The sequence below is a fragment of the Pocillopora damicornis genome, chromosome 3 (assembly GCF_964200805.1).
Source record: "Pocillopora damicornis chromosome 3, jaPocDami1.2, whole genome shotgun sequence".
In the NCBI taxonomy this organism is placed as follows: Eukaryota; Metazoa; Cnidaria; class Anthozoa; order Scleractinia; family Pocilloporidae; genus Pocillopora; species Pocillopora damicornis.
In genome coordinates this window covers 20599408-20703668 of record NC_142672.1, presented here as the reverse complement: position 1 = coordinate 20703668, position 104261 = coordinate 20599408, and the positions used below count along the sequence as shown (strand labels likewise).

Below are 104261 nucleotides of genomic sequence, written 5' to 3'. Positions count from 1 at the left end.
TTGAAAAAAAAAACATAGTAGCTTTCTATGAAAATGAATATCCAAATGCACCCTTTTCAATTCTTTCAGGTGTAGAATTTGTCAGGCTGTTGTGGGCTTTTTCCCTTTTTTCGGCCGCGAAGTGTAAATCCACTGCAGACATCCGGATCACGCACATTTTTTCATTTCCTTGTTTTTTGAGAGCAGACCAGGAAGCTGTCAGCCGATTTGCGGCATATTAGGAATAAAAGCTTTCGCTCTGCAAAATAAAAGCTTTCGCTCTACAAGAGCGGCCCTTGTCTGTTCTAGCGGGAAGAACAGCCGCCATCCTGGATGTCACAATTAATGTTATGCGCAGAAAAGGTCGCGCAGTGCAAAGCAAGGGAATAACCTTAGGTGTTTGACCCCGTGAATAACAAGTGCCTCAAACTAAAGCACCACGGTGTCCGGGGTCCTAGTCATGACTTGTTCAAGAACCATCTCACTTCTCGCAGTCAAAGAGTAAAGCACAGGTGCAACTTATCCAGTCTTACACTTGAATTTTGGCACACCCCAAGGTTTTCTACTGATACCTTTTCTGTTCGTTTTATGCATCAGCGATCTCCCTAGGTTCTTGTTACAGTCTCAAATTCAGCATGTATGTAGATGACAAAGTTATATACGCCGCTGGTTCAGGTTCCGATAATATCCAAATGACGATTTAAGGAAATCGTGACAGGGTGGAGCAATGGATGAGCAACAGCAAGCTACTACAAAACCTGAGCAAGACAAAATGTATTCTATTTGGAGAGAACAGAGGCTTGCAGGCTCGACTAACTTTAACATCCAAACGCACCGCATGGAAATTGAAAGGGTTGCCAAATTTTGCTGCGTAGCGGCAGTGATGGGTGAACATCTCTAAACAAAGTGCTCACTGAGGTTAACACACGCCTAAGCTCGCTCGACCGCTTTCAGTCATGCCTGACTCTTACAAAGCCGATCAATGTGTGTACAATTCCCTCATTCTGCCGGTTATTTGCTACAAAGACACCGTTTGGGGGAGCTATCGGTTGCGCGCAGCAGTAAGTTACGGCAACTACAAAACGGAGCTGTAGGTATCACTATCAGAAGTAATAGCTCCAGTGAGCAAGGCTATCGAGGCGTTAGGCTGGTCTAACTTTGCATTTTGCAATGCATTGTAGAGAAAGGTGGTTTTTCGTCATGTTACGAGCCCTATGAGGAATCGAACCTCAGACCTTCGGATTCCGCCCTCTGATGCCGCTCTACCACTGAGCCACAAAGACTCTTTAGTAAGCAGGGCCATCACGAGGTTAATTAATGCAATTTAGTTTTTAAATATTTAAATAACCTAAAGTCAAAATATGTTAGTGACTAGTTAATCAAGAATAAGGTTCCACTCATATAATACGAAAAGGAAGAACGATATTCATTCTCCCAGACCAAAGCTAAGCCTGGGTAAGAGAACATTTAGATATTCTGGATCGACCTTATTCAATAATTCTTTGCCACAAGCCATAAAACAATCTAAGTCCTTACAGATGTTTTTGCATCGAATAAAAAATTTCAAGTTTTTTGAGGTTCCGTTTCAACATTTTTATCATAAAAAAAACCATATACAATGATATTTTCACATCTTTAAAGCGCAAAAAAGTTCAAAATCCGGCTAAACAGGAATTGTTCAGTCTGGTTTGTTACTTCTTTGCACAGAATTAACCCTCTTCTGCATTAAATTACCTGAAAACTGAGTATATCTTAACTACTCGCAACTGAGTAATTTTTTCATGTATCTCATTAGCAAATAAATTTAATGTAAATGTGAAATAAATACAATTTACGTTGTTTTTTGAGTGGGTCAGAGACAATTATCTCCTGTTCCTTTTAAAATAAAAGTATACCATAAAATCATTGACAAAGAAAACATGCCCTAAATTCTTTGGTATTCGTGTTGACAGAAATTTAAGTTGGAAAGAACATATCAATTAAATTTCTAGTAAGGTTTCAAAATCCATAGGCATTATAATCAAAGCTACAATGAATGGCTTTGTCACTTAATCGATATTTTGCTCTTGTTTATCCTACTCCACAATGTGGAACTAAAAATTGGGGCTCTCCTTACCAATGTACTCTGAAACAAATAATTTGTCACAGAAACTGAATACAGTTTTAATATCCAACTCTTGTTTTGATGCCTGTAGTCCTCCGCTATTTTATAATTATAATCCATTCAATATAGGCAGTATTTAGATGTTACACGAGGCTTGGTTATGATTTCTTACAACAACATGATGCTTCTGAGAATTTTCAAAATATATTCTTTCTAAGTTTATTGTATCTTGGCTGCTTCCTTTAATTTTATCTTCTAGTTGGTGTCATGATTACTTTTTCTGATTATTTTCTGATTTTTATTGTGTACATAAATTATATTATTTCACCATAGTTTCAACCTTTAGTAGTCTATTATCTAGATCTTAAAAAATCCTGTCCACTTGTAATATTTTATTTACATTAATTTGTATTTTCTGGTGATGGTAAATGGTTAGCCCAGATGTTATAAGCATTGTGGTTTTCTTTACAGGCAACCCAGCCATTGAATAATGTTGTTAGTGATAAATAAATAGAAACACAAATGAGTTGGAGTTATAGTACATGTGGGTCAGAGAAATCAGTTATTTTATAAAGTTATAACTTTTCTTCCTTAATAGTTATTCCCGAGAATATTGTTGGTGTCACCGGCGAAGGAAATTCCGAAGTGCTACTCCAAGAACAGGACACTATGTCTAGCGTAACTTTTGTAAGATTTTGGATAGCTATCGCATCGAGCTTTCGAGCACTAACCAATACTGGTTTTCCATTTTTAAAGCTAGCAATTTTGACAAAATCTGATTTCTTTTTTCAGCCTTCAAAGGACAATATTTTTTTCTCCAGTACAACTCAGCTGTGCATCGATTCCAAACATACCCGTATAGCCTACATAGGGGGACAAGCATATCCCTATGCGTTTGTTTCGCAGCTCCGGCACCCAAAGCTCACAAAATGCCACAAATTAGGCAAGCTACTGATTGCGTAACCAAGTGGTCGGAGCTAAAATATCCATTGTTAGCAAGTAGATGGGTTAATTCACAAATTGCGTGGAAACAAAAATGTACCAACCAAAATATACATAAGGAGAGCCGATTATCTTGATCCAAGGTGTTGCAGAAAATCGCAAACTTCCGGCTTCCACAACTGTCACTCAAGGGCCAATAAGTCCAGTCTGTATCTTTGTCGCTGAATTGTAAAATACTTAACAACTCATTGAGCTTCACTTGTTCCCGATCGGATTCTGAAGGTTTGACTACACATCACAGATTGTAATATCTATCACTATAACATTTATCACGGTCTGAGAGTGAAAATCAAAGCCGATACAAATGACTTACCAATCAAACAAATCGAAGAAGTTGACATTTGTTGATATACTACAGTATGATAATTAACTCAAAGTTACCAGTTTACTGATCATTGCTATTATGATTTTAAACAGCTAGTTGCATACGCGCTCAGCATTGAACTTTGCATGTAGCAGTACAGCTGTAACGGACTGAAACAGAAGTCTATGTGTCCTGCCAAAGGGAGGACGGAAAGAGGTGAGGGGTTCTGTAATATATATATATATTTCATCCATTACTCATCTAGTTTAATTCAGTACATACATTTGCTGAAGCGATTCTCGCTCAGAAAAAATTCATTTTGCAATTTTTCGAAAAATTAAGGAAGTTTCAATTATTTTTAGACTAAGAAAGAAAGATTAATGGGCAAAGTTTGAAAGAAATCGATATTTTGAACCGAAATGCATCGGACGGCTTTAGAGAGACTGCACCTTTAAAGGTGACATCACAGAGTTTCTAGAAAACGTATTAAAAATCCTCAATGCCATTTTGAGCTGAGATTTGATTTTTCCGACCATCCCCTCTCCCTCTCTTCCCGTCTTGCTTTCAGGTAACCACCCGTTTCTCGGAAACAATCATCTTACTGTTTTGGGACTTGTTTGAATAGTTGTTTGCATGTTATTCAAATTAGGTCTTCACCTTTTCAAGGTAGTGATGAAGTAAATACAGAAGACCAAGTTATCGTAAAACGAAGAAACGCGGCACTTTCCGGTCTTGTGCCGACGGAAAACGTACCGAAAGGTAAAATGCTGTTTGTTTTTCTGAACAAATGCATGTCATGTAACCAAAACCGTAAGAAAGAAACGAAATTCATATGCAATTCCACAAAATTTCGTATGTCGTTGTGCTTCGTTAGCGTTTTGAGGCCGCTTGTTTCGTAGGCATAAGCACTCGATAAGAGGAGTATGTCGCTTGTCGAAAGTTAAATTACTGTTTGGTTTGCTTGTCAAACCGTAAAAAAGAAACGAAACCACCTATGCAAATTCTACAAAAATTTTATGACGTTTATGCTGATGTAAGCGTCTTGGTTTCCTGTTTTTTTTAGAATATCAATCCGCATGAGCTAAGAAAAGACATAAACTCTTCGTCTCATCCACAACATTCACTCAACTGGCTACGGCTCGATATTTCATATTTCTTATATGTATCAACTTATTTCTCCTTCATGGAAAAGCCAGTGCTCTCGAATCTTCGGAAAAAAGTTTCCATTCGACTTGATCGTGCATTCATTTATCGAATATCACTGTAAATGTCCGCAAGTAGACCCAAAATAGACACAAATGCTCTTTGCCAACGACGAAAGAAAGTCTTGAAACTCTTCTATTTTTAGTTTCGAGAAAAAGTTGGTGAATCAGATATTGCAATGAAAACTAATTCAACGCAGCTTTCAGTCTTGTGAGGCTATATTTTTCCCAGTTCTGTGGATGCACTTGGTTGATGGGATGTTTTGTGACAAAGTCACTCTTCATTAGGACTCGGATGATTTCTCTTTATCCCAACGCTTTTTGGGAAAATCTAGAGTAAAAAGGACACAGCGATGTTTTTCGAAGGTCGATTGATTGGCTTACGGTTATTTGCAATCTCCTGTTATGCATTGCAGGTAGACGTAGTGACTTATTCTCTTGTTATTCATTTTCCAGACGTGTTTAAAATCTGGAATAAAACTCCAAAATGTATTCTTTTCCTTGTTACATATATGTTATTTGCCGGCTGGGAGGTCCGTATGGTGAAAAACTGTGACCGAGGTCTTGAAAATACTGCCCGAGGCCGTAGGCCGAGGGCAGCATTTTCAAGACCGAGGTCACAGTTTTTCACCATACGGACCGACCCTTAGCCGGTAAATAACATATTTATTGTTTTTAAACTTGACGAAATTCTTTCCGAAAGAACCCGAATGATTTATGGCCGTAAATACGGCAAGATCTTCCATAAACTGAACAATTTTTGAGTGAGTAAATGGTAGTTAAAATAGAGGTGATGCAAATTTAAGAGAGATGCCTCAGCGAAACATTTTCATTTCGGTAACGATAAAGGTGATTTAAAAGGCTTCCAAACAAACTTTGAAACATTATTTTTACAAATATCTGTCACAATCTGACACCTGTCAATTAGAGAGCGCGCAAGAAAAAAAAAAGCGTAGGAACATTTTAAAACCAACAGAACTAGTTTGGCAAGGACTGTCACGACAATGTTGTCTTCAAAATCAGTTAATGATCTAACGGAAAGTATTATTCACTCTCATCGACCACTCATTCATGTACGAAGATTTACCTCTGTTCATTAAGTAAACGGCGAGGAAAGTAATTGTGAGTAAATTCAATTTTTTTTATTTGAAGTTGTGAGAGTTTGCTCGTTTGTTTGCTGTAATGGCGTGTTTAACTCTGATCTTTCCTTCACAAAAACTAAATTCGAACGGCACACTCCAACGAGATACAAGGGAATGTAATGCGGCCTTTTCTCAAAAAATTCCTTCAATTTCTGTTGTGCAATTTAAGGTACAAATGTCCAAATTGAACGGAATTGGAAAGACTCGCCAGGAGCGTATATTTGTTGTAGAACTTAAATTAAAACTTCGCTCGCTCTTTCACTATGAACAAATTGCTCGAGAAAATTCAGATATTAAATGAATGAAAGTTCCATCGTTCAGTTTAACTGTAACCAAATACCTCACGTTTCAACTTTCTGGGTACTTTTTGTGAACGATTAAAATTAATTGCAGACGGTTTTTAGGCCGCTTGTCAACCAACGTAATGACACTATTGTTTATACAAGTTCATTCTGAAACCAATATTTTTCTGTCAACCAAAGTGATTTGATAGAGAGAAAAGAGAGGATTCATAAGTTATTTATCGGCTTGAGGTAGTGACCGACGTGTTTGCTTAAAAAGACTGCCCAGCCGGAAAACGAGGTATGTTTATGAAAAATGACAACGAAAGTTGGGATGTACTCGGCGACTCACGAAAGCGTTACCGTGGCCCGTGGGCAGAGATAGGAAAATACTGACCGGGTAAAGAACCAATCAGATTGCAAGATTCGTTACCGTGCCCTCTAAAAAAACAATAAATCAGTATACCTTTACCCATGCTTTCTGTTAATTTTATAATGTGATTATCTTCGAGAGTTGGAGAGTAGTTTAAGTTGTTTGTTATGTTGATTCACAAACTTTTCACTCGGTAAGTAAGCCGTTAATTTCCTTTACACACTCAATGCTACTACTAGGAAAAAAAATTATGAATTACAAAATCCGATTGAACATTTCTTTCAATCCGCTCAGCATTGCTGCTGTGATAAACAAACAAGGCTTTTTAAGATTTCTCTTATCCGAGGGATAGGATTTACCCAGCGAATAAGCCTATCCAATTCTCTGAAAACCAGAGCAGTTTGTCTTCTCCAAAGATAACGAAGAGACTTAAGCTAGCATTTCTTAGAGCTAAAGTTCCTTTCCCTTCATGATCCTCATTCTCTCTTGTGAAATCCACTCGACGTAGTCACTAGCTGCCTTTTTTTTCTTGTCACTTTTCTGACCGCTTACCACGGTCATTCTCATAGACTCCAACAGAATGCCCGTCGCTAATCTCATTTTTCCATCTACCTTTAATTCAAAGGAGCTGAATTAAGATTTGTGAATCTGAGAGTATTTAACCCAATTTTATTTGTAAACAAAGGCATATTCTACAGCTTGAAAGCCAACTTTTAAGTCCAATTCTTTCAAAAGGAAATTGAATTCTTTCTGAAAGATTCATGTTTCTTCAGAGGAGAATTGATTATTTCAGATTCTTCATCCTTAGAGGAGAATTATAATCCTCAAGATAAGGAATCGGGTTCTTGAGGAACAAAACTGTGGGTCTTCTCCTAAGGTTAAGAATTCTTATGAGACGAATCTCAAGTATGTCTGATTCTTGTAAGAAGAAAAGTAGTTTTTTCCCACAAGAGGAAAATTCTTTTGCCAAGAGCCGGTTTATGAGATACTCTTCCGAGAGGAAACACTGCTCTCCTCCCAAGATGATATCCATTTAAGGAAAGATCTGTGTGTCTTCTCCCAAGGTTACGAATTCTTATGAGAAGAACCTCATTTATGTCTGATTCTAGTTAGAATGCTAGTTTTTTCCCACAAGAACAAAAATATTTTGCTAACAACAAGTAAACAACCCCTCCCAAGACGATTTCCATTTGAGCAGAATCTCATATTTCAAGGAGGCTTATCAGAAGAATTACTGCTCTTCACAGACCCAATATCTGTTTGAGGAGAATGTCAGTTTCTGAGTCTTCTCATAAGAATTTTTGTCCTTCACCCAAGAATGAATATTCGCTTTTAAATCAATAGAACCTTTCCAGAGATTTAAATTTGCTTGTGTGAAGAATAACATTCAAAAGTATTCTTGCTGATAAAGTTTTTGTGCTCTTTTGAGGTCTGAATATTCAATTGAGAAAAATCTCATGCCTTTACTGGGTTTTGTCGAATTATTGAAAGGATTGATTTTCGTCTAACACATGAAATTACATTGAAAAGAATTTTGATTTATTTAGTTTTATGTCTAACATACAATCAGCATAACTTAAAATTAACTTGTATATTCATAATGTATGCATCAAGTTATCAATGAACAACTATCGTATTTTCTCGTGTATAAGTCGACCTTTTATGACCAAACAAAAAATAATCAGATTTTAAGGCTTTTTTAAAGTAACCGATCAAATTGCAGGAAAATGAAAGGCAAAGAGTATCATGTGGCAAGTTTTGCAACCTTTGTTTCCAGAACTCTTATTTTTCCCTCCCCAAAATGGATGAATTTAATTTCAAACCGGCTCAGTACTGCATCAACAAAATATTTGAACTGATCAAGTCCTGTATTTGGGCGATTTCAAAATGGATGTAGTAAAATGGTAATTGAACCTCGAGTCGCGCAATTTTGGTCTGAAATCATACTCGTGATTTCAAATCGAACTCGCGCTGCACACTTGTTCGATTTTCAAATCCCAAAAATATGGATGATTTAATTTCAAACCGGCTCAGTACTGCATCAATGAAATACTTGAACTGACCAATTCCTGTATCTGGGTGATTTCAAAATGCATGTAATAAAGTGGTAATTGAACCTCGGTTCGCGCAATTTTGGTCTGAAATCATACTTGTGATTTCAAATCGAACTCGCGCTGCGCACTTGTTCGATTTTGAAATCACACGTATAATTTCAGCCCAAACTGCACTCCACTCAATTCAATTACCATTATGTATCTACATATCTCATACTTTGTATCTAAGTTAAAAGATACGTCACTTTTAAATCATACCCCATTTTATTTGGTTTTATCTTTTAACATACAATTCACATACATATTCATAACAACATATTGTATACATCAAATTATCAATGAACAACTATATGAACATTCACTGTATTGACAACTTTCATTTTTTATCTACATATCTCATTCTTTGTATATTACTTAGATATATCACTCCTTGATCATACCCCATACCACTGACTGTTACAATCTGCAACAAAGCAGTTGTTACACGTCAATATATTAATAGAACCCATCTGACACTCCGAGTATACCTATGCATCACTCAATATGAACCCAGATTTGAATGCCCTCCTAACGTAGAAGTTAACTTTAGAGCGGAAGGTGGTATTGGCCGCTGAAATATTATTCCTCATATGAGATCGAAGCGGTAAAAAAATAACGGCATAATATGTGACTAACACAGTCTATACATTGTACGATTATACGCCACTATCTGCTTCAATATGCATAAGCCGTTAACCAACGGCGTAAAATCTTACCGTATAAACATCACATACTGGTAGAAATAACGCCGTTAGTTAGCGGCGTAAAACTTCACGGTATATGTAAGATTTTTTTACGCCGTTAACGGCGTAATTTTTTCAGTCGGTAATATCTATTGTCAAGTAACGGCGTAATTTCCTCTGGTTGGTACTATATATACCGTACGATTTTACTCGTTAACTAACAGCGTAATTTCCTCCAGTCGGTAATATATATGATGCAAAATTTTACGCCGTTAATATACTTTATATATATAATAATTTATTTAATATGTGACGACGCAGATGGTGGCGTAAAATGGTACAGTCTATTGTCTGTGTTAGTCACATCTTACGTCATCATCTTCATTCCCAGATTGAATGGAAGGCAGCAACAACTTAATTCAGCGCACCTTTTCGGAAAGATTAGAAACGCTGAGCCCGTGCAACCGATTCGGATACAGGGCTGTTACCAAGCGCTTTTGAAACATCGACCGCGGATAGCTAACAAAACAGATTCGAACGAAATTGAAGAATTATTTTGGAACTCCCGGTAGGTCTTTCGCCTCCAAAATTTTTAATTTTGGTGTTTAGAATTTTGGATCAATATCAGTATCTGGGCAACAGCCCACCTACCCCTCTCCTAACTCAACAACAGTCAATGGACAACAAGATAAGGTTAATGTTGGGTTAGGGGAGGGGTAGGTGGGTAGTTGCCCAGATACTGATATTGATCAAGAGTTTTTACACCAAAATTTAATGTAACTTGTGGCGGTTACGACATCATTTTTCGTTTTCCCAGGGAAACGTTTAAGTACCTACTCCACCGCTGTCATGAAGCACAGCTACATCAGATATGAATGTGTATAATCACCAAAGTTACTGACAAAAAAGGTTTACTTAATAAAATTTTGACTGTAAGAATTCATATCCTTTTAACAAAGATTCTGCCTCTTATCTTATGACTTCTGAAATTGCGATTCTTTTCAAGATTTGCAAATAAACATTTTTTCCAGAAAAACTTTCTTCTTAATTGCCTGCCAAAAAGAATTCTAGTTCTCGAGAAAAAGAATTCCTCAAATTTAGTTTCTGAAATTGTGATTCTTTCTCTAAGATTTGCAATTAAAGTCTTTCCAGAAGAACTCTCTACTTCATTGCTTGCCAAAAGGAATTCACGTTCTTGAGAAAAGAATTCCCAATTCTTGTAGCAAGAGTTTCTGAAATAGAGATTCTTCTCAAGATACTCCGATGTAATACATTCTTGCCAAAAGAATTCTTTTCTACTCAGTCTCGTTGCAAGAACCTCGATTCTCCTTGAAAGAATCGTAATAACATTAATCTTGTGATAAGAATTTGTTAGATGCGATTAGGGGAATTAAGAGTGCGGAACATACATTTAAAATGACGTAGCTCTTTAAAAATTCACCTGCATTTGTAACAAAGTCACTCTTCCCAATCGTAACTTTATGTACGTACTACATTCCTCTGTCTTCAGATTATGGACAACTCGGTCATCAAACAAGAATTTGGCATGGTAGGTGATCTCACCACAGCCTTCCGAGACTACGGAAGGATGGATGGATCTTTACAACTATAACTTTACCTTTCGGCGCGACGATGCGAAAGGTCTGACTGAGGATGAGTTTGGAAAAATGATGGACTACTACCAAATATCAGAAGCGCAACGTTACGGATCAAGATTTGGTCGTGAAAAAACATGGAAAACTTGCATTTGTGCATGGTAGACATCATACTCTCCTAGATGGTGATCCTGGCACTGATCATTGTTGTATTAGCTGCTTCCCCTTCAAATAAAGAACAAAAAGTAATCACTAATTTTGAACGCGTGTAATTAATTTGATTGTATTTTCATTGTTTGCTGAAGGTGTCATTTGTTAATTTGTCGTTTTTGTTCTTTTGGCTTTTTTTTTCCATGTGAAGGTATCGATCTATGAGAGCCCAAGGATTGGAAACACTGTTTCCCAAATATCTGACGCCACATACAGCTTACGACACGAATAAGGTTAACATCTGCGTGGATATTTTCTTTTTTCAAAAGAAAACCCGGAAATTCAACGTTTCGTCGAGAAATCACCCATATTCTTAAAAATTTTCTGTAACTCTAAGCAAGTTAAACAAATAAAGGTATCACGTAAACAATTATCTTCCTGTTTTGAGCCTTTTCGTCTGAGTTTTACAAACGGCGTTCCGGCAAGCCAAACATATTCACATCAATGTAGCCGCCGATGTACTTCAATTAAACGACTGATGTATAGCAACGTTAAATAGCATAATAATTTGCCGCCTTTGTAAGAAAGTAACATCACCGAGTTACCAAAAAACTTATCATAAATGAAAGTGCTACTTTCTTCATTTTTCAAAATAGAAAAAAGAGACCACTAATTAATTACCTGAAAAGGAAAGAACGGGAAAATATAATGAAAAAACCTGACAGATCAACGCTAATGATTTTCAGTCCAAATTTTGAGATATCAAGTCACAGACAGGCATTGAAATTAATTATATTTTGTGACAAGCGTTTATTAAATTCATCGAAGCTTTCTGGAAGAACTGCTATTTGTTTAATTCATTGATACAAAAGTTCTTTCTGTCCTGTTTGGACTGGAAACTAGTGACGGAAGTAAACCAGCTAAAGGATTGAGGCTGCATATGAGAAAAACGAGAATTACTCAATTCTCGGCCTTATGATTTCTTGCAAGTAGCTGGTAAAAAAAAAAAAAAAAAAAGTAGCTGGTAAAAAGCCTCACCCCGTTCAGTGTATAATGTGTCTCCAGTCAAGATTCTCTCAAACAGACCTCCCGCACGGTTCATAACAGCTAAATATTGTTTTAAGTTGGGACCTTGTTTCTCTCACGAATAAAACATTATATTTTCACATTATGCTTTTAGCTTAGATAATACGACGAACGTTCTTTATGACGAAAAATAACTTTAGAGGAAACTATAATTTCCCAACCAACAATAATCGATTTAACGAGGATGCGGTTCTCATCTGCGATATTATCCCCGAAGAAACAGAGATTAAAATAGCACTAATAGCTGTTTCCGCATGCGCAAAAAACTTTGAAAGGCAGGATCCGAAAAAAAAAACATCCAACGAAATCAACGAAAAGAAATATCAAATCGGATTCGATATTTCTGTTTGTTAGATTATTTTTATTACTACTGTTTTTATTATTACCAGTCTGATATTGACAGCTGTTTACAACGCTAGAGCTCTTCCTCGCTACAGGAACCATGCCTTCCTAAGCGAACGTAACTTTTCCTTCGTATTAGTTTTCTGAACATTACCAAGCTTGATCCATAGTTGGTTACTTTCTGTGTAAGTAACAATTACTCCTACGATCAACCTGCTGCTAATTTCATTTTATTATAATTATTATTATTCAGATCCAGCGGCATTTTCCAGAAAAGTAAATAAAATTGTCCAGCTTCGTACCTTACAAACACTTCATCTCTCCATTTGGGTAGAAAATGGGTAACTGGTGGAGTGGACCAAGTCTCAGCTCTCTCCGACTTTACACGTCTAAATTCACTTTCTCACGTCACGATGCTAATGATCTGACGAAAGATGAGCTTGAAGCCCTAATGGACGCACACAAAATACCATCAGAAAAACGTTCAATGTCAAGCTTTCACGTAATTTATCGGAAGGCAGGTAAAGTGAAGGCGAAAATTCTCGTGTTGGTGAGATCGAAAAGAAGACTGTACGACGTTGTCATAGCTAAAGGCTCCATGCTGCATGCTTTGGAGAAAACGAGGTATCAGATCTTGATGTTTTTTGCACATGCTGACCATCGTAAATTGTTAGTGTATGTTGTTCTATATCATAAAATCAGGCTGAATATAATACCAAATACACCCGCTCTCTAACAAGGTATACCATTAAAACGACTCGAGTATATAAAGTGCGCTTGCTACAATACTCAGAATATAGACGAAATACAAACTAAAACTCAGCGCACACGAATGCAGTCAATTCCAATCTAACTTAAAAAGGTATTTGTCCTCACTAAGACTTTGAGATTAGTAAAATTATGTAAACAAGATCATTACTCTCTCTCTCTCTCTCTCTCTCTCTCTCTCTCACACACATTTACAAAGAGAGTTGGGCGTGCTCTGAGGCACTCATTGCGTTTGTTGAACCATAATCTAAATTTGGCTGCTTTTGCGCGAACGTACTACTCCTGAACCACCTTACATGGTTGTATTAACACATTCAACTCGCATCCTAACGAATAACATTTTCCCGCCCCTTTCGAAGAGAATAATTATGTTTGGAGTCTCAAAAATTTGCAGACAAGTTTGTGTCGGGATAAATTTTGGCCACGCAGGATGGCTGATTTGTTGTCTAAATCTTATATCTAATGTAATTAGTTACTAACGAGCTTTTATTTGTTAAGTTTTTATTTGTTAACGCTGAAAGAAGGCAGTAAGTGCTCTTACTACAAAATGACATTAACGTAGGAAGGAGGAAGGTCTAATTAACTGATTGTGGCAAATTATTGAATTGAATTCCGAAACGAATCTTTCAATAAGTACTTAAAGAGCGAATAATTAAAGCGATACTTTAGGGCACTAATTGTAACTTAACAAAATTCAAATTCTATTCCACGCTCGACTGTCTTTACCTCTTGTCGTTGGACGTCAACGTAACATACTTTCAAAACAACAAAAAAGCGACAAACCGAACTTAAAGGAAAGTTCCCTGCAGACGATTTTCAAAACAGTATATTCAATCACTGCGGGTCTCGTTGGAGAAAACGTAGATATGATAAGAATTGCCTTCTTTCCTGCATCTTTTGTCATCCCTGTTACAAGTTCATGACCTCTTTTCCCTTAATTAACATTTGGTTTTTTGAGCTCTACGTTGCCATTTCCTAGATCTGCGCCTTTTTTCTCGGGCCTTTCATGCCTTCTTTCAGCTTATATCTGACCATAAACGTAAGATTTCCTTCCTAAAAGTTTTGTTGTAATTATGTATTCGGACGGTCAGGTCTGTTTAGATTGCCTATGAAAATGGCTGTGCCTTCACATCGTTCTTGTTGTCAATCAAATAAATATTTCCACTTCCCATGATTTCTTTGATCAAAGCATTTTTAAACCGAAGTGTTTATGCAGTGCTTTCTTGAAATATATTTTTCTTTCTTACGGTTGCACGACACAGCAAAGATTTAGTTATTATAACAGTGTAATATCACACTGTTTGATAATGATCATGTCGAACGACCATATTACTATTTGAGCGTGATAATCAGACCTGATTCTGACTTACCTATAACTGATAATGACTTACCTATTAAACATCGCTTACAAGATGGCAAATGTTGAGTTGATTTACTCAAAGTAACCAGTGATCACGACTATGATGATTCTTTTAAGTTTATTTTCACGCTGGACCCTTATTGGGCTTCGTATCCAGTAGTTCAGCTTCAAGGGGTGGGCGGAAACAGAAGCCTGTAGGTCGTGCCAAAGGTAGGACAGAAAGTGGTGTAGACACGAGAAATGAATGTTGTAAATCAGTATTTCAATCAAGTTCTTGTGAATTATTGTCTCAAATTCTTCGAAATTTACCGCTAGTTGTCGTCACTTAGTTGTATTGAGTATTAAAAAACGCATTTAAAACTGTTGGAGTTTTATCTATCGTAAGGTTGGAGTTATCATACGTGTAAGGAAGAGAATTCTGTTCTCCGATAAAGTGATGACTCTTGCCTTTAATTACCAGTTCTGTAGACTTGCTCTGTCTCGCCAGTAAACAAGACGCACTACTCAATTTGAAAGCACGATCCACATGACAGACCCAAGAGGCAAACAACGGCGATGTCTCTGACACACAAGAGAGGGGTAAAGCAGTGACGTATACTGGCTCCCACTCTCTTTGGCCTGTACTTTTCACACTTCTTCAGACAAGCCTACCAACAACCGGACAAATTAGTTGGTGTGTGCTAATTGGTGATGATGGTAATTTCTTTCGTCTGCCCCGCTTCAAGGCAAAGACAAAAGTTCGAGAAGTGGTCATCAGGGGGCTTCTCTTTGCTGATGATGCTGTTCTTTGTGCCTCATCTGCGTAGCAGCTTCAAGAATTTCTGGACTGTTTCTCCTAGTCATGCAAAGTTTTTTGGTCTTACCATCAGTCTGAAGAAAACCGTCGTTATGTTGCAATCTGCACAGCCACACACTTTTAAAGTTGACAACGCACCACCAGGTAATGTCAAACAAGTTTTCCTATCTGGGATCAACGATGCACTCAAACGTGTCTCAAGAGGACGAGATATTCATAAGACTTGGGAAAGCTCCTACAACTGATCGTGTATGGAAGAATACGCATCTTACCACTAAGACCAAAGTAAGGTATGAAGCCTGCAATTCGAGTATCTTACTATTTGGTGCTGAATGCTGGACCACATACAGATACCTCAGATGCCTCAGATCTCTCCTTGGAATCACATGGGAGGATAAGATGACAAATGAAGAACTGTTCCGAATCGCAAACTTTGGTTACTCTCTTCAAAACTGAGTCCGCTGAGCAGGACATGTCAACAGGATGCCAAAACATCACATTCCACACACTATACTGCACAGCGTCTTCAGAGAAGGGACCAGATCTATAGGGCGGCCTAAGCTCCGATTCAAAGACGTTCTTAAACGTGGACTCAGTGGCGAGTCAGTATTTACAGAGGAACAAAAATACATGAACTGATGAACCTGAAGAAACTCAAGAGCTGTCATCTTCGACGGGCGAAATAGATGATCTCACTCGGCATTGTCGGTAACGACAGACGCCTGCCTGAACTAAAGTGAACTGAGATGCAATCTAGCTGCCCTTAATAACCAAAAGCAGTCCGGAATTTACGCTCGAAGCATTGAAAGTCATGGACTTCAGAGGGTGTCCTCTCTTCAGAAAGAATTTGAGGAGGATGTGGCAAAGAAACGCTCTGTCCCTAATCCTAAGTTTCTACCCCTAACTCAAAATGATGGAGATACCATTTTTTTGTTGTTTTCTAAACTTAAGGCGGAGAGGATCAATTCTTGCTTGGGAAAAGCTGTGAGGCAAATGTTCCTAGAAGACATTAAATATGCCTAAGGACAATTGATTAATACTTCCAGCAATTGCACACACAAAAGCGCAGCTTGAAACAATCAAATCAGAAAACACTGCGTAGGAAACCCTTAAAAAGATTTCGATGGAATTGGATTTTTTGGTATAGAAGCGAAGAAGTCCAGAAAGGATGGTAAGGCACTTGTAAGCATTCAGGAGATGAAAATCAGCAGCATGATAAAGGACGTTGAAGAGCATTTGCATTTTTGTAATGTCATGATGTCTTGTTCGCTTTTACCATATTTGATCCAGTTTAAGTGCCTGGAACCGATGAATCCGGTTTTAAAGTGCATGGAAAAGACGAGATGAAAGTGTTGGCTTTCCACTTCTTCCATGCAGACGAAGGAGCAATTGGCAGATTACAATCGTAATGGAACTAAATGAAGTACGAGATTAGTGAGAACATCAAGGCAGCAATACCAGAAGAAGTGAGGAATAGTAAGACAAGCAACATCCTTACATGGTTCCTCTACCAGCTTATGAAGAGTAAAGTGAATTACCCGCTAATGTTTGGAATGCTGCTTTGGGTTGCTGAGGTTTCAGTGACACTGCCAGTCAGCAATGTGTGACTAGAGAGGAGAGCAAGTGCAATGAAACTTGAAAAACCAGATGCAGAAGCTCATTGCAGAATAATATGTAACCCTCCACGGGATTTCAGGGAATAGGGTGAACGCACGCACGCGGTACACTAGCACGCTAAAACAAAAGAACGAGCTTTTAACATGTTAGCTGCGTGCAAGTTACCTGCCTCACTAACTTGGCAGCCATTGTCTTGCTTCGCACGGTAGAAACAAAGGAACGTGTTAAGATTTTACTCGTAACTTTGCACGATATAACACGGTGACCGTGCCAGTTTTATAACACGCCGGCTTCGCTCGGAAAGCTTCGCTTTGCGCCGGCTAACTGGCGGTTATTTATTTTAAAAATGCCGGTTTGCATTGAGTGACGAACAGCGATCGTGCAGGAGGCATGGAGCCGGAAAATAATTTAGTAGCGAAGTAAGCTGGGTTGCACAAGATAAGCTAGCATGCTAAGAAACATAGGGACCATAGCGTGTTAAAAAAAAATCAAGCGTGTTATAGAAACAATGCTCTATCGTGTTGGTCAGACATGAACAATGGCTACAACAAGCTTTCGAAAATCAACTGCTTTTATGTGTATATCTGCATGGCAAGCGTGTCATGCCATTAGCGTGCGAGCGTGTTAAAACGTGCCGTGTGCGTGCGTTCACTTTATTTCCTGAAACCTTGTGGAGGGTCACATGTTTAAATTTTTTCCCCAACTTTCCCTGACCTGCTGTGACCATACACCATGCAAATCAGTACAACTATTTTCTAGTCTGATGATCAAATTGGTGCAAAGAGGGGTCTAGTGCGCAAACAGAAACAAGTCAGCGCCTGAATAGGTTTGGAAAAATAAAATCCTAGCCGCTGTCGTCTCCTATAAGTCTACAATGAAATAAACTAAAGATAACACTCGTTTCAAAATTCTTCGTTGTTATCGTCTCTTCCGTTAAAACAGTCATAGCCTAGATTCCCTTAAAATTGCTCTCAATATTTACACTACTGAACGTAAGTGTACCTCAGGCGACGAATGGGTTAGCGTGTTCAATAAATTCTTGAAGATTACGTAAGGGTACAGGGTTTTTATTTCTAAGTTTATCTATTTTCACAGAGATCAGATTAGAAAATATTTTAAATTAAAAAATAAAAGAATGTCCAAAAACAACAAAATAAATTATAGATAGTACTAAAATAATTCATCGATCTCTTTGGTATAGGGTAAATGTAGCGTTACCAAAGCTGTGAAAATCATCAAAACTAGGTCCTAAACTACAGCATTTGAATGGGTACGTTAGTGACAAACCTAGATCCCAAAGTACCTGTCTTTTCTCATATTTACCTCGCCAAGCATTGATGATGACCGGAGAGGTGGTTGATCATGTCATTGTACCCGAAAATGAAAACATAAGCCATGCTGGCGAGCCTTTTCATACGCTCTTGTCCGGAAGGTTAAACACTCGTTTCAAAAAGCCCGATAAATCTGAGAAAATAGCGTATGAACGATTTCTGGTCTGAGAAATTGTTTTGCAAACAATAAAATGACATTTAAGCCATCAAATGACTACTCAACATCTCCCATTATGTATCTAGTTAATATGCGGAACAATGGGAACTTATTTCCAATGTTCAGTGCTAAAGAAGCGAAAACGATCATTCTTTAGAGGAATGAACATAAATTCAGTTCATATTAGAGAACATTAGCCGTCTGCATTGTTAAGATCCTTTGCTAAGAATCTTAACTTCGAGAAAAGGTTGTAACGTAGACTTTTAAACGCCTTAAAAGGCTTTTCTCCTGAAGATCTGTTAGTGTAAAATGTTGCTTTCTGAGGCAGTTCTACTGAAGTTAAGAATCAAACTTCTGTTTCTTTCTTCTTTGACATTTCAGCGGTAACAATCTCAAAGGCATCGTCCCGACCAATCTTCTGCAGTATTTCTGATAATTTTGGCAAAGAAAATCGATTTTGTGGTCCATCAATCGTCTCCAAATAGTTAAAGAGGATTTCTGTAGGAGAATGATTTTTCCTACTATCAATCCACTTAATGTCTTCATGAGTGAGGCCAAACTTATCTGCCAAAACTTTCCAGTCGGACTCTAGTGGGGGGTCCAGTATGAGAGCAAGTTTACTCCGCAATTCGCGACTCAGCAAACTCGCAGTTTGCAGTGACTCAAAACCAACAGAAAAGTATCCAGACGACATCTGCCTTGCAGACATGGGAGACGAGGAAGGGATACCCCCACATGCTCCAGCGACTTCTGACTGTCGATAATGCCAAGGATTACCGATTGATCCTGCATTCAACAATGCTGTGGAATGATCCATCAGGTATGCAAAACTTGCCCCAGTAGGAAAGTTTGCCGAATCTTCGCACCTTACAGCGAGGCTGGTGTTTGATTGCCTTTGATCGTTGCTTGGTCCCGTACTTTCCTATGAATATAAAGAAAGGCAACTTCACCGCAGTGTAACTGACCAATGTAGATCTACCGATTAGTAATTACCAATACTCTTACAGGTTTTCTTTATCTTTTAGAGTTTCTATCAGCCTGCGGGCTAGTCAGTCAGAAAACTAGCCAGTAATTAGGACGCCTGTGCCAGCCAGCCACAGGCGACCAATCCATATGTTATCGGGCTGAACGGTGCAAGACATCTCGATTCCTTTCAATGTTAGAAGAAAACTGAGGGCAAGCAACGTCAGTCCTTCACTGGATGTGTGATCAAATCAGGTCATTACATGTCTGCATAATTTCTTAAGGGAAGCCTTTTGGATCAAGTTGCCGTTAAACAGATGTTACATGAAGATTTCTAAGACGATCTAGGAATAAGAACCAAAATATCCAAAAAGACAAAATAAAAAGCAATATAGACGTTTCAAAATCATGTTTGCAAGGGATTCCTACGTCCGTGAACCGTCACACGATCTGAAACAATCTAATATAAAGACAAATTGTTCCAACAGTAAAGGTTTCCTTTCTAAGACGATCAGTTGTAAGTGCGATTTCAACAAACTCACCTCGTGACCTCGTTTGACCGTTGTCACAACATTGACTTCTCTTTCGTCGCCATTTTCACAATCCTGTCTCACGTCGAATTGAGCACTAAATCCAGACACAGTTGTGTCACGCAAGGAGAACACAAACGTAGCACTCGGTAAGCGGTGGATGCCTTCCCAAATGTCTTGGAAACGAATTTTCTGAGTAAAAAAAAAAAGAAATAAAGTAAAAGCTAAATTCACGCCAGTGATCACTCTCTCATCATAAAATACCACCCATTTGCATTTTCAGTTTTGCTAGAGAATGCAATCCATGGTTTATAACATACATGTGATAAATAAGCCATCTCATAGTATGAAAAAAACCCCGTCACTTTCAAGATGGGGCCGGAGGTTTCATTTATACGAAAATAGGAACTACTTTCAACGTAAAAGACATTGCACTCACTCTCTTTTTAAGGCGCAAACATTGGCCTTCACTGAATAGACCTGCAAAACGTATATCATACCACGATAAGATGAGTCTACCTTTGTTTTCACTCTGGGTTGCCAGCCCGTTTGACAATCCGTAAGTTCGACTAAAAGATCTCCCCCGCCGTCCTTGAAGCGAAGTTGTTGTGGAGATTCAATCGTTTCACCTCGATACTTCTTTATTTCGTGATTGTGTACATCCTGGATTAAGAAACAGGTATAATAAGTAAGAACAAGCATTGAAAATGTGTAACACTAATAAAGATGATTCTGCCACTTTACTTTGCAGAAATATTTCGCCACCTTTGGAAAAAATCTGATTCAAGGCCAGTTTTACAGGAAAATGGACAAACATCTACCGTATTCGTACTATATCAAAATCTAAATTATATATCAACTCATCCAATTGCTTCTATGGCTGGGAAATAATCATTTTAATAATCGTTTTCTCATATATAGCTGAATGGTAACTAATCCTTGATTATTGATACTCACGCTGTACCCTTATTACGAATTCGAAAGATATGGGTTCATCTCTTCTAACTAAAGCAATCTTACTTCGCAATTCACTTCACAAACCTCAATTGCTGCTGGAGTGCCTTCAACGCAATAAACTCTTACAACACAGTCAGAGTTAGCTTCTGGAGGTGTAACGTAAGCTAAAACCTGCAAATCTCGCTCGGCTTTCTGATTGGCTGTTGACTCTCCAATCACGGCAAAGAGGGTAAAATGATCTACCGTCAAATGGACCGTATTGGGTCCAACTAAAACATGGGAGTCCTCAGTTCCATCCTGAGTGCTGACATCAATCAGCTGCTTCCAATCTGCAACTGTGCTGGGTTCGCTTTCATTATATTGTACTGTCGGGTAGAGAAAAGAAGTCATTAAAAAAGAAAAAAAAACGAACAACAGCATCAATAACGTCAGCAACACTCCTAGAAGCATTTTTGGACTCCAGCGTTGTCCCAAGCCTAACAGGTTAAGATAGCCTGCGTTGGCATTAACCTTTCCTGTACAAGTTGCAGTGAAGAAAAGCACCCAAAAAGTTAGAAAATAATGCAGTCACACGAGTTCCCTGTCTTTCTGTTTGACTAGTTAATAGACTCGACTTGGAAGTGCTTGCAAGACGTTGTGCTCGACAGATAAGCACTTTTCTCAGTATTGCAAGTATTAAATGAACGTAAAAAAATTTAAAAAAAGCTACATAAGGGCTGGTTGAAAATGTTTTCATGACCTCGTTGAAAAGAGTAGCCTTAAAAACCCACGGTCAGAAAACTGTATACCCAGCCTTAGATAATTAAACGGTATTTACAAGGGAGTGACCTACTCAATTTGATTCCATTTTTACCTTTGAGTTTCCATGCTCCTCTATCAAGAAGCGCGCAGTGTGGTATACTCAATATCACTGGTCGCTGAAATTTGAGACCAGTGGGACCACATTTAACCACTGGACTCAGCAGTGACTGTTTGCCAGTGATTTGCGGGTGTTCTTTTTCTTTGTTTACAATAGCGATGTAAATTCCTTCAGTGCGACCCTCTGGGATGGCTCCTGTTGGTACAGTTAGGCTCACACCAGTATTCCCTATTGTGAATTTCCCTCCGTTGTGATCCACAAGTCCACAAGCAACCATTTTTGGATCGGCGTTTTCCGGAATGTTGGAGATGTTCCACATCATTCGTGAGATTTCGGACGCGGTTGATTTGTTACTAACAGACGAATATGTCCTCTTGAAGTTTCGAGAAGTATCTTCCCTTTCTTCACCGTTAACGTGAGCTTCAACCTGCATTGTCTTCCCTCGCCCCTTGAACAATGCTGATGCTGCTGGATATTCGCTTGCTCCTTGGAAGTCAAAAGCTCCCGAGCCCGTTGGAGATGCAGCAGTCAACTTTCTATTAAGTGGTGGAATCTCTGCATAGGATGCACACCGAGATACAACATGCCCTTTTTCGTCTGTGATATCCTTTGAACCTGTGTAATAGTCCAAGAAGAAAAAATGTCACCACATCAAGATAAATGTAAAATGGAATGTAGAAGAAATGCATCGTACGCAAAGTTAGTTGGTTATAAAAGGTAAATTGTAATTTCCTCATCCACATAACGCTGAGATTTTAAGGAATCGTTTGCAAGCTTACGTATAGCAAGGTTCAATTTGAATTTGACTTGCTGGTTTGTGTGAGGCAAGGGAAACCGGAGAACAATAAGATAGATCCTAAGATTAAGGACGAGAATGAACAACAGGAACCGAGTTTGGGCCACTGGTCCATACCCTAAGATAAACCCTAGCACTGATGAAGGCGTTTCTCTTTAATGCAATATTAGTATACAACGACATTCAATCAAACTTTGTATTGCATAAAACAACCAAAGAGCATCACTTTATGAGTAAACCATGAGTCTTTTATGAACTTTTTCGCTTCAAATGCAACAATTATCGCGCGTAACTATGAAAAAAGTGAGGATTGTACATTGTAAGTGACATACGTACCTCCTTCATGACCAAAGCAGAATGTACGCTTGTGAGCATGTATCCATGTACCTTCATTTTGCCTCGCGACAGAAAGGCCAAATCGCTTATGTAGACTTCTGTACCGGTTTACATAGATGACTAAGAATATGGACAGCACCAGCAGTAATACAGCAAGGACAATTGAAAATAAACTGTAGGCAACTTAAATTAAAACATAAAAAAACAATATATCAGAAATGGGCTTTTTTTCTCCTTGGTGTTGTGTTCAGGTTGGCTTAGAGAAGTGCAAAAATTAGTGAAAATGACAAATCCGTGTAGATTTCGACGATTCACGGAAAACGTATGTCTTTAAGTTAAGAAAAAATTCGACGAACCAATCAAATTTGACCGGCGCGAATTGTAATTTCTTACCCCCAAAAAACAATATTACAGAAATAAAAATTTCGCTCATTTTTTAAGGTTAAACAGGTCTATCATAACTGCGTGTATTTTGATATTGCTATTATTATAGTTATCATATCACTGGGGGCTATCGTTGGAGAGTTCCAAAGGATCTTACCAAATGAAGTTTTAGTCGCTTTAACTGTTGAAATAATGACTGGTGGTGCTTTTGAAGCCAAAGTGTTTCTCTTGCAGTTCGGGGTTGCACACGCAGAGGCTGGAAGAAAATAGACATAAGAAAAGTCATTCTTGAGCTGAATGAGGACTCTTCGATAGGCATACGCCTAAAATAGCTATTGGTAAATCACACGATAGCGTTTTGAACAAACAAGGTTCACAGATAGTCTCACACATTTTCTAAGACCTACATACATGTTCTGGTTTACTACTTAGTTGAAATTTCTGTATGCAATATCACTTATTGAATATCTCTCAGTCTTGACACTATAAAGAATATTAATGAATGTACTCGTAGGAAACAAATGGAAGCATTCACCGACTCTCCATCAGTACTGTATTAAAATGTATACATCAAAAGCATTAACACCCACCCTGTTAAGAGCTAATATCTTGTGTCTTAAGTCTCTGTGATATCAGAGAATATCGCTAATGATATCTAAAACAAAAAGTGCTAAGACTTACCAGAATAATTATACACTGTGATGTTGAAGGAACAACTGGCTGTGTATCCGCACTTATCCTGTGTTAAATACTTGATGACATACACCGAACTTTTTGCTTCAAACAAAGCAGGTGGCTGGGCCCAATCAGGAATAACTTTTACTGAGAACTTTGTATCATTCCCTGCACTGTGAATAACAGGCTTATTCCAAGAGACATTCAACAATCTCACATCTGATTGGTTGACAAATATGTTGATGTGATCAGGACAAGTTATATTTATATCTATAAAAGAGGAAAAAAATCCGAATTTGTTGTTGTTCCATCATTCTAAATTTTAAATAGAACAGTTTCTGTTCGGTTTTAAACATCTTTATTTTGGTGTGATTTTGTATCCAGCAATCAGCACCTGAGGGTTCACTTTTAAGTCAGATGTCAGTTACACATTGCTTGTCTCTATTGCCACAATAACAGAATATAATTACCCATTCCTGAATTAAAGACAAAAGGAAAAATATGTTTCAGTAGTACAGTGCTGTAGTTTCCAACCTCCACCAAACTCCATTCTCTCAGCCCATGGATTCCCAATTCACTTTTACAACTACACAAAATGCATTCAATTCATCCTCAAAAGAACATGCATGCTAGAGGTTGACAAAAAGGCTAGATAGATGAGACACTTACATTGCAAATAAGTCAAATACATCTAAAAGTTAATATATGCTCTCAAGCTGAGTGACATTCATTCCAGAAGCTTATCACAGCTTCTGTGTTGTAAATTGACTAGGAACTACCTTTGGTTCCTGGATGCATGCATTTGAAATCTCAGAAATTTGTCAGGTTTGGCTGACAGTTTGTCCCACTCACAAACGTAGGTGGAAGGAGACACTGCAAGAGTGACCTACATGTATCTACTTCATAGCTACACCAAAATGACCATGACACAATGTACCTGGAGAGAAGTCTTGACATGGCTCATATTTGATATTGGAACCTTCACAGAGGTCTCCACCTTTTTGAGGTGGAGGATTTGAACACCACCGTTTTAACATCTTCCTCCCAGTTCCACATTTGGGTGCATTACAAGGTGAAAACTCCTGCCACTCAGACCAACCACCATCGACTGTAAATAAGTATAATATGTCAACCAAATAATTCAATTCACATGCTACATAACTGTACATAAGCCACCATCATAATCAGTTTCCTAGTCAACTATTATGAAAAGGTAAATATATAGAACAAGCATATAGTGCATATAAGTGACAATTACCATTTTGCCCTGTCTCTCAGTATGAGGTTCAATATGTTTTTGGAACTTTTCTGATCAATATAATTAGACCACTCCCAGGTGAAATTGGTTCATAAGTTTGTGGAGTCTTTTCAAGTAAATAATTAGTCAGGTACAGTGGCTAGGTTATCAATATCTAGTAGAATATACATCTAAATATTTGTCAAGCTGATTGGCTCAGACAAATTAGGTTTCAGGTAAAAACAATGTAGAAGATGGGTAATACTGTAAAAAACTGTTAAGCCTAGCTTTGACTTCTTTTACTGCTCAATCACTTAAAATAACATTTGATCAAATTTTGTTTTGATTGATTTCCATTGTTTGTGATTGCTTAACAAAACATTTAGTTACATTGTATTTGTTTGATTGTACACAGTTATTTTTTTAACTTGTAACAGAGGAAACAGACCTTTAAAAGCAAGCAAATTGTTAATCATGAGAGACACATGCTCTACAAAACTATTGCCATCACAGGTAAATTCAGTTAATAGACAAAAATACAGTGGTCATGAACACAATACATGCTTAAAGGTCATACCATAAACAGTCAACTTGATAGCAGAGCTCTTTTGGCTTCCAGCGAGGTTTGACACCTCACAGGTGTAATACCCTCCATGTAAGATTTTTGCTTTCCTTATGATGACCTCAAGGAAGTTAGGATCAGTTCCAAACAGAACTCCTCTGCTGCTTGAATCCAAGAGACGACCATCTTTCCACCAAGAGACCGTTGGTCTTGGAACTCCTGCTGGAGGCTTGCATTTCAAAGTGACCAGAGTGTTTTTTGGTACTCTTGTGTTAGCAGATGGTGAAATCACTACATTTTTGTCCAGATCTGTCAAGAGAATTGAAGAACATTGGAAAACAATTACTTTTCCATCTCTTTTAGCAAGCTGTTTTCCCTATCAGCAGACCCCATCACACTACGGAGGCCAGTTAAAGTTATTAGTCAACAAGACTCATTACCTTTACCGTGCACACGGCTGCTCTAATAATATAATTATGCTAGGCTTTTACGCATTTAATTTTTTTTATTGGGCAAAGAAAGATCAGTACTTTTTCTCTAATTTGCACTCAGTTTTCAAGACAAGCAACTTTAATGCCAGAAAAACTCTTTAAAATGAACTGCAAACCAGCAAAAAAACAAAACAAAACAAAAGCAAAAACAAAAAAAATAAAAGAACAATTTTGTCCTGAGCTTTATAAAACCAATGAGAATTAGACATCAGACTTGAGCAAACCTCACTAGTAACGCACCAAACTGTCAAATTTTTTTCATATGTCCTACATGTACATGACACTATAGGACCTTTAATTCTTACAAAATAAAAGAAAAACACAAAACAGGACATTGCTGATAACATAGATCCACTTACAAGCTTTCCTTATGGCTGCAGGTCGACTTTTTATAAATTGGCCCTTATAACCAGTGGCCACACAAGTGCAGACAGCATCAGTAGCATTGTTTTTTAATGTTATTTCCACAATCAGCAACTTCACTGGATTCCCAGTTTGATTGTAATGAATTTCTCTCTGAGGTAATCCACCAGTACAATGAAAATTTAAGTTTGACACAAATCTGGCCTCGCACAACAAATTGGCCCATAGTGACTTTGGCAAGACAAATCTGTCTTCTGGTTCTGTGATAAACTCAGGTTTCACCACATTTGTACCTGTAAAGAAAAAGGGGAGGGGGAACATAAATAATGAAAACAAACATGCATGTGTATTATTTGGTTCTTTGATCAGCTTTCTGTTTCAGTAACAAAGTTACATACTCAAATATCTTCTATATGCTTATAAAACATGGCTAACTTAAGTGAATACCAAAGCTTCTAAGTATGAGCAATAATATTTCATGGAATCAGGAGTAGAAAAGTAAGAAAAATAAAGTTTAGCTACCAGGTCGCAACACGAACTTCATAATATGAACTTCATAATTGGTTAAGTAATCTCTGATTAGGACTGAGTGGATTCCAATTTGGTCTGTGATCATACAGATGATTAACAGAATCCAACGACCATGAAGAGGGAGTCCGATTTGTGAATCACAATTGTGATTACAGACAGAATTGGATTATGTGAAGTCTTGTTACTAACTAATCAAAACTATAGCAGCATTAGCGAGACAAACTAATTGTCCACTATTTATTTTCATAAGACCAACAGTGAACTCTGCAAAATGTGCGACAATAGTGCACACAATGAATGAGTTGCCAGTAATCGGATCCTTGTGTTTGCACAAATATTTTCTGGGATAGTCAATATACAACTTGCTAGAGAGAAATGTGAGGCAAAACATTGTTTTAATGTCTGAAAAAAAAAAGATTTTGGTTTGAGATCATCCCTTTTTTGCCTCTATTTTATCAGAAATGGGTGTGGGTAATATTAATAGAAGGGTGTCCCAAGGTTTTGTTCGAACAACCATGAAATATATAGCAAAATCTAGCAATTACCCTTTCTCCATGTGCAAGGGTTATACTGAAATTGACATTGCATAATGTCTCCTACTTTAGAATGATTAGTGATAAATCACCAAGAAATAACTCAAGGAAGCCCTTTCAGCTTTATTTACTTGTTTTAAGTCCACTTCCAGCTTTTTAATTCTTCACTTGGTAATACAAAAAAAATTGATACAAAAGCTACCTTGAGGCAGCAATAGATTGAAATGGTATGCTTGACAATTAAATAATTGGGATACATTAGGTGATGAAACACCTACATTGCCTCTTTGTTGTGATCAATAAGAACCAACCAGCATTGATAATTGGCTCAAAAAAACTCTTGACATATATTTCCATCTAACAACTTGCAATGTTTGTCTTGTGGTGATCCCAGAAATCTTTACACAAACACAAGAATTCAATTACTGGCCACTCATTCATTGTCATAGTTTTAATTAGTACAATTAAGCACATATAAAAATAATATGCACAAATTTTTGGTGAAAATATTTATCACTGCAAAATTTAACATGTGATCAATTTATCACATATGATGTGACATTAAGGTGCCCCTTGTCAAATACACACACAAATTAAACTTAAAATAGTTGATGAAATAAGTAATCAAATCTTGACAGTTCCTTGTTGTACAACAGAATCTCACTGACTCCAACTTGGTTCACTCTAACTTTTTGCTCTGAACTAGAAGCCATTTTCCTTTAATTGAACCTTTCAGTTACCCATATGGCAAATTACCTGCACCAGTGAATTTTAAAGGAAGTTGGCAGATTACTCACTCACATGAATAACCATCATCTTGAAAACAAAGAAATTCATAAAATAGAGCTTTTTAGCGCCAGTTTTCATTTCTGTTTGCAGCTTCAATAGGCAGAGCTCTACTGGGGCTACTTTTTTACCCTCTTAAATCTTAATTGCAACTGTTATTGTTTATAGCTTCCGAGTCTGTTACTCCACGTTTAGTAATTTGAATTCAACAGCATCTACACAAAATGTCCAAAATCAATCACAGACATTTTATTACTTCTTTTGTTCAAAAATAATTGTAAAATACTTCTAAGGCAAAAAAACTTGCTTACAAAAACCAAAGCACGTTTTGATAATTGCTTCAGATCATATGATCATGTGAGGTGATAAATATAAAAGGAAACCACAACCAAAATCTTGGAGACAGATTATCACGCACGCGATAAATTCATTTCCGGTTCTTACACAATCTTAAATTTCAATTGGAGTGATTAACTTCAAGCATGGCAAACTATGCGTAGTGGTTATACGGATAATCCGCGAAGGCTAATCATAGTTAGCAAAGGAATTTATAACGACCCAGCCACATTAGGGCAAATCATTACGACCAAATTAGAATAAATAAAACAGAATTGAGATTCAGCACAAATCAAAACGAGACTCAACTTTGCAATTCTTTAAGTCAAAAATTAATAACTTCCTAGTCTTCCCATGTCGCACACGAAAGGTGAGTTAACTTCTATGCAAACAGGTAGACGAAAAGATCGATGACGATTTTGCAGCTTTGGGAAACACACAGATGAAAATGTATGATTGGATCAACTACATTGTCCGACGCGTAAACAATCAAGAATATTGCAAAAAAATTAAACGTTGTAGGTCAGATGTAGATCAAAACTGAGAGGTTTTTTATTTACTAGGTAAAAAGGAACTTTATTGGCGGTATTTGAAAATTAACAAAAGCAAATTGTACAAGGTTAGGCCTTCCAGACGGCTGATAAAGTTGTACGTGCTGACATATGCATTTGACGCAGACTTGTTTACAAAAAAGATTTTCGGTCAAGCCCCAAAATTCAAACCACTGTGCATGTCAAACTTTAAAAATTTTCCTAAGTGAAAGTTAGACTACTTACTGGGTACGTCTTCAAGCGATCCTGGAGATCTTTCCCTTCCGAGCCCTATGTCCGACCCACACGCGGACTGAGGCAGGACAAAATATATCATGCACGCTAGAACAACGCGGCTCTCCATGTTACTATTCGTAAACCCGCTTGTTCCACTCTGTAGACGAGTCTTACACTACAAAACAACTTCTCATCGATAATTTTGATGTTGGAAGAGCTTTTCGTCAGGAAATATTGAAGTGCTAATGTCACACTACGAAGAAAAAATTTCCCATCAAAGACAGCTTCACTGGATGGTATAACAAAACATGCAAAATTAGAGATAACGTCACACTTGCTGACCTCAAAGCCGCGCAGGACTGACTCCACGGGCTAAGTGTGACGTCACTCCGGAAAGACCCCTCGGAAGTTTTCATCACTTTTGAAAGGTTACGCTATTTTTGAGCGACATATGTTTAAAAATAACATTTGTCTATCGCAATAGTCAATTAAACGAGATATTTCTAATTTCTATGTTTTGATGTAATAGCTGAGAGTATAAACAGTTGAAAGAGTATGAGAAAAAAAGAATCTACATATCTAGATAAGAAAATTGTTTCCTACATTGCTTGCTAAAAAGTATCAGAGATTTGAAAACGAGACAACTATGTAATCATCCTGTATTACTTGTATTAAAACCATACGAGAGATCTTTTTGCTGGGTTTGGCCAATCGAGTCTAACCGATTCACAAACATTTACTCGAAAATTTGCAGAAATTCAATTGGGAGATCAACCGGGGGAATAATTTCGGTGGTGGAATAAGGTAAAGCCGTTAAAGTTTGTAGGTGTTCTAGCATCTAAAGTATCCCGGAGCTCATTAACTGGGCCTAATCTTTTTTTTTTCACTCTCAGTCAGTGTTAAAACTAGAATATTTATTCCATCACTTTTGCAGCGCTAGATTTAATTAATTTCATGTCATGTGCGCGACAACACACACCAAAACGTAAAAAATACACTTATAACTTACCGTGCAAGAAAACTGGACTGAATTTATAAAACAAAATAGCTGATGGAAAGGAAGCAATCACGCAAAAATTTCTTTGACAAAGTGTGGTGAGATTGATATATTTATTTTCCATTTGTCATTGCATAGACGTACCGGAGACAAACCACAATGAGCACAATTTGACCATTTGATAATGTTAGAAAAAAAAAATCAAAGGAAGCGTCCCTTTGTGCATAAACAAATAGTCAACAAAAGGGCTTCTATCAATAACTTATGCTTACCACTAAATACCTGATACTATCAGTAAATGAACAAACAAAAGATTCATACGTGTCTCTCTATGACAAGCCACTATTCGGGTTCATCGTAAATGCACATAAACTGAATGTTTGAACCCAGAATGCGTAAAGCTTGAGGGAGGTGGGGGGGGAGTAGGGAGATAAAGGGGGAGGGTAGAAGGGTTGGAAAAACATATTAATAAGTTACTGACAGTTTCAAAACAATTTTGCACCCTTGTGCATCATTAAGACTGAGTTGATGTTGCATTTCTGTTATGTGCCATCAAACCACTCATAATTTCTCATTTACGCTCTGAACCTTCCAGTGTTAATCTCCAATATCCTAACAGTTTGGAGTGGTTTGATGCGGTTTCATTTACTGAAACGTTCTAACCGAACTCCATTGACACAGAGAGACTAAAGTTCAGTGGTGGGACATTCTTAACAATAATTATTTGCAAGGAAAGAAAATCGTATCGGTTGAAGGGGTACTCTCCAATAAGGGGTTGTTTTTTTATACGAAGGAGTGCTACGGCTCTATGTCTTTTTTATTAAACCAAATTGAAGGTAACACATTTAATGTAAGGGTAATGATGCCAAATGTTTTGACTTTCTGCACGGTTTAGGGTATTTATTAGAGTATTCCAACTGACATGAAACTGAAATTTGAGAGGCATGAACGTTATTAACAAATTAACTTAAGACTCGCAGTTCTTTCGTCTCCTGCGGCGGAATGTAATCGAATGCTACCCTGATTTCTCGACTAAGCCTGATATAGTCAATAGTGAAAACAACACCTCCAAGATAAGGGGGGTTTTCAACGAATTACAGCGGCGTAACGTATTATTTTTTCTTGAGCAAACATTGGAAGGGGTAGTTAATCGAGTAAGTAGTAGAAAATGCAAATTGTGATAGCTTGAGTTCGCATATATTTCTATTTCGCCGCCGCGCACATGACATCACTCTGTGTGCCCGGTCGAGTGTGGGAGGTAAAATCAAGCAGAAAGTAGGTGAACGGAAACGGTGGTTTTTGCTGCATATTTCTTGGCTTGGCTCACGCCGTTTTTTACATTCCTGCTCCTACGCTCGTTCCCACTAACGGAGCGAGGGAGCCTTATACACAAGGTAAGTTTTATTTTCCGGGCTAAGAAATGCCATTTCCCGCGTTTTACAAGGAAGGCTTTCGTAAAACGAAACAGGGTAACAGATAGGACAAGACAAAAACCTTTATGTGTGTCTAGTTTAATGGCAGACGCAGAATCACTATTTCATCTAAATCCCTAGGAATATGAATTCTACAATCCATAAGTTTAGATAATTATTGTAAAAAGAAAATGTTTTGTACAAGCTTACGCGATCATCAGACAGATCTTAATGAAGAGTATACCTCACTCAGTTTAAATACATACAGTAGTTAGTCAATTAGTAAGTCTATTGTAACCTGGTGTCGATGTTCACCAGGGAGTATTTGTTCTCATGGCGGCATTTAGAAATTAATTCAGTTCTTTTGTTAAGGTTGCTTGTTTTGTCGGCTTTAATAATGAAGAGTTTTTCAGTTAGGCAAAGGTTGCATCGTTTGGAAATATTGTTGTAGGCGGTTTCTGAAGAGATGATAGACCAGCTTATTTTGTAGTTTTCACAGTTATCCTTGAGTTTCCAGATGTGCTTTGCTAATTCGGTGCGGTTAGCGTATTTCTTGTTACGGAATGATAGTTTATGTTACTTATATCGTTGTTTGAATGTTCTTTCTGTTAGTCCGATGTAGTTTTTTTCCTGTGTCGTCTTTGCCTGTGGTCACGTTGGCTTTGTACATTACACTGGTAAGGATTTTCTTGTTGCGGTTGTTGATGATGCTTCCCATGTTCGGCATGCAGCTGTAGCTGACTTTCACGTTGTTCTTGTTAAAGACGGGGTACAGATTGTGGTTTGGTGGGAAGTGTTTCTTGATTAGGTTGTGGAAGGTTTTCGCAACGTTGGTTCGGACTTTTTTGCAGTAGGGGGTTAACCAGATGATGTTTCATTTTCTATTTCTTTTCGTGGGTGTGGTTGTGTTTTCTTGTAGTAGGGAAGGTTTGCGTTGAATCCACTTGATCTGAGGGCTTTCTTAATCTATATTGATCTAGAAAGATTGAAGATTGCGAGTTAGTTTTCTTACAGCTGTGCCGCTGTCTTGGCGATCTTGTTCCGCTTATTGTTGATTATTTGTAATGGGGGAAGTAAGAGAAGTTCTTCCTCCCGCTGGTTTTGAGAGATCTCTCCAAGATCACTGAGAGCAGATATGTATTTCAGGTTAACGCGTTATTCGCAATAAGATATGCCAACACAGCTTCACAGTTGTAACAAAACTAACTCACAATGTTATTCAAAATCATTCTCATTAGTTTTCAAAGTAACTGCTACGGACAGTGTTTTCATAAACTTAAAGTTAAAATTAAAAATCAGTTTTAAGTTCAGTACATGTGTTTCAGGTTAGCACGTTATGCTGAAAAAGATTGCTATGACAACTATACAGCTGTAGCAAAACCAACTCACAATCTACTTCAAAATTATTCTTGTTAGTTTTTCAAAGTAACTGCTATGAACAGTTATTTCTTAGCTACCCTGAATTTGAAAGTTCTATGAGGGCAATGTGTAAGGGAAAGAAAATGTACACTACTGTGTAACCCAGCTGTTCCAAACTTTCTTTGTAAAGTAACAGACAGTTACCTGATTTTGATCGATAACTTTAGATATTGATTGAAAAACTAGCCATCTTTCATGTTGTTTTTTTGGATCATAATTCTCTCACAGAAATTCCTAAGCTCTTGAAATACTTTCTTTTGAACAAAACACATATTTCTAGATGATACATGTATTTGGGGTGCATTCTCGCACTGCTTCATAATCCTGATAAGCATGGAAAGAATGACAAACTTTTCAGTAACAAAGGGTAAGCAATCAATTTGTCCCGTAAAAGTCACTTTTATCCTTGACTAAATGAAATCAAATTAATGTTACACCATTTCATTTTTTTAAACACATAGGCCAGTGGAGGAAATGTTAGCAATCAGGTTATGTCTTGTTTGCTAATGTAGGTCAAGTGAGGAGTTGTGTTAGAGTTTGTAGTGATACTGAAATACTGAAATGTTAGAATATCACTTTATCTCTCCAGATTATATTTTGAAGGTGGCAGCTAAGGACTGCCTATCTTGAGGCTTCAACAAAGACCTTTGTTTAAGATTGAGTACTTGTATATGGTGGACCATCAGCAACGATGGGAGAAGGACACTTGTGACAAAGTTAAAACGCACATAGCAGATAATAAACGGAAAAGAAAAACATCCTGAGCAAAAACGTCACTTGAAAGAGATATTTTATTGTTACTTGGCCCGCTTCCACAGTTCCTAATGGTCTAGTTTGATATTGAGATTTTTTTACTTATCAAGTTAAGTTTCTTTCACATGTTTATGGTGAAGGATGGATTTAAATTAGTAAAGTAGAGAGTAAACTCGCAGTTGTAAAGTAAAACAATTGTGAAACTTTATTAAGATCCAGATTATTTTTATTAAAACACAGTTAAGCTCATATCAAATTTCTATTCTCTGGCTTCACCAAGTCACCCAGCTAGGCAATTTTTACACAAACTGCAAAAAAACTAGTGCCATTTCTGAAATGACATTTTGTCCAAAGGTAACTTTAGGACGTAACTGACTTAATATTATAACAGGAATAGGTCATTAAGGCCATGGCCACCTGCAGTAAGCTTAGATTTTGAGTTGACAGATCGACTATTACCAGTAATATTACTGGTAATTTCTTAAATTCTTTAATTAAGACCAAGAGCTGACTGGGAGCATGAGAGAGAAGTACAGGGAAAGAGAATTCTGCTCTCCCTTCCCCACAAAAGCAAATTAATCCATTCTGTGTTTGATTCAAGTTTATATTGTCTGCCTATATGTGATTCTTAAATGTGGTCAACCTTTATACCTAGGTATATGAAGATGTCTCCTTATTGTCCTTGGTGGCCCCAGTAATTACCCAAAAAGGCACCAGAGTGAGGAAGGCAATTGGACCAGCAGAACGGTTAAGTTTATCTCTACACGACTTAGCCTATGGTGATAGCCAACATTCTAACCCTTCTGGCTATAGAGTAGGGAGGTCAACGGCTTCAAAGATCATTCGAGAAACATGTGAAGCTCTCTGGACTGTTTTGCATGAGGAATACTTGAAACCTCCCAACTCGGACAAAGAATGGAAGGAAATTGCAAACGAATTTCAAAGGTTGTGAAATTTCCCACATTGTGGTGGGGCTATTGACAGAAAGCATGTGGCAATACAGCGTCCTTAAAGAGTGGCTCGTTGTACCACAATTATAAAGGCTTTTTTAGTATATTCTTGCTTGCAGTATGTGATACTCACTATTCATTTACCTAAGTGGATGTTGGGAATTATGGTAGCAATAACGATTGTGGCGTTCAATCACACTCAACCATGGGACAAGCTTTGGAAACTGAGCAACTGAATCTTCACACTACGGAAGCACCTGAAGGTTGGAGAGATCATCCTTTTCCATATTTCTTAGTTGGCGACGAAGCACTTGCTCTAAAGCAACGGATGCAAAGACCATGTTCTGTAGGGGAGCTGCCTGAAGTCAGAAGAATTTTCAATCACCGGCTATCTCGTGCAAGAAGAGTGATTGAAAATGCATTTGGCATTCTTGCAGCAAGATGGCGTATATTTCACCGACCTATCCGAGAAAGTGTCGGAACTGTTTAATCCATTACACAGGCTGCTGTGTGCCTCCACAATTATCTTAGACAAACAAACAATGCATGTTATTGTCCTGTTGGATTTATTGATAACTTATCAATAAATCCAACAGGACATCGCGTAGAATGCCTATTGTTCTCGGGACATTTACTTGCAGTAGCGAAAAAAATTATAGATCCGTAATATTAGCGGCGAAAGATATTCTGGAGAGCTTTGATTGTTCAAAGATTACGCGCTCATTCCTACTCAGGGAATAATGCCTAAGCTCATTAACTTGTCAAGGCGGAGCTACGAAACAATAGCTTAGAAAGTTATTGTTTATGCTATTGTTAGAAGAATATCACACATTACGTGCGTGTGTTACAACCTGGAAGAGCATTCGATTTTGAAACCTTCGTTACATATCCATCTATTTCTTCATCTTACTCAATAAACAGTTTGGTTCTATCACTACACGTTTAGGATTTGATTTTCATTGGAACTAGACCCTGTGAGCAGGGTAACTGGGATACCTGGATGGTATTGGATCCTTGGGATCAAATGTAGTGATATTACGGGTGTCGGAATTGTATACTGAAATAGTGAGCTCAAGTCTGGCCAAGGGCATACACCTATTTCAGAAAAGGTTGTCATCAGGTGATAAGTGACAGGTCATTTCAAGACGGAAAGGAATCATGGGTCTTTTACTAATTGATAACCTAATTGTTATTTTCTGGCCGACAGCCAATTGATAGGGTTTCTCAAAGAGCTGCTTTTCACAATTACCAATAGATGTATGATGCATATGCTATTCTGATGAGTAGCACAGTCACATAGCCATTTGCTGTAACATAGTTCAAAAATAACTATTTTTTTATTTTTTCACTTTTTATCTTTTTTGACTTTAATTTTGATCAAAATGTACATTGTAATCAATATCTGTAAATATTTTTATTATTTTGCATTAATGACACTAATTTTGGTATAACCCACAATCCCTTGTGGGTGTGGCACATTTTTGGTTTTTCATAAAATCTTAAGAAAATCAATGTAAAAATGGAAAAAAAGAGGTTTTGTAATTATTAGTTCACATTGAAGCAATTATTTCCTCGTTTTCTTTTAAAGGGAGTTTGTAAATAGACTTTCGTCCTCTCTTTCTGACTGGTAGGTCACCGCAAATGTGACGGACAGTAGCAGCATGTACAAACGCTTTCCATTTTTCGTCAATTGTGAAGGTCATGTCATGAATGTTCTCCCTTATGTAAAAGTGCCCCTTAAGAACTCAGTCTCCTCTGTAATAATGACACTGATAGTCATCTGTGACATTACTGTCAAGTTCTTCAACTCCATCAGAAGTGACCTGAAGGAGAAAGAAGTCATAGACAGGATCATCTTCAGCGGCTATCGCAACTGTACTTCCCTTGCTGGCCTGGTCAGCTATGTAGGAAGCAGTATCATGGTCTAAAATTGGTGCTTCAGTTGCCTGTCGAGTGGTTGCCACATCACCCTCTCTGGTTAGCTCCACCGGCTTCCATTTATCAAGCCATGCCTTGTTAGTGCAGTTCTCCTCATCATTCACAATGCAACTGATGCAGTAACATGAGCGGTGTCGCACAAACACCTTTCCCTGCTGAGGGGTGGTTTTCACGCAATGCAGTTTTCTGATTCCTTTTAATTCTGTGAATTTGCGTCCAGCTCTATTCCTGACAACAGATCCCTCCCCAGAAGATGGTACAAAATGGAAGATCCTGCGCTTTAGCTGAACTGACTTTGTTCTTGCTGAGAAGCTTGATGGTGCTGGCTGGGAAAGTGCTGGACTAAGAAGTCGTGCATGCTTCGAGCACTGGTGATGGTAGCTGTTCTTCTGAGGACAGCTTGGCTGACTTTTTGCTTAACGTGAGAACCTGCAGCATCCTGTTCTTCCTTGGCATGTGAGGTCTCGAAGTAGTTTCTCTGGATGGGAAAGCCAAAGTCAGCGAGTGAACATGAAAGATCACCAATGCTAGTGTTGGAAAGATCTGCCCCTGCAAACTCTGTATGGACTCCCCTGTTATTGTCTGTGTAAACGAACCATGTGCTTTCAAAGAGAAGCTGCGAAGGAGCGGATTTCGTGGAAGTTTTGGTGGTGTTTTTCGCCATATTCCTTCGTCACTTTCCTTCGTTACGGTTCATGAACACGGCAGCAATGGCGGAAAGTGTTTCCGCGTCGACCAAACGTAAATTTCTAGCGTTAGATCTAACGAAATGGGTTGAAACGTTCTGTAAATTTAGCTTAATACAAGCCCATTCCAGGAGAGGTGAGCTTGTTTACTCAACTTAACAAGAATCGCGTCTGACAACGGATCTACTGGTGGATATGTGATGGAATTAAGCTCAATATGGCCGTTACGAAATGTGTTTCCGCGCGTTTTATTTTGATCTGGAAAACATTCTACTTGACGATTCAACTTCAGCGTTGGTTTGTAAATATTATGATGTATGCCCATTACATTTTTGTTATTAGTTTGTTGCTTACACAGTCGAAATTATCATTATTGCCAGTTTTGCACACTATGGTTGTTTTAATAGTTGCGAGCGTTACATTGTTCAGTGATAAAAACAGACGTTTATAACTTGCGTTAGAATACACCATTCTTGTTGCAAATCATACTGCCTGTTGCTTTTGTCATAAACTACTAACGGCCAAAAAATAGTGGCCCCATGTGCGTTCTATATTGAGATATTTAGTTTTTTTCTTCCGTCTGATACATTTCATGTTACGCGTTACACCCAGAAATTCACGCATTTTCAGGAAATATTTATTTTTTACAATTTTCACTTTGTCGCAAACCTTGTTTTCTTTACACCAAAATGAAGTAGGATAACTAAGCTTATATTGTGGAAAGTGTGAGATTTAGAGGTTAAACCTTCCCGAAGATATTCGTTAGCAAAGGCACTTGAGTCCAAAATGGCGGCGTGACTGTGCTACACATCTCTGTGATTATCATCAAGGATGTGACAATAAAAAGACAAAAGGTTTTTATGTACTATTGTTTGATGTTTTTTAGGGTAAAGTGTGTCATATTGGGAGTGATACTGGTTGAGCAATGTGCCATTGAAGTCATTTAAGAAGATGATATATGCATAGCAGTATGATGTTTTTGAATGGTAAGTAATATTAGTAGCTTTCAGAGCCGGTGTAATTTGGAAAGTACATTATGTAATTGCAAATTATATTGTCAGCGAAAATTCTAGGTACTGTCTTGATTTTTATGGCAGCTGAAAGCTGGAGAGAAAAATAAATTAGTCCCAAGGACATCAGTAGAAGGAGAGGGGAGGGAGTGGGACAATGAAAATTGTACCTGGTTAAGGTCATTGTTTTGATGAATTGTGTTCCCCCTTGAACTGGGGTCCAGTTTTTAAGTTAAGTCACTTTGATTGATTATCTGGTCAATTGTGGAAATATAGCTACAAAATGATGCTTACTCAAGAAACTTAAATAGCAGGACCATAAACTGATAGGTGATTGCATAATTCTACAATATGCGTTGATCACACAAAGAATCATTTATTTTCAAATTGTGGTTGAATAGAGCAGGCAAGAGGGTCAGGGATTTTACAGGTTTTAATTGATGATTAATGAATTTCTTATGTAAGTTAATTAAACCCTTTACACCTTAACATCTGTATGCATACTGTCCATATAGTTATTTTTACATTTTTTAACCCTTTACACCCTAACATGAATATGCATATTCTCCATACATTCTCTATACACTTGTTAAGGTTCTGGAAAGGAGAATTTGTTTAACAATCTTGAGGTTCTTTAGTTGTTGATAATTTCCCTTATTCTCATGGTGTTAATGTTTTATTCAGGGGTGGTCTTGTATGGAGAAATTAGATACCAGTCACTGTTACAGGTTAAAGGGTAAGGTGTTGAAAAGGAGAATTTCTCTAATAATCAAAAGCTTGTTGAATTTGTGATCATTTCCTTTATTCGTGTGATTAAACGTTTGATTCAAGTGTGATAGTGTTAGAAGAAATTAGATGGTTATTAGTGTTATGGGTATAAGGGTTAAGTCAGTTTGTTTGTAGTGAACGGTTTATCCAGTGAGACACTTTTTCTTTTTCCTTTTTAACTCGTGAATTGCGCGCATGCGCAAGAGCGAGTTATAGGTACGATGTGGGGAATGGCATTCGCTCGCTCGCTCGCTCGATTGGTCGATTCCTGTAAACTTTTTTTAGATTTTAGGCTTTTGAGTGCATTTGATAGTTTTTGGCGAGCAATAAAAAGACGAAATGGCGACCTTTGTTGCTAAGAATAGTGGTGGGGTGAAAAAGAAGCCAATTATAATCTTTAAAGAGTTTTTTTTTTAACGTTTTAGTTTCAACAAGCGGCGCCAGCGACTGGCAGGCATGCAAGGATTCACACTGAAATAACAGAACAACCTTCGTTTTTCATAAAATTGTAATTTACAATCCTTGAACTTGAAAACAATCCGAAGATTCATTGAAAATATCACTTACTGCGAAGCGCTCGGAGTTTACAGATGTACAAAAGCTTTTTCTGTTATAGCGTGAGATTGAGGACAAAATTGATCACTACGTTTCGTCGCGTGTGTTTTTCCTGTGTGAAGCAACAAAAGATGCCGGCGACTGACGAAATAACAAGTTAACACGAAAATCAAATAACACCTAAACAAACAGTTTTAGCTACCGATTTTCAGTGAATTTTAAAAGAACAATTTTCTTTTAAGTTTCAAGACAATTTGAAGATTCAACATACATACAACGTACTAAAATGCGAAAGTTACACACCACAAAATTGGTAAATAGGCCTGAAATGAAATTCTATCTTGTTATTGATTATACGTTGCCTAGCACGTGACTTAAATCTACCCAGGCGGAGATCCAAAATGACGGTGGCAGGCTTAGCTTAGTTATATCACTCAAAACTCGTTCCCGTTTGTCTCTTTTGATAAAGAGGGAATCGTTAATGTTTTCTTTAAGACAGTATTGCCTTGATTTTCTAATATTTACAACGAAAGACAGTAAATCTCACTTTTCACCCACATTTACTTCCAACCTTTTCTCTTAAACCAGAAACAAAAATGATAGACGTTTAAAACACATGACATCATCCACCTTGTCAAATGTAATAGCATGATCATTTCAATGGTAATGCCTTCTTATCCTAACGTTACTTTGTTTCTTTGCTACATTAGCGAACACTGAACTACTGCTCGTACTCTAGATATGACAATCAACCACAAAATTCCCTAAACCAGATAACATTAAACATAATCTAAAAAATCATGTGTCAATTCACGAGTTTGCTCACAGAGCACTTTGATTGTTTTAGGGATAGTGGAGAATGTTGATTGAGCACAGGTTAGAAGTATCAGTTCAAGCCTCCTGATGTTTTCTAGACAACATGAAAATAATGGATGAGAGGATTTGTAATATCTCAGGGTTAAATATTTATGAACTTGTATGATGTGAAGGTGTACTGGAAGTAAACATGTACAGGATATTAAAAACACGTTAAAAGTAATTGGAAGTGACTTGACAGTAATTAATGGTCACATCAAGACAGCTTTTTTAGTGACATGAAAATGGATGATAATTGAGTTAAAACTATTCAAAGATCATGACATTGACCTGCTGTGAAAAAAAGAAATCACTTTTTGTCCAAGATATGCATTAGTTAAGAGTTGATATGAATATGAAAAATTAATTAAAAGAGTCACCAATTATTTTAAGATGACTATGTTTTAATTAATGACGCATATAATGATAAAGTCAAACAGTAAGGGAATATTAGTTTTTGCAACAGTGTTAATAATTTCAATATACTATTGATAAAGATTACTAAGAGTACTCGGCAACAGTATGATACTGTGAATAGATGTATGTTTGATTGTTTTAAACGTTATTAAACTTTTGATGGTAATGAAGTGATTTTATTTGAATTACAATATAATTTAGTACAACATGCATGGAACTATAAAAAATGGTGTTAATGCGTTTTTTTCAGGATTAGGAGCGGACGCTGAGCTGAGCGGACGCATATTTCTCGCTCTGTGTTATTTCATTCTATTAAGTTTCCCTAATTATGACTGGTAAAGAAAACCAACTAAAAAAAGAAAATCAGCAGTTAAGGAATGAAATTGAAGATCTCAAGAAGCAACTGGATAAATTGACTGAGGAAATTGGACATCGACGTGAAGAAATCAATCATGATGCTGGCATCGAACATGGCGGCGACACTGTGGGCAAAGAACGATCAGTTGAGTTTGTTTCAGCTCAATGCGATGATTTTGAAGCGTTTAAAAAGGACGCATCGAAAGAACTTGTGAGAGATTATTCAGCGTTAATTGATTTCCGGTTGATTTTTTGCGATAAGTGACAGATGATTGAACAATAGGATCATATTATATATTTAAATGAGAGAGACCAGAGCGAAGGACAGAGAACGGTGAGAGAGAGCGGGAGATTAAGTTGATTTTATAAAATAAAACGTGAAGTTTCGGAACATAGCAGATTCTTTAGTCTCATTTCCGACACAGCTGAAGCGTTTAAGCTCAAGGCTAAATGTAATTTCAGATGCTTGCGATAGAATCTCGCAGTCAATTGATGGCTTCGAAATGTACAGCTACCAATTTAACATCAAAGTTATCGGTCTACCGTTGCTGGCAGCGAAAGAGACGACCGAGCAGACAGCTAACCTGTGTCTTCAACTATTTCATCAGATGGGAGTGAAAGATGTTTCGATAAATGACATTGACATTGCCCACCGAGTTCCATCAAGGAATCCCTCGAATCGACCAGACGCAGCAGTTTGTAAATTTGTTAGAAGGATGGTAAAGGAAAAAATCATGGCGTCTAGGAAGACAATAAGGAACATAACAGCACAGCAACTAGGATTTTCTTCAGAGATTGATGTGAGTCACCTCAATATTTACGATCATCTGACACCTCGTCTACAAACCCTTCTGTATGAGGCAAAGAAGTTCAAAGAAGCCAACAGCTTCAAATTCTGCTGGGCGAAAAATGGTTCCGTATTTCTCAGGAAATCAGAGAATTCACCAATCCGCAAATTTGCAAATATGGAGGACCTAAACGCATTTACCCAAGGATAGAGATAGGTAACGCAGTGACAATATTATTGTTTGTTTTTAATATCTCACCTATGATATGATTTCAAACGCGCTTTAGATGCAAAAGCGAACCAGAAGATACAAAGAACAGGACCGAAATAGAAAACTCTTTCTTAAAGAACTTCCATATTATAACTTCACTGGCAACTTAACTCTCTATCACGGGCAATTTAACAACTCTCTGATCCAAAATCAGCTACCAACTAAGAGACAACTCGAAAACCCAAATGGTTTGCATGATCTTGATCTTTTCAGACTAAACTCAAATCTTGATGACAGTTTAAATACCAACAAATCAAGATCAACAAATCTACAGCCGTTATTATTCTCCGTATAATTTTAATAAAAACCTAAATACCCAAATAAGAGACGTGATGGAAACGAGCTTTTCGATTTTTCATAACAATATCATCAGTTCAAATCACAATCTCGAAAAACTCCAAACCAACTACTTATCAGAAATGGATTTTCAGTTTGATATTATTGGACTTGCAGAAACGAAAATAACTAAAACGACTGGTAATATTAGCTTTGAAAGTCCAGGTTACACTTTTGAATACGTAGCCACACCATTGGCGTCAGGAGGCGTCGCGCTTTTTATCAATGAAGACCTTAATTACACAGTGCTTGAAAGGGTCTCTTGCGAGGCGTTTCAAGCATTGTGGATAGAGATTTCCCATGAGAAACAAAAAAATGTCATATGTGGAATAATTTATCGTCAACACAACTCCCCAGATCAATTCATTGAATATTTTAATGATACAATCGAAAAGCTGGCTTCCACTGGGAAAACACTTTATTTAAGGGGTGACTTTAACCTATGTCTTTTAAAGACGGAAACATCTTCATATAGTCAGGATTTCCTACTGGCCCTACAGAGTTTTTATCTTCTTCCAACTATTGACAAACCAACACGCGTACGTAATAACTCAGCCTCTCTTATTGATAATATTTTCGTTAATAATCCTGATCAAGTTCTAATTAGTGGAAACATTATTACCGATGTCTCTGATCATTTTTCTCAATTTTGTATTTTGAAATCTAAGCGAGACAAACCTGTCAAGAAAACAATTAAAAAACGCGACTTCTCCCAATTCTCCTCTGCGATCGACTGGGATGTCCGCGATCGACTGGGATGTTATTATTGTCTCAAAAACAAATAATATTGATGAACTATTCTCATCTTTCTACAGAAAATTAAATTCAGTCGTGAATAACCATGCGCCTGTTAAAATTTTATCCAAACGTAAAATTAAACAACTTGCAAAACCGTGGATAACAAAAGGAATAAGGACATCAATAAAAATAAAGAACAAGCTATATGTAAATGGAATACACAGCAAATATAAATATTATAGAAATAAAATTACAAACCTTATTCGTTTGAGTAAAAAACGTTATTACTATGATTTCTTTGAGAAAAATACAAATAATATGAAAAAGACGTGGAAAGTAATGAATGAATTAATAAATAACCAAAGGACAAAAAGCAGAGTGTTAACGAAGCTGAAAGACCCAAGCAATAACAATCAAATAACACAAAATCCTTCCAGATTACCAAATATTCTAAATAAGCATTTTGCAAATGTTGGTAATTTACTAGCAAGTAAATTGCCAAAGAAAGATAACTTTATGAGTTATCTTGGTAAATTGAAATCACCTGATTCTTCCTTCTTTTTCAAACCCATTACACCAGAAGAAGTTAAACAGGAAATATTATCCCTACCAAATAATAAATCCTGTGGCTTATACTCCTGCCCTACACAACTGCTTAAATCTTCTTGCAATATCATATCTCCAGTTCTTTCTCATATTTTCAATTTATCTGTTAACCTTGGTGTCTATCCTTCAAAACTTAAGATTTCTAAAATAACGCCAATATATAAAAGTGACGACGAGACCGACCCTTCAAACTATCGACCAATATCTCTTTTGTCTAATTTTAATAGGATTTTTGAAAAACTTTTGTACTACCGGATGAAGGAATTTATTGACAAAAACAACCTATTGTACTCCTCACAGTAGGGCTTTCGCAAGTCACATTCCACAGAGCATGCAGTACTTGATATTGTCGAAGATATACTACGTAATATGGATAAACGGTACTTCTCATGCGGTGTCTTCATTGACCTGAAAAAGGCATTTGATACGGTCAATCATGAAATATTACTCGATAAATTGAACTTTTACGGTTTCCGTGGATTGATAAATGACTGGTTTCAATCATATTTAAAAAATAGAACACAAACAATTCAGATTGGAGAGCACTTATCAACAAAACTTATCTCCCCCTGTGGTGTCCCCCAGGGATCAGTCCTTGGACCTCTCCTATTTTTACTTTACATAAATGACATTCACCTTTGTTCTGATAAACTAAAATTTTATCTCTTTGCGGATGATACTAATATACTTTATGCTGATAAGAATCTTAAGGCGATCGAGTAAACGGTTAATGTAGAGTTGAATAACGTACATGACTGGTTAACTACGAATAGGTTGACATTGAATACAAAAAATCAAATTTCTTTATTTTTCGTCCTCGTCAGAAAAAAATGCATTTTCCTCCACAAATAGGTATTTTAGATTGTGAGACAAACCGAAGAGTTAGTTTAGAGCAAAAAAGTTATATCAAATATCTAGGCGTTTCAATTGATCAAAATTTGTCATGGAAAAACCATGTTGACTCTGTTATCGTAAAAATAAGTAAAACAATAGGGATGATTGCAAAGCTGAGGTACTTCGTTCCCTCTACTGTCCTTGTAAATATTTACAATTCATTAATTCTACCTTATATAACTTATGGACTCCTTGCCTGGGGCAATGCGTCAAATGCTTATTTAAACAAGATTTTAGTTCTTCAAAAGCGAGTTTTGCGCTTAATCTATTTCACCGATCGAAGAGAGCATGCCATCCCTTTATTTGCCAAAGCAAAAATTCTGCCTGTTACGTTCCTATATTATGAAGCCGTAAGTAAACTTATGTTTGACGTGCACAACCAGAGGGCTCCCATTAATGTTTGAGAAACTATTTACTAAAACATCTCATATTCATACCTACAATACTCGATCATCCAAATCGCAGCTCTTTAGTACAAAGTACTCTAGACTTAACCTACAAAAAAAGGCTTTCTCGCGTGTTGGTGTCAAAATTTGGAATAAGATACCGAAAGAATTCAAAACGTTATCAAAACATTCCTTTAATAAACAAATAAAAACGTCTTTATTTCAGATACTAGATAATGAAGATTCTTATTTTGATGTTGAAAAGATCTCCTCTAAACTTAAGGACTGCATAATTAAAACAAATTGATCCGATTGCTTTCAGTACTAATTTATTTGCTTCTATACTTTATTGAACAACTATTGATGTATTTACCAGTTATGCTTCTCTCTATAATTTAACAATATCTAACTATTTAGTTTTTAATTTTCTTTATATATTGTAAATAATGTTTGTTGATGATTGACCCGCCTCGAAAAGCAAATTTGCTATCTGCGGGTCAACATTATTTAAATTATTTTGTAAGAAAAAGAAAAATAAAGTGTGTGTGTAAAGTGTGTTGAAGTTGTCTATTAGATTGACTGGAGTTTAAAGTTTCACAGATGAAATAATAATACTGCAAAAATTTGTTCATAAAGATGTTAAAAAAGAATTGTGTTATTTCGTTCGACGCCAGGAACGCTTTTGTGTGAAAGGAATCCGATTTCAGAGCTTGAAGTTCATGTTCGACTTGGTAACTAGTCGTATCCATTTCAAGGAGTCCCGTAAGTTCACTAGCTTTGGTTTGTAATTATCCGATCGACCCAAATGAGCTAGTACAGATTAGAATTGTGAGCCACGCCATCATTCAGTTGTTGTAAAATGCTTTCAAAGGTGAGAGAAAGGAGAGGGCACTTTGGAACCTTTTTGCTAATTGTGTGTTGCTTGTATTTCAGAACCCTTACGCCATTATAGTATATTTTGTGGCCAATTATAAACCCAGCAGTGTTGGGCAATTGTCATTGTCGCAATGTCCAGTCAGTCGATTTCTTTATATGCCGTTAGAGAAAGTCTATTGAAAATGCATGTCCACTATGTGATAAAGTTTTGAAAATAAAGTTCCACTCAGCGGCATGTCGTGAGTACCATATTACGAAGAAGTACTCCTCCCGCCCGGTATTCAATTGTGTTGCGGGTGGGCAAAATAATGCATTTTTAAACTAGATCGAGCGCAGTTAATTAATGCATGATTGTTAGTAGTTGTTTAGAGCAAAAGACCAAATCTTTAATTTGAAAAAAATCGAATGAAGATGTCACACATCTACATATCGTATTAACTTTTTACATTGTAAGGTCAGTATGCATAGTCTCCATACTGTTGTCAGTAGTAGAATTTGTCTAACAATCAAGAGTTAATGAAGATTTAGATATATGAAAATTCACATATTTGCACTGCGGTGGAAAGATGAAATTAGAAGATCCTCGCAGCTAAGAACACTACTGAAACTAGTAGTCCTACTTACAACTACTAGTTTCAGTAGTGTTCTTAGCTGCGAGGATCTTCTAATTTCAATCAAGAGTTAGTTGGTGATGATTTCTTTTATTCTCGTAACCTTTATGTGTGATTCAAGGGTGATATTGTAAGGAGCAATTACACGATAGTCAGTCTTAGGGGTTAAAGGGTTGAAGTGGTCTTCTTGGTCCGTGCGTAACAACCTTATTGCTGATAGTTAGGCCATAAACCTGAAAAAAAGAATCAAGGTTCTGTAACTTACAGAAAAGGACAGAAAAAGATTTTAAAAGAAATTTGTAACATGTCTGGTATCAAATTAAAGAAAAAGGTCTCCAGTCAAACAAAGTTACTGTAAAATACGATATGTCAAATAGACCAATTATAACGCACGCATTGTACAGGAGTTGTATCGAGGCGTGAGAGATAAAAGACAACTGATTGAAATTTTAGATAAGTCAGAAAAAAAAATTTTATTTTTCATGATTATTGGTAGGTTACAGAAAAGGTGAATGTTTTTTGTAGGGAATATTTGCACGGATCTTTTTTCATTTTCCCAGTACGTAAATTGGAATTGTGGACTGGTGTTTAAAATGAAAGAAGATTAGACGAGTCGTGTTTGTTGATGAATTACGATTTTCTTGTTGTAACTCGAAGAAAAAAAAACAGAGAAAAACTCTGTTTAATTTTTTCCAGTAGTTGTCTGGTGCACGCCCTTCTGTTGTATAAGAGGAGGTTCAATTTCAGTTGAAACGAAATTTCAACATCAAGTGGCCATTTGATGAAACGCTCATAAACTGACTTTCGTCGGGTCGGTTTGGAAGATGTCTGGGTAGAGGTCATGACTAGTGGACCGCGGGAACTGCACACTGATATGTGTTTAAAATTCTTTCAATGCTTTTCCCGTTCCTCTTGTATTAATTTTCCAAAAGTTTTATGGTTAGTTTTTTACGAATCAAACAATGTCTCCTGATCTGTTCACTCGGAAAGTAATTTTATGATGGGCATATTTCACACGAGTAGAATAGCAAAAATTAATACCAGTCGCGTTGGATAGGGAAGTCTTCCGATTATATTGCAAAAGTGTTTCTGAGTACAATTAGATGGAAACTTGTAACAAAGTAGAATTCACTGTTTGATTAAATAAAACGATTTACGAAATATTGTGCTCTTATTTTAACTCGTGAATTGCGCGCATGCTCGCTCGCTCGCTCGATTGGTCGATTCCTGTAAACTTTTTTTCGATTTTAAGCTTTTGAGTGCATTTGATAGTTTTTGGCGAGCAATAAACAAACGAAATGGCGACCTTTGTTGGTAAGAATAGTGGTGGGGTGAAAAAGAAGCCAAAATGATAGTAATTTTTTTTCGTTTTAGTTTCAACAAGCGGCGCCAGCGACTGGCAGGCATGCAAGGATTCACATTGAAATAACAGAACAACCTTCGTTTTTCATAAAATTGTAATTTACAATCCTTGAACTTGAAAACAATCCGAAGATTTATTGAAAATATCACTTACTGCGAAGCAGTCGGAGTTTACAGATGTTTAAAAGCTTTTTCGGTTATGGGGTGAGGTTGAGGACAAAATCGATCATTACGTTTCGTATCGCGTGTTTTTCCGGTGTGAAGCAACATGAGATGCCGGCGACTGACGAAATTACAAGTTATCTCGAAAATCAAATAACACCTAAACAAACAATTTTAGCTACCGATTTTCAGTGAATTTTTAAAAGAACAATTTTCTTTTAAGTGTCATGACAATTTGAAGATTCAAAATAAATATTACGTTCAAAAATGCGAAAGTTATACACCAAAAAATTGATAAATAGGCCTGAAATGAAGTTCTATCTTGTTCTTGATTATACGTTGCGTAGCACGTGACTAAAATCTACCCAGGCGGAGATCCAAAATGACGGTGGCAGTCGTGGCTTAATTATATCACTCAAAACTCGTTGCCGTCTGTCTCATTTGCTAAAGAGAGAATCGTTAATGTTTTCATTAAGAAAGTATTGCCTTGGTTTTCTAATATTTACAATGATAGACAGTTAATTTCACTTTTCACCCACATTTACTTCCAACCTTTTCTTTTGAACCAGAAACAGAATCGATATACGTTTAAAACACATGACATCGTCCACCCTTGTCAAATGTAATAACATGATCATTTCAATTGTAATGCCTTCTTATCCCAACGTTACTTTGTTTTTTTGCTGCGAACACTGAACTACTGCTCGTACTCTAGATATGACAATCAACGACAAAATTCCCTAAACCAGATATCAATAAAACATAGTCCAAAAAATCATGTATCAATTAACGAGTTTGCTCGCAGAGCACTTTTATCTTTTATTTTAATCAGCCCTCGTCAATTATTGAGCTGAAGACAACCAATAGAAATCATTTTTATTTTTAATGTCAATTAATATATGTATTGACCAATGAATAAGAAGGAAAGAATGGGTCAACTTCATCTGATTGGTGCAAAAACATTATAAATGCTGTACCCAGAAACGTGTATGCTCCGCCTTCACCCATATTCTTTTGGACCATTGACCGGAGTATATTGGTGGAAAAAGTGATTAGCGAGAATGGGTAAGCTATGATAACTTAAACACAATTTATCGTAAGTACAAATAATTTTGTGAATAACGAAGCTAGATGTTCCTAGTACAAAATTAATGCCTAATAACGTATCTTTTGGTGAAAAGGAGAAGGTGACAAAAACTGCGCAATTTGTTTTAACAGCAAATACCTTTCAATCTGTTCACGATATACCCTTCCAAATAAAGAATATAGCTAAAATCATAATTCCCTTAAAAACATTGCAGTTGTCGAATTTATTGTTGTCATATTTTGTTAACGAATAATCTTTTTATAAGGAATCGAGTTGTTGCGTCACTGGTAAAGGTGTGCATTTGTTGTTTACTCTTAGAATTCAGAGTTAAATCAGAGCCGGAAAACAAGGAAGGTAAGATCACTTTCTTTGTCGAATTTCCTTTTCTCTTCTTACGTGATACAAAACGAGTAACAACACAAATTCATGAAGAAAAAAAAAACTATATTTTAAGATTGGCGAACGTGTGAGTATAACTGCCTTTATTTCCCTTTGAGAATGTAAAAGTTTTCAGAGATTTGGACGCTATTTGCTCTTCGTATTTTCTGCGTGTCTATTTCACTAGTTTAGCCAATAGTTCCATCTCGCAACTTGGTTAAAATCGTTGCTATCACACCTCGACTTGAACAACATTTAAGAACAGAACACGTTCGTGAAATGTCTCTGCATCGGCACTAGTCATTTAAGTGATGAGTACTGCAAGCGGCGAGAAAAGCGAGCTAAAGAAGTTCTAAACGACAAACTCGAAGCATTTTTAGATCACAAAGGTACTGCGTTCTAAACGTTATAAAAATACACTGAAAGTAACAACCTGTACCTAAGTACGCACATTCAGAAGGATCACGTACGAAAAGCCACAGCGGAGAATTGAGTGTTTATAGTTGTAAGGTGTGAGATAGAGTACGCACGTAAACAATGGGAACAATAATAACACTACGCGGAAAAACCTTTGATTTTACAGTTTCCATTTGTTTGTATTTATCGTGGAGATACAAGCTCAAACCAAAGCAGAAAACATTGCCATTTTTAGGAAACTTTCTGTCGAAGTTCAACAAGGAAATGTTGCATTAACAGGTTTGAATTTAAGCCTGAAGTGGGACATGTGTAACATGCCAGCGAACTTGGAAACGAATCCTTGAAGTAAGCTGTCGAGATGAATTTAAACCAGCTTTTACTGAACTATGCTTGAAAGAGTAGTACTCATTTTTCAGACATTTCATTTACCTTGAAGTGCATTAAACCGGTTGGTTCACATCAACGACGGTCCGGTCGTTTTTCAACCAAAACCATTCACCCGGAATTCCAAAACGTTCCTCAAACGCGCGAGGACAGCGGCAAATGAGAGCGCATGCTTCTAACACCAGAAGCAGAGAGCAAGAGCACCAAGCAGTCGTGCGACACTTTATCCCACCGATTTCAATGACAGTTTGCCAGGTTAAAGGATCTACCCCAAAACTCAAACAGACAAACTGGTTTGTGTTTTGGTTATTTCCAGGGAGAGATAGACCACCCTCCGGTTTCTCTTGGTTTTCACAAAAAAAAATCACTTCAAAACAAGTAAAACGTGTAGAGTTGTCACTGTGATGGTATTTAAGCCCTTACTCTGATGCTCTGACGCAAGTATAACTCAATTAGATTGACGGCTTGTCAGTGAGCAAAAGCAAATAGATTACTCAGTTTATTTTTAGACTTTTTGATAAATCCAAATATTTGATAACCTTGGAGTTAAATAGCTCCCCTTGCCAGACAGTTACAACACCAATTTTAAGTCGCCTTTATAATCTATCATTTCATCTGTGAAAACCATCTAAAAAATATCTTGGGGGTCTGCCGTATTTTTGTCTCGAATGCCTTTTAAAATCTGCTGCTGTGACAAGGTTCCCTGAAGTACACCTGTCACGCAATTCTGGGTCTAGGCGGTTGCTTGGCCAATTAATCCAGCATTTTATAGTTCGCTATACAACATCATTAATCAACAAAGTTAAAAGTGTGAAAAACTGCGAGATTTTTTATAGGAGTAAAAAACTTCACGTGCAAAAACGAGATGTGTGTAGGCAAATGTTCATGGAAAGTCGTAACGCTTCTTTCTTCTGTGGTTTGTTACTTTGGAGATTTGCCAAAATCAGCAAATATGGCTTTCGTACGGCAGAAAACATTAATTAGTCAACGATCTGATAGTCTTGACTTTCATATATTCTAAATCATATATTCTAAATCGTAGATCTGATAGTCTGTTGTCCTTATCTCCCATTTTTGGTGATTTAAAGTTACAAGCAACGTGTTGGTCGACATAGCACCTTTCGTGTGTGACATCTTCCGCTTTTACAGACGAGGAATTCTGCGCTGTCGCTCGAGGAGAAATATCGGTAGCTCTGTTAAATTATAAAACTGTTCCGCAAATAAAAGTAAGTGTTTTATGTAAGAGAGTGTTTTTATCAGTGCGTTTTCGCCCTGAAGAAGGGCTAACAGTCGAAACGTCAGTCTTAAAACTCTTTGCGGTGGCCAATTTACGTCTATCAACTCAGTTGTTAATAGTTAATCACCCTGTTATATTTTCCCATCGACGCAACATCACAGTTTCTTTTGGAAGTTATCCCATTAATAAAATAGTGTTGTCGTTGTCACTTACCGCCATCAAACATCTCCATGCAAAAGTCCGCCAAAGTAACGCCTTTGTCGTGACCCGAACATTTTTTACAGAAATCATTCGAGCGCGTTGGTCATGGTGTCTGCTAGATGACAATTTCAGAATATTCTGCAGATCTCTGTTTGTATTTCTTTTCTTGGATAGTACACTGTCTTTTTTTATCACATGTTAATCTACGTCAGTCGATAAAAGTGTCGTCGGCGTTGACTGCGAGACCTAAAGAGTGAGCCAGCAATATTTTGACCAGTAGGCTTCCTCTTAAATAAAAATATTCGAAGACAAAACCACTTGATTTCGAGGGTAATGAGAATAACTTGAACGAAAAGCGAGATGCAAAGAGTTGTATTTTTCGAAACCTAATAACAGCTGCACCCCTATCCTGCAGTCTTAGTCCTTATCTCGAGCCTTGTTTGGTCAGTTTCAACCTCTGAAGCTCAATCATCAATGTCTTCATCGTTACTCGTACTTACAGAGGGGGACCTCCTCAATACTTTGTGAAAGATTTCTAGTCTGATGACCTTAGTAAGGCCCTGAGGTGCACCAAAGTGTGCCAGTGAGTCTACGTCATAAACTTATCGCAGTTGCAAAGTCAGTATCTGCGTATCCCTTGCAATCATATGATACAAAGTTCATGACAGTCAGTACTCACCAGTTAGGAAAATTGATTTTCAGAGAAGCGTCCTTCTTCCTTAAACATCAGTTGACAAAAAGACAACAGTTACAGTACGCGTTCTATTAGGTTGACAGTCACCTTGCCACTAGGAAGACCCTCCACCACCTTTGATTTCTTCTGCCATCTTCAGATTTAGGTCTCTCTCAATTTAACGTCTCCAATTTTCATGAGAACGATACTGGCAATTACGATCACCAAGGTCTGCATCTCGTACCAACTTGTGCACGATATTTGAACCACATCGTGAAATCGCGGCCCTAGTAATCTCCAAAACGGCCAATTGTAGCTATAATAAGCTGCTTCTCGGACAAAACGCACATTTGGAACACATTGCTGTGTCTTAAATGTTCTTCTATGCCGTACACCCACGGATTTAAAGGTGTGAAGTAGTTTGCCCTCTTGGGCAGCGCAAGAAAAATAACATTGGGTTTTACAATTAGTTCCAAAGGAACAAGAGAGCTGTGTCATCTTGACTTTTAGAATAAATTGAGGGATTTCTAGACGCTTGGTCAATTGTACAGCATCAGCATGAGGACGCAATACAACTGATACACGTACAGTACATGGGAAGGGTAATGTCCGTTGCGCTGTTGTGAGAGGGAGGATTTTAAAATTCCGTTTAGAATTTATTCTTTCTTTTTTTTTTTTTTTTTTTCGCGTGCAAACCAAGGGAAGACAAAGTTTCTAAAACACTTAACAAGAATATCATGGGACTAAATGGGGATGTTATCTCACCGGTCGACTTGCCAAGCTAAATAACCTCGCCCTTGAGTGAATTAATAGGGAAACGCGTATTTTTCACTGCTATACGGTAATAAGTACGGTATAAAGCCATTGATTACGACAGCGTAAGCCTAATTTTACTGCGAGCTAGATCTATGTGACTTGACCTCAAGGGCAATTTTTTTTTACGGAACAAACTTAAATGACGATCACTGTAAGAACTGAGAAAGTAAAAACTTTCATTTATCTCCCATCCGTTTCGTCTCAAAATGGCGGAATTCATCAAGGAATTCTACAAGAACGGTAAATAAGGTTTCTTAACTACAACTACGACCTACAACTGAACCTGTTTTAAGCAGTCTTTTTGTTTATCCTCTATCTGACACAAGACACCAAAAAATTTCAAACACTGCAATCAACAATTCATAATATAATTGGTGCATTTCAACTACTTAGAAAACCCAATATTTTCTTAGAGTAAATTGTATGTAAACATATATTGTCTACTTATCAATTCATCAGTAATGAATTACATGATATGTGACAAATCTGTAAGCTAATGATTTCACTAACAACCTAGTTGTATGTTTTGTTTTATTTTATTTTTTCTTTTCAGAACATCGAGCTGTTACAAATGTAGATTTAATAGTCAGTAACCAGAACAACTCAACAGCTAATAACATCGCACGTAAGTACATATATACATCTCAAACAAATTACAAAGTTCAACCTACTGCTGAACCTGTTTTAAGCAGTTTTTTTGTTTGTCCTCTATCTGACACAAGACACCAAAAAATTGCAAACACTGCAATCAACAATCCATAATATAATTGGGGATCACTATTTGTTTCTGGGCAACCGAGCTCGAAATAGGTGACTCGAGCTCGAAAGCCTATCCGAGCTCGAGTCACAACTCAACTAGAAGGATCCTGAGCAACCGAGCTCGATATAAGTGACTCGAGCTCGAAAGCCTACCCGAGCTCGAGTCACAACCTTTGTAATCGAGCTCGAATCAAATCGAGCTCGAATCAAATCGAGCTCGATTTGGTAATCGCGCTCGAATCAAATCGAGTTCGCGTCCGACCGAGCTGAATAATATTTGTTCCCGGGCAACTGAGCTCGATATATATTTTTCTGGCAGGGGGAGGGGGGGGGGGAAGTGCGGATCATGCTCGATATAAGACTATCATGGGGAAGAGATAATATTAAAAACTATGGTGAAGAGAAAAATTTTTAAAAATATTTGGTTTTTCCTGTTTCAAAGCTAGCGAGGACATGATTTCCAGCCGTGTGCCTAATATGGGGGTGGGGGGGTGGGGAAAGGAATAAGGGGGAGGGGAAAAGGAATAAGGGGGGGTGGTGGAGGCGGGTAGAGGGAAGGGGGGGTTTGAAATGATGACTTCTTGAATTGAAAAGGATTTCTGTATGTCTATAGCTTGCGTGACTGAATGTTTTTTTTCGTTCAAGGAAGATTTATGCGGCCGAGCTTTAGTTTATTCCTTTACATTCTCTCCGTTACTTCGCCGCTCATTCGCGCGGTTCTGTCACCCAAAACTTCCACCAGAGTGTAAGTTATGCAAGCGTCGTCATCCCCATATCCTTAGTTTGTTTTTCATGGTCAGGAAGCCAATAGATCTGCTCAGAGACAAAGCTTTACATTCAGTTAAAAAAAAGGTTACATAGCTTAGGCCAGACTGATATGTCTCCATGTGATTTCTCTTTTCCCAGAGTATAAATAGGTAGAGATCTGGGATCACTCAAGGTTTCTGGTAAACCAGACCAAAAACTCTCGATCTAAAACGACCACGATATCTCGTTTTGCCACTCTGCGACAAACGAGGCTCGATTACGCAATCGAGCCTCGATTACGCAATCGAGCCTCGATTACGCAATCGAGCATCGATTTTCCAATCGAGCCTCCATTTTTCAATCGAGCCTCCATTTTCCAATCGAGCCTCCATTTTCCAATCGAGCCTCCATTTTGGATCACTCACGGTTTCTGGGAAACCACTCGATTTTAAATCGTCACGATTTATAAGTCACTCGATAAACGATTTTCAACGAGACTCGTTTGTTCGAGAGAATCGAAACGAGTCAAAGCGAGGCTCGTTTCACGAAACGAGACTCGTTTGACACAAAGAGACTCATTTGACGAAACGAGACTCATTTGACGAAACGAGACTCGTTTGAAGAAACGAGACTCGTTTGACGAAACGAGATTCGTTCGGCAAACGTCGGCTCTCGGCGCATGCGTAGATGTCTAATTTTTTTTCCCAAGGTTGTTGTAGGGAAGGTTAGCGCTTAGATATTCGTACAATACGTTAAGGTAAGTTCTATTTTCTATGTCTTGGTATGGTAAACGGGTAGGGAAGGCCTTAACCAATATTATTATTGGCTGGTAGCATATATTTCAGCACATAGAAAAAAGCATTGAATATGTGTATCGAATAAAGTTCAAAGCTTCCAGGCCCAATACTAAAGTTACTTCATTCCTCCACAACGAGGGATGGCAGAAATTATAACCATCTCAAAGATATAAATTTTGAAAAATAAAGGTCAAATGTTCCTGAAACTTTATGTGTCAATGCAAGGAATATTTTATCATACTGTGCTGTTTTAGTTTTTTTTTTCTTGAATGAAGACTGTATTTATAGGATATTCGATCTTAAAGACATGAATGATAATTTCTTTCTTAAAATGAGTTTTTCCTCGTAAGCCATCTTTTTATCTCAGGGATATAATCAAAATAAATACAAATTAAAATGAGAAATCTAACTTCGCTACAAAAAAATGTTCTTACATGTTAATGTTTCAGAAAATTTTCTAGATTATTACAGAGATGAGATTGCTTCGGTTGGTCTTGGATCACCAATCTTTCTATCACGACGCAGAAAAAAGGATAGTTTTAGAAAGAGAGCTTTGATTTATAAAATGATTTTGTTAGAGTTTTTAAGAAACAAATAATGAGGGGAATATATTTGGTTAATGACCATGATGACCAAAACAAAAATTGTTATTATCTGTAGCATATTTATTATAGCTCAATGATCTCTTTGCCTCTGGAAAATGTTGTCAAATATACCAAACAACTAATACATGTTGGAAAACTTGATATCATTTATTCTCATCATATTTACAAAGAAAACTTTATGACAGGAATGAAAAGAAAACTTAAGGCTAAGTACAAGGCACTGCACAGTCACTAAAGGCTAATTGTTGCTCTCATTTACAACTTCTACTCTTTCACTAGTTTCTTTGTTGCCTTCTTGCAGAGATGCAATATTTTTTCTTCTTTCTTCTCTTCCATGTCTTCTTCTTTTTCTTCTTTTCTAGTTCTGTGGGTATAGTAAGAAGAAATTGTTGTGGTGAGTTGTTTATAGGGTTTTGCTATTGGTCATCTGGGAGTGGAATTTCCCATTTTGGAATGCTTTGAGCAAATTAGAAAGCTGAAGAAATTCACTAGCCACGACACTTAATAAATTGTGTTTGTCAAATCGTACCCTCACTTAAAGTCTTGTTCTCCTCAACCTTACCTCTGTGCTCTCCCTTGTCCTTGTCATCTTTAAAGGTAAAGAAAAAGGCCTTGATTTTTTTAATGTTGCAGTTCACAGGCAAATTTCCTTTATGCTTATGAGTCTAAAAAAATATAACTTTATAGGGGGTTTCTTGTTACTTTATTTCAAGTTTGCTATATTTAGAAGTGCAGAAACAAACTTGGCAAAGAAAGAATTTGTCCTAATGCTTCGTTTCATCTTGCAAGTATAGCATCTCCTAAACAAAGGGTGAGACAAGATGAGACGACCGTTTTAAACATTTGCCGGGATTCGTTAATATCCAAGCTGTCTCGGGAAAAAAAAAGGAAAACGAAATGGAAAATGAAGAAGTGACAAGGGAATCATACATCCTTTCGAACTACACTTAATTTACATTTTATCAATTGAAAACGGGGCGGCAACCGTAGCCCACCTGCGCGGTGCCTGTCGTTGACGAGGAACAAATTTCGATCAGATGATCACTAAAGCGCTTATGTTGAGGCTGTTTTGGTTTTCGTTTCGTTTTGTTTCTTTTGTGTGTGTTTGTTTTATTTTCCTAAATCAAACATATCAAGTTGGAGATTAAATAAGATTGATTTTAACTGACCATAATTATGGTTATATTGCTGAGCTTCTTAGTCGCATTTTAGAGGATAATGTTCTCTCGCGTTAAAGTCTCCATCTACTTCGTCAAAATTAATCTTTTACCGGAATACTACAAAACGAAGACTAAAATATTTGAGGCCTCAACACTTGATCTATAATTACTTTCATGCGAAATCTAGTAGACAAATTCTCCTCCCTACCATCGAAATCCGTCCACGCGGGCATCGGTTCGTTGAACCATTATCATGTCTTGGTTGTACACGCCGCAGTGCAATGGATTGGCCAATAATCCCCGGTTTTGAAACCATCGGATTATCCTTGAAGGGTTCGCGCGCTTTAAATTACTAAAATAGAGGAGATCCATGTTGCACACGAAATAACAAAATCAATCAGCCAAGGAGCGCGATAACAGACTATCAACCGCTATATTCGAACATGTCTACTACACCTTTGTTTGTCGTCATTGGTCGATTTGGTGCACTGTCATTCGTGCGTTTCGCTCCTCATTATTTTTCCAACTAGTACATGTTGTTTCCTCTTAAGTTCTCTTTGTTGTTGACCGGCTGTTATGTTGTCAACCGCTATCCCTATTGATGTTATTGGATGGAGTCTAATATGGATGGCTTCCTTGACCCTACGGGTCAATAACCTTAACCTGGTTCCAAACAAGAACGTGTCCTGTTTCATTAGCGTGTTGTGTATCTTCTGAGTTTTGAGTGTGAGCAAGCCGCGTCTCTTTTAAGTGCTCTTTATGGCTCAGTTATTGCTCTTCCTGTTTTCCCTTCCTCGATACGTCATTAAATTGGGACGCCAGAGGTTTCATTACCACTAATGCATACAGAAAGGATACTCGCACAGGCCAATACTTGGCCTTTGACCCACATCATCCTTAGTCAGTAAAGCGTGTTTTTGTCTAGTGTCTACACGATAATTTTGTTCTGACATAAGCGAAAGCGTGTCTGCCACAGATGTGGTTCTACTTGTTACACGCTAAAAATTCTCAAAAAAAACAAATTATGCTCGAGAATGAGTGGAATGATATAAAATGACAGTTTCCGGTTTCACTTCTGAATTGTTTACTCTTGAGAATACTGGTGGTGCATTGTAAGTGAAAGGCTTTTGATATATGTTGCGCTTTATGTATTTTGAGGTTGATTATCTCATTTGTCCCTGTTTCAAGGCAAAATTTCAGAAGTCAAACAAAGAAATATAGTTCCAATGGTTGCACTGTAGACTTCAAGAGGGATTAGTAAATTTGGGCTTGGGGTGATGATAAGATAAGGTCAGACTAATTAGTCCGTATGTCAATCTTCAAACAAAGAACAATAGTTCCAATAGTTGCACTGTAGACTTCAAGAGGGATTAGTAAATTTGGGCATTTCACTTCTGAATTGTTTACTCTTGAAAATACTGGTGTTGCATTGCACGTGAAAGGCTTTTGATATATGTTGCACTTTATGTATTTTGAGGTTGATTATCTCATTTGTCCCTGCTTCAAGGCAAAATTTCAGAAGTCAAACAAAGAAATATAGTTCCAATGATTGCACTGTAGACTTCAAGAGGGATTAGTAAATTTGGGCTTGTGGTCATGATGAGGTCAGACTAATTAGTCAGTGTGTCAATCAGTGTTGACAAGATATGTGTAACACGTCTCAGATTTGTTATCTTTCAACCAATTTTTTATGGAGATGTTGCCCATATAACAAGGAACCTCTTAAGTTAATTTTTGCCTTATTACTTTGTATTATTTGGGTATCACTTAATTCACAGTTCAAATTTAGATGATATTTTATGCTAATTAATGTTAGTTTGAAAGCATTCAATGAGTTGTTTCCTTTTTCTTGGAGAGGAAACATGCATTTCAGGAAAGCTTATTTACTGCTGTTTCAAGTGAGGTATAGCTTACTTCCCTTGTGTAAATACTTGGTGAGGAATAAATTTTTCAATAATCTGGGTCAGTTTTTATGGTTTTGGGGTACAGTTTGGAAAAAAATTCTAATTAATTCCATATTTGTTCTTTTTCAGCCAGAGTCTCTGGATGTCTTGCCCATAAGATAAGGAATATTTTATCTTAGAAATGTTTCCTTTTTTACTCCAATCCATTCAGGCTCAGGCTGTTTCAAAGTCAAAAGTTGTACAATAATTTATGCAAATTGTATGCCATTTTCTTAGCATGATTTAAAATCCATGGATTTTTGGAGGCTAAATGTATTTTTTCTGAAAAGCTAATTTTGTCCTCTTTCAAATGAGATATAGCACTAATCACTAGTGTAAATACTGTTGACAAAAAAAATAAAAGAAAAAAGGTTGCCATCATTTGTCGTTTTTTAAGTTTAAGCCAAAGAGTTAAATCTATCATGTTCGTTCGTTCCGAAGTTAGCCTTTTTCTTGGATTAAAAATTAAAAAGAATGTCAATAAGTAAATGCGTAACGGACGTGACTAAGCAACTATCAATACGCATTGTTTGCGGTATGATTTGGCTCCAAACTTCTTATTCAATGAGCAATTGGAAAAATAAGAAACTCTTAACGGGGTCGTGACCTTTTCTTGTTGAGTCCACAATATTAGGTCAATCTTAGCCGGTAGGGCTTGTTTAGTGCCTGTGAAAGGAGTATTCATTTGAAAAATGAGTGTGAGGGTGACACGTAATTTTTGTCAAGGCAAGAATTAAGTTCAGTGGTCTACGTATACAGTTCATTCAAAAGTTGACCTTTTCATGTGCCAAATATTGTGTATAAGTTATTGTAATTTATTTTGATGTCCAAGAATTCTATTTGTTCTTATATAAAAACAATGGTGCAAGTTCAGAATCTCAGCCAGTGAACTTTATCGTTTTGTTAGACCCAATTGGATTAGTTAGTCAGTCTTACTGACTAAGGATGATGTGGGTCAAAGGCCAAGTATTGGCCCGTGCGAATATCCTTTCTGTATGCATTAGTGGTAATGAAACCTCTGGCGTCCCAATTTAATGACGTATCGAGGAAGGGAAACTCGATCTGGAAAACAGGAAGAGCAATAACTGAGCCATAAAGAGCACATAAAAGAGACGCGGCTTGCTCACACTCAAAACTCAGAAGATACACAACACGCTAATGAAACAGGACACGTTCTTGTTTGGAACCAGGTTAAGGTTATTGACCCGTAGGGTCAAGGAAGCCATCCATATTAGACTCCATCCAATAACATCAATAGGGATAGCGGTTGACAACATAACAGCCGGTCAACAACAAAGAGAACTTAAGAGGAAACAACATGTATTAGTTGGAAAAATAATGAGGAGCGAAACGCACGAAAGACAGTGCACCAAATCGACCAATGACGACAAACAAAGGTGTAGTAGACATGTTCGAATATAGCGGTTGATAGTCTGTTATCGCGCTCCTTGGCTGATTGATTTTGTTATTTCGTGTGCAACATGGATCTCCTCTATTTTAGTAATTTAAAGCGCGCGAACCCTTCAAGGATAATCCGATGGTTTCAAAACCGGGGATTATTGGCCAATCCATTGCACTGCGGCGTGTGCAACCAAGACATGATAATGGTTCAACGAAACGATGCCCACGTGGACGGATTTCGATGGTAGGGAGGAGAATTTGTCTACTAGATTTCGCATGAAAGTGATTATAGATCAAGTGTTGAGGCCTCAAATATTTTAGTCTTCGTTTTGTAGTATTCCGGTAAAAGATTAATTTTGACGAAGTCGATGGAGACTTGTACGCGAGAGAACATTATCCTCTAAAATGCGACTAAGAAGCTCAGCAATATAACCATAATTATGGTCAGTTAAAATCAATCTTATTTATCTCCAACTTGATATGTTTGATTTAGGAAAATAAAACAAACACACACAAAAGAAACAAAACGAAACGAAAACCAAAACAGCCTCAACATAAGCGCTTTAGTGATCATCTGCTCGTAATTTGTTCCTCGTGAACGACAGGCACCGCGCAGGTGGGCTACGGTTGACGCCCCGTTTTCGATTGATAAAATGTAAATTAAGTGTAGTTCGAAAGGATGTATGATTCCCTTGTCACTTCTTCATTTTCCATTTCGTTTTCCTTTTTTTTTCCCGAGACAGCTTGGATATTAACGAATCCCGGCAAATGTTTAAAACGGTCGTCTCATCTTGTCTCACCCTTTGTTTAGGAGATGCTATACTTGCAAGATTGACAAATTCTTTCTTTGCCAAGTTTGTTTCTGCACTTCTAAATATAGCAAACTTGAAATAAAGTAACAAGAAACCCCCTATAAAGTTATATTTTTTTAGACTCATAAGCATAGAGGAAATTTGCCTGTGAACTGCAACATTAAAAAAATCAAGGCCTTTTTCTTTACCTTTAAAGATGACAAGGACAAGGGAGAGCACAGAGATAAGGTTGAGGAGAACAAGACTTTAAGTGAGGGTACGATTTGACAAACACAATTTATTAAGTGTCATGGCTAGTGAATTTCTTCAGCTTTCTAATTTGCTCAAAGCATTCCAAAATGGGAAATTCCACTCCCAGATGACCAATAGCAAAACCCTATAAACAACTCACCACAACAATTTCTTCTTACTATACCCACAGAACTAGAAAAGAAGAAAAAGAAGAAGACACGGAAGAGAAGAAAGAAGAAAAATATTGCATCTCTGCAAGAAGGCAACAAAGAAACTAGTGAAAGTGTAGAAGTTGTAAATGAGAGCAACAATTAGCCTTTAGTGACAGTGCAGTGCCTTGTACTTAGCCTTAAGTTTTCTTTTCATTCCTGTCATAAAGTTTTCTTTGTAAATATGATGAGAATAAATGATATCAAGTTTTCCAACATGTATTAGTTGTTTGGTATATTTGACAACATTTTCCAGAGGCAAAGAGATCATTGAGCTATAATAAATATGCTACAGATAATAACAATTTTTGTTTTGGTCATCATGGTCATTAACCAAATATATTTCCCTCATTATTTGTTTCTTAAAAACTATAACAAAATCATTTTATAAATCAAAGCTCTCTTTCTAAAACTATCCTTTTTTCTGTGTCGTGATAGAAAGATTGGTGATCCAAGACCAACCGAAGCAATCTCATCTCTGTAATAATCTGGAAAATTTTCTGAAACATTAACATGTAAGAACATTTTTTTGTAGCGAAGTTAGATTTCTCATTTTAATTTGTATTTATTTTGATTATATCCCTGAGATAAAAAGATGGTTTACGAGGAAAAACTCATTTTAAGAAAGAAATTATCATTCATGTCTTTAAGATCGAATATCCTATAAATACAGTCTTCATTAAAGAAAAAAAAAACTAAAACAGCACAGTATGATAAAATATTCCTTGCATTGACACATGAAATTTCAGGAACATTTGACCTTTATTTTTCAAAATTTATATCTTTGAGATGGTTATAATTTCTGCCATCCCTCGTTGTGGAGGAATGAAGTAACTTTAGGGAAGTGGAAGCTTTGAACTTTATTCGATAAACATATTCACTGCTTTTTTCTATGTGCTGAAATATATGCTACCAGCCATATAATAATATTGTTTAAGGCCTTCCCTACCCGTTTACCATACCAAGACATAGAAAATAGAACTTACCTTAACGTATTGTACGAATATCTCAGCGCTAACCTTCCGACCCTACAACAACCTTGGGAAAAAAAATTAGACATCTACGCATGCGCCGAGAGCCGACGTTTGCCGAACGAATCTCGTTTCGTCAAACGAGTCTCGTTTCTTCAAACGAGTCTCGTTTCTTCAAACGAGTCTCGTTTCGTCAAATGAGTCTCGTTTCGTCAAACGAGTCTCGTTGTGTCAAACGAGTCTCGTTTCGTCAAACGAGCCTCGCTTTGACTCGTTTCGATTCTCTCGAACAAACGAGTCTCGTTGAAAATCGTTTATCGAGTGACTCATTAATCGTGACGATTAAAAATCGAGTGGTTTCCCAGAAACCGTGAGTGATCCTCCATTTTTCAATCGAGCCTCCATTTTCCAATCGAGCCTTCATTTTCAAATCGAGCCTCCATTTTCCAATCGAGCCTCCATTTTCCAATCGAGCCTCCATTTTTCAATCGAGCCTCGTTTCTTAATCGAGGCTCGTTTCTTCACCCGAGGCTTGTTTTTAAGAAAGAACGAACGAAAAAAAGGAAGGAAAGAACGAAGGAAAGAAGGAAGGAGGGAAGGAAGAAAGAAAGAAAGGAAGAATGGAGCGAAGAAAGAAAGAAAGAGAAAAAGAATACTGCAAATTAAAAAATTAATAATTTAAACCCATATGCTTTTGTAACGGCAAACTTAGAATCCCTAACATTGTGTGATCGACAGTATGCACCAAGCAGCAATAAATAAATAAATAAATAAAAACAAGAAAAATAACGAGAAAATGACAAAAAAGAAAAGAGTAAAAACACCAGGATTAATGAGAGTTTTTATCGTGGGCGCAACAGGTTATTTTCGGCACATTTGAAAAAAGGTATAGTCTGCCTTTAGAAGACTGTAAGCATTCCCTCTTCGTTTAAGAAAAAGTGAAAAGAAAAATAGAGGAACGAAAAATTGGCCTGGCAGCGAATCTGGGTTTCTGGGCGGTCATTTATAACACGCACTTTTTTTTTCACAGTTTAGGTATATTTGAGGGATTCAGTTTTCGTTCATCTTTCCTTTCTTTCAATAATCGTTATCACAGTTTATTTCATATTATACATCTACAAACTGGAATTTATATTATTTTAAGAACTTAACTAACTCGTGAAGCCCTAAGTCTAACAATCATAGAAATCCGTTTACAACACCGTAAAAAAAATTAAAAGTTTTTATCGTGGATAGAGTGAGTTCCATGAACGAGTTAAACTTTAGTGAGAACAGCAGCAACCTATCATCACTTACTTCGCCAATGTAGTTCTCTTTAGTGATCGCCGCGACATAAGCATAAGCCGACATAAGGACAATAACAAGAGCTAAAAATGTTCTTCTTGTGCTTATGCTATGCTTGCCTTTCGGAAATCGTAAGAACATAAGAGAAATAAGCGTTTGTTCTTCTTTGTGCCTCTGCGCTAGTCAAAAGTAGCCCTAACTCTCAACAACCGTCCCTTGTGAGATCATTCAATTCTCGTTAAGGTTCCGTACGAGAAAGTTTTCCCATGTGAGTTGTCACTGGACGTCGAGGCTTTGCTTGTGCGTGCTAGGGAGAATTGGGAACTTTTCCTTCTCCAGACCTGTCGAGCTTCATTGCGAAAGAAAAAAGAAAAGCTGACGACAAGGGAAGAGTCAGTTTAACTCCAAGTTCGGCAAAAAAGAGAATACAGATCAATCGCTAAGAAGAAGCCCCAAAACAAGGGAAATTTATGGCAACTGTGTCCTGACCTCAAAACTCTAGCGACTTGGTTCAATGCGTGCGGTGCAAAGTATTTAGTGGAAGTGCATAAGAATTCCTATTCAAACCTTAATAAGAGTTTGAACAATTGACAGTTCACATTCTCTTTTGGCTTGTTAACTTGGCAATGATTCGTAGCTCATTTACGATTAAAATTGATCAGTTTGTTTTTTTTCCCTGGCGCTCACTACCGATTCCTTTTCCGAAAGCTTTCACCTTTAGTCCGGGTTAAGTTAAAAGACGCAGTAACCCAAGATGCGCCGATCTAAATTGTGCCATAAAGGCGGGAAAAGTCATTTCCTAGGCTCGTAAAAGTGTTACTTACATAAAAACAAACACTTCTCTGTCCATCATGAAACACTTAGCCCGGTGTTCTTTCTAGTCTAACCATATCTTTGAATTTTTACTCTGGTAATTTTAGTCGCGGGTCTGGTTGCTCAAGGCAGATTTACCATTACTTTTAGGGAGAATTTTGATCATCTTTTGTTAAATTCATGAAGTATCCAGCAAACATCTTGTGTTCTTTTGATTTTTGTGCTTCTTTCATATTGGGTTAGTGCTAGTCGGTTATCAAAAGACGCGATTCGGCTGATTACGGTAGCCAACGCTTGCGCTCATGTTTAGGTTTTTTGCATTTATGCGTAGGTCCCCGTTGCGGGGCATACGCTAGGTGCCACCCTTGACGGGATCTGATGCCAGTTGTGTGTTTATAAATATTTACGTGGATCGAAAGCTGTAAAATGAGTTCACGTATTTTTTGCTGATGGAATCCCGTTCTATTTTTTAGCAAGGAGCTGATGAACAGACCCGTGTCCTTATTGTGCGGACACAGTGGATGCCAAGAATGTATACATCAGCTTATTTCAAATCAATCCGGAGGTGGACGGGAAAAGGCGTGTGCAGTATGTCGGGAGCCAATCAACGAACACATGTTGAACATCAGCATACCCCTCAGTTCAGTCATTTCCAAATTGAATGTGAAATGCACAAACGTTGGCTGCTCGTGGGTCGGTGAGCATGGTTCTAAGGAGAGACATCAAGAGACCTGCTCATTCCTCCTTCTGGAATGCCCCAATGGCTGTCCTGGATCGCATTTGCGAGATTCACTTGAGCGTCACTTGGAGATCTGCCCTCAAGAGAAAGTACCTTGCAAGTACTGCACTGCTGAGGTGGAGAGGTATATACTAGATCAGCATGAACCAACCTGTCAAGAAAAGCCCGGACCATGTCCATTAAATTGTGGCCATAATTTGGCCAGGTCAGTTATCATTCAGTTATCGCCATGAATTGATTCACAAAATTTTGTCATCATTTTGATAAAGAAAAGAGCATGGAAAAAAAAGTAATCAAAAGGACCAACACCCGGTTTTGCCCCAGTAGTAAAGCGCAGTTAAGGTAAAACTTGTTAAAATTTTTTTTGGCCTCTTAAAGGGTTAACCCGGTAATAGTAGTAAAATTCCCAAAGAAGCCCGATAACGTAAGATCCATGTGTGTCTATTTCAGGTCCCATGTTCACCTTCATTTGGACGAATGTCCTAAAAGAATGATGAAATGCAGCGTGGCCGGTTGTAACAATTTCTACCAGTTAGGGATGGAAAATGCCCACAACGAACTTTATCAAGGAAGCCACCAGGCGCTACTTAAGAGTCAAGTTGAAAGTCTTCAGCGCGCGATTTATGACAAGGTTTGTTGATCTCATTTAGGAGACTCGTTTTCAAGTATAACAATTGAGATACTTTTCATTCAGTTAGAATTTCGATGTTTTCGTTTTTATTTGCTTTTGTTTCTTACTTTCAACAACAATAATAATAATAATAATATTGTTATTATTATTATTATTATTATTATTATTATTATTATCGTTGTTTTTCTAAATATTGTTATTATTATTATTTGCAGTCTCAAGTTGCCGTGAAAAGGGAGTTTTCTAAGCGAAAGTGCTACCGGTGGACAGTGCCGAAGTCCTCAATCCGAATTCCAAAGGATATTTCAAGTCCACTGTTTGGGTTTGAAAGTCACACATTTCGGTGCCTGTGGAAGAGGACCTCTGGCCAAAATAGGCTGTTTCTAAATGCAGCGTTTGGCTCTTCGCCAATCACAGTTCAAACAAGGTATGAAAGTCAAAAGGCACTCCTACCCTGACTGTTATTAAGTGAAATGGTAGTACGGTAAATCAACTTGTCATTCATGAATGCAAAACTTAGCAATGGCAGTATAGACATCTTTTAATTTAAATCGTTAATCCAAACCTTCATTTATAACTTTTCACATTTATCGACTGTTTATTTGCGATCTTTAAAACAGCATCATCCTATCAAATTCTAAACACTAATTAATCTACCCTTTTCTATCAGATTTGTTTTGTTAAACGAGGACGGAGTAATGAGAGTCTTTGATACCTAATGTGAAACCCTTATGGAGGATCAAATCATTGGGGCAAAGGAAGACTTGGGCCCGATTGAAAAAGAGCAAGATTTAATTATAAAACTAATTATAGCTATCTACAAACATACATAGAATACATTGTAAATTTTCTTCAGTAAAGTTTCTTTTCACTAACTTATTTACGAAGATGCTGTTTCTTTCGTCACGTGTTCAATTCAACTTACAGGGTGGCCAACGCACCACTAATTTTGCTGCCTTTTGTTACAATCGTTTCGTGTAGGTAAAACTGGAATGTCGCGCTGGTTGGTAAAGGGTTACACTCGAAGGTCGCTTTAATGTAACGCCGCTTAACATGAGCTTAGCGCAAATATTTAGCTCGCTTCAAACAAAAAAAAAATGTCCGCTCATTTCACTAATCTATGTTCTGAGGATTTTTGGGTATTTTTAGATATAGATAGAGATATTTTTTTTCAAAGGATAAGTAAAATTGAGGTAAATAAGAAATGCTGATGATTTGATATAGTTTTTAAAAATTGGAATTTGGAAAACAGTCCCTACTTACCTGGGGTTAGACTACAAGCAGTCCCTCCTTTTCGGCGAAGTCCGTCGCGTAAGTCAAAAAAGAAAATCGGTGAAAAAAAAAAAATTGATGGTAGCGCTGAGGGGAACTCTTGGAGTAACTAGCCACATTTTTGACCGCCTCTCTTATAGAACTCCTGCGACGCATCGGTGTCACTCCGAGGGTTTCAGTGGCGCGCTAACAGCAATTTTTTTTTCATAATTTTTTTTGGGACTCGCGCTACGGACTTCGCCTAAAAGGAGGGACTGCTGGTAGTCAAACCTGAGCTGCGCTTTCGGTGGAGTCATCTTTCTGGTGGCGTTTAAATCATTTTTTTTCTTATCAGCCCCTTCTTCAAAACTTCTTAACTTTTCACTAAAATTTACGTATAGCACGCCTTAAGGAAACGTCAGGAAGCAAATTTGCGGTTGCAGCGCAAATTAAGAAATGCCTATAGACTGATCAAAACCTTCTAGAGGCTAGTCACGAAACAATGTCCATCATTCATTCACTCGCTTACTCTTAAATTCACCATCACATTCAAGAAAAGAGAAAGAGAGAGGGAAAGAAAGAATCATACATGGCGAACTTTGCACCGGGAAAAAAAAAATGGAAATTAGCTGTCTGGACATTCAATGTGCATAAGTAATTCAGCATATGCAGGGTCGCACTAGTGCTTTTGGTGTTTACATTGGACATAGAATCTGTCATAGCATGCTTGCGACAAGTGCGACCCTTTTGTCGCGTCCAGACATAACTATGTCCGAAGGACCTAAAGATCACACATGCCGATGTCCTGCCTCAAAGCAGGTCATATCTTGTCTAATGGCCTTAAAATAACAATTTTTTTATTTTTCTTCTGTCGTCAACGTCAATCAAATCTGAAATACGGGCAGAAATTGGAGTTTTGCAATTCTGCAAAGGCAACACGTGTGCACTGCTAGCTACAGCTATCGGGTTAAAATTTTAGTCACCGGTTTTCTCTTCAATGCGTACAAACCAATAAGGTTTTGTACATTGAACAAATTAAACAGAGATTGAAGAAATGTCGCTAATAAAACTAACACCAGCCTCATGTCTAAAAATTATATTTGGCGCTCTTTTCGCGCGTGAAATATAAAGAGTTGACAGACTGGTTTCAAATATCATTTATGTCGCGCAAGTGCGACCTCCATGACTCCCGTGGTGTAAATGTCGCGACATACTTATGGGACAACTTATGACGCGACATAAGAAAAATAAGGCCACAGTGCGACCCCTGCCTAGTAGGTTTGGTAACTCTCGGTAGCATGAGGTGTTCGCTAAACACTCCAGGATATTCGATAATCGCCACAAAAAAGTAATTAAAGCTTCTCACGGCTGAAATGAAAGAAAACCGCAACTTCCGATACAACACTAATTTGGTCGCACATTTTCCAGAAACAATAGTCCAGGGAAATTTCGGGTCTAATTCGTAATAACCTAAAGGGCGGTTCACTGAGCTCATTTTCTTGGTCATTGCTCTCTTTTCGGATCAGACTACATTACGTTTGTTTTCTTGTCGGAAACTTCATATAGTGCTATGGACTTGAGTTATTTTACTACTCTAAGGCAGTACCCTGTATCAAGAATGATACGGTGGCTGCAGAATCGTTCGCTTCTAGCGAATCCTCTTCACTGCGGCGCTTGTCACGAGGACATGGTTATGGTTGGGAGAACCGATGGCCACATCGACGGTTATCAATGGTTAGTTGCTGCAATAAGTATATTATATGTGTACCATATATTTTATTCACGATTTCTCTTTTGGAAGGTCATATTTGGAGCTTTAGTTGCGCTATAAAGGAAGGCCGATAAGTGTTACCTTCAAAGTTCGCCTTATTACACTGCTCGGAGTTCAGAAAAACGCTTAATTTTACCTTATGTATGTTTTTGAGAGTTGATTTGGTACAAATGGTCGAAGATTACTTCAAATTCTGCATTACTGGGGCAAAATTTAAACTGATGGAGTAGCATAAAAAATATCACAAGAATTACCAATGGGGTTGGACTGCCTAGGAGTTAAATTTTCACTAAAAGTTGATAACATCCCTCGCTTTGGAGGAGGCGCGAGACACGCGAGTTCGTGTGAACTTTGAAAAAATTAACTTACGCAAATATTTCCCTTTCTGCGTCCTCTAAAGGCTTTCGTGCGCGCTTAAGTCTGAATCGTTTCAGAAAAAAAAAAATACTGTTTCAGTACAGGCTCGTAAGAAAAGGCAAAACGAAGGTTTTAAATTATAAAAGTAATTAATAATTTACACTTCCGTTATCTATTCTTTTTTTAACTTAAGGAGATGCAGGACATGCAAGAAAAAGCGAAGTTTAAGGGCCAATAGCTTTTTCGCTGAATTCCCCAAAATTCCTCTGGGGGAAATGATGATGACACTCTATTTTTGGTCCATCGATGAATCACGAACACGAACATCGAGAATGATGACCATGAGCAGAAATCTGGTATGCACTATATTCAGACGTTTGGAGGGTGTGTGTTCCAAGGACATCACCGACAACCCGTTCATCCCCTTTGGCGGCCCAGCATTGGTGAAGTGCGATGAAAGCAAATTCAATCATAAGGCGAAGGTTAGTATTACACAATGATAATAATAATAGTAATAATAATAATAGCAATAGTAACAATAACAATGATAGCTACGACAACAACAAACAAGCTCATTTTAATAAAAAAAAGAAAAATGCTGTGAATTTGAAGCCGCCTGATATTAAGCACCCAGACTTTAGCAGTGCTAATTATTGCCGTATTCTGTAGTACAACAGAGGAAGACGTGCTCCAGACGTGTGGGTATTCGGAGTCATCTCAACAGCTACGAGACCTGCTAGGGGATTTTATGAAGTGGTTGCCAGAAGGGATCGCAACACTCTTTTACCGATTCTCGAGAAGTGTCTCCTTCCTGGGAGTGAGGTTATCACGGACGACTGGGGCGCCTATGAAAACCTTGAGCAGCATCTTCCCAATCACGTAGCCCGGCATCGAGTCGTTGTCCACGCCGACAATTTTGTTGATCCAGCGACAGGGGTACACACCCAGGAAGCAGAATCGGCGTGGGCAAATTTGAAGGCTCCTATTAAAGCACGACGTGGCATTTCACGTGATGACGTTCAGACGTATCTCGATGATAGGATGTGGAGGCAATGGCGAGGTCTAGACAATATCATTGGTAATTTTTTGCCTGTCTTAGCCTCGCAATATAGGGACAACGTAATTTAAGTTTGTAAATTGAATTGTGAGGCCACGAAATAAATAAATAATAATCACCAATCTCAACATTACAGAATCGCGTCCATTGAAAAACGTCGCACGGGAAAATGCAAATAAGCTAGAAAAGAGAAAGAGAGCATGCGTAACTTCACGCAGGCCTGTCAATCCGACTGTCAATCATGTAATCCCCCGTGTACGCAGTGTTCGAAAGTATTGTTTCTTGTGCAGACAACCGAAACGTAGCGCTTTTCATCGAAGAAGAATAGACGTAATTAGTGGCGTTATCTTGATTAGGTTATATTGTTTAAAAATCGGTCAGATGTAAAATTAAATTACCTTTCAAATGCCGGGTTTTCAATTTGTGTTAAGACTCAAATGCGGCAGATTTGCGAGGTTCGACCATCAACTTCGCCAAGAAAGCAAAACATCACAGAAATATTCCTTTTAGTAAAATTTCCGTACTGCCCCATACTATCGTAAAACAAATCTGTTTTCCCAATGGCAAAGTATTGTTTTTGTCACTCTATCCAAGAACTGAACGTATAATGTAGTGTGGGGCTGTGCGGAATTTTACCTTCCTTTTTGGCCCGTTATTGCCGTCAGTTTCAGATAACACGTCGGTAGTCTAATTACTTTTCGAAAAGCTTAAGTATACGTTGTAGATTTCCGCTCCACGTAGGTGCACGCTCACGCTCAGAAGCTTACGGATGAACACTTCACGCTCTTTTGATATGCAAACGCGGCCCTCGCTCTTTACCGACGAAAAGAGCATTTCGTCACTTTGAAACAATGCTAATTGCTCCAATTGTATCTCCATTGTCTCTAAATATTTGAGTTTCAATATTTGATTTTTTTCACCGTTTCGTTGTTGATTGGTGTAAACTTGAAGGTGAGAAAATTGTTTATGAATAGTTAGTTATTGATCAACCGATCGATAAAGGTCTTCAGTTTTCTTGTTCGGTGGGGTTCTTTTAACGATTCAGTAGGCGCGTGCAGCTGCAGTCCTTACATTGTGTTTTCCTGCTTTAGTAACATTCACTGTAAAGCTACATTATGAGCTACAGCAAGCGTGCTTTTCAGAGGACCGTGGTGTTATTGGAAAAGAAGAGGACTGCTGTTCCTGTGAACGCAGAAATGAGTCGGCTTATAAATGCCAGGCGGGTGATGGACATTGCCTTTACAAAAAACCACACCGCTTCTCAGATAGGCGATCTTCTTTGCGGCGCTTTTCCTTCTTTAGTTGGAAAAGACCTCGGTGGGTAAGTCTTGTTTCTCTTGTCACTCTCTTCTTCTGAACCAGTTCGCTTCAAGGTGTAAGTTACTTCGGACAAATTCGCTATATGAAGTTTCTGTCGAGTTGATGATACTTACTGATAATTGTCCTACATTTCCCATACGACAAAAAATTGAATTCAGTCGATTTAAATTGTTCAAGTGGAATTGGACTCTACTTGTCCATCTAATTTCTAATGAACCTAATAAATCTTTTTGTCTTCTCGCAAATTTCGTTTGGTTGTCTATAAAACAGAAAAACTAAAAATCTGTCAACCTCTAAAGTTGTAATTTGGTGCCTCATTCACTTCGGTAGACACAAAGCAGAAAATAATTTGTGAGTAGAAGGCACGTGCGGGATTCATGAGACGTCGCTTTTTCTCGCATAATCACTTTTGGCTTGAGATTTAAACTCTAAAGATTTCATTTTTGGCTGACTTTCGATGTATTTTCATGAAATTTGGAGATAACGTCCCCCAAAAAAAGGTTCCTTAACACTTCGCTCAAAAGCTCTAGTTCGGAGCGTAACCGCACAGTTGGCAAACTGAAACTCTTTTCGAATTCAATGTGTTGACCACGTTCTCAATGAAAAACGAACGTCAAATAAACTAATCTTGTCAACAGTTCAGGCGTTTAAAAGCTCCCTTTCCGCTTAATGATAAAAATTTTAAAAGTAAATTATGTAACCCAAGTCATTAGTTTGTATGTTATTTCCGCTCATGCGCTAATTTTCCTTCTGTGATACCTTGGAACGACGGATGTACTCTGCTAAATAGTAGACGCGCTTACTCAGCTATTTCAATGCTTGCACAATCATTGAAAATAACCAGTCATTCTTAACTTGCTTTTTAATACTGTTATCATAAACTTTGATGAAGAGGTTTGAAGAGTGAAAACCAAACTTTTCCAGGAGGAAAAAAAAAATTTATCCAGTCATTTGTTACCCTTCCAGATAAAATGTAAATTTCACACTGGTCTTTTAAGAATATTGGCCCCTATGATTACAGTATGTTCTAGTGTCTTTACCTTTCTCTAACAAATGCCACCTATATGTAATTTCTGCAAGTGCCATGTTTTAAGAAAATTTCCAGTAAAATGAGGGAAATCAATTCAAAATTACAATATAATGAATTGTTATGATTGGTGATACTAATACCTAATATTTCCTTACTCTAGGTTAGAGTTATTCGCATCATACTGTAGAGGGCATGCCATGTCGAAGGTTGCGACTGGCCTCCAAGATGGTGTGAAGCTACTGGAATTATTCGGAGGATCAAGGAAAAAGAAAATTTTCCTGTGGCTTCCAAATCCAGGTAAGTGACTTAACTTTTATTACAAAAAACTATTAGCATGATGTCTTTCTTTCTCAGTCCTCTTCATTCCGCTGAACCTTTTTGGTCTCATGTCCTCCACTTCATGCCATGGAAGCTGTCTCTTCCCCATTTCCAAAAATTTTTTTTCATCACATGTTATAGTTCCTTACTGTTGACATCTATCCTCAAAATTGGCAACTTATAGAGTTTGAAACCCATCTACATTTTATATCCCAACTCTCAAAATATTTCACTGGTTACCAATAGACCCTTGGCAAACCAGTACAGATGTTTTCTTGCTGCTGTGAATTTTTAGCAAGTTACATTTGTGCACTGTTCTAAACTCTCTCATTGTCTAAAAAAATTAAAACTTTCAAAGAAAACATGTTCCTATTTAGGTAAACTATCGAAGCAATCAACGACCATGTTGAAGGCAATCAGTCAGAAATTCACAATTATGTCAAGAAAAATGTCCCTCAGTTGCAATATGTGATTGACCCCTCGTGACAAGAATCTCATTCTTGATTTCAGCCTCACATACCTCGACATCCATAGTATCAACTCCAGTACCTTCATCGACCCAACCTAACCCCATTCCTTCACTAGCCCAAACTAACCACACCCCTCCACTAGCCCAACCTGACTCCACCCTTCCACTGGCCCAAAGTAGCCCCACTCCTCCACTAGCCCAACCTAACCCCAATCCTCCACTAGCCCAACCTAACCCCGCTCCTCATTCATCTCGGCCCAGCTTTGCTCCTCCATTGGCTCACCCCAACACCACATCATCCACTTCAGAAATTGGAGGTAAGGAATATTTTTTCCATACACACACTACGAAGGACAAAAAAAATAACAGTACTGAAGAAATACAAGCGCAATTGATTTGAATTGCAGTTCTTTAATTAGTGATATCCAGCATACACCTTAACAATATTTATGTTTATTATCATGAGAGATTATGACCAACTGCAGCAATCCATGCATGATGGTAAGTGGGTGCAAACATTTTGAGGCTGCAGCTTCTTAAATTTAATTGTCTAACATATTCCAGGTCATGAATGATTTATGAAAACTATTATGCTCATGGTCTGATACCAAGAACTTGTTTAAACATCCCTTACCGAAACATCACATCAAACTAAACAACCTGTAATGGTTGAGGTTGTTTCCTTGTTAAACTGTCCATTGCAATTTTCATTTGTGCTGATGTTCATACATTTCAACAGATGATGATTTACCTGAAATGTTATGGCTTGCAGATGATCAACCCCAAGGTATTACCAGTTGATACAACAACCCACTCGTCTGGGTTGTTGTCATTATTTGTTTTTAATTCTTTACGTTCAAAGAAAATTTACAATTTTAACATTCTTCCCACTTATTCTTTCAGTCAGAACAGATGCCCTTCAAACAGGTAAAAACTGTGATATCTTGCCATTGATTGGTTAAGATTAATTGCGAAGATTATGATTGGAGATAAATTGTACCATCATTATATATGTGTGCCATATTAACCAGACTTTATTTGTGGATTAGTATAAATATTTTAATTTTTATTGGTATATCATCTTTACTATCACTGATTGCTGCACTGGCTTTATGGTGACAATTATTTACAGTACAATACATCAATCATGGTCAAATTCAATGTTCTAATGGGAAAACATTTAAATGTAGTTGGTGTCCTTCGAGAAGACTTAAGCCCAGTGGGAGCTGTTCGTCAAAACCTCGGAAAAGGTACCATTAATTGTAAAGGTAGATTGGATACACAGGATGCATGCTTCAACACAGGTTTTACAGTAGTTTGCCAGGCTTCATTTTTTTTCATGTAGTTCAGATTGTAAAGAGAGTGGGCTTTACTACTTGCCCTGAAGGGCAAGCCATGACTAGCATGGTACTGGCCCTTGAGTGATTTTTACTGGCCCAAAATGATGTGATTTGAATGAATCTTGAAAAAATCTGCCTATCCATTGGGCAAGTGAGAGTAAGAATTCACTAGCCTAATCAGAAAATCCACTGTTCCTGGGCTATCATACATAACTTTCTTTGCACACTGTAGTTGTAGAGTTGAGTCAAAGTATTCATAAAGGAATTTAAGACCACTGAAGCTTAATGTCTTTCTTTCATGTGTACCACTTAACAAATTCAATTGTGTTGGTTATTTGCTTCCCTAGTGGCATTAGGGAGACTGGACAGGGTGGAGGAGGTACTTCTATGTGAGAGGGAACTTTACCAAAACTATGCTGTGCTGGAGTCCTTACCTGTCTTCTTAAATCTCACCTTTGAAGAGGCTAGTATTGAATATTATAGCTCCACTATACATGGAAGTCTGTGTCTAACTAGTGTGCTAAACATATGCGAATAATGCAAAGATATGTGTGGAAGGTTCCATACATGTACATTTTTGTCCACTTCCTTTGCATGTGGCTACAGAAAAGTGCTACACCATAACTACAAAACCTAGTGTGCATGTTAGAGTTGCGACTAATGTGGTTATAGGGGCTCCCTACTCTAAGCATACAAGGTATTTGAGTGAAACTACATAAAGCTCTAAGTAATGCTACAATTTCCCTTTCACTGAGGGAGGGAAAAGAAGAAATAGGACTTAAATTTTAGTGATTTGGCTTTCAACAGGTTTCCATTAAGCTCCTACCCAATCAAAACACCCCAAAGAATACCCAAAAATAAATTGTCCAGCAACAACCCCTTCCTCTGCATTCTTAATAGCATTTGCAACAAGGACCACTATCATTACAAAGAAATTTCAAATCAAACTCTCCTTCCAAACACATTTCAATTCTGTTAAAGAACTGGAAAAGTAGATTTCTCTGAAAAAACCAAATTTTCCTCGATCAAATGCTTCTCTTGCTTGCTTTTTTGCAGATATGCTACCAGGCAAAGATAGATTTTAAAATGTTTACACTAATTATCATAAAACTGGGCGATAATTTTGATCCTGTGCGAAGGTTAGCTGCTTGCTGTTTGTTGTTATAAAATTAGGATCTTGTGCCTGTACAGCTACAGTGTAGTTATTAAGACAGCATTACCTTGAAGTTCAAATTTCATTGCCTAGTACTAGAAATTCAAATAAAGGCTAAGGGATTCCTGGTCAGAAACTGAGACAGGTCATATATCAGCCATTTCCAGAAGTCATAGCATTATGTTACTAAACATGACATGACACAACACTCCAACAACTAGAGTATGCACATGTTTTACAATTTTCCAACTTATATCAAATTCCATACTCAGGTTATCAAAGTGAGAATAATTCCCATTTGTCAACAAATCCTTAAAAGTAATCAGTTTTGTTTCTATTTTTAACTATCTGCAGAATTTGTAGCATGCTCCAAACATTATCAGTTGATCTGTACTACTGGATGGCATGAATGGAGAGTGCAAGTGGGAGAAGAGGTAAATCAATTATCCCAAAGCTGATTCTTGGTATAGATGGTATACACTGAAGAGAATTAAGCAGTATAGCAATTCAAGAAGAAAGCCAGAAAAATTCTCCGTTTAGTCAGCTTTCATCTGATCATTGTCCATACATTTACACACAAACATGATAAAAGTATGACAGGTAAAAAAGGTTCCCTTCAGTAATTATAGACCTTACAGATAATGGATGCCCTCTGCAGCACTCAGCTGCACATAACTACATTGTGTTTTACTGGAAAGTTGTCATCGTTAAAACATTTTAAAATTGGATACTATGGTAAATGTAATAAAATAGAACAATAATGATATACTGTAAAAAGAGTTGGTGTTGTTCATTGTGGCGAGTATACTATGTTTTGATATATTATCACCAACAACTTCACTCAAAAATTTACCATTCAAAGCTGATTAAAAAATTTTTCTCTCAAGTTATTTATTGTTCAAGTAGTTTACATCAATTGCAGATGGATACTACTATTTTATCATAGAGAGTTTCGTAAAAATCTTTCTTTTTTCAGTGATATCAAAGTTTGGCCTAAATAATGACGAGAGTCAGATTTTTTTCCTGGCACCAACCTCTGGCAGGCCAGTCCTGGTTGAACGTTTTTCAGGTAGGTTTTCATATTTTAGAGTAACCTTCATACATACATTATTTACCATTTTCTGTAATCTGCACTTTTCAAACATACACAGTACAGCACTTACCCTTTCAATCATGCAATCACAATGAAAATACAATATGCACTTGACAGAAGGATGAAAATGATACACAAGATATTGGCAAGGAAAAAGAGGAAACATCTTTTGCAGTAGTTGAGATTACCTTCCTTGCCAACACCAAAAGTTGCAATGTTGAAAGACACTCTTCCTTGAAAGTTCATAACTTGTTTTGTTTAGGCCAGACCCTTGCCAACATCAACATGGGTGACATTGAAGATTGCATTCAGCAGGGCCAATTGGCCCTTCTGAATTTAAAGAAGAAATGGTAAGATAATCAGCTCAACAAAATTCCTTTATTATTAATCCCATAAAGTAGACACTTGTCATGACTCATATACGAGTCATAGAGAACCATATTAAATCAAACAGTGGCCCAAATTTGCTTGTAGCACCTAACTTACTTTCAGAAAAAACATGCTACATGTACCACTTTTACAGTCCAGGTTTCAAAGTGTACCTAACTGAGGCAAATTGTTCTATATTTTTCTGTTAGCAATAAAAAGGAGGATCAAACCACTAAGATGGATATGGAGGTGAATAGTATAATATTACATACCTCTAAAATGTCTCTAACATATCCTTACAATATGTTGTGTTCCACTAAAGCCAATTCATAAAGTTTTGACATTGATGAATGATAAAAGTATAAGTTTATGTCAACAGAAAAACCAGGCCAATGAACATAGAGAAGTATGTCCTGCAGTTATTTTCTGGCCGACAGACCTCTTTGGTGTTTTAATTCCCCCTCCTCTCTACTTGGAATGAAGTCAACGAAGTTCAGCAGAACAAAACATAAGAAATGTTTTTCCCTTTTAATTTCATAGTTAAGAGAGGTAAGGGGTCAGCGGGTACTGCCTGAGGACAAAGAGGGCATTACAATAATCTTACGGTATGGCAGTACCCGACTGAAACGCAAATTCAAAGCAACTGCTCTTTTCCAGGTATTTACAGTAACTTGTGTATGAGTGGTTAATATGAATACATTTATGATCAATTATTGGAATGATAAACACAATGTTTCCATCTCTCTCTTCTAGGGATTTACAATAATACATTTTATTCAAGATATTTAGATATTTTATATATGTACATGGTCACTTACTTAGAAATATTAATCTCCTCTTTTCATTGACAAATACTTCCTGATCAGAGGAAACAAAACTGAATTATATTGATTTACAGTTTAACTGAATATTTGAAGTACCCTCAATACATGACAAGAAAAAAGCTGCTCCAGACCCCTAATTCTAGTTTAAAAGGCAACCCACTTTCCAAATGAAAGGAGCACCCGCCCACTGCATGCTATTTTGTATTTTTCCTAGTTACAATTCGCATTAGAGACATTTTTGAAAGAAATTTATCTCTTAACAGGAGGTGTATGACTGGGCAGGGTCACAACAGAATGTGCCCCTAAATTTTACTCTGCAGAGACAAAAGCACGTGGTCAAACACCAAGATCCCCTTCTGGGCAAGGAGGTGCTAGATATCTGCGAGAGGGTACGTACATAAAGTTGTATCTATTATGTTGATTTTTTCTTACACAACAGGAGTCCTAGTAGGGTTCAAATTTTCCCCTCTTTGTTACTGAAATAACATCATAAGACAATAAAATATTATTGCAGCCGCCAAAACCTTTAAGAAAAATAAATAAACCCGTTGATTTAATTAAGTTCTTTAATTTTACTTCAGTTAAAACAACGTACCTTGTCTTTTTCGATTTATCAGAGTAAAAAATTCCGAAATTCTTGATTGGTGCTGGGCGATCTTACACCTCTTTCCACGGTACAGAATCGTCACGAAGTTATTTATCAAACGTTTCAAAGGCTGTTAGCGTCCGTAAAGACACAACAAAACTCCAGTAATGGCCACTACTGTTATTGTAGCTGTGAAAAGCAGTTATCTTTCATCTTCTCTGTCATGTATACAGCACAACGCATATCTTACTTCATATATTCCACACATTATGTAACATGGCTCGACAACTTCGAGATGCTTTGCAACTTCACGAGAAAAGAAGAAAATTTGGGCATGAGCAATCTGAGGAAACGAACGTTTTACTTAGGAATAATATGTATTCTCCGCAATTTCAATTACAGTACACGATATTCAATTAGTGCCTATACTTCAAATGGTGTTTTGCTAGATGGTTTAATAGACGAAACAATCATTTCAGCAGTAACATATCAATTACATCTTCACAAATCTATTTAGGATCCAGAGGAAGCCAAGGCTCTCCTAGATGACCAGGTAGGGAATCTTTTTTGGTTTTACACTGTGTTCTCAATTAAGAGCTTAGTTTGGAATTTATTATTAATTACATGCTGGAACAAGATAAGCATTACCTGACTGCATTTAAGGGCTTAGGTTGGAATTTATTATTGATTACATGCTGGAACAAGATAAGCATCACCTGACAACATTTAAATAAATCCTCACAATTAAAAATTGATTTGTCATTTTCTCCTGGAAAGGGAAATCTTGCAAATCCAACAACTTAGGCAGACAAACAAAACCTTACACTTGACAAATGACTATTGTTTCTCTCCTAAACCACAACACACTCAAGGGAGACTGACAAGGCCGGTTTCCCGACCAGGGATAATGCCTTACTGCCACGACACTTGTTGGGGGATAGGGACAAGACTATTCTCCTGACCAGGGATGAGGCCTTAGTGCCGTGACACTTGGGGGAGACTGACAAGACCGTTCTTCTCCTGACCAGGGACGAGGCCTCAGTGCCGCGACACTTGGGGGAGATGGACAAGACTGTTCTCCTGACCAGGGACGAGGCCTTAGTGCCGCGACACTTGGGGGAGACTGACTGGACTGTTCTTCTCCTGACCAGGGACGAGGCCTCAGTGCCGCGACACTTGGGGGAGATGGACAATACTGTTCTCCTGACCAGGGACGAGGCCTTAGTGCCGCGACACTTGGGGGAGACTGACTGGACTGTTCTTCTCCTGACCAGGGACGAGGCCTTTGTGCCGCGACACTTGGGGGAGACTGACAATACTGTTCTCCTGACCAGGGACGAGGCCTCAGTGCCGCGACACTTGGGGGAGATGGACAAGACTGTTCTCCTGACCAGGGACGAGGCCTTAGTGCCGCGACACTTGGGGGAGATGGACAATACTGTTCTCCTGACCAGGGACGAGGCCTCAGTGCCGCGACACTTGGGGGAGATTGACAATACTGTTCTCCTGACCAGGGACGAGGCCTTAGTGCCGCGACACTTGGGGGAGACTGACAAGACTGTTCTTCTCCTGACCAGGGACGAGGCCCTAGTGCCGCGACACTTGGGGGAGATTGACAAGACTGTTCTCCTGACCAGGGACGAGGCCTTAGTGCCGCGACACTTGGGGGAGATTGACAAGACTGTTCTCCTGACCAGGGACGAGGCCTTAGTGCCACGACACTTGGGGGAGATGGACAAGACTGTTCTCTTGACCAGGGATGAGGCCTTTGTGCCGTAACACCTGGGTGAGACTGACAAAGACTGTTTCACTCCTGACTATAAGATTGGCAAGAATGTTCCCCCTTCTGGTGAATGAATAGGCTCTTGTAGAGACAAGACAATCAGAGAGTTTGCCCAGACTTTTCCCCTTTGACAGGGAAAAGGCTCACAGGGAAATTCTCTTTTAGTTATTGAATTTCATTAATTCCTTCAACGCAATTATTATCAAGTGCTCCCAGAGATACTTGAATGAGCTGCATGGTAGGTATGAAAATTTAAGAAGAAAGGGATTTATTAAGTATGTTTGTTTTGAGTGGCAGGGAATTCCCCTAGAGTAATTTTGATACACCATTCCCTATGGAAGATGACACATTGGCATTGACTTGCGTAACACTGTTATAAAAGCTAACAATAACATTAACATTAACATGCAAGACAATGCAAATGGTATCTACTCTAGTGGAAATGTTTGAGGGAGGTATGCTGTACAGATGAATTTGCTTATAAGCTGAATTATTCATCACCATGTTATCCATTTTGTGCAGCATACTTCCCTTCCCTTCATTTCTTTGCAGGTTTGCTTCAAGGGAAATGTGCCACTAGGCAAACAGGAAATCCTGCAAACGACAGTCGAGGGTAAGAATTGTCTTTATGAGATTTATGGTAGGTTTTCTAGCAAAACTTGTGAACAAAATTATTATCTTAGAAGACTTAAAATGCTCTTTATTGCATCACCTCAATAATGACGTGGTGGTAAAATCCATTACCAATGCCTGAGTTGATTGTTAAAGGGATTAAACCATCATCACTTTTACTGACAGATGAAGACCACCAAGACCATTATAAAAAGGAAAGAAGAATGGAAAAAAGAAGAAAAAAGGAAAGGAAAGAGAAAAGAGAAAAGAAGAAGCAAAAGAGCGAAGAGAAAAAAGACGCAAGAGTAGATAAAGATGGAGAATGTAGAAGAGAAGATGCCAGCATGGAAGGTGAGGAAGGAGAAAAGGTAGAAAAAGAAGAAATAAAGGAAATCAATGCCAAAGGGGAAAAGAAAAAAAGGGAAAAAAGAACTGGCTGCCAAAGGAAGAAGTTGAAGAAGTAGTCAGATGTTGGATAATGTAAGGATATTATGGGAAGAAGTTACTTGTTAATCACTTATAGAAGTTAAAGGGTGAAAAAAATTAATGGAAGTTTTTAACCCTTTAACTCCTGGTGGTGATTCACATAAAACTTCTACCTACAATATCCATACATTCTCCAGCAAACAGGTAAAGAGAATATTAAAACTTATCAGGTAGAAGCTGCTATCTTGATCTAGCACCAAGTTCTCATAACTAATTCACAAGGAAATGTGTAGCAGCTACAGGGGAGGATTAACAATCAGATCTTGGGAGTTAAAGGGTTAAACTAGTTTGTAATTTAATTATGAGAATGTTTGTTATTCATTAAGTATTTAGTGGTTATGATTACTCAGTAAGTAATCATGCATGTTTATAAATTTGAGTATTCTTGTTACCTATTTGTTGGATAACATAAGGATTTTATGGGAAGAAGTTGTTAACCTTTTAACTGCCACGAGTGACCCAGACAGAATTTCTCCCTACAATATTAATACAATATCAACCAGATAAGTGAAGAGACCAAAGAAGAATATCAATTTTGGGTTAATTAGTTGATCAATACTAAATTCTCTGACCTAACATCATAAGAATTGTATGGTTGATAGTAAGGAGAATTAAAAATTCAATCTGGGAGTTAAAGGGTTAATCACTTCTAGGAGTCAAAGGGTGAAAAAATGAATGCAAGTTTTTAAACTAGTTTGTTGTTTAATTATGTTAATGTTTGTTATTCATTAAGTATTTAGTGGTTATAATTACTCACTAAGTAATCATGCATGTTTATAAATTTTGATCAAAGAAAAATATAAATTATTGTTGTTGTGCTGTATCACATTCAACAGATGTAGGGCAGTTGTTAATTAAAAGTTAACTCTCAATCTTTTGAAACTGTTTCTTAATTGTCCCCTCAAGCTGCTACACAATTCCTTGTAGATAGCTTATGCAAATTGGGTATTGGATAAAGATGACAATTTCTACCTGATAAACATGAGTATTCTCATTACCTATTTGTTGGATAATGTAAGGATATTCTGGGGAGAAGTTTCATGTTTATCCCTTCTAGGGGTTAGAGGGTTAAAAAATTAATGCAAGTGTTTAAAATAGTTTGTATTCTAATTATGTTCATGTTTTTTTATCCATTAAGTATTTAGTGGTTATGATTAATCAGCTGGTAATCATGCGTATTTATCAATTATGAATTTTAATAAATTTTGCAAATAACATGTGCACTTTACAATGGCATGTTGAAAGTTATCTTTAAATATGTGGTAGAAAGGGAACGTCAAAGGAGGAGAGCATTTTGTTAGACACTAACATACACCTGTTTCAACAATAAAATGAATGTCCCATCCCTTACCATATCTCTTTTAAATATTCTGGATTATTCTCATATTAACGGGGAAGGGGCTGAGGGGAAGAGAGGTTAAGACCCAAAAAAGTTGCGTCATCATCTGCTCACGAAGTTTCGTAATTTTCGGTAGTTTAGCAGCCACGAAATAAGAAAGAATAGAGAACCCATTTATGGGCGATACACAAGTGAAAGAAAGCGTTCTTAGCTAGTTCCTGCATTACAATGAGCTCGATAACGGTGTCGTAAGAAAACTGATACCGAATAGTTAACATTTCAATTTTTACATTCGCCTGCTTCTCGAGATTTTTTTATAGTGGCAGCGAACTCAAATTTTTGCTTAAGTCCGTTAATCCCAAACTTCATTAACCAGTCGCGTCTTTGAGCTTCTGCAATAGAGTGTAGATGCGCTGCTCCTTGGATACCAGCCTCTCGGTCACTCCTCCGTGGAACAAGACACGACCCACTCTAGCGATTGGACTCTTTAAAACTTTAGAAAACCTCCCTTTTTTTTTCGTCTCACTCAAATTTTTGCTTAAGTCCGTTAATCACTTAAGTAACTTGTAAAAATGAACAATGTGAATCTTACGTGTAAATCTGGTGGTTAGAGTTTAACATTAAAAATTTGGTTGTTGCAAGCTTTAATTCAATGTATAATGTAAAAATTTTAGATCTAGATGTCTAAAAAGCTGATGATTGCAAGCTTAAGGACTAGGACCGCAAGAACCGTTCCAGGTGCTCACTTCTTAATCTGCGTTTAAAACCTAGATTGAGTAACAAAGTTTAAAAGAATCGTCCAACTGGTTGCATGAGGAAACCATTCCATAATTAATTGTTCTCTGTCCAAATGCTGTTTTAAACTTAAGAAAAAACATGAGACAGGAAAAACCTAATATTTTTTAAAATTTTTCTCCTCACCATAGTTTTTAATATTATCTCTTCCCCTTATATCAAGCATGATCTGCACTTCCCCCTCCTCCCTCCCCCTGCCAGAAAAATCTATATCGAGCTCGGTTGCCCAGGAACAAATATTATTCAGCTCGGTCGGACACGAGCTCGATTTGATTCGAGCGCGATTATCGAACTCGATTTGATTCGAGCTCGATTACAAAGATTGTGACTCGAGCTCGGGTAGGCTTTCGAGCTCGAGTCACTTATATCGAGCTCGGTTGCTCAGGATCCTTCTAGTCGAGTTGTGACTCGAGCTCGGATAGGCTTTCGAGCTCGAGTCACCTATTTCGAGCTCGGTTGCCCAGAAACAAATAGTGATCCATAATTGGTGCATGTCAACTAGTTATAAAACCAATTTTTTTCTTAGAGTAAATTGTATGTAAACATTTATTATCTACTGATCAACACATCAATAATAAATTACATGATATGCGACAAATATGCTTGTGAATGATTTTACTGACAACCTAGCTGTATGATTTGTTTTATTTTATTTTTTCTTTTCAGAACATCAAGCTGTTACAAATGATATATATTTTATAGATAGTGATCAGAGCAGTGCAACAGCTTATCACATTGCTCGTAAGTACATATATACATCCCAAACAAATTACAAAGTTTAACCTACTACTGAAACTATGCTAACTCAATTAGCATTGGTAATTAGTCCCTAGGGATTTTGGATATAGTAGATTGTTTTGTATCACTCCTTGTCACTTCACTTGAGGCCTTGGGCTGTGTACTGCTTGAAGCGTTCTATAACTTTTTTCGACGGATCAATCCGACATGGCGGAACAAGTTCCCCAAGCCGTTGCCGGTGGAGCGATAGCTCAAGGTGTTCAAAATCCTCAACCTGCTCAAGGCGAACCTGCCGTGGCGCAGCAAGCTCAGGACCAACCTTTGGCACAACAAGCTCAGAATCGAGAGGTTTGCATCTTTTTCTGTTTCGGATACCATGTGGTTGATTATATTTCAGTGGCTAATTTTTATCGGTAGAGTTTAGATTTGGTTTACTTTCTGTAGATGTGAAATTGTGTCAGGCCTGCGAGGCCGTGAGAGTTTTCTTTGCCTGCGGGGCTGTGAAAGTTTTTCTTTGCCTGTGGGGTTGTGAAGTTTTCTTTGCCTGCGGGGCCGTGAAAGTTTTCTTTGTCTGCGTGGCCGTGAAAGTTTCTTTGCCTGTGGGGCTGTGCTGAAAGTTTTCCTTTGCCTGCGAGGCCGTTGGGATTTATTTGCCTGCGAGGCCGTTGGGATTTATTTGCCTGCGGGGCCGTGGAAGTTTCCTTTGCTTAGGAGGCCGAGAAATTTTCTTTGTCTTCGTAGCCGCGAAAGTTGTTTTGTCTGCGGGGCTGTTAAAGTTTTCTTTGTCTGCGGGGATCAAAGTTTTTTTTTTTTCTTTGCTTGCGAGGCCGTGAAAGTTTCTTTGTCTGCACTGTCATTTAAATTTTTTGTTTGTGCTTCTGGGGTCGGTCTGGGGTCGGAAATAGTTTCGGGGTTTTGCTTTCTGGAATGAAATGCTTTATGTTCACCTTCGGTTGAGGTAGTGTGATGCTGGCGCGCAAGAATAAATTTTTTTTTTCTCCTTTAGCCTTTTTTTTTTGTTTTTGTGGCTTGAATTTTACTTTGTAGCCCCTCGTTTAGGAAATTGCTTGCTGATGTAGAAAGTTCTGTTGCCGTGCTTTGCTTCGTTGGAGTGTGATGCCTGAGCATCAGTCGCCGTTCATTTGCTTGTGCAAGCTTACGTGTAGTAGCTTTTAGTTGTACGGTATGTAAAAAGAAAAAAAAACAAAAAACGAAAGACTGCTCTGCCGTTGTGTTTTTAAAACAGTTTTCGGCCTGTGAGGCTAGGAGCGTTCATCGTTTTTGCTGGAAGTTTGAGGTTTTGATAATTTAATTTAATTTTTATTTAATTTAATCTAACCTAATGTAATGTAATATTTCATAACTTGTAATCTAATCGGTGTTGTTCTTTTTCAGCCTGTATTATACTGTGCTCGATCAGTTATGAGATTGAGTAATGGAAAGAAAGGGAATGAATGGATCAGTGATTTTTTATCTTACCTTTTGAAATCTGTTATATAGGAGGAGGGTGATCTTGCTTGTGTCTTAGAGAGACTTAAGAAGTTGGAAGATTCCCAAAAGCAATCTGTTGAATCGGTGTTGGAGGATTTACAGCACCTAATACGTTCTCCGTTGTTCCAGAAGGACCAGGCAATTGATTACCTAGTGAATCTGAAGATTGTGGCCAAGGAAACAAAACACGCGAAAGCTGGATTTTATTCTGCAGTGCTAACAGCAATGCAAAATAAAATGTGGGCCTCAAACATGCAATTTAAGCGCTATCTTGAAGCCCTCTTAGGAGATAAGGAGGATGAAGTGGTACTCAAGCGGATTGCTGCCGTAGATAAAGCGTTGCGAGTGCCTGGAGTTGGTGCAAATCGTTTCATGCCAAGGGGGAGAGGCAGGGATAGATCACAAGTCCAGTGTTTTCAGTGTGGCCTATATGGGCATTATCAGAGGTTCTGTTCCTCGCGTCCACAGCCAGGTCCTCAGTCTAAGAGGCCTCGCCTTTATAATCAAGGAGTTGAGGCACCTCAAAAACAATGAATGTATTGACAGGATTAAGGCGTTTTCCCAATGTTTTTGATCAGTTTCCAGTATTTATGCCGTGTGTTTCCCAGCATTAAAGGCTCCCTTTTCATTGTGTCAATCGGTGTCTGTTGTTGTTTCAATTTTAATTCATTTTTGTAAGTTCTGGATCGGGGTAGAGTAGCTCCTGCTGGTTCATCACATATGGTGACCACCAGACGACCTGTTTTCAGGCGAATTGAGGCTGCTCCCTCCTGATCGGGAACCCCAGGTCTTCCCATGGGTGATCTCTCTTTTTGCCATCTTGTCCTTAGATTTTGGGTGGTACTAAGCGTAAAGCTGCTGTGGATAACTTTTACGTTCTTACGGAATTTCAACTACAGACAACGGCATTTAAACCAAGAAACGAGACCCTATGGGTGGATATGACTGGGGTTCCCGTTCAGGGGGGTGCAGCTGTGTGTTGGGAAAGTGTTATCTCATCTGGTAAGGTTCCGGATCTGGGGACTTTACATTTAAGGGATCCGGATTCCTTTGTGGCAGGTGGTCTTCACCGTATTCAGCCGCATGGGAGCTGGTAGTTGAGAGTCATCCGTTGAGGAACTGTATTTCTAGATTGGATTAAAATAAAGTCGACATCTTAAGTTTTTCAAGACCTTTTGCGGGAGTTTTCAAGAGAGCTAAATATTCGTCTACTGTTCCACCTAAGATTTTCCCGAATCATGTAAACTGTAAATTTTACGGAATTTATATCCAAGGAGATTCGGAATCGTGTTTTAACCGGCGCGGTTAGAGTCTGGGGGGTAGTGGGTGTCGATGATCCCCCCCATCTTGTGTTGCCACTCACGGTCGAACCTACGAAGCCTTGACTTTGTATTGACGCGAGGTTTCTAAACCTTTGGATGAAAGATATGCCGTTTTCCCTGGATAAACTGAGTGAAGTGACTAGGTATGTTTATCCCGGATCGTTCATGACCAAGTGCGACGACAAGTCCGGGTATGATCACGTGATGTTGACAGAGTCCTCGCAATCATACTTTGGGTTTAGTTTTGGTGGCCTGTGGTTTGTTTGTACGACTCTTCCGTTCGGATGGAAAATCTCCCCTTATGTTTATCATACCATTGGTCTGGCCGCCACAGGTTTCTTGAGAGCTCAAGGGATTCCTTGTTCTCTCTATATAGACGATCGCTTAAATGGAGAGCTTTTGAGACCGACTGGGTCTTGGTCCATATTACCAGCGGACAGATCTTTGCAGTTCAGGTTGCTGGCGGCTACAGGTGCCATATTCGTTGTCCTTTCTGTGTTGGTTGATCTCGGTTATACCATTGGTATCAAGAAGTCGGTTCTTGTGCCGGTCACATCCCTGGGGTATTTGGGTCTGATCGTGGATTCCGTTCGACAATCGTTTTTGGTGCCGCGCCGTAAGATTGAGTCCTGGGCCTTAATTAGGGAGAAAATTCTTGCCTGCAAGAAAACTGTTTGGATCAAAACTTTACAACGATTTCAGGGGAAATGCATATCTTTCTCTTTGGCTGTTCCAGCCGCGAAATTGTTCATTAGAGAAATGAGTAGAGCGATCGCTTCTGGCTTGGATGATGGGCAAGTGTCTATGACCGACGCTTTGAGGGAGGAAATTTCGCATTGGCGTTACCTTGACGACTGGAAGGACACTCTTCCGTGGAGAGACGAGAAGCATGTGCGTATTGCGATTTCTACCGATGCGTCCGGTTATGGGTGGGGTTGTGCAGTTCATTCACCTTCGGATGATCAGATTTTTCGAGATTTTTGGGGGAAGGACACGAGTTCATAGACAGGATTGTCACACCTGGGGAGGTAATGCGGGGCTAGATTGTGAGTGCCCTAAACGTTTGGCATTTGGGACTATAGATTCACTGATTGGCAAGTTGCGTGCTATATTTGCAGAGAGTGGTCGAGGCGCAGAATGGCAGTTTTTGTTAGGTGTAGGTAATCCAGCTTCTTGTAGGTCAGTTAAGACTTATTTGAGTAATGTGCGGGAAGAACAACTAAAGGCTAGGGTAACTCCACGCCAGGCAGAGCCTATCTTAGTGAACGATTTGTTGGTTATCTCTGAATACATTAGAGCCCTTTTGTTGCATTCTTCGACTTTGCGCGCAATTCGGATTTTTATGTATGCCCGCGATCAGGCTTTATTTAAGGCATTATTTTTTGCTGGTGATAGAGCAGCTGATTTGTTACAAGTAAAGTATCTGATGTTTTACGTTTCTCGGATAATTCTGGTTTGTTGTTCAATCATGTTTGGACAAAGTCTCTCAGGTCAGGTGACGCAAATGTGTTTGCCTTTAAGCGGGGATCTAATCCTTTGATTTGTCCTGTCCGGGGTTTGGAAATGTATTTTGATGTGTGTAAGCTGTTATGTATTAACCTTGCGCCAGGTTTCCTTTTTCGCTCTATTTCAAAATCTGGCGGAGTTTGTTTCAGCCATTTGGAGTCTTCGGCGGCTCAAGAGCGATTGAGTATTTATGTTTCCGCGCTAGTTGGGAAGTTATCTAGTAGTCATTTAACAGTTCATGGGTTTCGCAGTGGGGCGGCTGTATCTTTAGCATTGCGAAGCGTAAGTCTCAGTGAAATCATGGACCACATTGGCTGGAAATCTAGTAAGACGGCGCTTCACTATATCAAGCTTAAGCAAGTAGTGAATCCAGCAGGCGCGGCGGCTAAACTAGCGGATCTCCCTTTACAAGCGGGGCAGGACTACAAACATCAGGATCATCTTGTGGGATTCTCCCAAGCTTTTTTATGAATTTATTTTATTGAAGTTTTGAACTATTACAGTATAGGTTATTGTTAATGATTAGATATAGTATGTGTTAAGTAAGGATTGGAAAGAGGATTAAAGAGTTCTTTGTGTTTCTTTTCTTAGGGTGTGTGATTGTTCGATTCATATGAGTGTGGGTGTAGGCTAGGGAAGGCCAGAGCGATTCTCCATACCTTATTACCATCTCATGAATAACAATTCCTAGGGAGGAATATTACACTATGCTAACTCAATTAGCATTGGTAATTAGTCCCTAGGGATTTTGGATATAGTAGATTGTTTTGTATCACTCCTTGTCACTTCACTTGAGGCCTTGGGCTGTGTTCTGCACATCGAAGCGTTTTCCCACCCACCCACCACCGGTCGGATTGATCCGTCTCACCATCACCCCTTCGCCTGGCTTGGGCTTTCCCGGCCAGAGTGATTCTCCATACCTTATTACCATCTCATGAATAACAATTCCTAGGGAGGAATATTACACTGTTTTAAGCAGCCTTTTTTAATGTCCTCTATCTGACACAAGACACCAAAAAATTCCAAACACTGCAATCAACAATGCATAATATAATTGGTGCATGTCAACTACTTACAAAACCAATTTTTTCTTAGAGTAAATTGTATGTAAACATTTATTGTATACTGATCAACGCATTAATAATAAATTACATGATATGCGACAAATATGCTTGCTAATGATTTCACTGACAACCTCACTGTATGTTTTGTTTTATTTTATTTTTTTCTTTTCAGAACATCAAACTGTTACAAATGATATATGTCTAACAAATAGTCACCAGAGCAGCCCAAGAGCCAATCACATTGCTCGTAAGTACATATATACATCACAAACAAATTACAAAGTTTAAACTACTACTAAAACTGTTTTAAGCAGTCTTTCTGTTTGTCCTCTATCTGACACAAGACATTAAAAATCTTGGTTGGTTGGTTGGTTGGAGAATTTTGAGTTGTAAATTTTCACAAAACTTTGCCACCAGGAACAAACTAATGTTCAAAACTTCAAAATGCCTGAAAGGGGTGCTGTCATAGCAGGATGTTGAAGCTCCAAATTGACTGATACATATTTATATACCATACCCAGCCTATGAAATGCAATCACATGTTATCGATCCTAGCATAGCATACATTTTAATTTATAGTTCCTAACTTGCACATAATGTAAAACATCTATACAGTCATAAGTGACACCATGAATATCCTGAAACAATCCTTCCCACAACAGATACACATAAAAAGGATCAAACTTATAACAAACTGTATTCCTTCAACTCAATCAGAGCAAACCAATCATCTAAAAAAATCTGCAAAATAAGTCTTTGTTGAAACTTGTGTTGAAAAGAAACTTGAGTTTGAGTACCAGACTTGAATGCAAATGTATTTTTTTTCTTTTGGCAGAACATGTTTCACAACCAATCAGGACAAGAAATGCACAATTACGACATAAGAATAGTTATAAAATACTTTTAAATTACTGCTATGTCATCTTTACAGTACCTAAATAATACTGTTACGAGACAGTTCAGTTCCTTTGAGAGTATGATTTATGTTCTTAATAGTCACTATTTTACTTGTTTGTGAAAATATTTCTGTCCAAACATTTTAGATGCCATACGCCATAGGCGCTACAGAATGTTACAACAAGGTAAGTGAATTCTTACTTAAACATTTGTTCTACATAAAATAAGACTAACTGCATCAAAATAACAACAAAAATGTTACATCTCACCAATGTTAACTTATTAGCCATTATACTATCACTAACTAAGCAATTCAATTAAAAAGTACCTTGTGAAAAAACCATGCACATTTCAATACTTTCAAAAAAATTTCTCTTCAAAGAATTCAAAATATACAATTTATTTGTTTGATGTGGAAAACATATATATATATATATTAGATGAATACATCTCTTTGAGGTCTCTTTTGTCATGTGACTGAAAATTTTTATAAAAATAGCTTGTTCATATATTACCCTATACTTTTTAATGCTTCCTTCAACTTTTAGCACAACTATGTTGTACTTGTCTATTAATAATCAACTAACAAAATACATATAACTTATCAAATTCTTTCAATTCATTGCTAGATCATTTTGAGAAAATGAAAAAGTCACTTATCACCATGGTTAAGAATTTATGCACCATTGATAACCAGCTGAAAAAAATTCAAAACCAATTACAAAGGTCACCAGCCACAGTAAGTGAAATTTTTTAAAATTCATTCCTTGAATTGAACATTACCAATAAATCTAAATAATGGTAACACTTTCAAACATTTCAAATAGAAAATACAATGAATATTTGTCCTTTATTATTACTATTAATAGTATTTATCCAAACCTTAGAACTTCACCATGCTTGTAGCATTATATTTGTAATGATAGTCAATCAAATACATCAAATCAAAATGTTCCAATCTATGACATTAATGCCTAACTCATTTCACAACCTGTGGTACACTGATCTTAACAAAATTCCTTAGAAACGTTAAGTCAACTTTTGGTACACTGAAAACCTAATTCAGGGCAGTTTAACACCTTAATCATGTATTTATTTGATCATTCTTTGTTTAAAGATTATACATTGACATTACAAATGAAATCTAAGAAAAAGTTCCTTCTTTACATCTTATTAACTTCAGGAATATGATTTAAGGTGGATCACATCATTTTAGTGACAAATTATCCCTATATTTCACAGAACTCACAACAAAACAGATTGTACTTTAACCATATGTTAGACGTCTGTAAAACAGTAAGTTTTGACTTGTGTAGTTTACAATTAAATTCAATCACAACTACAATTACACATGAAAACTACCACGTGGTTAGCGTATGTGCATGAGCACTGACTGTGTGAGAGGTCGGGGTTCATGACCTAGACTGGACCCACACTCAGGGTCTTAAAATAACTGAGGAGAATGTGCTACCTTTGCTATGACATCTGCAAGCACTAAGACATTCTAGTTTTCTCGGATAAGAACGATAAGCTGTAGGCCCTGTGTCCTGCATCTTCTCAGTATTGGTTAGTAGGGGACATTGAAGAACCCACACACTTATCACAAAGAGTAGGTACTGTAGCTCCCAGTGTTGTGGTCTGCTCTAGTGTTAAAAGGTGGCTTATTTTTGGAGTCTTGTATTGTGTTTTAAGCCTACCTCAGATTTGTCAAATCCGAAATTTGATTAAAGTAAAGTAAAAGCAATCACCATTGATAGTTATAACAGTTACAAAAAATTTGCCTTTTACATACTAGACCACTAATCATAAATTTTTGTGAAATTTTAATGCCTGTTTTATATATCATTTACTCCTTCTGATGCACTCCTTTGTCAATGACTTCCTATTACACAGATTGCCAGATCAAACCTTGCTAAGGTATCTGCAGTGGTGGTGGCGGCAAATGAAGCTGAAGACAACTAAAGTGGTAACATTCTGCTTCATATTTGTTTTAATTAAAATGTTATCTTGTTAATCGATATAACCTGTCAAAACTGGCTGTCACTTTGAAGGAAATAACATATTAGTCACACTAGACAAGCCTCAAGTTCATATGTAAAGAAAAAGCAAACAATTGGTTCATGAAATCATCACATGTTGCATGACTCAGTGTTAAGTTATGACAGGAATTGTTACAATTTGAACACATCACAACGAATGATATGGGGAACAAAATTTCATCCATTTTAAAGACTAAGTCAAAATTTTAAATCAACGTTATTTCATTCCCTTTTCTTTTGAAACATGACCTCATCACACCTGAGGTCACACAACAAACTTTCTGTTACTTTTCTTGACACACACAAGTCACTAAGAGTTTTTTCAAATCAGAAATTTAAATAGTTGTACCTTCTGAAAAAGGATCAAGTTAACACCTAGCAAATGATTGCAAAAATTACAGTAAAAATTTGTATTTATGTTAAAAGTTTTTTAGTACCTACAATTTATACTACAAAACAATGGCAGGGGCACTAGTGTCAACACAAAATATAATACATAAATTTTCAAATAATGACCAAGAATAGAAGTTCTGTGCTAATTAACCCTTTCAACCCAAACACTGTTGGGCATCTAATTTTTCCCAACACTGTCATCTCTAAATCACACAGTAACGTCATGACAATAAAGGAAATAATCACCAATTAAATAAGCCCTTTTTAATCACTTGATTACTTTCTCTTTCAGCAACAAGTGTTGGCCCATACCGTAATATCCACAAGATTTCATAATTTTCCTTTTTTGCGTTGATGTGCTGTGTTTTTGTGTTTTTGGTTTGAAGCAGACTAATGTTTGCCCATGGCGTAGTATCCACAAGATTTCATAATTTTTCCTGTTTTGCGTTGATTTGTTGTGCTTTTGTGTTTTTGAATTGAAGCAGACAAATGCTGGCCCGTGGCGTAATATCCACAAGATTTCATAATTTTTCCATTTTTGCGTTGATTTCTTCTGTTTATGCGTGTTTGATTTAAAGCAGACAACGAACCATCAATAAATAATTTACCTTTAGTTCCCGCAACAGTGCACACTTTGTCAGAGTTACTTGAGAATCTTCTTACATATTAATATGATATCATCAAAGAATAGAAGGTTCATCTTGGGCCTGGTCGCTATGGTCTTTTTCTGTACGAAATGACTTCAAGTTGTCAACAAAAGTACCGATAACTCTTCAACCCCTTGTGCTGTGATTAATACATATATCCTGATATGACCAAAACAACACACCTAATGACAAAACTACTACCAAACTTTACCAACCTTGACTAAGCAAAATGTCTTTTCCTTATGCGATGAGCAATTGTTTTGAAAATCATGATTCCTGTGTTCCCCTGTTTAGTATCCTGTTCGCCAGCAATCTTGAAACCAACTCCCAAATGGAAATTCATCAACTCGACCTTCCCTTTCTTTTATCTATAGCCAATTCTGCTGTCTACAAACGATTCGCCATACAACAACAAACATAGTTCAGATATCGACGCCATCATTTACTCCGTCGTAATTTCGGCCATTTGCTGCGACAAACCGACTACGCAAGATAGATTTCCCCCAGCAACAACCTCGTTACTAAGAGACCAGTGTCAGCCAATGTTCCCAACAACAAACCGTTCTAGCACTAGTAATTAGGCTGATTTAGCAAGACAACGGGAACCTCACTTGACGACAGCGCGCAGTGCAAATACCCAAATATGGTCAAATAAGAACAGAATCCAGACTATTCCGCTCGCTCTCCCGTCGTCATCTGACGTTCCCGTCCTGTTGCTAAATCAGCCTATTGTCTCGTCAGGCGGCACTTTTTAGCCAATGTACTTTTCCCGGCTGGGCAGTACTTTTAAGCAAAGATGTCGGTCACTACCTCAACCGATAAATATCATATTAATCCTTTCTTTTGTCTCTCTCTCTCAAATCACTTTGTTGACAGAAAAATATTGCTTTCGAAGGCAATTTGTATAAGCAAAAGTTTTATTTAATTGGTTCACAAGTGGCCCAAAAACCGTCTGAAATTAATTTTAGTCCTTCACAAAAAGTACCTAAAAAGTAAAAATGTGACGTATTTGGTTACATTTGAATTAATGGATAGAACTTTCATCCATTTAATATCTGAATTCTGTTAAACAATTTGTTTGTACTGATGACGCGACAAAAGTTTTTAGCACTGCTACATAGATGTTTTCGGTAACTCTTTTCCGGATCATTTGTAGTGGTTCTTGCACAACAAAACCTGAAAAAATTTAGTAAGGAAAAGCCGCATTTAATCCCCTTGTGTTTTGATGAAGTATCTCATTCGAATTTAGTTTTCTGAGGGAAAGACCAGATTTACACACCCCATTGCAGTAAACAAACGAGCAAAGTCTCACAGTTTCAAAATAAAAAAATTGAATTTAGTTACCTTAACTTTCCTTGCCACTTACTTACTGAACACAGGTAAATCTTCGTACACTAATTAATCGTGTAGGAGAGTGAATAATACTCTCCTTAAGATCACTAATTCTGTTGTTTTTTCAAAAAGTGTGCTTACGCCTTTTTTTCCCTCACGCACTCTCTAATTGAAGGGTGTCAGATTGTCACAGATACTTGTAACAATAATGTTTCGAAGTTTATTGGAAGCCTTTTAAATCACTTTTATTATTAATACAGAAATGAAATGCTTCGGTGAAGCCTCTCTCGTTAACTTGTTTTACCTCGATTTAACCGTGCGCCAAATGTATTTTATCCACCATTAGCTTTTCAACGTCGAAAAACGTACAATTAAACCATAACTGAAAAATTGTAAATATAATCATGTTCACCAGTTACAATTTTGAATCACATTTATTAACCAAACTTAAAAATGAAATGGGGTAACAAAACTAAACTTGTGTCAGACATCAACGTAGTTCTATTAATAAAAAACCGCCCTATTCAAACATTTCAATTCGATTATTAATTGAAATGTCCAGTGTCAAATCAAACGCCAATGAATACTTTTTGTTTTCTTCTCAAAACAAACTTAAAACGAAACGTCAATACTACGAAACAGTTCTTCTGTGAAGCCTTACTCATAACCGCATTTCACGTAGTACTACAGCGTTCACTATTTGAGTACAGCTCAAATAACTTATCATTTCCAAAATAAACATCAACTTAACCACTTTTTTAAAAACCCATACGAACACAATCATTTCTCAATATGTACAACTCAACAATATCAAGTGAACCCTTATTTGAATTCTCATTAACAATAACCTTTCACTAATGACCTTTTCAAGTCAAATAACATCCAGTCAATGCAATTATCTCGACCTACAATGACTCAAAGTAAATGTTTGTTATGGTAAAAGAACTCTTTCCATATTCAACACTAACGTTCTGGAGGTCAAACAACTTCTGATAGATTTCTTCCTCGGGAGAGTTAACTGTTACATCGGGTGCTGGATGGCGTAACATCTCCTCTAGTACTGGCGTGAAAGCCTTGAGCCAGATTAACTCAGATTTGTTTCGTACTGCAATGCGCAAGGAAGCATTTACGCAACAGACAGAAAGAGGCTGAACTGTCTTGCAGTTGCCACACTTGACAATACTGATACCGGAACAACTGGTGTCTATTAGCTTCTTTCGGCATTTACAACAATATAGCCATTTCTTAAAGCTCTGCGCCAAATGTATTTTATACACCATCAGTTTTTCAACGTCGAAAAGCGTTTCAAACGCTTCCTCGGTAGGTGCTGTGAACTTCTCCTCAGTAGCAGATATTACTGTTTTGTGGTTCGTTGCCACGTACTTCATCCCATCGTACTTCTTAATTAACACATGTTCAATTATATAACACTTATTGTTCACCACCTGTTGAATTGCATCTCCCAAAAGTGTAAGCCGCATGATCCCCGTATTGTCTGTAATCGTGCAACGATTTAACATTGGTACGATGGAATTGTCCTTCATAGTTACTTGCTTAACACATTCACCTTCAAAAGTTACGCACCCTTTCACCGAAATCACTTGATTTTCACACAGTGACGCAATTGCTTCTATGGCAGTGAAACCCTGCTGGTCATCTCCCGAACCATTTCCTTCTTCGTACTCGAAGTGAATGTCAAAATTATTGGCGGGTTCGATCCGACTTCGTCTCGTTAGCACTATATTCTCCTCTGCCATTCTACCACCACATCGCTTCCCACTGACATTTGATAACTTCACAGGTTCACGCGCTTCTTCATAACTCTTAAGAACTTTACGCTTGCTGAGATCATAACACCCAGCTCGTCGCTTGTCACCTTCTTCCACTTGAAAATGAAACCTGAAGCACCGTAACGATCCTCTTTTCGCCGTTGAAACAGCTGAAACGTTATGAACGTAACCCTTGAGTTGAGCCTCGTTATTCATATTTGTTATGGACGCCGCGTTGCCGAACTAATAACTAGCTAACAACTTAACTTACCTCTTTTATACCAGCTGTAAAATATTCACAACCAATGATAAAGGTTTATCCACTCTGGAAAATTTCATCATGTGATCAAAAAACATTCCACCAATCTAATTCCCTTTCGCCACCTCGAACTTCGCTCGATCACGTGCCCTTTCTTTGTAAGCAAGTTGCATTCCTCACACGTTGTCATTGCAAAAGTTCAAAGTCCATATTAGATTTCAACTAATCGATACTCTACTTTCAAATCACGTTATCGCATACACTTTTCACGTGCTCACTCTACTTCCTCGCATTAGACTTTGCCCCATCACATGTCAATTCCTTGTAAACAACTTTCATTACTTTCCGTTCACTTTTCGTAGAGTTCAAGGTCCATCTCAACAATAAAGAATTCCAATGTTAACGTTAACACCTTTAAAATACTCGTTCATAACCTTCATTTTCTTAAAAAACTTTAATTTTGCTTCAATTTACTTTCTCCAAGATTTATTTCCTGCCACTATTAAACTTCTGCCACTACTTATCCACGTGTTGAAAAAATGTTCCTCTAATCGCAATCGCTATCCTTATTTTACACTTTGACCTTTCACGTGTGTCTATCACCCAAATTTAACCTTTGCCCCATTGCGTGTCATCTTTTTGTAAACAACTTGCATATTTTCACGTACGCTTCTCCTAAAGTTCAAATTTCATCTCCAGAAAAATCCATCGAAAACTTAGGTGCTTCTATTCGCGCTTATTCCCTATAAAAATTCCATACCTTCATTAACACCTTGGGTTTTCCACACCTTTAATTGTACTTCCAAATAACTCTTAAATTTTTTCCAAGACTTATTTTCTGCCGACCACTAAAACTCGTGCCACCCCTTGTCCACGTGTTAACTAAATATTCTACCAATCGCATTCCCTTTTCTATTTTACACTTTGACCTATCACATGCAACTGCATGTCAAAATCAACTCGAGTTTGTTGATCATCCACCCAATTGGTTATCACCTCTCTTTGCTGATTCGTTACTTTATATGTGTGCCTGTTCATTGGCTAATATCGATTCTTCTCTTCTCTATAAAACCCACATCTCGCACCTACAGTAACAATACAGTACTAATTCTCCACTTCTCCCACAAACATGAACAACCAACTCAGCCTGAAAGGTTACATACACGATACAACTGCTGTTTTGCAAAGCAGAAATGGATCCACTCACTACTTCACCTTCCTCTTCCAAATTAACGAGACGCAAAAGCGACGAGCTGTATGTTACGACGATAGCAAACACAAGCTGGTAGAAAACTTCCAAGAATCGAAAAAACCTGCTCATATCATTAACATCAAAGAAAAGCCCAGTATCTTCGATGCAGAAGAACAACATCTAATCCTGGGCAAAAGATCTCGCATCGAACCAGCCGCTGTAGGCGACGTTCCGTTTGAATATGACACTACCACATCGCAGCAACCGCAAACCTCATTCACGGCTATTACAGAAATACAAATCCTCCCCCAAAATCATATAGCCTCTGTCAGGGGGATAATTACACTGGACGCAGACTCTGTGCGAGAAGTCATCATGAAGGACGGATTTCTTGTTCCCATGTTAAATCGTTGCACCATTACTGACAGTACGGGTACCATCCGCCTGACACTGTGGGGTGATCTTATCCAACAAGCATCCAACCACAAATCTTACTCCGTTATCCAAGTACGCATAAAAACATACGACAATGCCAAGTACCTCACAACTACCCCGTCGACTACTCTTACTCCACTAGAAGAACACTTTAATCCTCCCAGCGACCAGCTCTTTCAAAGCCTCTTCGACATTGACGTCATATTTGTTGACAGGGTAACTCTCGCTGAAGCATTCCAAACTTGGCTTTCCTGTAATAAATGTCACCATTCAATGACGGAAAAGGCCACGCTAACCGAAACATCCACCATCATCAAGTGCTCCAACTGTAATGCAGTACAACCCATCTCCTCTTGCGCTACTAGCGCCTCCGTACGCATCGCTATAAGAAATTCAAAGTACGAACTAATCTGGTTAAAGGCCTTCACCCCAATAATCGAGGAAATCCTCCATCAGTCTGACGCTAAACTAACATTAGACGCATCCGTAGAAGAACTTTACGAAGCAATTTTCAACACGAAGAATTTAACAGTTTCCTACAGTAACACATCAAACATCATAGAGGTACAGTTTTCACATCCAAGAGATGCTGTCACTCCCTGAAAAAAGATTTCAACTATGACGTCAATATACGAACTTCATTTCAAGCGTTACCAACATTCCAAAATTGTTGCGTTACTTTGCTGCGATGAATTCGCAAACAATTGTTTTGACATTCGATGAAATAAACAATTTTTCATTGACATTTAACTTACAACTATTTATTTATTATTAATTAATAAAATGGGTTTCAAGAATTCAAATTTGGATTCTGGAATTGTGACACTAGTTTCGTGAGACACGATAATTTTAAACAGTTAGTTTTTTTTTAAATTTAGGTCAAGGTCACCACCTTCCCAAGTCCGAAAGGTGCGCCCATACGCCTATGGGTGTGTGTGTGTAAGGGGGGGGGAGGTTACTCCCATAGTGGACTATGAATGTTGAGAGGCTGTGCATGAAAGGGCTACCTTTTTCAGGTCAAAAGTAGTAGATGAAAAGATAAGGGTTTGGACCACTGGACAGATCCCCCCCCTATATAAAAAATTATTGAGTAGAACCCCCCCTCCCTCTCACTGGGATGTCCAGTAATATCTGTCTAAAAATTACAACTAAGGTTAGCTGATGTTTGTATTGTCATATAGGCTTATTGACTTTATTAAGAACGAATTTCACCTGATCTGAAAAAAAATGTGTGGGTTCTTGCTGGATTCAACTGTAGCTTACGTGCTTGGGTTAAGCAGGTGAGGGCTATGGATGAATATTAGATAAAGGTGAAGCAGGTAAAAAAAAGAAACAAATTGTGTCATTTAATCTTTGAAATAAAGAACAGAAATGCTTGATAAAATGACCAGTGCATTAAATAAAATACAAACAAAAATTCCTTCTTTGGATGTTGTCACAGATCCCTTTGCCAAGCCAAGAAAAGTTTATTTTAAAGATGACAAAATCCCATTTGATGGAGTGCCCTTCAGTATCATTGGCTCAAAGGTGTTTGACTGCCAACATGGTCCAGACAGAAAAAAGGCATTCAAAGCAAGACAAGCCAATGAGAAGGTATGTTTTTGACAAATTAAAATTCCAAAAAAAATCTATTTCTTCCCCATCTAAGTAACCTTTTGTTTTTGTTTGTTTCTTTTCTTACATTATAATTATTATTTCTTCTTAACTACAGGCTGGCGATCACTCCTTCAAAAAGAAGAGATTTTTACCTCAAGACACCATGAAATTCGGGTGCACTGCAAGTATTCGTCTATCAGAAGTTATTACATATCCAAGTTACAAGGTACTTCAGTCTGTAAACAATGAGATGATAATGATGATGAAGATGATGATGATGATTATTATTATTACTATAATTATTGCTGTGTGCTATTGACAGCGATGTTTTCAACATATTTTTAAGTATAGTAACCTCAATACTCATAATTTATTATTAGTCTGTACTAAATTACAAGTAAAAGTTTTGTTAACAATAACTCTTTACAAGTAGATCAGGGATGACACAGAGAGACTTCGACGGGACATGTCCAAAAAGCTAAAGACTGATACCAACAGTGGACAAAAACCTCCATATGAACGTAGAATCTATATCTACCTACCAAAGGAGGATGAACACAAAGACCATATCACTGGCGAGGTTTGTTAAGCACCCGTCCGATGAATGGTCTTACAAGTAAACCTAAGATCATTTTTATAAATTTTTCTGTACTGATAAATGAGACAATGGTGAATTTTAAGCTTGGAAATAAAACTGCTGAACCTAGCAGTATGCATGCAGGATGCATGTTAAATGGGCTGGCTCTCCGGGAGTTCTTGTAGCTCACTGGAAAGAGTTTCTGCCCGACGTTTGGGATGTCATGGGTCAATTTCTGTCAGGGACTCAGCTTTGTTTCTTTGCTTCATGCTTGTGTCATGTTGATGCTATCATCCTTTTCACATTTTTCTGTACTGTCACTTACTTTCTTAATCTACCGTTTTGTCTATTAAACTGTATTTTGATTTTAAGACAGGATCAACAAAATAAACAAGTTCATTCTGATTAATTTGTGCCCATAATTTAAAAGGAAAGTCAGGTCATCATGCAAAGTGTAATAAGTCGATACCAGAAACTGTAATCTAAAGTACCCATGTCAGTAGCAATATACCTCTAATCGGATGCCACTGACATCCTGAGTAGAATAATTATTACTCTACTCAGGCTCAGTGACAACTATTCCACAATATTGGCTTAACCTCGTGCGGATCATCGACCATTCAGTATTATTATTAATTATACATATTAAATTATATATTTGTATAGTTATTAACACCATTTTTTTCCTTCTTTTTCAACAAATAAGGTTTGTGGTCTTCTGCAACCAATTGACAAACGGCTTGTAGACAAGATTGAAGAGCTTGTTGGTGAAGGTGTTAAAACTGTTGATGAAATGAAAAGACACCTTAAACAGTTTGTGAAATGTGAACTTTTTCCAGGGCAGACTCCACCTCCTATTACAAACAGGCGCTTCTATCCCACAGATGTGGATGTCAGGAACCACATGTACCGGGCATCGGTAAAAAAATTGCTGTCCAAAGTGGATCAGGAAAACCTGCAAAGGAAAATAGAAAATTGGCGTGAGGAGCATCCTGAGGACTCGTTCTATTTTCGACCCAGTGCTCTGTCTACCTCAGCTACTGCCGAAACAGGAAGTGAAACAGATGAGACTTGTGAGCAGACTGAAAAACTCCTCTTTGCACATCAAACAGCCTGGCAGAAACATCTTATGAATCTTTATGGAAATGAAATATCCCTCCTTGATGCAACCTACAAGACAATGAGATATGACCTACCATTATTTCTTCTGGTTGTCAAGACAAATGTTAACTACACGGTTGTGGGATGTTTTATAATTCAAAGGGAAACAACAGCTTCCATTCAGGAAGCACTGGAAATCTTTCGAGATTGGAATGAAAGCTGGAAGCCATGATATTTTATGACTGACTTTTGCCAGGAGGAGATTAATGCCACTGAGAGCACATTCCCAGGTAAGAATGTTTCAATAAAATATATGTTAACCTTAGACTTCAATTGATGTGAGTGGCTGATAAGAGCATCCTAATACATTTGCTGACCACAAGGGCTAACTGCATATTTTTTTTGGCAATTTTCCCCTTGTTGAAGACCTACTTTAGAGACTAAATTAAAAAATATGGTTAAATGTGGTTTAGCATGTAGAACAGTTATTATAACTTTGGAGATAATAAGAATTGTTTAATCTGGATGGCTTACCATTAATCATAACCAACCAGTTCATATATATATAGTGTCATAAAGAAAAGGTTTTACTTATAGGTTTCCAATATTTTCAAAAAATACAAAAATTGTATCCAAATAAAGATTTTATGAAGTTAATTTTTTATTTAATAGATACCACAACATATATCTGTGACTTTCACCGAGAACAAAGCTGGGAGAGATGGCTGAGAAAAACTGAAAATGGTTTGTCAGAGAGCAGGGAGGAGGTCCTAAGTCTGCTTCGTAATGTTGCCAAATCATCAACAGAGGAAGCATTTCAAGACAATCTGTCCTCAGTTAAGGAGAGTGACCTTTGGTTAGCCAATCCCAAGCTTAGAAATTGGTTTGAAAAAACCTGGTTGGTAGAGGCCAAGGTAAGTAGTGTACACACATCAAACATTTGCTTGGGTTTTCTCTGTCACTTTCAGTAAATAGTGCAGGACCATTCTCAGTCAGTGTTTTCCACAGAGCATAGTATTGTCCGTATGTCTACTAGCA

The 104261-nt window shown here is 37.7% G+C and overlaps 6 protein-coding genes, 5 long non-coding RNA genes and 1 pseudogene across 20 annotated transcripts in view; 7 read left to right on the top strand and 5 right to left on the bottom strand.

The window, feature by feature from the left end:
• Positions 1 to 17941: 17941 nt before the first annotated feature.
• LOC113666916 (netrin receptor UNC5B) lies at positions 17942 to 29852 on the bottom strand. The gene is made up of 12 exons (XM_089202162.1): positions 29481 to 29852; positions 26515 to 26811; positions 25680 to 25973; positions 24803 to 24973; positions 23872 to 24135; positions 23348 to 23446; positions 22807 to 22989; positions 21669 to 22289; positions 20900 to 21180; positions 20378 to 20521; positions 19871 to 20050; positions 17942 to 19287 (listed from the first exon to the last, which is right to left on the bottom strand). The coding sequence occupies exons 1-12, from the start codon at positions 29596 to 29598 to the stop codon at positions 18712 to 18714; spliced, it is 3228 nt and encodes a 1075-aa protein (XP_089058288.1). The 5' UTR covers positions 29599 to 29852; the 3' UTR covers positions 17942 to 18711.
• A 2911-nt stretch (positions 29853 to 32763) lies between these two features.
• LOC113680182 (uncharacterized) lies at positions 32764 to 54575 on the bottom strand. Its single transcript, XR_016185368.1, has 2 exons — positions 52334 to 54575; positions 32764 to 32856 (listed from the first exon to the last, which is right to left on the bottom strand). It is a non-coding gene; the product is annotated as an uncharacterized LOC113680182 (long non-coding RNA).
• Positions 32851 to 41394, top strand: LOC149048784 (uncharacterized). Its single transcript, XR_016185367.1, has 2 exons — positions 32851 to 38612; positions 40807 to 41394. It is a non-coding gene; the product is annotated as an uncharacterized LOC149048784 (long non-coding RNA).
• Positions 50080 to 87731, top strand: LOC149048779 (uncharacterized). Its single transcript, XM_089202153.1, has 4 exons — positions 50080 to 50170; positions 54364 to 54435; positions 85532 to 85951; positions 87104 to 87731. Exons 3-4 carry the CDS (start codon positions 85811 to 85813, stop codon positions 87626 to 87628), a joined length of 666 nt encoding a protein of 221 aa, XP_089058279.1. The 5' UTR covers positions 50080 to 50170; positions 54364 to 54435; positions 85532 to 85810; the 3' UTR covers positions 87629 to 87731.
• On the top strand, positions 60795 to 71470 carry LOC149048782 (male abnormal protein mab-31-like). 2 transcript variants are annotated; one of them, XM_089202150.1, is made up of 3 exons: positions 60795 to 61466; positions 70485 to 70773; positions 70961 to 71470. In XM_089202150.1, the coding sequence occupies exons 1-3, from the start codon at positions 61303 to 61305 to the stop codon at positions 71417 to 71419; spliced, it is 912 nt and encodes a 303-aa protein (XP_089058276.1). In that variant the 5' UTR covers positions 60795 to 61302; the 3' UTR covers positions 71420 to 71470. The 2 variants fall into 2 exon arrangements, with proteins under 2 accessions (XP_089058276.1, XP_089058275.1); XM_089202149.1 differs by lacking the exon at positions 60795 to 61466 and adding an exon at positions 69734 to 69897.
• On the top strand, positions 65022 to 68117 carry LOC149048783 (TNF receptor-associated factor 4-like). Of its 2 annotated transcripts, none has more exons than XM_089202152.1 (4): positions 65022 to 66405; positions 66732 to 66912; positions 67128 to 67339; positions 67583 to 68117. In XM_089202152.1, exons 1-4 carry the CDS (start codon positions 66026 to 66028, stop codon positions 67629 to 67631), a joined length of 822 nt encoding a protein of 273 aa, XP_089058278.1. In that variant the 5' UTR covers positions 65022 to 66025; the 3' UTR covers positions 67632 to 68117. The 2 variants fall into 2 exon arrangements, with proteins under 2 accessions (XP_089058278.1, XP_089058277.1); XM_089202151.1 differs by having other exon boundaries at positions 66022 to 66486.
• LOC149048780 (uncharacterized) lies at positions 71608 to 83948 on the top strand. 7 transcript variants are annotated; one of them, XR_016185361.1, is made up of 12 exons: positions 71608 to 72299; positions 72440 to 72669; positions 73859 to 73995; positions 74527 to 74802; positions 75225 to 75272; positions 75389 to 75412; positions 75676 to 75735; positions 76173 to 76288; positions 76882 to 76964; positions 77333 to 77412; positions 77955 to 78047; positions 78334 to 78421. XR_016185361.1 is itself a non-coding variant. In XM_089202146.1 (10 exons), exons 2-10 carry the CDS (start codon positions 77388 to 77390, stop codon positions 82707 to 82709), a joined length of 864 nt encoding a protein of 287 aa, XP_089058272.1. In that variant the 5' UTR covers positions 76882 to 76964; positions 77333 to 77387; the 3' UTR covers positions 82710 to 83948. The 7 variants fall into 7 exon arrangements, 3 of the variants coding, with proteins under 3 accessions (XP_089058272.1, XP_089058273.1, XP_089058274.1); XR_016185360.1 differs by lacking the exon at positions 71608 to 72299 and having other exon boundaries at positions 72304 to 72669; XR_016185363.1 differs by lacking the exons at positions 71608 to 72299; positions 74527 to 74802 and having other exon boundaries at positions 72330 to 72669.
• LOC149048781 (uncharacterized) lies at positions 73519 to 80000 on the bottom strand. The gene is made up of 2 exons (XR_016185364.1): positions 79860 to 80000; positions 73519 to 74829 (listed from the first exon to the last, which is right to left on the bottom strand). It is a non-coding gene; the product is annotated as an uncharacterized LOC149048781 (long non-coding RNA).
• A 3275-nt stretch (positions 87732 to 91006) lies between the features above and the next one.
• Positions 91007 to 95573, bottom strand: LOC149048778 (uncharacterized). The gene is made up of 2 exons (XR_016185365.1): positions 95178 to 95573; positions 91007 to 91508 (listed from the first exon to the last, which is right to left on the bottom strand). It is a non-coding gene; the product is annotated as an uncharacterized LOC149048778 (long non-coding RNA).
• LOC113680129 (uncharacterized) lies at positions 91614 to 94933 on the top strand. The gene is made up of 3 exons (XR_003447045.2): positions 91614 to 93179; positions 93777 to 93849; positions 94608 to 94933. It is a non-coding gene; the product is annotated as an uncharacterized LOC113680129 (long non-coding RNA).
• A 959-nt stretch (positions 95574 to 96532) lies between the features above and the next one.
• On the bottom strand, positions 96533 to 98281 carry LOC149048777 (uncharacterized). Its single transcript, XM_089202144.1, has one exon. It carries the CDS (start codon positions 98277 to 98279, stop codon positions 97200 to 97202), a length of 1080 nt encoding a protein of 359 aa, XP_089058270.1. The 5' UTR covers positions 98280 to 98281; the 3' UTR covers positions 96533 to 97199.
• A 3051-nt stretch (positions 98282 to 101332) lies between these two features.
• Positions 101333 to 104261, top strand: part of LOC113675335 (uncharacterized) — a 4333-nt pseudogene continuing 1404 nt past the window's right edge. Inside the window, exons 1-5 of the transcript XR_016184742.1 lie at positions 101333 to 101542; positions 101661 to 101771; positions 101979 to 102125; positions 102829 to 103513; positions 103896 to 104137. The product of XR_016184742.1 is annotated as an uncharacterized LOC113675335 (transcript). The remainder of the gene's footprint in view (positions 101543 to 101660; positions 101772 to 101978; positions 102126 to 102828; positions 103514 to 103895; positions 104138 to 104261) is intronic.

Excerpts from the sequence above, each read along its gene's own strand:
- LOC113666916 (XM_089202162.1), bottom strand. The coding sequence starts at position 29,598 with ATGGAGAGCCGCGTTGTTCTAGCGTGCATGATATATTTTGTCCTGCCT. Across the intron at positions 25,974-26,514 it reads TGCAGCCATAAGGAAAGCTT|ATCTGGACAAAAATGTAGTG; the intron begins GTAAGTGGATCT and ends TTCTCTTGACAG. Across the intron at positions 24,136-24,802 it reads ATGTCAAGACTTCTCTCCAG|ATATAAATATAACTTGTCCT; the intron begins GTACATTGTGTC and ends CCTCTTTTATAG.
- LOC149048780 (XM_089202146.1), top strand. The coding sequence starts at position 77,388 with ATGGAGAGTGCAAGTGGGAGAAGAG. Across the intron at positions 77,413-77,954 it reads GAGTGCAAGTGGGAGAAGAG|TGATATCAAAGTTTGGCCTA; the intron begins GTAAATCAATTA and ends TTCTTTTTTCAG. Across the intron at positions 79,098-79,527 it reads AAGCAACTGCTCTTTTCCAG|GAGGTGTATGACTGGGCAGG; the intron begins GTATTTACAGTA and ends ATCTCTTAACAG.
- LOC149048777 (XM_089202144.1), bottom strand. The coding sequence starts at position 98,279 with ATGAATAACGAGGCTCAACTCAAGGGTTACGTTCATAACGTTTCAGCT.
- LOC149048783 (XM_089202151.1), top strand. The coding sequence starts at position 66,026 with ATGAACAGACCCGTGTCCTTATTGTGCGGACACAGTGGATGCCAAGAA. Across the intron at positions 66,487-66,731 it reads TGTGGCCATAATTTGGCCAG|GTCCCATGTTCACCTTCATT; the intron begins GTCAGTTATCAT and ends TGTCTATTTCAG. Across the intron at positions 66,913-67,127 it reads AGCGCGCGATTTATGACAAG|TCTCAAGTTGCCGTGAAAAG; the intron begins GTTTGTTGATCT and ends TATTATTTGCAG.
- LOC149048782 (XM_089202150.1), top strand. The coding sequence starts at position 61,303 with ATGGATCTCCTCTATTTTAGTAATTTAAAGCGCGCGAACCCTTCAAGG. Across the intron at positions 61,467-70,484 it reads CACGTGGACGGATTTCGATG|GAGATGCAGGACATGCAAGA; the intron begins GTAGGGAGGAGA and ends TTTTAACTTAAG. Across the intron at positions 70,774-70,960 it reads AATTCAATCATAAGGCGAAG|TACAACAGAGGAAGACGTGC; the intron begins GTTAGTATTACA and ends CGTATTCTGTAG.
- LOC149048779 (XM_089202153.1), top strand. The coding sequence starts at position 85,811 with ATGGCGGAACAAGTTCCCCAAGCCGTTGCCGGTGGAGCGATAGCTCAA. Across the intron at positions 85,952-87,103 it reads AACAAGCTCAGAATCGAGAG|GAGGAGGGTGATCTTGCTTG; the intron begins GTTTGCATCTTT and ends TCTGTTATATAG.